This window comes from Lygodium microphyllum, chromosome 9 (assembly GCF_053477565.2).
Source record: "Lygodium microphyllum isolate KBCC chromosome 9, Lygodium_microphyllum_v1.1.10, whole genome shotgun sequence".
In the NCBI taxonomy this organism is placed as follows: Eukaryota; Viridiplantae; Streptophyta; class Polypodiopsida; order Schizaeales; family Lygodiaceae; genus Lygodium; species Lygodium microphyllum.
Window position 1 is genome coordinate 105990264 of NC_141143.1, and position 144179 is coordinate 106134442.

General features: G+C 40.9%; 2 protein-coding genes across 4 annotated transcripts; one reads left to right on the forward strand and one right to left on the reverse strand.

The window, feature by feature from the left end:
• Positions 1-43648: 43648 nt before the first annotated feature.
• On the forward strand, positions 43649-60279 carry SKD1 (AAA-type ATPase family protein). Its single transcript, XM_087684915.1, has 8 exons — positions 43649-44401; positions 45016-45121; positions 58644-58842; positions 58931-58999; positions 59079-59153; positions 59263-59361; positions 59444-59611; positions 59892-60279. Exons 1-8 carry the CDS (start codon positions 43921-43923, stop codon positions 60015-60017), a joined length of 1323 nt encoding a protein of 440 aa, XP_087541041.1. The 5' UTR covers positions 43649-43920; the 3' UTR covers positions 60018-60279.
• An 18735-nt stretch (positions 60280-79014) lies between these two features.
• On the reverse strand, positions 79015-100946 carry LOC148031391 (delta-1-pyrroline-5-carboxylate synthase-like). Of its 3 annotated transcripts, none has more exons than XM_087684917.1 (21): positions 100786-100946; positions 100420-100598; positions 99919-99990; positions 99731-99834; positions 99497-99599; positions 87632-87793; positions 87234-87511; positions 86019-86169; positions 85771-85935; positions 85519-85596; positions 83095-83184; positions 82655-82741; positions 82492-82578; positions 82315-82411; positions 82122-82225; positions 81905-81980; positions 81673-81823; positions 81512-81580; positions 80083-80149; positions 79874-79944; positions 79015-79666 (listed from the first exon to the last, which is right to left on the reverse strand). In XM_087684917.1, exons 2-21 carry the CDS (start codon positions 100468-100470, stop codon positions 79486-79488), a joined length of 2244 nt encoding a protein of 747 aa, XP_087541043.1. In that variant the 5' UTR covers positions 100471-100598; positions 100786-100946; the 3' UTR covers positions 79015-79485. The 3 variants fall into 3 exon arrangements, with proteins under 3 accessions (XP_087541043.1, XP_087541042.1, XP_087541044.1); XM_087684916.1 differs by having other exon boundaries at positions 100420-100601; XM_087684918.1 differs by lacking the exon at positions 100786-100946 and having other exon boundaries at positions 100420-100682.
• Positions 100947-144179: the final 43233 nt, after the last annotated feature.

The window sequence follows — 144179 nt, forward strand, 5'->3', positions numbered from 1 at the left end:
GGGGTTAGGCAAACTAGATATGTACCACCTCATGAGAGAGGGGAATCAAGCAATCCGCCTCAGTTGAAACGGTCGTAGAGGATGACATACCCTATTGACATGCTTATACATAGTGGATTTTTAGCAAAGCATTATGCATATATGACAAAGGTCATGGAACATAGAGAGTCTACTACATTTAGTGAAGATGTCATGGAAAAAAATTAGTGCAAAGCAATGGATGAGGAGATTAATGCACTGGCTAAAAATCAAACTTGGAAATTGGTCGCATTACCCGATGGTAATAAGAAGTTAAATGGTTGTATGGGTTTATGAAGTTAACTGCAAGTCTGATGGCAAAATTGAATGGTATGTGAAGAATGCTTTTTTGAATGGTGACTTGGTAGAAGAGGTGCTTATAGATTAACTAGAAGGATACGCACACCCGTAGTATCCGAATCATGTTTGCAAGCCAAATAAAGCACTTAAACAAGCTCCAAGATCTTGGCATGCATGGATCAGTACTTACTTTGCAAAATCTTGGATTTGCAATTGGAAAGGCTTATCATAGCCTCTTTATGAAGGAGACATATGTAGGTCCTGTGGTATTAGTAATCTATGTTGATGATTTGATCATTATAGGAGATGATGACACTAGGATACAAAATGTTATGGTTATGTTGAAAACTAAATTTGGTATGAAGGATTTGGGAGAATCGAAGTTTTTACTAGGCATTGACATTGTAAATTTAGTGAATGGACTTTGGTTGATACAAAGACAATATGCACTTGAGATGCTGAAGAAATATGATATATTATATTGCAAACCTTTGGATACTCCACTAGATCAGAATACTAAGCTAAATGTGAATTCTATTAGCGACTTAGTTAGACTTATCAATCAATTCATGCAAAAGCCTAGAAAATCCTATTTGGATGCAATGAGACAAATTATGTATTATGTCAAGACTACAATAGACTGTGGACTCTTCTATGAGAAAGATAAGCACTTGAAACTCATGGGATACACTCATGCACATTGGGTAGGTTGTCCATATGATAGACAATCTACTCGTGGATATGCATTTAGCCTTGGAAATGGAATGATTAGTTGGAGTGGCAAGAAGTAACCAAAAATTTCACTCTCTAGTACCTAAGACAGAGTATAGAGGTGCCGCATTAGCAAGTTGTGAGATTGCTTGGTTGTTGAAGTTGTTGATAGATTTGGGTATGTAGGTAGATGCTCCAACTACATTGTATTGTGACAACGTGAGCAATGTACTTTTAGCTACGAATCTTGTGTATCATGACATAACAATACATATAGAGATACATTATCACTTCATACGAGAGATGGTACTTGCAAGGAAGATAGATGTCCTGCATGTCAAAACCAAAGAACAAGTAGCTGACATCTCTAGCAAGTCACTAGCTAAGATAAGTTCAATCACTTTAGAAAGATACTTGGGGTACAATGTCTTTCTTGAGCTTGAGGGGGAGTGTTGAGGATCAAGCTCACTGCATTCTACCAACTCTGTAGTTGTAGCTTAGCTATGTATCATGTATGGTCAATAAGTTGAGTTAGTAACTCAACCACTGCTAGACCTATGGTCCAATAGTGAGACCTAGATTATCTTCACTATTGTAGTGTTAGACTATAGTGTGTGAGACTAATAAAGAAGAAGATGGCAGTGAGCACACTGCTCAAATTCTCATGACTCATCAATATTGATGCCTCGCAAACATCACAATCTCTCTAGTATTGGCCATCACAACTTCTTTTCTCTTCAAGCCAAGCTAGCCTGCATTATCTTGCACCCATCCACATGTCTTCTACCACAACACACAATCCTTCTATGCCAAATCCCTCATTAAACATCCTAGAGCCTATCCCAAATAGCAATAATCATACCTTTGGAGTAAGTGCCATGAGCTTGGCACTCATTGAGGAGGGGGAATAATGTTAACTACAAGGATAAAACAAAGAAAACGTGCTTGGAAATTTTAACATCTTATGCTATTATTTTGGTGAGAGCTACCAAGTAAATTGTAATAACCCACTTATACTTTGAAGTTGTTAAGTGTGCATTAGCCCTAAATTTTATGTATTTAAAGGATGAAAAGCTATTCATGTGTGTGCAAACTTTGTACTCTTGCTTTCTTGCTCTTGCTCTTGCTTCTTGAGAGAGTGTGTGAGTAGTGATGAGTGAGAGAGAGTGTGTGAGACTATGGCAAGTGAATCTCTTTCCATTTCTCTCAAAGCTCTCTAATTTTTCTTTTATGCTTTCTCTCATGCATGTGGAGCAAGAAGAGATGAGAAGCAAAGGGGTGTGCACTTGAGTCACGGAGTTTGTAGCCATTGTGTAATAGTAAACTCGCCACAAGTGAATCATCAAGTTCGTCAATCATGTGAGTGGCTAGGTGAGAGCTAATCTAAGTACTTTATAGATTGAAGCTCCTAAAATAATAGGATTGTATCCATCAATCCAAACATTGAGCTCATGAAGCAATTTTCTAGGTTCCTAACATGTTGCATCGTATTTCTTTCTTCTATAGTTTTCATAGATTTGATTCCATGCAAAAAACTCATAGTTGAAATTGCATTTGTCAATAGATGAGGATGTTTCACATGGAGGTCATAGCTTGGATTCAATTCCAATCTCATATAATATTTCTAGATCAACTTAGTTGATTCATGCATGTTTATAGTCAACTACCTCTAGGAACTAAAGGGAAGTCCACTTGCAGTCCAGTTTGACTACTTCTCTATCAATGAGCACTATACTAAGCTCATGAATCTATGATGATTTATTCTATCATGTACCCATCCATGTCATGGTCTTTTGTTTCATCCTCTATAATTGAGGATTTTTTCTTAGATTTGTTATTGTTATGCCCATCTTATGATGTTCCTTCATCATGTAACTCATTGTAAGGTTGCTCATCATCAACTAAATCTTCATGTCTCTCTAGGAGGGCATAATTGAAGAGAAGATTTAGGTCATGCACCCTTGTCCGCATACGTGATAACCTCCAAGTTTTCTTTTAGAGGTGTCAAATTTGCTGTTAGTACTGGAAATTTCATTCTAGATACCCTTTCTTTTATAGCATTGCATGTCACAATAACAAGGGTGTGACAAGATGCGGATCTAGAGCATGACACAAGCTATGGTGGATGAAAGATGAAGGCCAAACTTATAATGACATGGACAAGTAGAGACAAATTGTTACATAAGAGAATTAGGTTCCAAGATGGAAGCTTGGACTCATGAACACAATCTTATGTAGGATTGATAATGACAAGACACTTAACTAAAAGTACAAAGCATCATGACATTGTATTCATTTCATATAAAAGTGATAGTCAAGTACAATGCTTTATAGAGTTTGGGTTGTTCCACTTTCCTCACTGTGCATATGGGATTCAGGATAGCTCTTCCTGGAGCATACATCATTTGTCTATTTCTCAACAACCCCCTCAAATGATGAGTCTCTACCCTTGCTAGATTTTGCCCCCCCTGCATGTGTACATGGACCAGGAGACTAGCTCTTTGGCAACCTAGTCAAGTTAAGGCTTGAAACTTTACATCTTGGTAGGGTTTTTACATCCACTATGGGAACCAAATTCCTTAGAACAATCTGTCAGAGTTGTTGATGGTAGCAAAAGTATATTTTTCTTCTTCTTCATTCATGAATTGACCTTGATGGTGTTCATTCTGCATATGTTGTGCTCTTTTTTTGTGAAAACACTCACTGGCAATATGGCCAGTCTTACCACAATAATGACATTGCATCCGACTTCTATTGTCAATGTTGAATCCTCGACCTCTTCCTTTGGGTGCAATAGCTCCTTTGGTCTATAAAAGATTTTCCCTTGAGCTGGACTCTTTTACATCTTTGCTTTTAAATTTGCTTTCTCCATCAAGCAGTGAGTTCTCTATATCTTTGAGTGAGATATTGGGAACATTACTTAAAGTGGACACAAGGCTCTCATATGGATCCTTGTTTACACTTGCAAGCAGTACGTCTATTGCTTCATCTTCATCAATATTCTTCTTAAGAGTTGCAAGCAGGGTTTTTAGGCTCTTGAACTTGTTAATGTGTGTGGTCATAGAAGCAATGTCTTTGATATCTAGTTTATAAAACTGCATGAGTAATTTTACTCTTGAGTTCTTTGCTTGGGTACCAAACATTCTGTCAAGTTCCTCCTAAGTGGTTCTATCATTTCTAATGCCAGATATATGATGTAGTACATCATCACTAGTCCCCAGGCAATGATGCCTAGTGGCTTGTTATTCATTTTCTTTCATTCTTTGGTTTTGAGCTGGTCTTCTTCAACGAACCCATCTTCATCATATTCCCCCTTGCTATTTGCATCATCTTCAAACATGTTTCCACAAGTCCTTTTGCATCAAGTGATACATGGTCTTCTCCTTTCACGCATGAAATCCTTCACCATTAAATTTATCTATTTGCTCAAGCTTTGCCATGTTGCTAAAATTTAGTTAACCAGCAAAAGATTGTATTTTAATGTATCAAGAGACACAAGAGAATCAGTGTCAAATTGACACTAGTTGAGTATTAATGGATACTAGTCGGTACTTGATTTGCTTTCTCTTATGAACTTTGTGGATGAATTGTGAGCTTCCTCGGGCACTTCTAGAATAGTAATGAACTTCAAAGAGTATTGCTCAATAATTAAAATCACTATTGATGACTTCAGTGAGAAGAAACTGTGAAGAATGTCAAATTTTGAAGCTTTGGCTATGGCTTCCTGGATTAGGGTTTAGACCTAGGTCTGGTTTTTTACTGATTTCATGAGCTACAGTGGATCATTTCCAAAAGTTTTTAAATGCAAATGTAGCTCTCTTAAGCTCTACAAAACCCTATAATCTCAGCATAAATCGCACTGCGTGGAAAGAGAGTCGACTGTTCGAACAAAACCAAGCGCAGATCAACCCCAGTGTCGTCCAATTTTCGCAATGCTGAGTAGCTGGGGGGGCAATGTCTATTGTAATGTACCAAGTAGAAGCACATGGAGTTCACAAAGGTTTTTCTAGAAGAGATATTGGAGAGATATGGCCTCTATGTGGAGATACAACTCCTCCAAGTCAAGTGGGTGCTACTATCCACAGACACAGATATGGCAGCAACTTCGAAAATAGGCAATGCTAAGGCAATAGTTGCCCAATGTCAATGAGGTGCAAGGAGGAGCCTCGAAGCACGAAAACACTTCTCTAGAAGGAAGTCCATAGAAATTTGGCCTGTGGAGAGAGATATAAAAGCTTCAAGTTGATAACGTACTATTGGCTATGGCTGCCATGGAAGCTTTACTGAAGGTAGAATTGCAAATGAAGTTGGAGATGAGATCCAGCACTCAACCTAAGCTGGGAAGAGATGGAGATGAGCTAAGCCATGCCCGACTGGGTTCTGATACCATGTGACAAGTTACGGATCTAGAGCATGACACAAGCTATGGTGAATGAAAGATGAAGACCAAAATCATAATGATATGGACAACTAGAGACAAATTGTTATACAAGTGAATTAGGTTCCAAGATGGAAGCTTGGACTCATAAACACAACCTTGCATAGGATTGACAATGACAAGAAACTTAACTGAAAGTACAAAGCATCATGACATTGTATTCATTTCATATAAAAGTGATAGTCAAGTACAATGCTTTATAGAGTTTGGGTTGTTCCACTTTCCTCACTGTGCATATGGGATTCACGACAGCTCTTCCTGGAGCATACATCATTTGTCTATTTCTCAACAAAGGGGGTACTAAGGGTAAGGATTTGTCTAAGACTACATCCATAATTGCTATCTTTCCATGCTTACTAGATTTTTTAAATCTCCCTTTTATAATCATCCAAGGAAGGCAAGTCAATGGTTGCAAGGATGTGCATCTAATCATGCTCATCCTCCAAACATAGAATGTATTTTGTGAGAGGCCCATAAATAGGCATGCTTGGCAAGTCTCCTTGAGTATTGCAGAGATAGTTTCTAGATCAATCCAAGAGGTCTTCCAAGTGTCCATGTTAATGTGGACTACTTGCATTTGATTTCCAAAGAACATTAATACGTTATTTCAATCCTTAAAGACTTAAGCATACCTCATCCAAGGTCTTGCCTAGAAAGTTATCATAATCCACTCCCTTCATGATGATGAACTTCATGGAGAATTAGACACTTGCAAATTCATTGGCCATTGTGGAGGGAGCTCACACTCAACCGCCCAGACCCACGGACCTCTTATTGTTTCAAGCATTTCAAGCGAGCTCTAATGGCTATCTCTCACCTAGCTGATGTGTCGTCGATCCTACGAGTGTAGTGAGCTTACCTTGATGCCGAAATGAATTGCCTCCTCTCTCGCACATGCCGGTAGCTCCACGATCTTAGATGCTAGCTCAAGCATCCTCAAGCCTCCTCCATCTCCAAGCTCCATCCACCATAGCCATGCGCGCGAGAAAAGAGAAGAGAAGAGAAGAAGAGAAGAGGAGATGGTGAAGAGCTTCACCCTCTTGATCCCTCACTCCCACAAACTCACTCCCTCACACTCTCACACTCCCTCTCTCAAGAGCACACACAAGCAAGGAGAGGAGAAGAAGAGAAGAAGAAGAGAACTCTTGTTAGCCACACACCAAAGAACGAGCTCTCATTCACTTTTTGAACTTTATATACAAAACCCTAAATTCCCATGGGCACCCATCCCTTTTTTACATGACTGGCCGTTGTGGCAAGGTCCTTTCTCTATTTCCCTCTTCTAGCCTTATGCCTCTAGCCTACATCCATCTAATATTTTACAATTGGCACAGGAGGGAGCCTGGCGCTCTTTTACAAGAGTTTTTAGAGCTTTTTGAGACGCCTTTCATTTAAAATTGTGTTTTTTGCCCCAGCTTAGCTTTAGAGGCCACCTGCATGTCTTTGCTCTTTTTCCATATTTTTTTCACTTTTTCCTTCATTTCTCCGCCATCTTGACTTGGGGTTAACATTACCCCCCTCCGAGACAAGTGCCAATCCCATGGCACTTCTGCTGTTCGGGAATGGTAGGCAGTTGGCAAATTGTTCGGGTGAGGGTAGGGCCACCTGTAGACTTGGGTGCTTGTGGAAGCTTGGTAATGATTTTTGTCAAAGAAGCCAATTGGATACCAAGTGGATGATGGGGGCCTCCGAAGTTGGTGGTTTATCGCCTTTTGTAAGGCCTGAAAGGAGAAGGTGCGGTGCGCTACCTAAGGGGAGTGTCTATCTTATTGTGTGGTGCATCGTGCTTGTGCTACTGGAATGGGGAGGTGGATCTAACCATAGGCAAGCCTGGGTGATGTCCCACACTTGAGGATCCCATTTGTGCAAAGAAGATGCGGTGCAAGTAGCTTAGGGTGACAGATCTAACCATAGCCGAGTGTTACCTCCCTAGGTATGTCTTGCCCTTAATGGGCCCTAAGTGTGAAGTGGGGGATCAAAAGGGCTAGGGGGTTAGGAGCGGAGCTAGCCGACCAAAGCCACCGAGCACGCCTAACTTGAGGACCCCTAGGTGTAGTGATTGTATTTTATGTGGTGCTAAGTGCTTCTTCAAGTGAGTCGTTTTTTCCATGTCTTGGTGTGATGTTCTTCTTGCTTTTCCTTTCATGCTTTTCTTTTTCTTCTTTTGCTTATTCTTCCTTTTCTTTTCTTTTCATTTTAATTTTTTAAAATAAGTATTACACTAGTAGGATGACAGCCAGTGCCTAATTCTCATCATCTGAATTAGGTGGAGAAGGGGGTTGGATGGATTTGCTAAAAAATTGCCAGCTCTGTATGTATCATTTAAGATTCATGTGAACGTGGAGTGAAGTGGTGGAGAGGGAAGGATGATTACATCTGGTGAACTAGCTATCGTTCATGTCTTCCAGGAGAGCTAAGCAAAAAGAAGGGAGGAGGCTAGCCCTCATCATCAAGCGCACCATGGCACAGTTGTTGATGGCATTAGGATCAAAGAAGAGGGGAGGCAGGCCATGTTCTTGCAGAGTCGGGTCTTGCTTAAGTAATAATTTAAGAAGCCTAAGATAATTACATGTAGTTATGAAAGCTGGATCAGAGCAAGAGGAGAAGTCGGCGAGGAAGCGAGTCATGGAGTCATCCAAGCTTTCGAGTTGAAGATGAGGGTGTGTTCAAAAGAGACAACGTTAGAGTTGTAGATAATGGGAAAATCATATTGCCTGTGGAGGGTGGCATCAAAATCCACTCCTACCCTACAAGTGTATGCCATAAACATGGGATTGTTCCTCTCATAGGGCAGGGTGTTGCAAAAAGCCATCCAGGTGAGCATGCTGATGTCGCACACCCGCCTCCTCCATAGGGGCTGGCAGTTATAACCTTGCACGGAATGTGGCACTTCAAACACTTTATTTTGCCAAAATTCGGCTTCTTCAATTCCCCAAAGAGTGGGGTTCTTCTCTCTTTCTTCCAGCCACTTCTGTCCTAGTCGACTACCAATCCCAATCACCTCCTCCATCACCTTGAGTGTTAAGACCCTCCGTAGGCTGTTGGGCATGAGAAAACTGAAAGTGAATGGCTCTTTTTCTCTTTCCTATCACTCCCAAACTACCAATTCTGTGTGGAATCCTGCGAAAATGTCATCAGGACATGGTGGGAGGAGCGCAGACGGTTGCACGACTGGCTTGGCCCTTAGCTGCTTTCTAGTTTCTTCTACTAATTTTTTTCTTCTTTCCCTGAGTGGGGCTTGTCTTTTCGCAGATGTGTTGACCGCTTGTTGCTCTTGGGAATGTGGCGAGGGGGGCTGTGAGATCACCTCTTCTTTAAACCTTCCCATATCGAATTGAAGTTCAGCTTCATCCCCCTGCCGGTCTCCTTGTTGTCTTCCTGCTTCAAACCCTATCGAATCAATTTCCTGGGGGGTTAGGCCGGCCAGTAAAAGGTACTTTCGTTGATCATCTAGGCTCAGCTTAACCTCCGCAAGTTGGGGTGGCATTTGCAGCCTTTACGTGCAGAGCTTTGCGTGCGATACTGAGTTCTTCTTAACCACCTCCAATGACTCTCCTTCTGGGCGGGTGGCGTCCATCAGTATATCTAGGAAGGCCTTTTGCTGGGTACTAAAGGCTACATGGGCAGCTTCTGCTTTGCTCTCTGCAAGGATCTTCTCTTTCTCTACCAGAGCCAGGCGTCGTGCTAATGTCTTCACCCTTCTTTCATTTTGCCCAGCCCATTCCTCGGCTCTCTTCTTCATCTCTTCCATGCTCTCACTTGCCTGTGGACTAAGGACATGAGTTTCTGCTCTTGGTCCTTTAACTCTTTGCTCATGGTTTCTTGTTCTTTCTTTCCTTGGTCTAGCTTGTCAGTCATGGTTTCGATCTCTTTTTGCTGCTGCTCTAACTCTTGCTTTCTTTCCTCATCCCTGGCGGTAAACTTAGCCATTGATTTGATCGGTTTTTGTAGTCAACTCTTCATGTTGCACGATTAGGAGCTTGTATCCTCTTTGCATCTTCACGAGTTCTTGTGTTTCATTCTCTAGTTGTGCTGCCTCCAATCCTCTTCCCTGTCATCCTTAGCCTTCAGCTTCTGTTTGAGATCAGAGATCTCTCTTTGCTGCATGGCTATTACTCGGGTCTTTTTGAGCTGAGATGCAGCCATTGACTCTTTTTCTACTGCCAACTCAGCCGCAGCTATCTTCCTTTCCTCCTTAGCCTTCTCCAATTAAGAGAGCAGCTTGGTGATGTACTCGTCGTAATTACCTGGTGGTGTCATTGTTGTGTGGATGGGAGTGGTCGAGGCCTCCACTTTCTGGCGCTTCGGATCCTGCCTTGACTCGGTGTCCATGGCCGACCTTTTCTGCCCTGTGTTGGCTGTGGTCTCAGTGCTCTTCCCTTGGGCTAGTTCTTTGTTAATAAAGTATTGCATCCATGCCACGAAGTTTGAGACATCTACGCTAGTGGGGATGCTCGAGGTGAGGGTTGTTGCTTCGATGGGAGGCACCAGGAGGGTCGGAATAGGGTGGATGGGAGCCTTGCCTTTGCCCTCGGTGATGACTGATAGTACGATTTCTGGCACCTGTGTGCTGGAACCGGGCTTCTCCTCTTTGGGCGGCGGGCTCATAGCCCCTAGGTCATCTGTCCTGCTTTGCTGTTCGATTGACCGGTGTGTAGCTTTGGCCAAGTCTTCCTCCTCCTTCCTTCTTAGCTCCTTCTCTTCTTCAGCAACTCTTCTCTCCCTCTCTTTCTCTGTTTTCCTAGACTCTTCTTCCAATCTATCTGCTTCCTGTTTTTCCTTCTTCTCCCTCTCTTTGGCATCCTTGAGGGATTCCCTCTTTGCCCTCTCTAAATCCTCTTTCTCTTTTTTTCCGCCTTTGTCATGCTTCTTCTTTTGTGTCATCTTTTTAACAGGTTTCTTTGCTGTCTTCTTGCTCATCTATTCCTTCTGTTCTTCCCCTTCTTGTTCACTCTCAGTTCTGCCCACTGGATACCTCTTTGTCCAGGTTAGGGGGTGATCTCTCGGGTGTTTCTCCTTCTCCTTCCTCTGCATCCTAAGCCTGTTTTATCGCCTCCTAAATGAGGGCAGTCAAAATGCTTCCATAGCCAATGAATGAGGCTTTGGATGAGGCCTTCTTTCTTTCTGTAGTCTTGGATGTTGGGGAATCCCCACATGCTGGTTTACTGCCCAAAGCTAGCACTTTTGCCACTTGGTCAATGGTCTTACGTACATAGCCATTCCAGTCGACTTCGTCCAAGGTGCGAGCTGCCACATTCTCCAGCACAGGCACACTGATTCGATGCATCAAGGAGTTGTAGCGCTGGCTAGAGAAGAGCCCATGCACTAGCTTTGCTTGTAGATGGGCTTCTGCATCGGGAATGTCCTAGATGTTGATGCCACATTGGTCATCACTTCTTCCCTCTTCATCTTAAGCATGGCATAAACATCTCTCTTATGATTTTTCTCTACCTTCTGCTCCAACCCCAATGCTTTCTCCACTAAGGTTGGGTTTAAGTGTACCTGTACCTACTTGGCCTTTTCTCCCCTTCCCACCATCACGGTGCCGCACTCCTAGTCTAGGTTGTACATCTTGAGGAACTCCACACACTTTGTGTGGTCAGGTTCTTATGCAAACTTCTCAAGGTACTTTGTGAGGTTGCACTGCTCGACAACTCTCTTGGTTGTTTCCTCCTTGGCCACCACACCCTTTATGTTATGGATGGTTCGAAATTTGACCTGGTTGTAGGCGTGTTTTTCTAGGGTGATGCGATATTGCATCCTTTCCTCCTCTGTGAACGGGAGTTGGTGGGCACGATCTTGCTGCAACATCTTTCGTTTCTGTCATGAACCCAAGTTTTCATTAGTCCTTTCAAAATAATAATTTGCTGGAAACGAAAGACTCTATGTGTTTATTGAATGAAAGCATTAAAATCAAATGTAAATTCTTCCCTTCAGATCTGACTTTGTTTCCCTTTATTTCAAAGTTCTCATGCCATTTTCCCTACCTTACTTGTTTTTTACGTGTTTATGCATTTGCTTGATTTTCCTTGATTTTGGTTTAATTCACCTTTTTTTAAAAAAAATGTGTTTATGTGTTTGCTTGATTTTCCTTGGTTTTGGTTTGATTTACCTTACCTCCCTCCCCTTCCAGCTTGAGAATAATCCTTCCTAGGATTGAAAGTTAGGAGATCAAGGGCATTCTGCAATGTGTTCTAGGATTTACCTGTGTAGGAGCCAAGTATAGAAATTGGGATTGTACTCTAACTGAGCTGTGTGATCTAGATCAAAGGGTCGAATGCCTACGTGTGTAATGTATGTGAGAACATCTGCTAGGAAGTCATCGGAATCGACACGACTAGCAATATGTAACTCTTCCTCAGTCAGTAGGCGATCGAGGTAGGGGTGTTCTTTGATGTGCTCTTCCATGGGTCGGCCACGAAGAGTGGTTAACACTCTATACGAGGTTGGCGCGATGTAAGTGGGGTCGTACTCCACTATTTTGATTGCACAATGCTGCTCAAGATTGGTCATTATTTGGCATCCTTCAACTTCCCATTTCAATCGAAGAGTGTACCAGTGCCTTAAGAACAGGGATTCAGTATCAGCAAGTTATGATAATTCTGCGATTTCTTGGTCAGTAATGGCAAAAGTGGTTCGTTTATCATAGGACGTGATGAGGCACTATTTGATGGCCTGCTCTTTGGATATCTCACTGGTGAGCAATTCAGCAGGGGAGTTAGAGGCTTTTGCAAATGCAAATTCAAACGTTTCCCAAGAACAAGGCATCGTTCGAACTTCATTTGCAAAGGGTTATTGCAGTAGGCCTAAATCCAAGTGATCATAGCTTAGAGCTAACGATATGAAAGTGGCATCGAGTCATCTAATGCAATCAACCACATCCTCCTCTGTGTCCTCAGCCAGATCGACGCCCAGTGTTAAGAATGAATTCCACTCATAAGGGGATCGAAGGCCTATTGGCGGTTGAGGTTTGATAGAACTAGAGCCTTTGACAACAAATAGTTACGGTTGCGGGTGTTCTTGAGATTGTGGTTGGACCTCTTGAATTAGGGCTGGGGTAGTAGCAGTGACGTCTGACGGACTGCTACCTTCGGTATGGATCAGGGAAGTTTGAGCGGCTCTATCAGGTGTTGATTCATGTGACAGTGTTTGTCGTTTGGGCCGATAGGCTTGTTCGACTTTCTTGGGCGTATGTGCGGATGAGCTTGATATGACTCTGTCCTAAGCACTGGTGTCGTACCGGATTGGGCTAGGCCTGCTTGATCGAAATCTATGGCTCCTACGTGTTCCAACTAGGTGCGATCACAATCGATGTGCATGACCCCTCGCTCTATCCTAAAGATACTCTTTTTCTGCGGCTTGGAGTTTGCACTTTTTTTTTCTATTTCCCATCCCTCAGTGTCGTATTCTACGGTATCCATCTCACCCTTGCTTTCGTCATTGAAAGATCGGTCGCCTTTGTATTCGACGTTGGAGTCCTCTTCGTCAGACTGCTCATCATCTCCTAGGTCTTGGTATATCTCTTGTCTTTGATCGAGGATTAGGGCCCAGTTGTACATGAGGTTCAAGTCATGCACCCTGGTCCATTGCCACTTGGATTCATCTAAGAGATCCTGGAGTGGTTTGAAGTTTGCTGCTAGATTGCCAACTAGCTTGCCTATTAAATATTCCAGAATCTCCTGGAGTTCCCTCTTGTTATTTGGCACTTGGAAGGTGACAGGTTTAGGTCTCCCCTGAAGGGTTCCTACCATCATGCAAACTGGTACGGAGGGTGCATCTTTAGACTTACTGTTTGTCTTGATGGCTTGCTCGTATGCCTCATGATCTGAGAATGGCAAGTCGATTGTAGCAAGGATATGCATCCAATCTCGCTCATCCTCTGGGCATGGAATATACTTGGTCAAGGGTCCATAGGACTTCTTGACTTGAGCGTTCCCTTTAAGCATCACGGAGATGGCATCCAAGTTGATTGGTGAGGTCTTCTAGGTGTCCATCTCTACCCTCACGGCGTCCATTCTATTGCCAAGGAAGATTGAGCTATTACCCCAATCTTTGATGACTCTAGCATTGTGCATCCACGGTCGGCCTAATAGGATATCGTAGTCCACACCCTTCATGACTATAAAGTCAATCGAGAACTGGACACTTGCGATTTTCACTGGCTAGTTTTTTAGCACCCTGAATGGTTTCACTCTCATACCATTTGCTAGTGTGACATTGAACTTAGCAGTCTCAATAGGTGGGTTTCCCCAAGTCTGAAGCACTGTGTGGCTAAGTACACTAACCCCAACTCATGTGTCTATGATCCCCTTCTCATTGTGTCGCCTAGGGCTAGGACCAGTAAGATTGCATGCATCTCGATGCCCTCCCGGAAGGCATTAACATGAAAGACTTTGGCACAGAGTGCAGCGTCAGAGTCGGTATTTGTGTCTCTTCATCATGGTTGTGCAGATCAGCATCTTGCTCTTGTGATCCTTCAACCCACTGTTTCAGGTCTTGCCATAAGGTGGGATGCTGCTTAAGTAGGTCTCCCAGACTTAGCGTCATAGGGGTGGTCACTAGCATGGTAAGGAGGTCATTGGCTGCTTGTCTCTCTCCTAATCCAAATTGTCATGGCCAATGGCCGTGACTGATTTGCGGGCCTACAACATCAAGACTTGGCCTAAGCGGTACTACTTGTGGTGCGGTCACATCCCCTGACTTTGATCGAGGGGGTGAGACTGGCGTGCTTATGTTGGAGAGATCATCAATCTCGTCCTCTAAGATGGGCTCAACGTCCTTTAGGTGCTCTTAGATATCTTTCACCCATTCCTTCACTTTCTCTATGGCCTCTAGTTGGCGCTTCGGATGCGGGTATTCCCCTACCTTAGCACTTCCCTTTTCGACCGTCTTAGGGGTTGAAGTTTCTGCAAGTAGAGTAGTAGCACTCTCAGTTTTTAGTGCAACCTTAGCTTCAGGCCTCTTCTTTCTCCACCTACGGCTCTTCTTCCCTATTGATGCTGCATCGAGGTTGCTAGGCCCTAGCATTGATATGCAGGCCTGCTTCATCTAGGCACAAGTCATGACCCGCAATGGGATAGGTGTGGCCTCCCCATCGAGGTTCTCGACACCAAATAGTTCCAATGGGACAGATGGTATGTTGGCTAAACTCAAAGATTGTTTTCACTTTGGGCAGTTGATGAAGAGATGAGTAATCCCACACTCAACACACCTTAAGTCAGCTTTGTCTCTGTTCTGCTGCTCCCTCTCAGGGTAGCGTGATGAGACATGCCCTGGGTGACCACAAGTCCAACAGATGATTGGATCCTATGTCTGCTCTCCTAGGCCTCTACCTCATCCTCTTCCTAATGCCATCACCGGTACTAGTCGATAGTCCATAAGGACTACGTTGCCCTCGTCGTAATGTGAGACATAAGGGTATACGTAAGTCTCTTCCTCATTCAGCTCTTCCACATCGTGGACTGGAGCGTCACTCGGTGGATGGGTCACGTAGGGACCACGCGGTCTAGGTATGCCTGTAGGGTTTATGTCCATCCTAGGAACAATCGGCTTAATGTCGTTAGGCGCAGGAAGAGCCAATGGGGCTCCCCTTCTGAAGAATAGCTGCAGCCTGTTCGCTAGGTAGGAGTGGCCGTATGGTTGTGAGTACGGAAGTCTTCTTGGTAATCTACAATGCGCGATGTCGTGACCGAACCTACCGCAAGGTCTTAACCTAGGGTCTTGACACTCGGATGGCAAGTGGTTTTTGCCCCAGTACATGCATTGGACGTGTGGGCGCATTGGTCGTCTCAACATGTCTTGCAACTTGGCTATCTCCATCTTTATATCAGCCAAGTCCTGGTTTGTCTCGGTGGCTTTCCCCTTATCTTGGGTGGTTGGGCCTGATTGTTCACTAGAGGTTGAAGCTCTCTCTGAGCTCCGCAAGTTGGTTTCTTTTGAGTTTAAGCTCTTGGAGCTTTTCTCTTTCAGCTGGTCGTCAACTCTGATGGCTTCCTCAAAAACCCTAGCTAGTGCATCTCGCTGCAAGCTTGAGTTGCGTGCCAAAGCCTTATACAGTTCCTCATTTTGAATTCCGCTGATGAATACAGTTGACACTGCTCTTTCAGATGGTCGTTCGCCCATAGGGATTCTCTTGAAGAGACTCCTCACGTGGGTCATGTAATTGCGAATGTCATCCTTCTCCTTCTACTCGATATTCATTAGTCACACTAGCAGATTATTGGAGTATCCAGGCTCGGCAAATCTCTTGATAAAGATATTCTTGAGGCCATTGAAGTTGGTTCGCTCGCGGCATCTAAACTCGTATACCAAGTCCTACTCTTGTCACCTAAGCAGAGCCCGAACGCTTGAGAGCGCTAAGTCAGTTCGGTGACGCTTGGTCCTACTCTGTGTGTTGATAGTCTGTCTATGTCTCTGAGTCTTCTCCTATTGGTGGGTTCCTTGAGTTGTTTATCTGAGTGAGTTCCTTGACTTATTAAATACAATCCTCAATTTATCTCCTCTCAGTGTGTGTGTTCCTTCCCGTGCACTTGTGCTCAATCAGGCATTTAGTTTTCCTTAAGTGTACTTCAAGTGCGGAAATTCAAGGTGAGTGCAGCAAACAATATCTAAGCATCTTATGTACTCTCGCTTTGTTTTGGGCCTGATAGGCTTGTCGATCAATTCTCTGGCCATCTTGACAAGGTTTCGAGTTTTCCTGCTACGTTGCCTTGCTTGTTCTTGGTCTGGTCAGGGTTTATGGCTCAGTGGGTTGTCTCTAGGACTCTAGGTCTCGTAACAACCTACGTAAGCTGCTAAGCCGCTGCGCCTTACGATTTTATATGTTCCTTGTGCCAGAATCGAGTTCTGAGCATCAGGAGGACTCACGATAGGTCGTGCGGCTGAGCTCTACCTGGGTCTGGTCAAATTTTTGGAAATTTTGAAAAAGTCCACACTTGGCCCAACTTGTCCGAATTGCAGGGACCGAGTGAGTGACTCAGACATGCCGAGACGCATGGGCCGAGGGCCAAATGGACGACTCGAACAGGGTGGACTCGGATGGGCCGAGGTGCTGACTCGGACGGGCTGAAAAGGTCCACTCGGATGGGGTCACTCGAACAGACGAAGGGAGTCTACTCGGACGGGCCGAGGCACATGGGCCAAGGGCTGAATTGGGTCACTCGGACCGAGGGCCAAGTGGGATGGTTGGCTAAGTGCTGAGTTTGTAATTGTGGCTGAGTGATATCACTCAAACGGGCCGAGTAGGGTTTTGGGCTGAGTCGGCCGAAAGACAGAGGTCTAAGGGCCGATTTTGGGACTCGGCCCAAAAATCAGCCACTCGGATGGGCCAAGTTGCGCACGACGAGGCAACGACGAGCGATTTTTATTGAAACTGAAAATTTAGCTAATCATTTTACACACAACCTTCCAGATCACAACTAGGGTGTAAGGGGAAGTGATTGATATACCTGACATGATCGGTAGGCTCTCCAACGACAAGATCGAATTGATTCTCCACGGGCTCTCTCTCTCTCTCTCTCTCTCTCTCTCTCTCTCTCTCTCTCTCTCTCTCTCTCTCTCTCACTGCAAGGGTGGCAAATGAGCTCTCCCTTGGCCTCTTGGCTCTTAAACCCCTTATCGGGTAAGGTTTGGATGCTCCCAATCACTCACTTGCCAACATTAAGCATCCCAAGCAATCTTTTTGCCATTTTTTGCATGATTTGTGCCCTATTTTGCAACGGTAAACCCTACCCTTTTTCGATTCGATTTCCTAATCCTAACCTACGCTAAATGCAACAAGAATCGAAAGCAAAAAATTGAAATGATTTCTCCATGTTTTCCAATCATCAAACAAATAAAATAACCCAAAATACTTACTTGCTTTGAAGATCAAAAAACCCAAGTTCCTACCTATCTCAAGCTCCGGTTCGGGGATAAATCCCTTACTTCAATGCTCGATATGAGGCGCACAAGTGTTCAAGCTTGAATTTGTTGGTCCCGACAACGGAACCAAAATGTAGAGGGAGCTCACGCTCAACCGCCAAGACCCACTGATTGCTTATTGTTTCAAGCGTTTCAAGCAAGCTCTAATGGCTATCTCTCACCTAGCCAACACATCGTCGATCCTACGAGTGTAGTGAGCTTACCTTGATGCCGAAATGAGTTGCCTTCTCTCTCGCATATGCTGATAGCTCCACGATCCTAGATGCTAGCTCAAGTATCCTTAAGCCTCCTTCATCTCCAAGCTCCATCCACCATAGCCGCACGCGCGAGAAAAGAGAAGAGAATAGAAGATGGTGAAGAGCTTCATCCTCTTGATCCCTCACTCCCACACACTCACTCCCTCACACTCTCACACTCCCTCTCTCAAGAGCACACACAAGGAAGGAGAGGAGAAGAAGAGAATAAGAAGAGAACTCTTGTTAGCCACACACCAAAGAATGATCTCTGATTCACTTTTTGATCTTTATATACAAAATCCTAAATTTCCATGGGCACCCATCCCTTTTTTACATGACCGGCCGTTGTGGCAAGGTCCTTTCTCTATTTCCCTCTTCTAGCCTTATGCGTCTAGCCTACACCCGTCTAATATTTTACAATTGGCACAGGAGGGAGCCTGGCGCTCTTTTACAAGAGTTTTTAGAGCTTTTTGAAGCGCCTTTCATTTAAAATTGCGCTTTTTGCCTCAGCTTAGCTTTAGAGGCCGTCTGCATGTCTTTGCTCTTTTTTCATCTTTTTTCCACTTTTTCATTCATTTCTCTGCCATCTTTCTCTGCCATCTCGACTTGGGGTTAATAGCCATTCTTTCAAAACTCCAAAAAGCTTAACCTTTGTTCCATTGGCCAATGTTGCATTGAGATAGACTATTTCCCTAGGAGGATTGCCCCATGCTTATGCAAGATAGTGATCGTGCTGAAGAAGAACAAAAAGATCAGAGTTGCGTCAACTACAAGAAGGTAAGCGCTGCTACAAAGAGAGACAATTATCCATTGCCATACACTGAGCACATGCTCGAGAGAGTGGCTGGTAAAGAAGCCTACAGTTTCTTGGACGGCTTCTTGGGATACAATCAGATGCAAGTGCATCTTGATGATAGGCATAAGACTGCATTCACCACTAAGCGAGGTGTCTTTGCCTACATAGTCATGCCCTTTGGGTTGACTAATGCACCAACTACCTTCCAGAGGCTCATGTGTGTCATCTTCAAAGACATGCTTAGGAAGGAGTTAGAGGTTTTTGTAGATGGTTTTGTGTGTTTGCTCTACATTGAAGGAACACTTAGATAAGCTTTGAGCGATCTTTGAAGGATGTTGGTCATATCACCTCTCATTTAACCCCTTGAAATGCCAATTCTAGGTAAAGCAGAGATGCATCCTAGGGCACGTGGTGTTAAAGAACGGCATTGCCACAAACTTCTCAAAAGTCAGGGTTATTGTCAACCTTCCACCATCATTCGATTACAAGGGAGTTCAATGCCTCCTAGGCCACATGGGATACTATCGGCACTTTGTGTTGAGCTATGCATTGATTGCTAGACCTCTATACAAGTTGTTTATTATATTTGAGTGAACTGAGAAATGTCAATGTGCATATGAGGAATTGAAAAAGGATCTAACCACTGCACTAATTCTAAGAGCCCCAGACTAAACAATCACCTTCCACGTCCACATCAACGCTTCGAAATTCGCTGTGGGAGCTGTGTTGTGCCAACCTGGTGAACACAACCTAGATTATCCAGTGAGGTTTGCTAGCAGACAACTCACGAATACATAAATGAATTACTCAACAATAGAGAGAGAGGGCTTAGCCATGGTATTTGTTGTAAAAAAATTTCAGCATTATCTTTTGGCCACGCCTTTTACCTTCTTTGTTGACCATCAGGCGTTGCTTTATCTTGTTAATAAACCTTATGCTACGGGACACATTGCTCAATGGTTACTTCTACTTCTAGAATTTGACTTCTTTGTGGTAGTACGTAAGGGGAAGCAGCATTACATAGCTGACCATATTTCTCACATACCCACAGGAAAAGCTGCTAGACGCGGTATCTCGGACGAATTGCCAGATGCGCATCTGTTTCACCTATCTAGCGTAAGAGATCTATTTAGAGCTGATTTGACACCATATTGGGCAGATGACATAGTCCAAGTGCTTGAGCACGGACTCCCTGAACGACCTATCAAGAAGGCCTGACTTAGGCGACTCATCCTTAAAATCCAACCCTATCAATTGATAGCATGCCAACTTTATAAACTGGGGCAAGATGGGTTGCTGCATAGATGTGTGTGCAAGCATAAGATGCATGACATACTAGTAGAGGCACACAAAAAGATTGCGAGAGGACACTTCAACAGAGATACGACAACCCACAAGGTGCCGCAATCTCAACTATGGTGGCCTACTCTATTCCGAGACACAACACAATTCGTGAAACACCGGGACGAGTACCAATGGACCAAGGTCCCAATTCACAAGGATTAAATGGAGCTAACCCGTATCATTGCAAGACAACCTTTTGAGAAGTGGGGAATCGATTTCATCAGGTTGATTAGTTCTATGGCATACTATTCGCAAAAGCCAAATACATCATCGTTGCCATGGATTATCTCACGAAGTGGGTTGAAACACAAGAAACTTGGAAGAATGACACTAGGACCACTGCCAAGTTCTTATGGGAGCAGGTGGTCTCACGATTCGATTGCCCCATCAAACTGGTTAGTGATCAAGGCATGCACTTCATTAATGAAGTGATCGCTCACCTCATGTCTACCTTGTTGAGATTCAGCAATCACACTCATTGACAGCCTCTTTGTAGAGCTTTAGGGCCAAGGACATGCAAGGTTACCTATCCCATATGCACAGTGGTGCCTATTGCAGTTTCCTACTTTCCTATAAAGCATTGTACTTGCTTCCTTTTCTTAAAGCAATTATAGTACTCTTTTCTTTTCAGTGAAGTGTCAATGTCATTGTCCACATACACAAGATTGTGTTTATAAGTCCAAGTCTCAATCTTGGAACCTAATTCACTTGTGTAACAAAGAGTGTCTTTGTCTTCTCCATCATGAGTCCACACTTCTCCTTCCATCCACCATAACTCATTGCCATGCTCTAGATCCCGCATGTTTCTCAACATGGTATCAGAGCCCAATCGGGCATGGCTCAACTCGGCTTAGCTCTCCTCTGCCCTCTCTCAGCTCATGTTAATCTCTGGTTAGCTTAGTTTTATCCCATGACTTCATCTCCCAACTCTACCCTCACTTAAGCTTCCATGGCAGCCATAGCCAGCAGCACCCTATCAGATTGAGCTGCTTATATCTCATTCCACAGGCCAAATCTCTTGGAGCTTTCTTCTGGAAAAGTATTCTCCAACTCACAAAGCTTCCCTATATCACATCAATCCATGACATTTGGCTATCTGAAGCTCAGCATTGTGAAAATTCCCAGTCACTGCCATAGTCTTTAACTGTGACCTACAGGACATACCCTCCATGGAGCCTTCATATCTCTCTCTGTAGAGCATATCTTCATGAACTTTCTTCTAGACATATCTTCCTCTACTTAGGGCGCTCCCTCCTGGCACAAAAATCGACCACATTGGTGATCTACAGCCCTGGCATTGCAGACATTCGACATCATTGCCCAAATCTGTGTCGTGCCTGTTCGTCCACTCTGCGCGCACCATACAGGCCGCGATCTTGACAAGGAGGATAGGGCTTTTGAAGAGCTTGAAGTAAGCTTCATTTCCATAAAAAAAGTTTTGGAAATGATCAACCATAGCTCCTACAATCTGCAAAAAACCAGGCCCCTATCTGAAACCCTAAACTGTCAACCATAGCCAAAATCTCTCAAGCTTTCTTTTTCCTCATTTTTCTCACTCCTGACACTAAACCAAGCTAAAGCCCACTCTAATCCATTGACCCAGCATCAAATCAAGGAGGGGAAGGACCTGAAAAGATTGAAGAACGACCGAACGATCCCGAATAAGAAGAATCAAGCTCAACATCAACACTAACATAGTGTGTTTTCACACTATGATTAACTGTGTCTCTTGACACATTGCAATCTGCTCTTCTACTGATAGAATCTCAGAATTATGGTGTTAATTTTCTACTGATCTTGCAACCTCAACATGGGAAAAGACTCTCCAAATGCTCGATTCAAAGGAGTCGGGTTCCACATGTGGCAAACCCGCATCAAGCTCATCCTGATGAAGAAGGGTCTTTGGGCCATCACAAATGGCTCAGAGAAGAAACCTCGAGATGCAGACCTTGCAGTTACTTGGCAGAAGAATGATGACAAGGCACAAGCCATCATCAAACTGGAATTGGATGATAGCTACATCCATCATGTGGATGCCTGTGACACGTCCCATGACACTTGGGATAAATTGGATACCCTATTTGGTGCACAGTCAAAGTTGTCTAAGTATGGTCTATTAATTGAATTTTTCCGACTTGATATGAAGCCTCATACATCCCTGGCATCCCATCTGAACTACATGGAAATCCTGCTTACTCAACTTGCACGAATAAAGCTAAAAATGGATGAAGATGTTTGTATTGGTGTCTTGCTAAAAAGTCTGCCTCCTGCCTATGATAATGTATCAACCACTCTAACCAATATGCCTGATCCTCAACTTGTTGATATTAAACCCTCTCTGTTAGAAGAAGAAAAGAAACTTAAAAGCAAAGAAGAGCCCAGCACTTCAAAGGATGAACAAATGTTATATGTAAACAACAGATACAAAGGTAAAAAGGAACCGCTCTTCTGTGACTTCTGCAAAAGGACCGGACACACTGAGAAGTTCTATCATGCTAGAAAGAGGTCCCAAAAGGCCTATCTTGCAGCTATGAAAGAAGAAGAAGACCATGGACCAAAAGATGAAGAAGAAGATGAAGATGAAGACCACCAGGATCGGAAGGACAAGACTCATCAGTCCTTCTACTCTCATTACTCTGATAGACTGTTTTAAAAGCCTTGTACTTCCTTGCCCTAATTGCTTCCTGCCATAAGCTTTGTAAACTCCTCATGTAACTTAGCATTACAGTCCCTGTACACTTTGTGAGGCCCCTATTACAGCCTCTGGATGTCCATCATGTTTTGGTGCCCACACTTAGCCTTTTCTGCGATAGCCTCTGGTGTCTACCATGTTTGTGGTGTGCCCACACTTTGTAGGTGGTTCTCATTACAGCCTCTACACACTTTGTGCCTTTCTAGTTGTGATTGAGGAGGGGTGTTGAGATTCAGCAATCACACTCATTGACAGCCTCTTTGTATGGAGCTTCAGGGCCAAGGACATGCAAGGTTACCTATCCCATATGCACAGTGGTGCCTACTGCAGTTTCCTACTTTCCTATAAAGCATTGTACTTGCTTCCTTTTCTTAATGCAATGATAGTACTCTTTTCTTTTCAGTGAAGTGTCAATGTCATTGTCCACATACACAAGATTGTGTTTATGAGTCCAAGTCTCAATCTTGGAACCTAATTCACTTGTGTAACAAAGAGTGGCTTTGTCTTCTCCATCATGAGTCCACACTTCTCCTTCCATCCACCATAACTCACTGCCATGATCTAGATCCCACATGTTTCTCAACATACCTTTCTAATCATCCATTGAAAGTCTTCGCCTTACTATCCTCAAGGGAATAGCCAGGCTGAGTCTACTAATAAAATCTTAGTGAAGGGTTGTAGGACAGACTCCCTTTAGGTTGACCTATGGAACTGAAGCAATTCTACCCATAGAGTTCTTCGTTCCTAGCCTGAGAATCGCTCTTCAAAAGAGATGGAATGGAATGGAGGCATGGACAGAGCACCTAATTGAGCTTGAATGCCTATAAAAAACTCAACTTCTAGCTATCCACGCACTAATATGTGAGAAGGCAAGATGCAAAAGCTGCTTTGACAAGCATGTAAAGTAGCAAGATTTTGAACAGGGAGACTTAGTACTCTTGTACTCAGTCAAGGGTCATAAACAAAAGATGAAATTTAGAGGGCTGAGGCCTTTCAAAGTCTTTGCCATCAGTAGAACCGGTAATGTGAAACTTGAAACCCTAAAGGGAGAGGGCATAGATTTCTTCAATGGCAGTCGCATCAAGAAGTACTACCCTCCCATGCACCCATCACATGAATCTCCAATGCTAGAGTCCCTTGTTAACGTACGAGTGGCCACAATTACAAAGATTGAAAATGAGGATGAGAAAACAATAGAACCAGCTTACCTAAGCATAATGGTCACTCGCTGCCAAGCACACAACCACCCTCAATGCACTAATCGATGAGGAAGCTGAATTTAATGTCCTAACTCGTGAGCATTGGACCCAAATTGGCAAACCACAGTTACAACTCACTAATGCCAAACTTAGCCCATTTGGGGGCCAATCATGTGCACTCTTGGGAAAGTGCAAAGTAGCAATCTCTATCGAGTTTGAGAGCATCCCAATGATATTTTATGTGTTTCCAAACACTAAAGATGCAGGTACGGAATCGCTGTTAGGAGCATGTTTAAAAAGCAAGCTCATTGCAATATCAACTACAAGTCCTAGCATATTCACCTCGCCATAGGCAATGTGCATATAGTCACTGCTTTCAGCAAGGGCTGTGCGACTCCTTCAAAGTCCACAAAGCCATTGGTAGAGAAACCCACCTTCAAGTCTAAGTAGGGGGATCGTGACCCGTCACAATCCACCAAACCTCAAGACAGGCAAATCACTAGAGCCAAAGCTGAGGCCTACGAACCAAAGCTTCAATGGATATCTAAACATCAAGGCCCACCACCTAGGAGTAGGCTCCCACAACCCTGCAAAGCTAAGAACCCGCACTCGAAACCTAGAAGGCCAAGACGAAACTATCGACATCGACAAACGGTCAAGCTGCGATGGGTCTCCAAGACCCTATTGCAAGCTCAAGGCTATTATGAGGGTAATACATGGATCTGGGTACCTAAAGCCAAGATGGCCAAGGGTACGACTCAAACATCACCCTCAAGCTTGACCACCGGAAGGAAGCATCAAGGCAAATTAGGCACACATGCCACAAGAGACTCAGGCTGCGAAACCCATAGAACCTCAAAAGCCTAGGCTAGTAGAGCCTAATTCGAGCTATCGACAAAAACTGCAACCCGCTACTCACACGCTATCTCAACCTAATCCCACTTGTGTCCTTAAGGCCTCAGAAGCATTTAGTAGTGCGACATCGGTAGTTCCAACCAAGCCCATTGAACAAGAGGCCAAGCCACAACCTCAAGAGCAACCCAAGCTACAACAATCACATGTTGAATTATCTAGTTCAGTTAAACCCCAACCACCAATCGGCCTTAGATGCTCTTATGAGCGGAGATCAATTCTAACATTGGCCGTGGACATAGCAGAGAATACGGGGGATGACTTGGTTGCTTGCCTTAGACTCTTGGATGCTACCTTTATGAGACTTGCTAAAAACTACGACAAGTTGGATGTAGGTCTTTTGGATGAGCCTATAGCGATGGACTGCGTACACTCCCTTGTTCTTGGGAAGAATTGCAATAGCAACTGAGGAGCTAATTGCCACTAAGATCTCCAAAGAACATGTACAAAATCGATGCCTCATTATGTCCTATCACAAGAGCATTGTCCTTGCCACAAACCAAGAAATCAAGGAGTTAAAACAGCTCGCTACTAACATGACTCCTCTTTCTTGAGAAAATGGTATGCTCTCCAACTTCAATGATGGCTACCAAATAATGACTAACATTGAGCAATGACGTGCCATCAAACCTCAGAGTATGACCCCACTTATGTAGCTCCAATCTCCTATAGGGTGTTGACCACCATTCGTAATCAACCCCTAGAAGAGTACCTCTTGACCTACCCGCATTTAGATCAAATTTTGACTAAGGAGGAGTTATACATTGCCAATCGAGTAAACTCTAGTGACTTCCTCATGGATGTCCTCACCTACATCACTCAAGTAGGCATCCGTCCTTTCGACATGGACCACTATGCTAATCTAGAATACAATCTGAATTTCTATGCTTGGCTCATGCAGAAGTAAAGCACCAAGAACACGCGATGAATGCCCTTGACCTCTCAACCTCTAATCCTAGGAAGGATTCGTCTCATTCCCAAGGGGGGAAGGGGTAAGTGAAATCAAACATGTAAGGAGAATGAAACACGCAAGGAAACATTTAAAGTCTCAACCAACGTCCAAAATAGATGAAAAATAACTTGTGATTGAGAAAAAGTGTCATACAATTTTGGAAATGAATAGAACTGCTTGAAGGAAATTTCTCTTTTTATGCTTAAGCATGTTCTTCTTTCCATAAAAGCATGATCAACTCATGTTTATCTTCCAACAAGAAAGTGTACTAAGAACGCCAATGGTGAACCATGGTTTCATGACAGGAGCTGAAGATGGCAACACAACAAGATCGTGCCCACTGTCTTCCATTCACGAATGCTGAGGAAAAACCAAAGTATGGCCTTTTCCTCGAAAATCACACCTATAACTAGCTCAAGTTCTGAAGCATCCACAATATTGCAGAGGTGGTGGCTAATGAGGAGGCTGCCAAAAGGGTTGTGGAGTAATGCAACCTGGCCAAGTATCTCGAGAAATTTGGATAGGAGCCTGACCACACCAAATATGTGGAATTTTTGAGGACCTACAACCCCGACATGGAATGTGGGATGGTGAGTGTGGGGAGGGGAGAAGGAGCTAAGTAAGTACAGATTCAGCTCAGTAAGGCCTTGGTGGAGAAGGAATTGGGTCTAGAATCCAAGGTGGAAAGGAGACAGAAGCGGGATGTCTATGCCATGATGAACATGAAAAAGGAACAAGTCTTAACAAATGATGGCATGAACATTCAAGACATCCCCAACCTAGAAATTAGAATGCAGGCAAAAGTCGTCCATTCCCTCTTCTCCAACTAAAGATACAACTCCCTTACGCACAAAATTAGTGTGCCCATGATGCTGAAGAGCTTGGCAACTCACTCATTGGATGAAATAGACTGGAATGGCTACATGCAAAAAACCGTCGATCAATTTGCTAAGGCACTAGCCCTAGGAAGCAAGCCAGCTAGTGGGGAATCCCCGGCATCAAAGGGAGCTGAGAGAAAGAAACTGTCATCCAAAGCCTCATTCATTGAGTATGGAAGAATTTTGACTACTCTCATCCAAGAAGTTGTGAAGAAGGTGCAGGATGGAGAGGAAGGAGCTGATGAAACACCTGGAAGGTCACCTTCCCATCACAAATGAGAGAAGTCAAGCGAGAGAACAATTAGTGAGGAGGGAGATCCAGAAGCCCAGTCCAACAAAAGAAAACCAAAAGAGCCTAAGAAAAAGACGACACAAAAGAAGTAGCAAGAGAGAATGACAAAGAAGGAGAAGGAAGAGCTACTAAAAGCGCAAAGAAAGTCCAAGAAAGCTAAAGAAGAAAGAAGAAAGAAGAAACAAAGAGAAGACCAAACTACAAAGAATAGCAGAGGAATAAAAAAGGGTAGAGGAGGAAAGGAGAAGGAAGGTAGAAGAAGAAGACAAAGAGTTGAGGAGGAAAGAAGAAGAGGACTTGGCACAAGTTGTGCATATGTGCATTGAGCAGCAATGCAGATACAAGGAATTGGCAACAATGAGCCCCCAAGGAAATACAAGATGGGGACCCAGTAGTCAAGTGCCAAAGGACTTGCCTCCACCCATTCTAGAAGGAAAAGGCAAGGCTGCACTCCATCCGATCCCACCCATCATGCTGCCAACCACCCCAACCATTATAGCAACACAAGGCACCCCAACCGCTATTGATGCTAGCAACCTCATGGCATGGGTGCAGTTCTTAGACAAAGCACATAGCTCAACACTTGAACTCTAATGCAAGAATCCCAATGAAAAGAATGAAAATACCAACATCTACGAATGCCAAATCCCAGCAGGGGCACAAGCAACAAAGAGTCGAGGGTACCACCACTGTAGGGCCGCAGTCGACTAACCATGACGAGCATGTTAAGGAGCTTTACGCTCAATTGAAAAGAGCAGAGGAGGAGAAGAAAGCCACAGTGGCAAAGCTAGAAACTGAAAGAGAAATGTCGGCTACCTTCCAACTAGAAAATACATGCCAAGTGGCCATGCAACAAAAAGAGATCAAGGAGCTAAAAGCAGAGCTCAAGACCAAGGAAGATAAGGAGGAACACTAGCAAAAAAAACTAGAAGAAGAGAACCATGAGCTGGTTGGAATGCAGAGGGAGTACAAGCTCCTGGTCCTACAATAGGCGGAGCTTGAAATGCAAATGAGAAGGCTCCAAGAGGACATGGAAGAGCTCACCACACTAGAGGCAAAGAGAGCACAAGAATAAGAGGAGCGTCAAAGAGAGAGGGAAGAAGTGGAGTATATAGTGCAAAGAGAGATAGAATAACAAAGGAGATTGGAAAGAGAGATTGAGTGCCTAACAAGGAGAAATAAGAAATGGCACAGAAATGGAAGGGGCAAGAGTCGACGATAGTGGCCCTGTCATAAAGGCAAAATGAAGGTTTGGAAGAAATAAGAAAGAAGGCAAAGGAATGGGAGGCCAAGAGTGAGAAGAAAGTGAAAGACCCGACGAGCCATTTGGCCCTCGTGGAAGGAAGCAAAATACTGGCAGAAAGTAGGGTAGATGCCACTCAGGCAAGTCTGGAGGCCCAGCAACATGCCTTCCTCAACACAATCTTGTACATCACACTCTCTAAAGAGGAGGAGGCAGTTGACGCGCTTAAAAGAAAGTTGAAAATAGCTCGCAAGGCAACAAAACAAGGGCTTTGCTCCCAAATCCCTATATAAGACTCAATCTAACTTAGCAAGATCAATGAGAAAATATGCTAAGAGCGGCCTTGACACCACATGAGGTTAACGCATTAGGACTCCAAGAGGAACAGCCATAGGAAGCAGAAGCAAGATCAAGCCATGACGAGGTGCAACGAGATGAGGAGTGGGTTCCACCACCTCCCTCGCCATAGCCAAAACCCCCTCAAGAGCAAGATGCCACAATGGAAAGGAAAACACATGCTAAAAAGAAAAGAGCTAGAATGCTTGAATAAGCACGCAAAAGAGCAAAGGCGCAACCGCCTGCAATCCCCAAGCCTCCTATCCCAGTGAAGAAAGACTGCTCACCCATGAGCTTGAACATGGAGCTGTCAGTATGGGAGCAATGGGAAAACCGCCGCTAGCCCTCTGATTTCACTTTTCGATATCCAGCGGCCTTGAGCAAAGTGCTATACACCGAAGTGGTAAAGGAAGTGATCACCATGGGAAGAAGGCTTGGTTATCGTTGGCTCACTGAAAGAGAGAAGAATCCAACCACATGAGGGATGGAATCTCCAGACTATTGGTAAAATAAGATTGAGGAGGTGCCCCACACAGTGAAAGGCTATGAATCCCAACCTAAATGGAGAAAAAGAGTCTGGAACGATAATGTGGATACCTAGATGTCGTTTTGCGGCTCCCTACCCTTCGAACGGAATGATCTGACCTACCTATTGTATCCTAGGAGGGTAGGAGTAGATTTTGATCCTGACATCCATGGCTAATACGACTTCCCTAAGATCTACAACATCAATGCCTCAAAGCCTGAGGAAGCACTCACTTTATCATAACAAGCTTTATGGGACTCCACAGTCCACTTCATAGGCGAATTCTCTTCATGCCCAAACCCTGTCTTTATAACAATATGTAACTATATTAGATTACTTAGAATGCTCCTCAAGCAACCCCCCGCACTGGCTGAGTACTATCTTTCGCTGCTCTTTTTTGACATTAATGGGGGAATAGATAGTTGTGCCATGACTTGGCTGATGCTGCATGCTACTCTACTCCTATCATTTTGCATGGCCCCCCTTGAGGACATGAACGACAGCCATTTCACCAGCTGTAGCCATCCATTTTTGTCCTCCACTCCTATCCATGTTAGGATAGGCCAAAAAGGCTATGCTAAGTAGGAACTTCCTTAGTAAATCATTGAAACCCCCTACCTCCCCATCTCTACCCCACTTAGATGACGAAGACTAGCTCTCGTCATGACCATGTAATTCAACACAAAAAAAGAGAAGAATATCATGAGCAAAGCAGTTAAACCACCTCACTTCACATAGGCCACAAGCATTGCATCTACGGGTTCTCAAGTTAGGTGCGTTCGGTGGCTTCAATTGGCCGGCTTCGTCCCTAAAACCCTAGCCCTTTTAATTCCCCACTACACACGCTTAGGACACATCAAGGGCATGACACACCTAGGGAGGTCACACTCTCCTACACTTAGACTTGTCTCCCTAAGCCGCACCCACCATACCTCCCTTATGCACAAGAACTAGGTCTTTAAGTGTGGGACACCACCCAAGATTGCCTGCAGTAAGACCCAGCTCCCAATTCCACTCTCACAAGCACAATGCACCACACAGTAAGCTAGACATACCCCCTAGTAGCGCACTTCTTCTTTCAAGTAACGAACGGATACTGCAAACCACCAACATCGGAGGCCTCGCCATCCATGCAACATATCCTCGGCCTCTAACAACACAATCATTTGCCAAGCTTCTTGCCCATTACCCACCCACACAAGGCCCATCATCACCTCGGCAAACTCCCTTCCAAGCACCAAGCCCTCATCAGCAAAGCCTTGCAAGTGCCATGGGGGATGCAACATATCCTCGGCCTCTAACAACACAATCATTTGCCAAGCTTCTCACCCATTACCCACCCACACAAGGCCCATCATCACCTCGGCAAACTCCCTTCCAAGCACCAAGCCCTCATCAGCAAAGCCCCGCAAGTGCCATGGGAATGACACTAGGCTAGGAGGGGGGTAATGTTAACCTCAGCACAAGAAAAAAGTAGAAAAAGTGGAAAAGCACAAGTTGGGACCTAAAAGAGGTGACCCAGAAGGAAATCGAACACAACCAAAAAAGCAAGAAGGGAAATGGCCGAAAGTGCAAGGGCGGCCTCAAAGATCAAGTCAAGGGAAAAAGCGCATTTTTAAAATGCAAGGCACCCCTAAAACTGTTGTAAAAAAGTGCCAGCCTCCTATGCAAATTGTAAAAGGTGGGCAGGCATGGTAAAGAGATAAGGCAAATAGAAGGAAACGGAAAAGAGGATCTTGCCATAATGGCTGGTTATGTAAAAAAGGGATAACTGCCCGAAAGGGATTTAGGGTTATGTATAAAAACCAAAAAGTGAATAGAGAAGCTCATTCTTTGGTGTGTGGTTAAAGTGGACTCTTCTTCCTCTCTTCTCTTTGCTTGCTTGTGTGTGCTTCAAAGAGGGAGTAAGGGAGTGAGTGTGTGAGGGTGAGGGATCTTGGAGGTGAAGTTCTCCGTATTCTCCTCTCTTCTTCTTCTCTTCTCTTCTCTTCTCTTCTCTCACACGCGGCTATGGAGGATGAGTTTGGAGGTGGAGGTTTGAGGATGCTTGAACTTGCATCACGAATCGTGGAGCTACCGGTGTGCTTGAGGGAGGAGGCAACTCGTTCGGGCATCAAGGTAAGCTCATTACACCCCAGTAGGATCGAAGGCGCATCGATTAGGCGAGAAGATAGCCATAGGTGCTCGCTTAAAATGCTTGAAGGGCGGTCTGTAGGTCTTGGTGGTTGAACGGTGAGCTCCCTCTAGACTCCTTCTCGACTCCTGGACACTCATTTGAAGGCTCACAATCATTGTTGGCAACCCTTGCAATAATGTTTAGTATTTGGCATTGGATTTGAGCTCCTCTTTACTCCTATTTGTTGTTATTAATAGTAAACTTGCTATTACATGCTTCTAACATGGCCTTTTTTGCTTTTTCATTTTTTCTAGAATATTTCAAGATGCATTTGGCAGTCAAAGCTTATGCCTCTATTGCTACTTGATGCTATTGGGGTTATCTATTGGATCTACTCATATCTATGATAGATGCTACATGCTTGGTTGTGCTCATTATATGTTATTGAGCTGATTTTGAAGCTAGAATACATTGACATTGGTCATCATCCACCGTTATGGATGCTACTTGGATGCTTCATTGAGTATTACTGCTCAAAGCTTTGCAAACTACTTGGATTAGATACTTTCGGATGTATGCTATATGGATCTTGGATGTATGGATGCCATCCCTATGATGTTTTGAGCTTTGCTTGCTCATTTGGCATTTGAGTTATATTTCAATAGGAGCTATTTGGCTTTATGTATTGAGCCACATTTTACACTTGGATATACTACAGAGCATTTGGTTTACACAATTGAGCTTGAGCTTGTTATAGTGAGATAGTGGGACTTAGTATGACATGTGCATGCTCTCTTCATGTAATATATATGCAGTTGATACCGGGCTGATTGACTTTTATTTTGGGCACCTATCACAGTCGCATTGTTGTCAATGATGTATTTATCTTACATGGCTATGTATTGAGCTTCTTAGTGCTAGTTGCATATTCACTCACTACTAGTTGAAATTCTTCCCTAGAAGTTGCAGTTTGCATTTTATCAGTGATAGCTCATACTTGGCTTTGATTTCTTACTACTATATTCTATTTTTAGCATGCTACAATTGAAATTTATTGTAATGCATGGCAATTATAGGAGAAAACTAAGAATCTCTGTGATAAGCAGAGCCCTACCTCTCCTATGTATTAGCTAAAGCAACTCATGGACCTTTGCATGAAGGAGGGGACCTCTATGTCTCCCCACTTGAATGAGTTCCACTCTATTCTCAACCACTTGACCTTGCACGGGATAGACTTTATAGAGAATCTTCCACCACTATTCTTATTGGTCACCTTACTTGAGTCATGGGACACATTCCACACTGCCATGTGTGCAAATATGCCCAAAGATAGGCTGAAGTTACAAGATGTAGAGGGTGCACTATTAAATGAGTAAATCAATAGAAAGAAAATTAATGCTTCCTGCAATTCGCATGCTTTGGTAATTAGTGGCAAAAATGATGCATGAACATTGGAGCAAAAGAGAGAGCAAGACTGTATGTGGGGACTCCAACAATCACGATGTGTGACCTACCATTCCTTATTCTATTGTCATAGTAATAATAAAGAATAAATTAATAGTGATGAGTAGTTGCCACATGTAGTCTATAGGTGTGTGGATAGAAAGTACAAGATAAATAGAGGCAGCTAGGCACATGCGGCCTTTAACTCCCAATAGACTCTCTTCATCCAAAGTGAAAGCTTTCTATTTCAAGCAATCAATATATAGGTGCATAATACCACATTTAGGGCATTGCTCTTTTAGTCTTATCTCTACTGGTTTGCTCTTTTTCTAGGCATCAAGACAAAATATGGCCAAGGGGGCCACAATTCCAGCGAGTTACTAGGAGGTTGCATACCTTCAAACCCACATCCCCTTCGTCTACCCAATGTCATTGCTTGAATGTGTCTATCCATAAGAATTGCATTACCCTCTTCATCATATGAGTTGTAAGGATTCATGTATGGCTCTTTGTTCAATGGCTCCTCCACATAGCAAACAAAAGTATCACATTTGGTAGGGTTACAATTCGTGTAAGAGGTCTTAGTATTCTTGTACTCTAGTTGCTAACTATATCTTATTGCTATGTACAAATAGAGCTAAGGGAGCTACTCCACCATAAGGGGATTGTCAAGTCATGTAGGCATTTTGGCAATAATGTTAGTATGAAAATCTTCTCAAAAACTTGCATTGCCTACATCATGTGCATATCTCATAGGTTGTCCTCTCAAGACCTCTTGGAGCTTCAAAAGCATCTTAAGATACAACACCTCTTGAGAGAGATCTATCTCCTTCCCCTTCTCATGTTCATCAAGAATCGTTGCTCACTATAGAGAGCCGCTATTTCATTGTGAATCATAATGATGCTTGTTGGTTGGATGACTTTACTATTATTTTTCTTCAACATGTCATCAAGTCATATGGCCTCCTCATAGATATTTGCTAGTCCAAACTAGAGTTCCTCACCCAAAGCTTTGTATAGTTCGTGGTTCTTGATCCCACTTATGAAGACCATAGCCATAGCCTTCTAATTGGGTCTTTTGGCCATGACTACCCATGTAGATGATGTAGTTTCAAATTTCCTATTTGTCTTTTTTGGCTCACATTCATGAGTTTGATAATAAGTTTATCCACATATCCCACTTTAGAGAATAGGTCTTTGAGCACAATAAAATTTTGCTTTTTGGTATTGTTAATACTCCTAAACCAACTCCTATCCTTCTCTCCCAAAGATAGCTTGAAGGCTTGTGTTATCATATCAATATCTTGGAGGATATTAGCCTCACAAACTTGCTCAAACTATTCAATGAAACCATACGGTTCATCCATTGTTGTGTACTTATCAACTTGCTTTGTGGCAATCAAAAATTTGGACTAGACATTTGAGCTTGGTGTCACTCCTAGTCCAGCTAATATTGAATCAACAAGAGAAACTCTACTTATTTGTATAGTCATTATGTCAAGTAGCCACTTAATTAGGAGTTCTAAGGGTGTAAGATTTTGTGTGATGGTTCAGCACCCTCTACCTACTCTTCAAGCTTAGGTCCTCTTGTTAGAGCTAGGATCTTTAGATTTGTTCTATCTCTATCTCCTTTCTAAGTGCATCAAAACTCTATGTTTGCATAAATCTAGCCAATTATTGTAAGAGGTCCCTACCTATCCTTCTTTTTTTGTTGCCATGTCTACCATATTTCTTCCACATGTCCTCCATGTTCTCTATTCTACTTTTTTGGCAATACTATGTGATGCAGCTTTAGACATCTAGTGGAAAATCTATAGGGTCAAACCCTAGATTTCCAATGTTTAAGCTTGACTCAAGCATTGTGCTTGGCTCCCCTTTAGCTACCAAGACCTCGATTAGATTTATTAGGTCAAGCAAGGAGATGAAAGCCTTGATTCGCTCTCAAAAGGAAGACACTTCTTACCTTGAGTTTAGTTAGGGTGGTGGGTTCTTCTACACTTGGTGTGCTAGGATGCATTGGCCTTTCACCTAGTTAGGCACGGCTAGCTCTAGATTTTCTTGTGTGTCAACTTGGGATGTTTCTTTCCTTCTCACATTGTGTGATGGGCCTTGCTTGTGGTTCTAGAACTTTAGTGTTTATTTTATATTTGTTCCCTCTTGGCTTAATGTATTTACATATTACTACATTGTGGAGGCTAATCTAGTTGACCCTTGGACTCTTGACGTAATTAGCCTTGCAGGCTCAAATATGTTTTAAGCTCGTGTCACTCAACTACCCTATGTGGGAAAGTTGGTAAATGCTATCACAAGGTTAACAATGTTGGTTTGAGGCAAGTCACTCACCTAGTCTAAGTTAAATGAAGTGACAAACTTGCTAAGATGATTGACTAGGTCTTGGGCAAGTAAACCTTAAAGGTTATTGTAAAGTTAATTTGAAGCTCAAGTTCATGGTTATTCTTCACATTTGTTTGAAATTCTCAGCAACTTGGTTGTTTGAATGTGATTGACTAGTGCTCAACTGACTAGGGTGTGTTGTGATATGAGATCTTAATGGCCCAGGTCTAGGTGAATGTGCCTAGATGTGGTGTAAATCTACTAAATTGGATCTAGGAAACAATCCTAAAATCTAAATGATCCTAAGTTAATTTCACCTAAATGGTACTTATCCTAGGTGTATTTAAATGTGTCTAAGGAGATGGGAATGGATGAGTGTATGTCCTAGGGTGATAAAACTTGTAACTATGTCGAGCGATCCTAACCCACCATATGAGTGATCCAAGAAGCTCTAGGTGTGTAAGCTAGGGATGATAGAGTATTTAGGTGTTAGTTAACCCCCAACTAAGGTTGATGTGGATGGCCTAAAAACAAGATTTCTAAAGTGAAAGTGCTCATGCACACTAGTGTGTGAGATACTTAAACAAAAAGAGGTGCTAATTAGCTATGGTTAATGCATGTTTGCCTAAGGTTGAGACCTTAGGAGGTGAAAATAAGGGGTCTAAGGAGGATTAGATATGCACCTAAAGAGTGGTGTAGTGTGTGTAGAACTAGGCCTAAGGCTAGGGGTATATGTGTGTTGACTTGAAAAAGGTAAACTTCTAAAGCTAAAATGCCTACGGGGATTTCTAACAAAAAGTATGGTGTGTAACTATGTGGAAGTTCAAGGCTCCCGCTAATGTGATTACCTGGGGTGTCCGAGACTATGGTGTGAAGCTTATAGGTCTACGAGTGTAGGGAATTTAAGGGTCTATGAGCCTTATGACTACCCTAATATTAGGGCCACCTAAGGATCAAGGATTAACATCTTAGATGAAAGGGGTGTGCCTAGTCGTGGGTCCAAATGAGATAGTGGCACCTAACACTAAATTTAGGGTTATGAATTTGGTGACCTAGGGTAGCACATTTGTAGCTAATTGAGTGCCTAAGAGGATGTATGAATGTGCCTAGAATCTAATGTGTTTAGGTGATATGGTACCTCCATGTGAACATGCCTTATGATAGGGTATCAAAGTGATAATGCAAGTTATGTGCTTAGTGCAAGATACCTAGGTGGAATGGCAAAGCTAGGAACCTCTATGAGTGTTGCACCTACTGCAAGTACCTATGTATGAATTGCTTATTGTAAGGTGCTTATGGGGATGTAGACACCCTAATGGAGATTGTATCTATGAGTGAATGTGTGTAAGTGGGGTGATTCATGTGCTTGAGGTAAGTGGTGCAAGCGAGCTCATGGTAAGCAAGTTAAAGCAATTTGAACTACTAGAGAATGCCCCACTTGGCATAGGCATAGCTTGAAAGCAATAGTATAAAGGTTAACCCTAATTTTACCATGCATGACTAACAAAGGAACGTAACCAGTGTTGCAAGGATGCCTCGTACCTTGACTTCTCAAGATGATGATTGGTGATATTTTGTACTCAAGTTGGGGTCATGGAATTAGTATAGTTCATTGAGAGCTCCAAGTAGGGTGATCTATTGACTCAAAATGATTATTGTGAGTGGACTCCAAGTAGATATGGCCTCAATACTTAGAGTAACAGTCCTCAATTTGATGTAGATTAGGGTGGATAGACATGCATGGTCACAAATAACTCTATATGATCATGCCTTGTTGATCATTTGAGGTGGTGGTGTTAAATACTTAAGATAATGGTAGGTAGTCTAACTTGGGTAGATGTAGTGCTTTTTATGTAGCATGTGCTTTTGTGAGTGTTTGTTAAGAAGGAAAAAGTGATGTGTGGGCTAAAAGGCTTGGAAAGTAGATGTGGGCAAAATAAAATAAAGCTTAGAAAGTAGATGTGGCTCCAGGTAGTTACTCGCCTATGGACTCACTTGGTCTGCACTTACTTGAGGTGGCACTCCTTCTCGAGGTGGACAATTACTCGAGGTGGGCAAAATTGAGTGGTAATAAGGAACCTAACATGGACAAACTTAAGTTACTCAAGGTGGAGGAATCATGACACTCAGGATGGAAGAGTTGTGTGGTACTTTGGGTGGATGAGCCAATGTGAGTGGTGATCAAACCCAAGTTGAAGGATATCTCGTTGTGGGTGCAGTTGTGTCAAGCTTGGGATGTGCACATGTGAATGATTCGGTGGGCCTTGCCTTGGAGCTCAAGGTGAGAACATGTGGACACGACTTGCAATAGGACATACTCCACTAGGGTGGCCCTTGCTCATGTAGTGACTTAGGTCTAGTAATTTGGGTCCAAGATAGGAGTGCATGCCAGTCACAAGTGTAATGAGCAACTCTAGGAGTGTCAATCAAGATAATCATATGGCCAACTCAAGGCATGTGATACGACTTCACTCAAGACAATTGGTATAAGCCATTCTAGGTAGGTTGAAGCCGATTTCAATTCAAGGCAACATGGCAAGTGAACGAGCAAAGGTAGAGGAGGTCTCATTGGCACTGGTAATGTCATCGATCTTGCCCAAGTTAGACATACAAAATGCAGAGTCAACAAAACTCATGGAAGCATAAAAAATTCCAACATAAGGGCTTCATATTTATAAGTTCCATCCATTTATAAACCCCTAAATATAAACTGATCCAATATGTATCCCAAACCAAATCCGATAAGGCACTGTTGAATCGCTAACAGTGTCCAATTGATGGTCTGCAAGGGCTGAGGTCAAATATGGTCATGCTACTAAATCTTAGCTTGAAAACTGGGAATTTTTCTCTCAAAGCTTTCCATGTATGATCGAGGTCCAAAAAATAACCAAAGTATGTGTCGACAAGTCCAAACTAGCTCCCGTCAACCTCATAGAGTTCCTAAGAGGGTTCCGATTGCTATTGATCAAACTTCACTCAAATCAGCCCTAAAAACCAAAGAAATTTTAGTCTTAAAATTGGTGTGTCATGGTTACACAATTTCCCAATAGATATGACTCTTAAGCCCCAAACAAGTTAAGAAGTGATTGCAAGATATGAGCTAGTCAAGCTTCAATGACATACTGCAATTGCCTGATCAAATACCATGTAATCCTCATGTATAAACCTCTCTTGCCACCTAGATGTTGTTAGTGTGCCCTTGGTTGCCTCTGTGTTGCATTCAACCTTTGCTTTTTCCATTGCTATTTTTAGCAATGGCTACTTTTTAATCCTCAAAGTTGCTTTTTCCACTGTCGTTTTTAGCAATAGCTACTTTTCAGTCCTTAGAGTTGCTTTTTGTTATTTGGAGTGTCCTTAATCACATTTGGACTTTATATGCACCTTTGCTTTTGTTTCAACTATTTTTAGTGTAGCTTGCTTCTTTTAATTTTTGAGGTATCATTGAAGTTCCCATGACATGGCCATGTAGTTCTTGTCATCTTAGTCCCAACTATGTTTTCAATTTGTTATCTCAATGAGATTTTGCTTTTTGATTGTTGACCTTGGAAAGGGCTAACAATGGTAGATGCAAATAAATAAGATGGATTCAAGCTTACTCGAAGGCCTAATATAGTATGTTGAGATCATTTTATTGTAGATACAATTCTTGATCTCTTATCCTCTCACTTCCTACTTCATAGCTATGGAGTTGTTATTCTTTGTAGCTCCTTCTTTCACATTGTTCCTTCTCTAAATCGTATCTCCTAACCTCTTTCTCTCTTACTGTGTATCTTTCTCTGTGTTCACAATGATTAGCATAAGTATGTGTATATTCATTTGTGTGCTCCTTCAATAGTTGTGGATAGGAAAAAGTATCAATGATGGTATATTTGAATGCAACAATGTTATGGATCTCAAGCCTAACATTCATTGTCAGGGTTAGACAACATTCATGGTGATTTTTATGTAGCACAATTGGAGTTAAATCACAGTGGTAGTGTAACAAATATGTGCATAGTTGTGGTCAATCTAGAGAAGCAAAAATGACGAAAGGAAGCTAGTGTTGATTAGTCTTAGTGATGTCTCTATATTCATTATTGTTGGGTGTTGCCTACATGGCTAATTAGTTATTCGTTGTGTTTTGCCAAATTAGTCTTTGTTGGCTATTGCCTCTAGAGTTAATTAATCACTCATTTGTGCAAAATTAGGGTTTGCATACAATCTAGTCAAAAGACTAGCAATCATGGCTAGGATGCTTACAATCATGGTCAATTTCTTATGCCTAAAAAGTAAAAGAGACCAATCCAACAATCCTAGATGAGTTATGTGCAATCATGGTGTAGGCTAGGAGTGTCAACATGTGAAAATCAAGGCTTCTTTTTTATGCACAAATTAAAAGCAAGAGTTTCCTATAGCAGTCGTGTTCAACTTGGTGAAGTTAAAATCAAAAGGCAAGCACTGGGACCAAAAAAGCAAGCATGGATATGCAATCTAGTATAGCTTGGAAGTGCAAACGGTGAGAAAGTAGGGTGCTTTTGGATTATAGTGTGAGGAAGCAACAATCACAGTGTGCAATCTTATTGACAATAGGCAGTCTTGGTGGTCATGTGAAGTTCCAAGTCTTGGTGAACCTCAACCACATAGCAACCAACTACAATTCAATGAATGCTTTCAAGAAAATCCAGCAATGCAAATCACTTAAACTTGTGCAAGCTACCTACTAACTAGAATACTAGACTTCCACATATAGAAGATTGAGAATGAGGTTTTTTAGGGTTTTTTCCCTAATCTTTTTTCCAACAATTGAATCTAAGCTAATCTATTTTCTACTTTGAGATATCTTCTTTTGCCAAACGAGTTGTGTTCTCCTTTGGCCTTCTTCCAAGTTATATGTCTTTTGGAGTAAGAGAAGCGTCCCATCAAGAGAGTGGTTCCCTGCCTCTGAAGCCTCTCAATACCTGCTATTTTGTCACACAATTTGAGCACCTTAGATTGGGTTGATTCTATCCATCTCTTGACAATGGAGCCAAAATGTCACAACTTATGGTCAATAATAGGACAATGACGAAGCTCTTATTCTTTCAAGAGTTCAATCTTCTTATGGTTCAAAATACCTATTGCATAATCAACTCTTACTTTGGCTATGACATGTCGAAAATCTTTGCTCTGAATCACATGAAAGTAAGAAAGTAAAAGAAAGTTCATGAGGTTGTAGTAGGCTCACTATTGTAGTCCAAATGGAAAAGAAGATGTTGGTCGCCTCACAAATCAAGTGATAATGTTATGATATATTCCCAAAGCCCTATTGCATGGTCAAGGTTATTACACCAAAATTAGATGGATCCAGTTACCTAGACCATCCAACATAGCTTCGTCAACATCTAAGCCCATTAGATGTTCATGGTTTGAAAAGGTTATGCCCAAGCTAAAAAGAAAAATCTAATACCAAATATATAGCCCCCAAGAAAGCCTAATGTGGGATGTAGAATGGAGCCTAAAAAGGCCAATCCTATGAAATTAGTAGCTATAAAGGCTATTGCTAAATACAAGAAGAAGACACTTGAGCTATCTAGTAAAGATACATAACCACACTTGATCATTGTTTAATCAAATAAAACATGTGTCGATCAACAAATCATCAAGCCAAATACAAAAAGCCAAATAGCAGTAACCTCGTGTCACTAGTAATCTCGTGAAATGGATCCCAAAAGGATACCACCTATGCTACCAAAGGAGAGCCAAACGTAACCTCAAGTAGCTTGTACCCCTCCTAAGGAAGTCCTACTATAAGCTACTATTCCAATGTAGTTAAGAATCCCCCATGGTAGCCACCTTTTATTGTTGTTAAAACTTACACCCACTGAACAAGCCACTACTACTTCCAACCAAAGAGTGGAACCAAGAGGGTCATAGCCCCCAACTACAACCATTTCACTATTCTTTGCTAAGGAGACATCCTCTAATACTTCCACAAAATGGATTCACACACTCAATCCATGAGATCAAATGACTATTCCAACCTAAAAATTCATGACATGTTAGACGAGTCGCCAAAGCCTCCACCAATCTAATGCCTAAGCTAATTAAACAATCACTTGTGGAAATGGTGAAAGTGATAACCAAAAAATAGGATAAAGCTTCATTGCATGCCTTGAGGAGCTTGAAGACACCTTGCTCGCTCTTGTGTGTGCCTGTGACCAATATGACATTAGAGTGCAAATTGAGAAGTAAAAATTTTCATAATAGTGATAATAACATGGGAAGAACAAGAACATATATTTGACAATCACTACCTAATTGTTGAGAAGCTACTACATCTCATTTCCAAAAACATTATTAAGTCCATGAGGTTAATCCCCTCTAGCTCTATGAAGCTTTACTTAAGAAGCTCAAAAGAGTGGCTAGAACTCAAGCAAAAAGTAGAGGGACACAACTCATTTGAGCAAAAACAATATGCCATCCCCATTGTGATTGTCAAAGTTTGAAGTCCATTGATGACTAATGTAAGCAAAGAAGAGCCATGAAGACTTTCGAGTGTGAGGCAATGTACATAGCATCCCCTTCTCTTTGAGTGTACAAGCAGTAGAGCTTGTAAATATCTTGATTGACGAGAATCCTGCAAATTTGCTCACTCAAAGTCTCCCAATGGAATGTTATGCCTTCCATAGGAAGATGATGGGTGTAAGATGAGATGAAGTCTATACCTCATCCTATTGTACTTCTATGTACACTTTGTACTTTGTCACCTTTTTTTCTTGTTTTCTCCACACTCAGGCACATTCACCTTTAAGTGGAAGGTTGTTGGGGTTAAAGGCCACATGTGCATAGGCACCTACATTTTCTTGTACTTACTACTAGCACACTTGTACATTGTCAATGGCAACCGCATGTCACTATCACTTCCCTCCCCCCCCCCCCGCTTTTTTATGTGACAATAGAATAAGGGAAGGCAGGTCCCACATTGTGATGGTTGGAGTTCCTAGATATACGGACTTGCTTTCTCTCTTGCTTAAACCTCCGTAGCTCTTGCTTCCTCTTGCTTTTGCTTGTGCTCTCACATCTTGCTCCACCTTTCACTTCTTGGCCTTTTATTGTATTTTTTAGATGAATCTCTTGAGCCAAGCCAATAATAGCAATTGAGATTACACTTTGTGATGTTAATTGTAAGTAGCTCTTCCATGAAGTGCATTGGAAACCTTATTATGTGCAAGTGGAATTGAGTGGCATGAAAGATTATGTATATATGTTGGGCTTATGTACATAGTATAGGATAACTTATATATTTTTTGAATAATAACCATCCTAATTTTCACGAGGAGGTGTTTTGTAATTGTCATAGTAACCTTTTAACAAACATAAAATTCTAACCCCATAGGTAGTAATAAAACATAGCAAATTAGCTTCTCATCCCTATAGATCTTGACTTAGTTGGGTATATCTTTTTTTTTCAAAGGTAGTTCCTCATGATTAGGATAGCTAGATCTGGACAAATTGTAAATGTCTTGACAAAGGCAAAGAATAATGGCACCAAGTCCCTTGTCTAGAATAAGTACGTGGAGTTAGGATCCTTAGCATTCATATTTGGAATCTTTGGGAAGTTGAACCTCCTAAGCTTGTCAAGGTCAAATGAAGCTTCGTGCTACCTTGGACGAGAACAACACGTTATACCAACTCTCTCTTATGCAATTGGTATTCAAAAGCCAAACCATGCATGGGCATTGGTATCCATTATATGGTGTCTCCATGCTAGTTGGACTCCATAGGATTCCTTTGACATAAAGGCATATTTAGATCTCCAAGTCTTTTTGTCTTGTCTTCTTTGGCAAACACCTCTTTTTCTATATAATCAAACCATCTCACAATTGCAAAAATACATGTATTGATCAGCTTGTTGATGGTAGAGATTTTGTGGAATCACAAAATTGAAGGCAATGGGAATGTCCACCCTAGCTTGTGCAGATTTAAATTCCTCATAGACACTTCAAAATCTTATGGCTCTTGAAACTTTGGCATCTCATTAGACACATGATAGGTTGAAGATTTGAATATTTTGATCACACATCTAACAAGCTCTACGTTAGATTGTAGCAACTTTGTTATGGGCTTCTTGCCAATATGTCCTTCACTATGCTCTTAGGGTTCTTGCTTTACATCCCATAAATCATTAAACAATAGGGGTGTTGAGGCCGTTCTCAGTGCTTTCTAATGTCTACGTTGGTTCTTTCTCTACTTCTTATATGGTTTACCATTAGAACTAGAAAGAATGGCTACATCAGTGGCTCAATTCTTATAGGCCATAGTTGATGCTTGATTTTGGACCTTGAGTGAGGGTGTCACATCAGCTAAATTTTTTTCCTGCCACGCACTTTTTTGATCCTCCTTAGCTTGACACATAAGCTTCATGCCCCTTACTCCGTTCTTGTCTGTTTCCCTTTTGACACTTTTTGGATCCTCCTAAGCTCGACACACCAACTTCACACCCTCCATTCTGTGTCTTCTCAACACATGAACTTAGACCCTTAAAAAGGAACTATGTAATTTGGCTCCATTCCTTGTCTGTTTCCCTTTCGACACTTTTTGGATCCTCCTAAGCTCGACACACCAACTTCACACCCTCCATTCAGTGTCTTCTCAACACATGACCTTAGACCCTTTAAAAGGAACTATGTAATTTGGCTCTTAGGTGAGGGGGTTAGTTTGCCAATATTATTTCCTGTCCGACACTTTTTGGGTCCTCCTTCGCTCGATGCATCAACTTTGCACCCATGGCTCCATTCAACATCCACCTGAGTGTCTGGCCAAGCCTTAGCTCGACGCATCAACTTTGCGCCCATGGCTCCATTCAACATCCGCCCGAGTGTCAGACCAAGGCTTAGACCCATTCAAAGGAAAGGCAAAGATGCTTTGAACCTGGAAAATGTGCCCTCCTATAACACGGACGACAAGTTGAAACTTGTTACAAAGAATCACAGACCGACAAATTGAAACTTATTACAAGGCATTACAGATTTTAATCTAGAGCTCTTAGCCTTTTCCTATCGATCATCATCGTCGTCCCCTTTCCCGGTCTCCTTTCCTGCGCGTTACCACATCTGGCTTGCATTTCGCCCTACTCGCGTTCCCGTTTGCTTGTATTTTGAACCTTCTGTCTGGTCTACTGCTGCCATTATTGCTAATCTTCATCGATCCTTGAATCCTCCTGTGGATTGTCCTTCTTCCTCCCTCCCACGCCCATGCCCCTTGTGCCCTAACCATGTACAGCAATTTCAAGGAACAGGCCATCGAGTATGTCAAGCAGGCTATCCAAGAAGATAATGCAGGCAACTATGCCAAAGCCTTCCCCCTCTACATGAACGCCCTGGAGTACTTCAAAACCCACCTCAAGTATGAGAAGAACCCTAAGATCAAGGAGGCCATTACTCAGAAATTTACTGATTACCTCCGCCGCGCCGAGGAGATCAGGGCCATGCTCGATGGCAGTGACAGGACCCGGCCCTCTGCCAATGGAGATGCAGCCGTTGCAACGAGACCGAAGACTAAGCCTGGTGGCAAGGATGGCGATGGCGGAGATGGGGATGATCCCGAGCAATCAAAGCTGAGATCTGGCCTGAACTCGGCCATCATCAGGGAGAAGCCTAACATCAAGTGGGCTGATGTTGCTGGATTGGAGAGTGCCAAACAAGCATTGCAGGAAGCTGTCATTCTTCCTGTCAAGTTTCCACAGTTCTTCACAGGTAATGCCATTCGATCATTAAGATTGAACTCTAGTACTAAGGATTATTGTTCTGTGCTACGTTGGAATTGATGCTGACTTTTATGATAAAATTGGAAGTCTGCTTCATATACAAGTTCACACGTTAGATCAAAGCATAGTAGTTCTCTAAGCAGAGTAAGTGGAGGACGTTTCCTACTACTATGATGATCATGTTGAAGGATTGCAAATATCCAGTATTGTCTTTTAATCTAAACAATGGCAGAATGAAGCATCTTCTGTCACTGGACTTCGGATCATTCATGTCTGTGTATGCAGACACATTTATTATTCATGAGTTTGAATATGATCTAACGTCATTTGACATCTATAGTGCTTCGTTTTTCTCTCTATGAACACATTTTATTAAGACACAGTGCGCTCCCTCTAGGTGGACTTTGCACAAAGTTTTGAAAACATCGCAATATTTACCCCTTGCCTTATTTGTGCTCACAATTATCTTGCAAGCATTTCTTATGTCAAGTCAGCCTGATAACCTAAATCTGTATAGTTTCAAAACATGAATGCTTTTTGGAGCATCACTGTTAGATGGTACATTGTGAAATGTATTGGGTTCTAACCAGTATAGCCTTTCAGGAAAACGGAGACCATGGCGTGCTTTTCTTTTGTATGGGCCTCCTGGGACTGGAAAATCTTATCTAGCAAAGGCAGTTGCAACTGAAGCGGATTCAACCTTTTTCAGGTATTTTGAATTAGTCCAGAAATCTTTTATGTATTGTTTCCACTGTCTATCTCTGCAATGCTCATGTCCAAGTCTCTGTAAAGTCTATATATTTTGCTTATTTGGTCACTATTATGGTCTTTTTGGAAAGGCATGGCAAAAGGCCATGTGTACATCCCTTGTTTTAGCAGTCTCTTGATATCTAAAGTACAGATTAGTGGTAAAGTGATCATATCTATAGTGGATAGAATGAACCTCTTTTGGAAAATGGTCACTTGGGGGAGATGGTAAGAGCAGACTACTTGGTAAGTCACTAGGGATCTAGATCATATACTGAGAATAATTGTAGGATGAAAAGAACACAAGCCTGGGATTATTTTGCACCCGTTATAATTTTATAAAATTCGAGATGCAGTCATGTTAACAGCTTCAGTGTGGAATTGTCAAGATTGTACTTTCTGTACTACTTCAATGTCAATGGATTATTAAACAAGTTTGTGAAGTTCCATTGAAGCAAATGAGTAGACATGTTATGCTCAGCATAAAGGCTATCTAAAATTAAAGGGGAAATGAAAATATAATTTAGATGGGCTATGTTGCATCTCATTTGGACATTTATGTTGTATACCGGTCAAGCAATCAATTGGTCAACCATGTTAGTGGAGCATCAAATAAATCAGCAAATAAACAAAAGACTCATTGAAGAGGAGAGCTACAATACTCTCACATATGCTTTGGAGTAACTCACATTTGTTGACCAGTTAGACATGCCTTTTTGAGTTGAGAATGGTATCGACTATGTTGGCTAACTAGTCGCATTGTGATTTTGACATCTCTTTTGCCCCTAATTTTGTTGGTAGCCACCATTGTGCTTCCTGTTAAGGGTTATCTTGAGACCGAGGGCCGGGGGTTTGATTTTGTTTTTGTTTAGGTTGGGTGCCTTTAGCCTTTGAGCACCACTCATTATGAAAATGGTGGCCAGCCTTTTCATAGTGTTGGTAGTACTTGTTTTTCGGGCACATTGTGCTATCTTGGTTTGAGTTGAGATTGGTTGTTTCCTTGTGACTTATTGTTTTAATTTTGGTTTTGAACCTTCTTGCCTTTACTTGCTGCCCCTTTTGAGAAGTGGTTGCAAGAATCCCCTCTAAAGTTGTGAGAAAGATTCTTTTCTGGAATGTTAAATAGTCGATGTAACGAAATAGTTGATGCTTGAACTTATAAAAGGTAGATATAGTAGGTTGTGAGATTCCTTGTTGAACAAAATTGAAGTTTTTCTTGGGTAGCTTGTTTAGGAATGATGTGACCTAGTCATTGTGGGACTTAGGAGCCCCTGCAGTGCAAACTCTGTGAGTAAATATTGATAGTCCACTAACTTGACCTAAAGTTCATCTTGGTCTATGATTTTCACTCTTGGAGCTCATACTTGAGATCTATACAATGCCAGGAGATCTCAATTTGCTGTCATCTTGTTCTTGAGGGGCCTCGAACTACTGTTTCTTAGTTTTGGGGCTGATCTTGATGGTTGGGAACCTCCCTGATCAGTTGTTGCCTACTCCAACAGCCTTCTCCTCCGCTGGCTAGACTCAAAATGCTCTCTCTCTCTCTCTCTCTCTCTCAACCAGCCTTCCCTCACCTACATGGAAGTTTTGCCAAGTGGCAACCTTCCTAATCCATTTTTCAGCAAGTTTCAGCAATTTAATTAATTTTCAGAAATAATGAATTCTGAAAATTAATTCAACCCTTTGACCCTACCCTTAAATTTGGTCATGCTCTGTTAGAAGTGGATGCAGTGATCGAAGTGAAAAAAACTGCTATAATAGACTGCTGAACACAAGAGAGAAAGAAAAGAAAAGAGAAACACTGCAAAAGGAACTCAGAAGCAAAGGGATACTCGGGAAATGGAATCCATATACCAAGATATGAGGCGGTACAGAATCAATGTGAGTCACTGGCTGTGAAGGCATTGGCACCTGCTCCTCTCTCTCTACCAAAAGTAGTCAGGTGATGAAAGATCATGATTGATGAATGTGGAGGAGAAGCCTGAATAAATAGGCAAAAATAATGCCATAAATCATGTCAGGTTGACCAACATTTAATGCCGGTCGGCTAACATTTAGTGTTGGTTGACCAATAATAAATGCTAAAATGACCATCATAAAATGCCACGAAAAATACCTAAATAATCAGGATAATATCTTGGTGCCCTAGCCCATTGAATCACATGCATAAACTTGGCCATGAACTGACATATTTGCTAACATCCTCTCTCAGATCATGGGTGATTTGATACAATACAATATACAATGATAAGGTCCCATCATAGTACACACAACAAGGACCACCAGAGTAGAACCATGGATACCCAAGTAGTGGGTGTCCAAGCCACCACCAAGGTGCCTCGGAGAGAACTTGATGTCGGTGTCGATCGACCAACTCTTGAAAATAGAGAAGAATCATAGTAACTCTCAATATCTTTCAACAATGTCTTGTTGTAGCATATAAGACCATCCTATCAAAAATGCCTTTGAACATATGTGACAATGGATTTCTCGCATTTGGCCAGACCACCAAAGTATCCCCATCCCCTCATGTGAGCTCAAACTAGGAGCCAATCCCACTCTTTGTCAAGCAACTAGCTCATCATAAACTTGGATGTCAACTAGCTCATCATAAACTTGGATGTCAAATCCAACTCTAGGATTTGAACCTGCCAGACTTTGATCGATGCGTCAAGGGAAACCCCTCTTTGGAACCCATGCACCTGTATACTTGTATGGATGAGGTTTACCTACCCCATCTCACCACCCTCTCACACTCCCCCTTTGGTACTAGAGAGTTGTGAGAAATGATCCCATCACTTGTACTAGCAGCGTCGAAGGGAGGCCCCTATAGCCATTGTCGGGGCCACATAGATGGAATCTAAACTTGGACTTGGAGAAGAGGAAGACTAGTCAAGAGAGTTGTCACCCGTTGTCACCGTCTACACTTGCTACTATTGTAAGGTTGGTAACATCCTATTGTCCTTCTAGAGGTGTCCCTTCTTGCCACAATAATAGCATTGAGACGTCTTCTTCTTCCACAGTATGGCACCCCTCTCCGAAATTGGAACGTCTGAAGCACCAAGAGATAGCATCCTCATAGAAACCTAAAGCAAAACACAAGAAGTCTCCAACATAACACTTGTAGATGAGATAATAATGTTGGCATGTTGACCATCAGGAAGAGATGCTAGAGGAGCCATGAGGAGGGAGATACAGAGAAGATGAAGAAAGGTAAGGGATCTTCAGGGAGAAAAGTAATGCCAAAAATATAGACTCACTAGGATTGCAGGAGTTCCAAGTAGTAAAGAAAGCACATAGAGAAAAGATCAACAGTAACCAGAGTGTAGTGGTGAGAACATGCCAATTGGATGCACATGAATCATCTCTAAAGTGAGAAGATGGACCACAAAGTGAGAAGATGGACCAAAAATAACGAGAACCGGTTTGAAAATATTGTCACCCAGCCTTGCACAGGAGCAAACAGCCAAAACACAAGTACTGATTAGTAAAATGCAGGCAGCATACATCAAAACACAGATTGGAAGGGTTAGTAACAGGTCCTCAGCCCTGAAACAAGCCCAAAAAGCTGAAAATGAAAATGGCAATCTACTAAATGTTGAGAAAACAAGCTGAAAATGATTAGAAGACGGGCGCTTAAGCTGTAAATCAGTCGCAACAGTTAGAAGAGGTCCAATCAGCAGACGAAAAGTAAAAACTCAACTTGAAACAGTGTAAAACAGTGGCAGGAACAATGATCTTGCAATCTAATACCATGTCAGAAGCGGATGTAGTGATGGAAGCGTGGAAAACTGCTATGATAGACTACTGAACACAAGAGACAAAGAAAAGAAAAGAGGAACACTGCAAAAAGAAAGAACACTGCACAAGGAACTTAGAAGCAAAGAGATACTTAGGAAATGGAATCCATATACCAAGATATGAGACAATATAGAACCAATGTGAGTCACTGACTGTGAAGGCACTGACACCTACTCTTCTCCCTCCACCAAAAGTAGTCAGGTGATGAATGATCATGATTGATGAATGTGGAGGAGAAGCCTGAATAAATAGAAAAAAATAATGCCATAAATTATGTCATGTCGATCAACATTTAATGTCGGTCGGTCAACAATAAATGGTAAATTTGACCATCATAAAATGCCAAGAAAAATGCCTAAATAATCAAGATAATATCCTAGTGCCCTAGCCCATTGAATCACTTACGCAGACCTAGCCATGAATTGACATATCTGCTAACATGTGTCAGAGTGCAGCGAGGCGGAAGCATAGGACAAAGACTGAGAGAGAGTGAACACAGAGAGAGGAGAGATTTAAGGAGACAGTGTAATGCGGAAAATATACAGTGTAATATGCTATATAAGAGTACAGAAATATACATGGGGAGGGGGAGAAAATATTTGCGTGTGTATCCTCCTTGAAGACCTCGATCTCCGTCAGCCCGAGTGCAATCAATCTCAGCAGACCAACTCTGATAGATCTCAAGATTAGAATGATGAGAAAGAGTGCCACCAATTGGCTATATATAGTCAATAAATAAAAAAAATACTGAGCACCAGGTCGGCTGCATTAAATACAGCCTACTGTAGGAAAAAAACTGTTCGATTGCAAACTGAAGACTGTCCGACTGTTGATGTGTCCTCTGCGTTGACGTGGGACTGCCTGCTAACGTGTCCTCTTGCCGCACTCTGCTGACGTGGCATTGTGGCCGTACGACTGTCCAGGAAATGACTGTTCTACAACCCCTCAGATCCTGGACATGCCAAAAGACTGAGGGATCTAGAATGCTGCCAAAGAAGAGCCTGGGGAAGCGCCTTTGTGAACAAATCTACAAGATTATCCTGCGTCTTGTAGTACTCCACATGAATGGTTCCATCCAGAAGCTTCTCTCGAATGAAGTGATATTGAATCTCAATGTGCTTTGTCCGGGTATGGAATGCAGGATTCTGTATCAAGGCAATGCAACTCTCATTGTCACACCGCAGAAGAGTAGGACGAAGTTGGAGGCAACGAAGCTCCTCCAACAATCTCCGAAGCCACACAACCTCACATGTGGTGGAAGACGCAGCCCGATACTCCGCCTCAGTAGAAGAAAGGGCTACTGTGGGCTGCTTCTTGCTACTCCAATAGATAACACCTATACCCAAGGTAAAACAGTAGCCTGTAGTAGACTGCGGTTGGTCCACATCACCAGCCCAATCTGAGTCACTCCAACTTGCAAGAACAAGACTTGAAGTATCTGTACCTGCTGGATAAGAAATCCCTGAGTTAGAGTTTCCCCTCAAATACCGAAGAATCCTCAAGGCAGCTTGCCAATGCACCTGTTTGGGTTCACTCATGAACCCCGCCAATAGACCCATAGCAAAACAAAGATCAACTCGAGTGTTGAGTAACCAAATCAAGGATCCAATCAATTGACGGTAGCGGGAAGCATCCGTCAAGGGAGAATGTGAGTGTGAAGTGGTCTTCGAGTTTGGATCCATAGAAGTAGAAAGGGTCCGACAAGTCTCCATCTCAAGTCACCAAGAGCTCTTGAATGTATCTCTGCTGAGAGATGAAAATCCCCCTTTGAGACTGACTGCACTTGGGCTGACAGAGATTGAGGTCTTCAAGGCAAATGCACACGCAGATAGCGATGTGGAAGTGTAGGACAAAGATTGAGAGAGAGTGAATGCAGAGAGAAGAGAGAGAAAAGGAGTGTAACAAAATCTGCAGTGTGATATGCCGTATAAGAGTACAAAAACATACATGGAGGCAGAGGAAATATCTGCGTGTGTATCCGCCTTGAAGACCTTGATCCCCGTCAGCCCGAGTGCAGTCAGTCTTAGCAGACCAACTCAGACATATCTCAAGATCAAAATGATGAGAGAGTGTGCCACCAATTGGCTATATATAGCCAATAAATAAAAAACACGCATCATCAGGTCGGCTGCATGAAATGTAGCCGACTGCAAGGAAAAAATTGTTCGACTGCAAACTGAAGACTATTCGACTACTGATGTGTCCCTTGTGTTGACAGGGCACTGCTTGCTGACGTGTCCTCTTGCTGCACTTTGCTGACATGGCACTGTGAAAAGGAGACACTAATGCAGAAAATCTACAGTGTAATATGTTGTGTAAGAGTACAGAAATATACATGGGGGCAGAGGAAATATCTGCGTGTATATCTGTCCTGAAGACCTCAATCTCCGTCAACCCGAGTGCAGTTAGTCTCAGCAGACCAACTCTGACAAATCTCAAGATCAGAATGATGAGAGAGTGTGCTACCAATTGGCTATATATAGCCAATAAATAAAAAATACCCAGCACTAGGCCGGCTGCATTAAATATAGCCGATTGCAGGGAAAAACTGTCCGACTGTAGATTGAAGATTGTCCGACTGCTGACATGTCCTTTGCGTTGATGTGGCACTGCCGGCTGACGTTTCCTCTTGCCGTACTCTGTTGACGTGGCACTATGATCATAGGACTGTCCAAGAAATGACTGTGAAAACCCACTTGACGCCAATCACCTTCTTGTGAGAGAGATGAGGCACAAGGGACCAATTGCCATTCCTCTCAATAGCCTCCAACTCGGCTTCCATAGCCTTCCGCCAAGGATCGGATTGCAAAGCCTCCTTCACAGAGGTGGGCTCTCGATCTTGCATAACATGGGTCATCAAACAATAGCTAAAGCAAACAAGCTCCGTAGAATGTACCTAATTTCTCCGTGACCTCTACGGTCCATCATGTGGTCCCCACTCCTCACGGACCCCCTCGATCCTTGAATCTTGGAGGGTGTCACGGGCTCGACGAGGAGGCGACCGGACCTCTCCTCATCTCTCTCCATCTGCTGAAGACTTGGGTACATCCACCGGTGGAAGCTTCATTGGAGTGGCTGGTGGAAGGAAAGGCTTTGAATCAGAAGAAGAATCTCCATCAAAAGACTCTGGCTCTAAAGGAACTGTCTCGGGAGCCCAACTCTCCCTTGGATCTCCAAGGACGGGGTGCTCCTCTCCCCCTCTGTGACTAGAACTTGCACGAACCGTACATCTCAACTCGTGTAGACATCCTGCTTGACGGGATCAGACAGACGATAACCTTGGGATTGGGAGCTGTAGCCAACAAAAACCTGCGTTGGAAAGCCACCTCGAACTTGTCACATTGCGTCTTCAGGATGTGCACATAAGCGTCACACCCAAAGATCCTGAAGTAAGAGACATGTGGCTTAGTCCCAAAGTAAGCCTCAAAAGGTGTCATCCTGTCAATGGCCTAAGTGGGAGATCGATTGAGGATGTGAACTGTAGTAGCCACTGCGTCGGCCCACAAAAACTGAGGTGTTTGTCGGTGCTCCATCATGGTGCACGCCATCTTGATCATATTACGGTTATTCTGCTCCAAAATGCCATTCTCTTCAGGAGTGTTGGTGTTAGCAAACTCCTGGTGAATGCCCTTATCTGCAAAAAACGAGCAAACTCATTAGACATAAATTCACCGCCCTTGTCTGAACGCAAGGTCTTCAGTCGCTGGCCTGATCAGTTCTCCTCGAAGAGAAGCGAATCCTTGAAGTGAGAGAAAGCCTCCGACTTCAATGTCAAGTAGACCCACGTCATCTTGCTGTAGTCATCTACGAACAACATGAAGTACAAGCTCCCCTCCAGGGACATAGTCCTCATCGGGCCACAAAGATCCATAAATACAAGCCCCATAGGTGAAGTAGACCGCCTCGAAGCTTTGTTGGGAATCACATCCCGATGCAGTTTCCCACGAATGTAGGAGACACATGGCTGATGGCTCACCACTATGTCCCGGAAAACCTCGGACAAATGATCCTCGCGATGCCCTTTGAAGGTACTCATAGTTCAGATGGCCAAATCGAGCATGCCATCACTCGGAGTGTGTCTGAGAGGTAAGAAAAAGAGAGGTAAGAGCTGTAGAAGACTTCAATTTGTAGATGCCATTCTCCTCATACCCTGCAGAGAGAACCTTCCTCGATCCATGATCAAAGACTCGAACAATATCATTGTCAATCTCCACCAAGAGGCCAAGAGCACAAAGCTTATGGACCGAAAGTAAATGATACCCCAAGCTTGGTATATGCAACACCTTGGAAGTGTGGATATTACCACGTCCATCTGGAATAAGCTGCATCTCACCCTGTGTAGCAATAGATATAGAAGAGCTGTCTCCAATGAGAATTTGCCCACGCGAAGTTCGCAAATGGGCTACACCATGAGGAGGAGTCATGTGCCATGAGGCACCACTGTCCACGATCCACTCTCGAGCCTGGGGAGTTGTCATCGTAGCATCAAAAGTCTTCGGTGTAGAATCCTCAATGACCGGTAAGTGTAAAAAAGCAGCTGATGAGGGTGCAGCCACTGCTCCAGAATCCGTCGTGTCCTTCTTCTTGTTGTTCTTCTTGTCTTTGTCGGGGCAATCCTTCTTCCAATGTCCAGTCTTACTACAAATATGGCAAGTCGATTCCTTCTCCTTGTCCTTCTTGGATTGGTTGTCCTCCTCCTTCTTCTTTTGGTCCTTCCCCTTCTTCTAAGAGGCTTGACCGACCAAAGCCTCCGATTTGAAAGCATTCTGTCCCTTCAATTGTTCCTCTTGGTCCAAGACCATAGGAACCAACTCTTCCCACCAAAGAGTCGACTTCCGCCCTGATGCAATAAGAGCGGAATAAAAAGTACCGAATTGTGGCGGTAATTGGGACAACAAAGAGATCACCATGTCTTCGGAGGAAATAGGCTTCCTCGTATTTTGAACCTGCATCTGAAGCTGCCGAAGCTTGTTGATGTGTTCCCGAAGCGAAGAAGACTTATTCACGGACAAGGTCCACGTTTGCACCTCCAACGAAACCCTCTTCATCAGGGTCATCCGGTTATACATGTGGTCAAGCTCTAGCCATATCTCTGAAGCCACTGTCAAGTGCTCGATGTGAGCTATCATGGCTGTAGTACAAGACAGAAAAAGAAAAGAACGAATCCTGGCTTTCAGTTTGTCCCAATGAGATTGGGCCTTGGTCAACTCCGCAGGAGCATTGGAAGAGAGTTTGGACTCATCTCTTACCAAGGGCTTGTTGATCTCCTCCATCACAAGCTCCGTCAAATCATAAAACTCTAGAATGGCCAACATCATCACCCGCCACATGCGGTAATTGTCACCATCAAGCTTTTGATCTAATGGAAGAGCTGGTAGGACAAGCACCTTCTTGTCCATGATCGCCTGGAACTCCAAATCAGTCTCTGTAGACATGTTTACCTGCAATGCCTGCACAAACGCAAAATCAGCCCCCTCTGACTGTGTAAATGCAGCCTGTTAGGGCTATTTCCTCCGTTGCCTGAACCTTTTTCACCCGCTAGAGGTGATGAAAAAGTAAAATCTGCAATAGAAGGCCTAAAACACAGCCTTCCTCCCTTTCGAACAGCAATAACCTGCAGCAAATTCACCAGTTGGACTCCTTTCCCACATGCCCACGCTCGCTTCAGCCTTGATCCGATGCGCGGCCCTCCCGCTCGCCCTCAAATCCTGGAAACACAGCCTTGTGTCGCTCTGAATTCTGCTCTTTAGGTAGGTTCAGCACTCAATCAGTCCATCTTCACCGCTCTGATACCATGTCAGAGTGCAGCGATGCGGAAGGGTAGGACAAAGACTGAGAGAGAGTGAATGCAGAGAGGAGAGAGAGAGAGAGAAAAGCAGACTGTGTAACATAGAAAATCTGCAGTGTAATATGCTGTTTAAGAGTACATAAATATACACTGGGGCAGAGGAAATATGTGCGTGTGTATCCGCCTTGAAGACCTTGATCTCCATCAGCCCGAGTGCAGTCAGTCTCAGCAGACCAACTCTGACGGATCTCAAGATCAGAATGATGAGAGTGTGCCACCAACTGGCTATATGTAGCCAATAAATAAAAAATATCCAGCACCAGGTCGGCTGCATTAAATGCAGCCGACTGCAGGAAAAAAGCTGTCTGACTGCAGATTGAAGATTGTCCGATTGTTGATGTGTCCTTTGCGTTGACATTGCACTGCTTGTTGACTTGTCCTCTTGCCGTACTCTGCTGACGTGGCACTTTGGCCCTATGACTGTCCAGGAAATGACTGTCTAACAACATGCTCATCCACAATTTAATTGGCTAAGCCATTTTGATCCCCAAATGGTCATATGCATTATTTGACCCTTGAATACGCATCAATTAATTAATTAATGCCTAGTTTCTAGTGCCACCACAAGCTCTTATTGGTCAAATAATTGCTCCAGGCCCAAACTAACATACCACCTAGCACATATTAAATATAGCTTAATGCAACTTTTGCCTTTGGCACCAACTAATATCTTGGGATCCTTGGCTTGATATTGATTAGTGGTCATATATGGAAATAATATTTTCTTGGAATGCAATTTTCTCCATGATAAAATGGTGTGAAAGTGAATGCTACTTTTTCTCTACATGGAAACTATCACGAGTTATGTCATAAACCAAAAATTGTCTTCTCTTAATGATGCTATTATATTCTAATTGTTAACCTCATGAAATATGCCTTCAAATATCTTAATGTGTGCTTTTTACTTTGACTTGAACTTTAGTTTTGCAAGGTGCTACAAGCATTGCTAATTCTTTGTTCACTTTTATGGCATTAGTTAGTGCTCATTCACAAGAGCAATAGCATTTCAAAATGTTGTTCTAAAAAGATCCAAGGGTGTAAAGACACGACGTACTTTTCCTCTACAACTATGTGATGCAGAAAAAACTTTTTTCTTTTGCTCAAGAAGCTATATTCTAGTTTTGTCTTGATGAAATCCATCTTCAAGAGGGGAAATTGTTCTTAGCCAAAGAGGCGGTCAATTCTTAGATTTCTTCAACATATCTCAACAATTCTCAACCATTGGTAGTAGAATTCAGCCAAATTTACTGGATAACAGAGTGATTACTGTTGTAAACCCTAACTTACAGGGTAATCATGGTTTTGGACTTGTGCCAGAGGTTGAAGGCTTAATACATTGAAATCAGCAATTAGAATCGAAGTACTTGCCAGTAGATGCAGATAGAAGTAAAGATGAGATACCAATATCGGATTGACCATGAGAAGCAAAACTGAAAGAAGGCAAGCTAGAAGTACCTAATATTTTGTTTTATCGACCTCTACATGTATTAATGTATTGAAACTAGTCCTCTTTAGGACTTATCCTATAGTCAACAGACTGAAACTTATCTTCTTCACAACTTGTTTTAGAATCTTGAACAGATATAGGAGTAAAATAAGAAGGGATAAAAGTAGAAACATGTGTACCTTGCATCTGAGTAGATGGATCAAGTTGAAAGAATGGTATGTATTCCATTTTTCTTTATCAAATGGGGGTCCATCCTTGATGGATGCTCTAATGATCTTGCAACATCTGTAGATTTATGCACAATATCTATGCTTTAAGCTTGGTTAAAGGCAGTAGGCGACACATGTGCTACATAAAGAGTCGCAACGGTGTCCTTGGCTTCTGAACCGTACGTGAAAAAGTAGAAATGTGTGTACCTCGCATTTGAGTAGATGAGTCAAGTTGGAAGAATAGTATGTACTTTGTGTTTCTCTCTTGAATGGAGATCCATCCTTCATGGAGGCTTTGATGATCCTACAGCATCTTTAGATTTATGCGCAACATCTAAGCTTTAAGCTTGCATAAATAAAGGCAGTAGGTGATGCATGTGCTACAATATTGCTAGAGATAAAGAGTTGCAAGGGGGTCCTTGGCTTTCAAACTATACGTGAAATTGATGGCCTTCTGGACTATTGAAGTGTTGGTTTTCTTGGCTAGAACTAAATGATTATTACAAATAGCTATAAATGTTGTGATTGTCTTTGCTGTCTTGCTTTTGATAGATGACTAGAGAACAATATTTGAAACCGATTCCACCTCTCGTATATAAAGAAAGATTTTGTTTTTGTGCCTCATGTGTAGGGTCATTACACAAAGTCTTTGTTACATTGATAAGGAATGATCAAATTCCCGAGGGATCGAGTTCAATTTTTCAGTGAAGTCATATGTACCTTCAATGGTATGTTGGGTTCAATACACAAGAATCAAGTTGTACTCGGCCTGTGAAATCTTGAATGGCTGGTAGGAGCCGTGATAGTAGAGATTTGTTCGGAAGTGCTAGTATCTTGCGGAGCAAGGTGTGAAGCCCACTCTTGCTTGGTCTTGGCATAGATTGCTTTGAAGATAGAAGTGGCAAGGAAGTGTTTGAAGTCATCTTCCCTTTGAGAGTTGTTGTAATTGATGTTGAGCTTTTAGATCAAGGCCTAGGTCTCTTTAGAGAGTACCTTGCTTTGATACCATGTATAGAAATTCTCAAACACAGAAGATAAACACAAATGTATGACAAAGCATAGAGTGATAATAATAGAACTCGGAGGTGAAGAGTAACTAAGAGACAATGAAGATGGAAGAAGAATAAATAATGAATAATACAATACTCAATGTAGTAAACACACAATGCAGAGTGAATACAAAACCTCCAACTCTTGTGTCTTTGAAGGACCAGGGCAGATAGATTAGCTGGAGAGTGTCATAGTCTGTCTGGATCCTGAAATGTAGCAGATGGTCTGTGATCAGCAGCTGCAAGTGCACATCAGGGTGATGAACCTATCTGGATCAGGTCGATCAAAGGCAGCAACAACAGGGCGGCCTAAACAGAGTGTAGAAGGGCAGGGCAGCAGCCAAGAACACAGGTCTGGATGAAAACTCAGATCAGCCTGTAGTGGCAACAGCTCTTGGAGAGAGAGAAGATGTTGGGCAGCATCAAGCAGCTACAAAAACAGCCAGAAATCATGAGAGGAAGTGCTAGGCTGATCAGGGTGGCAGCATGCAGCAGTAAACACAGATCTGGGACAGCTCTGGTGTGCAGCAGAAGTGATGGTGACAATTGCTAGGGCGCGCCTTGGGCTGGGGAAGAGCTGGGAGCACCACGAACTGAAGTATTTGCTGAAGGTGGGGGTGTAGACCTCGGTGGAATCTGGGTACCAGCAATCTGCAAAGACAGGATGGGGTTGAGTGGTGGGCAGCCTTCAATAGATGAGTGGATTCTCCCAAATTAGGGTTTGGCTCATGGGAGATAGGCACTCTCTAGGAAAGTTTGGTAATAAACATGTTTTGGGCCTGCTTTAAAGAGCTAATGGGTTTGTAATGCATTTTTTAAAGCTCAACAAGTCCCACATAATTATCTAGTGTGAGACCTCCTATGTTCAACATTTATTGCAGGCATTGTTCCCTATGTGACCCATATTTTTCAAGAACTGAATGCATAAGGCATAAGGCAAACTGTAGTATCTGGATGGGCTTGACTTTAAGTGTTCAACAACTTCTTTCATGAATAGTTTTATTTCAAGTTTGTTACTGAAGTGACTTCTTCAAGTAAAATAGGATTTTAAATATGTAAGTGTTACTACTCTGTTGGTGATTTTCAGTTCTTAAGCTTAATTACCTGTTGTGGCTTATATTTTGCCACAGTGTTTCATCATCAGATCTTGTTTCCAAATGGATGGGCGAGAGTGAGAAACTCGTTTCAAACCTGTTTCAAATGGCTAGAGAGAATGGTCCTTCCATCATATTTATTGATGAGATTGATTCACTTTGTGGACAGCGAGGTGAGGGTAATGAGAGTGAGGCCTCTCGACGGATTAAGACTGAGCTACTTGTACAAATGCAGGTGCTGTTGTTTTCCAAAATTTTGGTGCATTTTTCACCCCTCTTTATAGAACAAGTGTCTGATTCTTTGATATGTTGTCTTATGCCAGGGGGTAGGTCATACTGATGAGAAGGTGTTAGTTTTGGCTGCTACAAACACACCCTATGCGCTCGACCAGGTATGCTTCATGCAGGCATGTTGGCGAAATCTGAAGCTTCATTTATAAAAGTTCTCTTTATAACAATGTCACTTGCCAGGCAATAAGGCGCAGGTTTGACAAGAGAATATACATTCCTTTGCCAGATTTGAAAGCAAGGCAGCATATGTTCAAGGTGAGGCAATACTAGTATAACATGCTGTTTCGATGTTTTTTGTGCTATAATTGATTAAATTTGAGCTTGTAAGAAAGAGTATAACAGAGAACAGAGAACTTTTGTCTAGGTGCATTTGGGTGACACGCCCAATGACCTTAGTGAAGCAGACTTCGAGGAATTAGCTAGAAAAACTGAAGGGTTTTCAGGTTCTGATATCTCAGTCTGTGTAAGTTGTTGAAGCAATCTGATTTTTTGGGCTTTACGAGCTTTTTTGTTGCACTGTGTTTGATTAGTCATTGTGTTGACAGGTGAAAGACGTATTGTTCGAACCAGTGCGTAAAACACAAGATGCTATGCATTTTCGACCTTTTGTAACAACGGAAGGGGAACAAATGTGGATGCCATGTGGCCCTAGGCAACAAGGAGCTGTACAGACTACCATGCAAGATCTCGCAACAAAAGGTTTGGCAGCTAAGGTACCATCTCTAGAACTATTTCCACATACGATTGCAGTAGGAAACAGGGAAACAATACCATGTGCAGCTGTTTCTTTTGCTATACTCGCATATCTCTAGACTTGGTCTTTCATAATATCTGAGCTTTCAGAAAGACATTTTGGGATGATCAACAGCTAGTTTTATGTTTAGTTTTCTTTGTATGTGATACATCTTCCCCTCTCTCTTTTGTTTTACTAGTATAAATCTCTGATGTTTTTAATCTAGACATAAGTATTCAATGGTTTTTGTCTGGACATAGATAATGCCGCCTCCAATATCCAAAACTGATTTCGACAAGGTGCTCTCGAGGCAAAAGCCTACGGTTAGCAAAAGTGACCTTGAAGTACATGAAAGATTCACCAAGGAGTTTGGAGAGGAGGGCTGAAGATCTTCATATGATGCATGATTTTCAATGCAACATGAAGTGGATAGGTATGTAAATGTAATGTCAGAGGTAACATTTGATATTCTTGTGTCGAGGATTTCGGCAAAGCCAAAGCTGATGAACCTAGGGATAGTTCCCAAAAAGAAGTGGGTCTCTGGTCTGTGGATAATTTGTGGCACCTTTTTCTTGGCCGTGCAAGCATTAATACTGATCGGAAAATGGTTTGTATCAATATCTTCAATATATAATTTATTGCATGGTATGAACAAGCTGTCTAAGCTGATTTTGATTTTTCGCAGGAGGCTTGCAATGTGGACTTAGTTATGCTATGTGCATTGCTGCCTGCCTAATTAGGAGTTAGTTCTGTGAACTCAGTACATAGGCAGATGAAAGTTTGCTTCATAATGTACTGTTTATAGGAACCTAATGAGATGCTTGTTGTTTACCTTTATTGACTCACTAATGACTGTTAGCATCTTTGCATGAGCTATAATCCTGTCAAAAGTGTGGACATGCTTTGTCAGGACATTTTTATGCTCTGTGCCCTGGGTGTCAGCAATTTCATAATTTTGTATGTTTAACGAATTTTGGACATGGAGATGGTAATAGTCTTATGAATTAAATGTTCCAATGTTAAGGTGTGGGTCAGATTCAAACAGTCTTATTAAATAGTATTATTGTATTGTATATTGTCTAACACAAACTTCTCACAAATGTCATGACAAGATCGATTCTTTATTTGTGCTCATCTTGTCCGGATGAGTGTGTGATACCCCCTTATTGGTGTTGTGACATGCTTTGGCATGAAGACCAGATTTATTGAGTTCTGGGGGACCAATAATTTTATGTGCTTAACTCTGGACTACCTCCCTTGAGCTGTACAGCCTGGTTATACCCTGTATAAGAATTGGTCAGTGAGTATTGAATATTCATGGTTCTTGAACAATGAAGATGGGCTTTTGGGGAGATCTTCCACGCAAATTCGATCTCTCTTAAGAGATAGTTGCAGCATTTATGGGGATTCGAGAGGCTGAACTGTTATGGCTAGGTGCTATTAACAGGTGGATTGACTTCTGATGAGTTTGTGTACTTGTGGTGGGAAAACATAATTTTCTGGACTTTGGTGTAGGATATAATTATCGTATAATTAGTTACTCTAATAGGAAAATGAAGTCTTTTGTCTAGGTTGACTTGGCATGATGACTAAAGGGTGCACACACAATCATAGGAGCTTGTGTGACAGATCTAGATATAATATTGAAGTACGATGTTTGAATGGTGCAAATCACTCGATATTCGACTAAAGAAGCATGTTGAGTATATGAAGGGGATAGGCATGGAGCTTTTTATTGTGACCCCTCCTGTAGTTAGAAGTCCCTACTTGGGAGGTTTGAGTAAGTGTAGAAAACATCATAATTGCTACCATAAGGAGTCTATTGGTTTAAGCAGGCTTTCACCTTGGACTTGGAATGAACGAGTAAAAATGTCAAAGTAGATCGTCTTTATTGGAAATATTTTACTGCATCTAATAAACTTTGCATGCTTTTTGCCCCAATGTATGAATCCATTGTTCTATGTGAGATAACTTTTTATACTACTATGGTCATGTGTTATATTACATCCTTTGGTGTGTGTGGCTTAAGTTTAGTGGGCACAATTGTAAGAATGGTATACAAATTACGCCTTGGTAATTATTTTAATTGCTTACATGGTTTATGAATATGAAGGTTAGGCTAGTGCATATGCAACATTCATGGTGCAATTTGCTTGTGAAAATTGATTCTCGGATTGTTAGCAATTGAAATGGTTGATGCATATTGACCATTATGTGTAATATGATTGAGATGGATCATTCAATTTTCATATTCTAAGATGGATGTCAATTTGTTTACTTCTCATTGCAAATTTCGTGTAATTTGAAAACCTTACGTGGAAATCGCTTGAAAGTGGCATATGTTCAAATATACATTGTTTTGTGATTATGACAATTTGAATTTGGATGGTATGTCAACCATTCAAATCGCATTATTTTTTAGGTGAATCAAGCTTTGACAAACATTTGGTACTTAACCATAGCCATTTTGGCTGCATAACATTCAACCCAATTTGTAGGTTAACCTATTTGTTGTAAACACGGTTTTTTTTTTTGGTTACTAGTTTGCTTCATTCTATCCAACTTAATTTTGTAGCGTTTAGGAATACTTTAACCTTGTTTTATTACAAGTTGTTATTTGAGGTAAATTTGTTAGCCTCTAGTCGCAAGTTGTCGTCGCAAAAGCCTAATGTGGGAAGTACTTTTGAGTGTCTTATCTAATCGTTGTAAGAACAAATGTGAATTTGAGTGAAGTGATTTGAAGCAAATAAGTTTGATCACTTTGAAGTGATTCAAGCTTTGACAAGCATTTCATATGCTTATGTAAGAAATTGGTCAAAGAGGAGGCTTCAGAGGTGTTTGGTCTTTATATTTTGGCATTATCACATTCAGCGTGAGCTATGGGGTAACCTAATGGTTTTGAAAGTATTTTTTTTGTTCTAATTAGCTTCATCATGTCTGACAAAATGTTAAAGTATTATAAAGATGCTTTAATGTTGTTGATATTGTGCAAGATTGTCATGGGATCATATTTAGTAATCAAGGAAATGATATATGTAAAATGGAGAACTTAAGCAATGCCATAACCCTTGAATGTGATTAGGGTTACTTGAATTCCATTGGTGGTTTGATTCTTGTGTATAATGGGAGAACTTAAGCAATAACATGCATCTTGAATGTGGTTAGGGTTTGTTGAATTCCATTGGTGGTCTAAACATGGATTTATCTCCTATTGTTTAAAATTGACAACCTAATTGCCCATAAGTTCAATGCTTAAGCATGTGGTTGTGCTGGGATATTGATACAAAACAAAGTGATTTTGTGGATAGTCTTAATTTTCATTAATTAGCTTTATGAGTTAATATTTTAAGGGAATCCATGATTTGATGAGGTCCCTTGTATGTGCACACACATTCATGTGTGCACACCCCTTGAAGGAAACTCCATTTTCATGTGTACAATCTAATACCTTCTCTTTTTGGAATAAGCAATTGAGGTGATGTTTTTTAGGCTCTCACTTTGAGTTTGTGTGCGCGTGCATATGTACGTGTAGTTTTGACTTACCTATTTAGATAAACTAAAGCCATTCACAGTTTAAAATAGTCTCAAGGGCATGGAGATAGCCTTGGTAATTATTCTCTTTTGGTTGTAAATCATAAACCTATAGAGGTGATGCTACATTAAAAGGAAGTTATGCAACTTGGTGGGACTAATTGTTGTATACTAGCACAATTTTCCTTGAAATTGGAATATGAAGTGTTATCTTTTCTAAAAACTTCTAAATACTATGTAAATATGTATTTATGTGACTAAGGTGAATTAGAAATGTGTATAAGTAGATAATAGTAACTTATTTTCATGTTAGGCTCAACAAGAGCTCACCAATAGTATATTGGATGGAGACTTCGTTCCTTTAAGAGCTCAACATGCTATCGGATTAACTATATGTCACTTAGTTGGCTAAGATTCTAGCTTCAAACCATCCTGTTTTCTCTCCGACTCCTCGTGTAAGCAATAAACGAGACTCAAGAGGTGTAGTAGACTCACCTACTTATCTTTGTCTAGTTGTAGTTTGAATGTATTGAAGGTTCATTGTTGCTGGTCTCACAATCCATGTGTTATATTTCAAGCCACCTCTTCTCTTTAACATCTACTCTGTGCGGCTTTAATGTCAATAGAAGAACTTGAAGAAAGAGTGGAAAAGAGTTTCTCATAATGGTCCTCACTAGCTTTGTCACTCTCTCCCCCACACAATCTCTTACTCCCTATGCTTTGAACGATGGGAGGAAGAGATGGGAAGCAAAAGGTGAAGATGGGCTTGAATCTCATGAGTACCTCACTCAAGCTCACACTCCCTCATTGTCAAGAATCATGTGGTGAGGGGACTTGCTTGAGCTGCTGTGCCAAACACATACCATACACAAAAGAGGAAGCATGCTCAATGACACAAGAAGAGAGATGGAGGCCAAAATGTTTTCTTGCTAGTTTTTTTCTTCTTCTCCCACACACAATACAATGTACACTAAGTATAGATAAGATATAACATAAAGGAAAATGGCATACTAAGTCAAACAATGCATAACTAACTATACTAATCAATTGGCACTATAACTATGCTAGCTATAGGTAGGTACAATAAACTAAATATAGTAAGTGATAAGTCAGTGGCCATGTGAGGATCATAATAATGACTATCGACGTGCTAAGTATAGACGTGCGGACCTATCTAGCCAGGTGGTCCATCATTAATGTCCGCACATGTTGAGCTTGCCATCTCAACACTTCCCCTCAAGCTCAACTTTATCTCTACAACTCCAAGTAAGCTTCGAATCTCAACTTTATCTCTACTAATCAATTGGCACTATAACTATGCTAGCTATAGGTAGGTACAATAAACTAAATATAGTAAGTGATAAGTTAGTGGCCATGTGAGGATCATAATAATGACTATCGACGTGCTAAGTATAGACGTGCGGACCTATCTAGCCAGGTGGTCCATCATTAATGTCCGCACATGTTGAGCTTGCCATCTCAACACTTCCCCTCAAGCTCAACTTTATCTCTACAACTCCAAGTAAGCTTCGAAAATTTTGAAGCTTCTTTGCACCCAATGCCTTTGTGAAAATGTCAGCTATCTGATCCTATGTAGTGACATATACCAAGTTAATCTCTCCTACAAGTACCTTTAAACTCATAAAATGGTAGCACACCTCAATGTGTTTTGTTCTAGTATGGAACATTGGGGTCCTAGCTAGCTATATGTTGCTCATGTTGTCATAGTGAATGACAACTGGACCATCTCCTTGCACATCCAAGTCACCCAATAATTTTTGCAGCCATACAACCTCACATGTTGCCATAGTAGCACCTTTATACTCAACATGTACTCCATAAAGCAACCATAGGTTGCTTTTTGTTGCTCCATGTAATTGCTGCACTACCAAGGGGAAGACATGAATCCACTGGTAGATATTCTATTATCCGAATTTGCATATGTGTATCTAAACACATGTACACCCTTACTTGTCTCATAAAAAAGTCCATAATGCAAAGTGGACTTCACATACCTCAATATGTGTCTAACTACATCAAATGAGGCTTTCTAGGCATCTCCATAAACTGACTAATAAGGCCAACAACATAGCTCAAGTCTGGTCGTGTGTGAGTCATGTAAATTAGACACCCTACTATTCTTTGAACATAGTAGGATCTTCTTCTCATCCCCAACATCAACACTCAACTTCACATTTTTTCCAATGGTACTGAAAGAGGTTTACATGCTCTCATATCATACTTGGATAATATATCCAATCCATATTGACTTTGGGATAGCCATATACCATCATCATATTAGATTACCTCAATACTAAGAAGGTATCTTAGCTCACCCAAATCCTTCATCTCAAAATTCTTCAAGAAATCCTTAACTTCAGTAATCCCATTGTCACTCATATAATAACAAATCATCGACATAGATGACTATGATGACCAAACTTACATCTCCCTTTCTCACATAAAGTGAGTGATCAATATCGGAAATATAAAGGCCAATATTAACAAGATACTCTCTGATCTTGTCAAACCATGCTCTAGGTGCTTGCTTCTACCCATAGAGTGCATTCTTTAATTTGCACACATATGTGGGATGTTCTAAATCGTCGTAACCTATTGGTTGCTTCATATACACTTCTTTTTGCAATTCATCATGCAAGAAGGCATTCTTAACATCCATTTGTTGCAAACTCCAACCCTTGGTTGTGCTACCAAAGCAATCACACATTGAACAATTGCCATTCTAGATTGAATGTCTCTTCATAATCTATGCCATATGTTTGAGCATAGCCTTTTGCACCCAACCTAGTCTTATACCTGCTAATCAAACCATCTGCATTATGCTTGATTTTGTAAACCCACTTATAGCCAATAGCTTTCTTGCCCTTAGGCAAGGATACCAAATCACAAGTCTTATTGGCTTCTAATGTAGCCATCTCCTCATCCATTGCTGTATCCCAATGAGCATGACTAAGAGCATCCTCATAAAAAGTGGACTCAACATCCTCAACTACCTTCATCAGATAAGCAGAATGGTGAGTTGCATAACCTTCAAAACCAAATCTTGTAACATGGTATTTAACCATGCTAGATATGTGTACCATTGGATCACTCAATGGAGCCTTTACATTACTATGTGCTCTCTATACACCTGGTGTCCTGACTGAAGGAATACCAAGCTCATCATCCAAACTCTCTAAACTACTAGAATCTCCATCAAATCCCAAATCACTAGTAAATGCATCATTACCATCCAACACTTTCTTTTTTCCTTTATCTTTACCTGCAACACTTGTAGATCCTTCTGAAGATATGGGGCTACTCAGTCTCCCAGACCAAGGGCTAATTGTAGGTGTAGTACTAGATGATGTTTCTAGTCCACTAAGACTCTGAAATTCTTGCTTTTCTTTCCGCACATAGCTATCATAATCATGATCATTATCTGGTACATCACCAATAGATGTATACCAACTGCTCATCTCATAAAAAATAACGTCCTTGCTCACTTTGAACTCACTTGTGAACAAGGTTATACAACGATACCCTTTTTGTATTCAATAAAAATACATTTTTTAGCCTTTGGATCAAGCTTCTTTCGTAGCTCATCTAGCACATGAACATATGTAATATAGGCAAATACTTTAAGTGTGACACATCGGGCTTCTTGCCTGTGTAAAGCATTCTTCAAGGGTCCTCCCATGAACTGCAGCTCTATGGGAGTTCTATTCATAATATAGACAATAATATGAAAAACTTCAGACAAAAAATATTTTGGCATCTTCTTTTCAACCACCATCAATGCCTCTGCAACTTCTTCAATATGCCTAACTTTTCTTTTTGCAACCCCATTTTGGTGTGGGGTGTACCTACACGTAAATTGTCTCTTTATCCCATGAGACCTTAAGAAGCCACTAAACTCATTAGAGAGGTACTCTCTCGCTCCATGTAATCTCAAGCACTTAACTTTCAAGCATGTTTCTATTTCAATAGCCGCCTTGAAAGATTTGAAGTGCTAAAATGCATCACTCTTTTTCTTCATGAAATATACCAGTAGCTTTTTTGAACAATCATCAATAAACATGACAAACTATTTTCTACCACCAAGAGATAGATTGTGTGTAGGCCCCCAAATGTTTGTATACACAACAAGTATATTTCTACCCACATCTTTGTCATGCGAAAAGGGTTGTCTTGCCTGCTTACCAAATTGTCATGCTTCACACAATTTATGAAATTCTAGAATTCTAAAAGCAGGCAACCTTGTAACCAATCCTTGGGACTACATTAATTTCAGCCTTTACACATTTGCATGTCCAATATGTTTATGCCATATTTCAATGTCTGCAACCACTCCTTTTTCTTTAGCATACATAACAACATTCATTGCATAAATTTCAACATCTAAAGTGAATATGTAGCCAACTTTACTTCCTTTTGTGACCAACTTGCACTTATCATTAACGTCTTCTAAAAAACAACCTTTTGCATTAAATCAAACTTGCAACCCTTGCTCTACCATTTGGCCAACCAACACTAAATTCTTTGTGTTGATTAATGGCACATGTAATACATCTGATAGACTCTTTGTCTGGCCATCATGCAAGGACAAGGGAACATTTCCAAATGTGTGAAATTAGATGGCATGAATCATCACCTGTTTGCACATAACCTGGATTTTGTAAGTTTTACATCTCTTCAAATAAATCAACATGACTAGTCATATGATTAGATGCACCTTAATCGACATACCATATATTATCATGTGTCCCCTTTCCTATTACAACATTCATCATATGCTACATAATAAATTGACGCTCATTTTTGTCTTCATTCTATCGTGAAGATGATGCATAGTTTCGTTGCTCCAATTTACTACTGTGGATATCATCCTTATTAGCATAACAATGGGCTGTGATATGACTTGTTTTGCCACAATAATGGCAAACAATAGCAGAATTTTTGAAACCTCTATTCTGCTATCCACCTCTTCCTCTCTAGAGCTCCCCCTACCTATAAAGTTTACACGGCCTCCTAAAACCTGCATTTTACCAAATTGGTAATTTAACTTGTTTTATTGGTTATCACTAGCACGTCCCATACCATAGCCTCTCAAAGAGGATCTGCCACATTCCCTTCTTGAAATTGAGTAAAATGCTTGAACTTGTTCATTATTTCTTTTAGATGAGTCACCCTGCATATCATGAGGGTGATCGAATCATCTAGAAATGATTTTCATAAATATATAGAAGTGACAAATGATTTTCAAGCCTTCTCATTATTAAGGCCGCCCAAAGTAGATGAAACCAAATCATCATCATTAGGCATTGCATCAATCGCTGCTAAATCATCTACAATGCTCCTCATATTCAAAACATACTAATTGACATACATTTTTCCTTTCTTCAAGGTATTCAACTCTCGCTTGAGTTGAATCTTGTGTGCCATTGTATTTATTGAAAACATGTTCTAAAAAATTGTCCAAGAAGTTGCATGTGAAGTTTCTACATTCCTTCAATTATATTACTATATTGTATGAGTATCACATAAATTTTTAGTTACTTCTTTTTAATTCTATCTTGTATGTGCTATGTCCTAGCATTGTATTATCAATGAATGCAGCAGACAGCCAATACATCACCTTTTTGTCTTTTGTATTTCACTCTTTCCACGTCTTTAATTCATCTACAGTCGTAAGGATACTTAGCTCCGGCTCCTACTCTTTACTTGAAACAAACTCATAAAGGCCCTTTCCAATGAGGAAGCTTGTCACACGGAACTTCCATGAAGGGTAGTTTTTCTTGTCCATCTTCTCAATGATGGGATTTCCACTGTTCTTTGCCATTATCACAAAAATGATACAAAACAACAAGCAAGTCTTCTGCAACCTTTCATAACAAGTGTATAGTAATATACAAGCAACCTTTTTCACCGATTGCTCAATATTACATGTAATCTACAACCTATTTGCATATAAAACTTATGTTCGCTTCTTGGCAAACACCTCAAAAACTACAGATTCAAAATCTACAACGTGTGCACCCACTTTCGATCAATACAATCAAAATCGTAGCATACCCTGAAATTGCTGCAATCTTGTGGCTCTAAAATGGGCCTTGAAATAGTCTCAAATGCTCTCCTCGCACATCAAATCTCACAACAATTTGAGATTTTTACTTTGCCCTGCTTTCGGTGCCTCCACAGGCACTATCCAAGAGAAAGAGTGGAAGAATGGGAGAGCTTCTTACCCTTTGCTTGCTTGCTCAAATCCTTGCTTATTCTCCTTCACTTCAGCCTTCAAAACTAGTCTCTCTCAGTGGCGTCGCTCTGATACCATGTCAAGAATCGTGTGATGGGGGGACTTGCTTGAGTTGCTACACCAAACACATATCATACATAAAAGAGGAAGCTCACTCAATGACACAAGAAGAGAGATGGAGGCCAAAACATTTTCTTGCTGGTTTTTTTCTTCTTCTCCCACACACAATACGTATACACAAAGTATAGATAAGATACAATATAAAGAAAAATCGCATACTAAGTTAAACAATGCATAATTGACTATACTAATTGATTGGTGCTATAACTTTGCTAGCTGTAGGTAGGTGTAACAAACTAAATACAATAACTGACAAGTCAGTGGCCATGTGAGAATCATAATGACTACTGATGTGCTGAGTGTATATGTGTGGACCCATCTAGCCAAGCCGTCCATCATCAATGTCCGCATGTGTTGAGCTTTCCATCTCAACACTCACTCTAAAAAATGATGCACAAGAAGATAGAAAAGAAGGTAGAAGAGCAGATACTCAAAGTTGGCACACAAGAATGAGCTCTCTATTTACTTTTACACATTAGATACATTAGGGTTAGGGGTGGGGTTTCTCATGTAAGTTGGGTAATATCTACTCTTTTCCACAAGGTTTATGATTGTCCTTTTTTCTTTTGCATGCAATTTGGGTTTTTATAGATACAACTTAGGTAAAAATGGATAGAGATTTCCTGCAACATTCTCATTAATTGTGGGTTTGGAATTGAGACTAAGCTACCATTTTATGTGGGAGTGAGCTTATTGTAAGAATGTATTTCAACCATAAGTAATAAATTAGAAATATTACAAAAGTAGCTTATGGATGAGAAATGGCTATTTTTAATGCATTAAGATTTCTTGGAATCAATCACGATTTGAAGAAAATTATATTTCAGTACTCTTCTATCTTTTAACTTGTCATTATCAACCCTTTCCTTTGTGAGGTTTACATTTATCCATCTCTTGCAAACAAGTACTAGTTACATGGTATGATCCTTTGGTTTGGTGTGGGTAATGTATGGAGTGATTAATAACGACAAGGATTTGATGACTATCAAAATTGATGATTACCATGATTCATGTTTAGTTTACTTGCATATATTGTGCTCGCCCTTGGGGTGTTCCTACCTGATAGTGAGGTGGTGTGGTGTATGTGCAAATGCAATTGGGAGATGGGTCTAACACCAAGTTGTAGAAGCTCATTGGTGGGTGTCCTAAACTTGAGAACCTAGTTGGTGGAATGCTAAATGGTGTGGTGGAATTTAGGGTGACAATATTGTTGAGCAAGCCTAGGGTCATGGAGTTGGCCACTCAAGCCATAGGGGGTGCATCTAATCTTGAGAACCCCTAAGTGCAATGAGTATGACTGGTGGATCTAACCTAGTTGGAGTCTCTTTTTAAACCTTCTTTTTATTTTTACATCTTTTAATGTATATCATAAATTTACATTTTAAGGAGAGGTTACAACATTTTTAATAGTCAATCTTTGCTTAATAGGTAGCCTTTTACTAACTCTTGTAGAGGATTGGGTGATTTGGAAAATGGGTGAATACAATGAGTAAGCTTACTATTGATCATATCTTCTAGCAAAAAAATACAATAGGATGGGAGTAATAGTGCTCGAAGATGAAGTTGTGCCATTGCGAGTTGATTCTAGTAGTAACATGAAAGAAACAAGGGATTTTTGAGAATCAATAAATAATTGAAGGTGGTGATGCAAGCTGGGTCAAGATAGTTGGTGAAGTGCATGATAAAGCTAGAAAACGATTCTTAAGTTAGATTTGAGGATGCAATAAGTACATCTTTGTGGATTTGTGGCACACATGGGGACCTTTGGGAAGCTATATTGGCACTTTCCTTTTAGAGAGACTAGTAGAATCTAAACCAAGCTTCATTAGTCTTTAGGATAGTGTAAAGCCACATGGATTATAGCTTCTACCCTTCTCACAATTTCCTACTAAGGCAATATCAATCTTGTTGAAATTGGCATGCCTTGGTGGATGTACCATACCATCCATTTACTATGTTGGCAGTTGTCTTGATAAGAGTCTAGAGAAATTGAATGGGTAAAACCTATCCAAGCATTGATTCCTAGGAGACATTAAAGCCATATATCATAGCAATGTTAGACTTGTGAGGATCTTGGAATTTCTAAAAGGGCCTTTTCAGGATCCTCTTCCCATTCCTCACTGCTCAAATGTCTATGGGGATCATACGTTCTAGTAATTTTTTATGTTGTGCTTGGAGGACTTTGTTCATTTGATCATAATGCTCTTAAGTCCATGCTTATATCTCTCTCTCCTCATGTGGGACTTGGGACTCTTCCATGGGTGAATCTAATTTCCATATGTCTTTGTAGTCAATTGGTGGTGTCATTTTTTTGGTGGCTCCAAGGCTATCATAGCGCCTTCTTTTTCCAGATAAAGTTGGGTGCTTGATATTGAGGGTGCCTATGAAGAAGTAATCATGTAAAATCCCATCTCCTTAATTTCTTTTTTGCACTTTGCCAACCCTTGGCCTACTAATATGATGATACTTTATTTTCTTAGCCAAAGTCATGGTTTAGAGAAGAGGTAGCTAGTGAAAGCTTTACCTTAGGCTCTTTTTCATCAATAGATGACAAGATGACCAAGAGGATTGCATTTTAGTAGAGCACTTGTTGTATGGAGATGATGTGCTTACAAAACATAGACATCTTCTTATAACAATTATCTTTTGTATTGCACTAGTTGAATTTGTGGCCATTTTTCTAACAAACTCATCTCTTGCCTTGTGCTGTAGAGAAGAGGTATAACTAGTGAAATCTTTATCTTAGGCTCTTTTGAATCATCAATGGATGACAAGGTGACTAAGAGGATTGTGTTTTGGTATTGCATGGAGATGATGTGCTTACAAAATGCAGACATATTCTTATAATGGTTTTGCCTTTGTATTACACTAACCGTAAATCTATGGCCATTTTCCTAACAAACTCCTCTCTTGCCTCATACATCTGCATTGTTTTCTTTTCTACACTTTTAGCAGCTTTTGCATCAAGGTATTGGGATTTTGTAGCCATGTGAAGGTTGTCTTCAATTGTCTGTGTATCTAACGATTCTCTTGTAGCTCACTAGTCAAAGTGGTTGTTTTTCATTTCTCTTGCTCTAGGTGGATGGTGAGTTATACCCTTGAGGTTCTAACTTCTTGATACTTCTTTTGTATCTCCTCCATTTCCATCACATTTTCTCTCGTCTCTTCTATTTTCTTGGTCATATCCTTTATTTGTGTCTGTGCTTCTAGGAGTTTTTGGGTTGACACTTATACATACTCTTCACGAGCTACTTTTTCATATCCAACTGTATTCCTACCATTCCTTAACAACTCTAGCCTTGTCTTTCTTGAGCACTTCATATAGGTTCTCAATTGTCACACTCCTTGGGATGATATAGGTTATCTTATTAGGTTGGTATTGAGAATCATTGGGTGATTTTCCAGGTTGTGTTGCTTTAAGAATGGACCATAAATCTTCCATTGGTTTTCTCTTCTTCATCTTGGTCATCTCTTGTGGGAGCTTCTTGCTCGACCGCCAAGGCCCATGGATCGCTTATCATTTTAAGAGTTTCAAGCCAAGTGCAATGGCTACCTCTCACATAGCCATGCATGCTCTCACACCTACGAGTGTAGTGAGCTTACCTTCATGCCCGATCGAGTTGCCTCCTCCCTCAAGCTCTCTCGTAGCTCCATGATCCAAGGTGCAAGCTCAAGCAAGCTCAATCCTCAAGCTCCAAGCTCCAAGCTCCATTACCGCATGCAAGAAAAGAGAAGAGGAAAGAAGACAAGAAGAAGAGAGGAGAATATAGAGAGCTTCTCTACCACAGTTCCTCACCCTCACACCCTCATTCCCTCTCTCAAGCACAAGCACAAGCAAGAAGAAGAGAGCTAGTTTTGGCCACACACAAGAATGATCTTCTTCATTCACTTTTTACCTTTTTATACATACTCTACTCCTCTTGGGCACCCACCCCTTTTTTACATGACCGAGCATTTTAGCTTAGGTTCTCTTTCCCTATTCCCTTCCTATTTACATTATCCCTTTACCCATGCTCACCTACATTTACAAATTGCACAAGAGGGAACATGGTGCTCTTTTACAAGGATATATGATGCACTTTTATATTTAAAATGCACCTTTTCTCTTTTGCACTTGCCTTGGACTTTTGAGTTTGCTTCTTGCACTTTTGGCTCTTTTCCTCTTGTTTTTCCATTGGGCCATCTTTTTCTGCTTTGTCCTACATCTTTTTAATTTTCTTTGCTTTCTTTGCATTGAGGTAAACCCGCTAAGGAAAGAAGAGGTGGCAAAATGAATGTGCCATAACCAAGGATAGACTACGTGGGTGTAGTCCAGCTATAGAATCATTGGTGTATCCTCATGTTGGTCACCTAACATGCCATTGAATACTATCCTGCCACATCACCAAGACATGTAGTGGATGTCAGCTCATCTAGAGCTCAACATCTCAACACTCCTCCTCAAGCTCAGCATGAGCTCATGAACTCCAAGCATACTCATGAAGCATTGAAGCTTCTTAGCTCCCAAGGCCTTGGTAAAAATATCAACATTTTGATCCTCTATGCTAACATAAACCAAGTCAATATCACATGTCAAAATCCACTTCCAAATGAAATGGTAATGGATCTCTATGTTTTTGGTATGTGCATGATATATTGGATTCCTAGCCAACGAATGATACTAAGGCTATCACAATAGATGATAACCTTTTTGTTCACCTACATCCCCTAAATCACTAAGTAGCTTACGTAACCAAGCTACCTCATATGCTACAATTGCAACACCTTTGTAGTTTGTCTCTATAGTAATAGACAAGGCAATTATCGGCTATTTCTTGTTGCTCCAAGTAACAACAACACTACCAAAGGAAAATATAAAACCATTGGTAGATCTTCTGTCTAAAATACTACTAGCACAATCTGCATCTGTGTAACCATGCAAGTCCAATGGTGCACTTGCATCCTAGAATACAGCATAGTCCAATGTGGACTTGATATAGCGCAATGTGTATTGCACTACATCCAAATGTGGCTTCCATGGAAGCTGCATAAACCGACTCTCCAAAAACTAATTGTGTAGTTTAAGTCTATTGGCCTAGTGATAATCAAATAGATAAGGCTGCGCACAATCTTTCAATATATAGTGACATCCTCAATTAAGCCACCCTCATGTGCACTAAGCTTAGCATTAACATCTAAAGGTATAGAAAGAGGCTTGCAATTAGCCATACCATACTTCTTCAACATATCCAATGCATATTGTCTCTGTGAAAACCATATACCCTCTAGACCTCCTGATTATCTTTATGCCAAGAAAATAGCATAGCTCTCCCAAATCCTTCATCTCAAATTCAGTCTTGAGGAGAGCCTTCGCATTGTCAATCTTTATCTCACTATTATCCACATATATAGTAATGACCACAATACTTGCATTGCTCTCATAGAAATAGAGTGAATGTTCAGCCTATGCTTTGCAAAATCCAATTCTGGCAAGGTATTTTGGAATCCTATCATGCCATGCCCTAGGTGCTTGCTTCAACCCATACAAGGCCTTACAAAGCCTACATACATTATGTGGATGATTCTCATGCACACAACCACGTGGTTGCTCCACATAAACTTCATCTTGCAATTCCACATGCAAGAAGGCATTCTTAACATCCATTCGATGCATGATCCAACCTTTTGATGCAGCCACTGCTATGACGTCTATGTTTTATCAATCTATGTACACTATGCGATCTTAACAAGCCTAGGCAAGAGACCTCATAGCCATAACCATTGTGAGTAGGGCTACAAGGATCCTAGTGTTCTACCCCGTACCTTAGGTGAGATCATAGATTAGTTATTTCTCATTGACATAAGTTGTGATATCCATAAATTTCTATCTACAAATGCAAAGATCTCAATCAAGGTTGGAGGTATAGTCATTGATGGGGGCAAAGAGTTAGATTTTCAAAACCATTGTAATGTTGGCACTAAGGGTTGATGCAGAAGGATAACCAACAATGATGGTAATGGTTGGCTTCCAATTAACATGCATAGGTGGTAGCCTAAGTTGCAAGGACTTTTTCATTGTAGGGAGGAAGTGGAAGCTTATTTTAGCTACAACATAGGAGACACTTGTAGCATACCTAGTGACTCTTTCATCCAGAATAGTGAGTTGAGCATGCCATTGATTTGCATGTGTAGAATACATAGAACTTGGAGAGGCCTATGCTTCATCAATCCATACACACTGTATCTTAACGAAGTTGAGGCGAGAGATCTCATGGCCATACACAATTATCTAGGACTAGGTTAGGGAACCATAGGGGTACTATCATATATCTTAGGTGAGATCATAGCATAGCAAGCTTGTATTAACCTAAATTGTGATGTTCGTAAAGTTCTACTCAAGTGTAGAATTGGTTCCGATTGTGAAATATTACCGTAGCTATATTTACTAGAATGATAGCAGCATTGTGTCATAACTATTTTTGACTCACTTTTCTTCTATTCTTTGGCCTTTTATTTCCTTTATCCTCTTATGAGTTATTTCCTTTCTTATTGTTGATTTGTTGTAACTTTTCCAAGGTGCATGGTCCTTATTACTAGCTCTTAAGCTTCCTTCCATTGATATAATCATAAATCTTTATAGTATTAGCACCTTTCTCTTAATAATATCTGGTGGGGTAATCTCTAAGGCTTGGCACAATCACACATATATTATACATGATCCCTAGGCTCATTAAAAGATTTATGATAATAGCACATGGTTTTGTGATGTACATGAGGCTCTATCTCCAATTCCAAGGGTGCAATTGTTTAATAGAGTCCATTCATAGCTTTGGTGTTTATTAAATTGGTCCTAGAGGATAGAGTTATGACCCAACTAGTTCCAAGAAAATTTCAACATCTTGTGATAATTAAGCTGATATGATTTTCATCACTTTGTATTCTTTATGCTAATGAAATTATGGTAATATTGGATTTGAATCCATGGTTTTCAACACTACGCAGAGTATTATATTCTCTAAATTTCTTCCATTATGTATCATATTTACTTGAAAATGATGTTTTAATGTTGCTTTTCTTGTACTCATACATACTAAGAAATCCATAGATAGGACCACTTGCTTCCTCCCTAAAAATTTTCTTTTGACCTATGCTTGAGTTATGACAACACTTTGAGGATGACATTGGATAAATGCATCTAAAGGATGGATACATGGCAAGAAGTTTAGGTCACTTTTCTAGAGTTATAGTTTCAAGGGAAAAGTTACTTAGGATGGTGTCATCATTATGGTGCCCCTTTTTAGAGTGTCCATCCTATTCGCCTTTAATATATAGTTTATCATGCCATTTTTTGCATCTCTCTTTTTGAAACAACATCCCGTGTATAAGTGTAAGCCTACCTCAATAACTAATTAGAAAAGATAGAATTCTTTATACCCTATAAAGGGACACTCGAAGATTAAGTGCTACAGTGGTGTTACATCCAGGTTAGCCATAAATACTATGGTCTATTTCCACCTTGTGAAGTATGATAGCCCAAAAGTTGCACTAACCTTACCCACTCTCCTTTGTTTTCTTCTACTATTTTCGCAACAATAAACACACGATATTTTTCCTGCTATCTAATTTGTCTTGTTATCTATTTGGAAATCAAGCCAAATATAAGAGAATTTATCATAAAGAATGACATATTATTTCCTTTGTATGGTGTTCCACAATTCAACTCTTGGTCTATTCAATCAAAGCTTTGGCTTCACATCTTTGGGGATTTAATGTCCTTTGGAAACCCCATTGAACCTAGTTCTATCCTCACCCTAACGAGTGTCTTAATCTACTTGCCAAGCCATACTCTCTTGGTGAAATGTTTAGTTTGGAGTTAGAATATCTACCGATTAGAGTAATATACAAAAACATCAATTCAAGGAAGGCCTCTTTTCTTTCCATTTTCTAGCTTCTCAAGGCACTCTTGAAGAGTTCCATAATCTAATCACTACTAAGACGGTTGTAGATTATGAAGGAATATTTTCCCATTTGGACTAGAAGACAAGTATACTTTTGTCAAGAGTCCTAAGATCCACTCACAAATTGGGGTTTATCCAATTGAAAAGGCGAGGTGTAGAGATGAAACTTGATGGGTCACCTATTATGATTACATAACACCCGTATTTACAAGAGTAATTGATCATACCAAAACAAACTATGATATGATTAGTTGCAACTTAGACAAGTATTTGACCTTAAAATAATGTTCTTTTTCTTGATTAAAAACTTAGATTAGAAGTAATAACTAAAACATATTTATTTGCACCTTAGACAAGTACTTGAATCTTAAGTAATGCAATGTTCTTGTGTTAGATTTAAAATTTTGATAAAAAGGGCCTAGAAGGGTTCGTTAGCATCCGCCAACTGTTAGGACAAAAGGTGACTTTATGATAAATACTTTGTAAAAGTACAAGATCTAGGTATTGCATCTTGTTAGCAATAGTTGTGATGGAGATTCCTACATGCTATATGTGAGATGTACTTTACAAAAGATTTTATACGAGACCTATGTTTATACTATTATGGTCAAGTCCCATATCTAGAGTTGTGATTGCTCAAATTAATATCACCTTATTTCCTAAAAACAAATTTGAGCCATGACTTAGAAGTAATCTAAGGGATTTTGATTTGAATAGTCATGCATAGGATTTCCACCTAAAATCATGCACAATGGGTTTTTAAAGGAGAAATGGGAATTAAAATTGTTAACAACGTTGTAATAGAGTTCTTCCATGCTAGATGTAAAGGAAGATCGATCTACTTGTTGATAAGAGATCTTATATTTCAAGGTTATATCACATTTTTATGATTAAGTTTACTCTCTCGGGCTACAATTACTTAGATTAATCTCACCTTAAATAAGCAATCCATAAACCATGAGTAAGAACTAATGATAGGGTTACTATTTTTAAGTATTCATGGATAGGAACCAATGATAATGAAAATGCATGCAAGTTAAATCAATCAAAAGGTAGTTTCACTCTCGTGGGTCTCTGTTGAAAACCATTATGCAAAATCTTAATGCAAGCTTAATGACATTCTGCACAAACAATTGCATTCAACCTATTAAACTTTTGTGCATTAAGATGTCTTATTCCCTTGGGCAATTATGACAAAAGCCATTAAGCCACAAAGATAGCTCATGAAGAGGTTTCTGTAATTTATGGTCATTAGGTATGACGACGCAACAAGGATTGCTCAATGCACCCCTTTAAGAGCTCATAAAGAGGTTTCTCTAATTTATGGCATTAGGTATGTCATTGCAACAAGGATTGCCCAATGCACCCCTTTGTTATTGCTAATCATCTCGTGCTAACACATACAAATAACTGCTCACAACCTCTCCACAACAAGATCAGAAAGCACATGCAAACTGTCCAACTCCTTGGACCGTTTGACTGCTGAAATGATAACATCAAATGCATAGAAATGTAATCGTTCCAATCTCAAATTTCTCCACAGGAAGAAATCTCAACTTTCCACACACAAATGCATACAAATGTAATCATTCAAAGTCACTCATAACATCAAAATAAGTGTGCCATTGTGATATATGCTTTTTTGGTACCATGGCCTTAATTGTGTACAGCAATACTGATTGATTTGTGAGATTTTTTAACTGATGCATATATATTTATATATTTATATATATATGATAGCTCGACTTTCTTTTCACGATCTACCAGAACCGCACATCAAGTAATCCAGAAAGAATGTAGTTTTGCTGGACTGGAAAAAGAATAGTACAACGTGGGATTTTCCTGGCAATCTCTCGTATCCTCACAAAACGAGTACCATCTTTTTCCCTTTTTGGCTGCATGGATGCAACCTTTGCATCCATGATACCTCTTGCATCCATCGGAGCTCCTTATTCATCAGGAACTTACAAAACTGAATGCACACCAAATTTACTCTATCCAACATCGTCTTCATTTGACAATATTTGCAGCATCGATAGTTCCATTGCAGGCTATTTTTTTGGCAATGCCATTTTCCCGAAAGCCAAGATTGTCGGAAGCATTCTCCAGTTCATGTGTGTCCAAAAGCTCTTTGTGCACATAAATTACACCATTATCTCCATCAACAATTTGTCCTGTTCCTCTGAGGAGCCTACAATCATGACCAATAAAACACATTGGAACAATTTCTGACTAACAAAGCTTAGATGCACACAATTCGTCCATGCACATGTATATGCAAACTTCATGATTGATTTGCATTAAAACAACTGTAACGTACGAATCCCAAGACAGTACAAGTCCAACAAAGGACACACAGTTTTAGAAAGTAGAGACTTGCAGCAGACAAATATCTTACCACTTAGTTGTCAGAAGCCCTTCAACTCCAACAGGTCCACGTGCATGTATTCTGCTGGTACTTATCCCGACCTACGGCCCAACTAGTGAGTAAGTTGTATCTAGACATAAGCTGATGCTTAGCATTCTTTTCTGTAAGGCTGAAGGTGAAATGCAGGCAGAGGATTACAGTCATGCCAAATTTGACTCTATAATGTCTTGACCACTTACCTCAGCTCCAAGGCCAAAGCGAGCTCCATCACAAAAGCGGGTACTTGCATTATGAAAGACGGCAGCACTGTCAACCAGAAAAATATGAGAGCTAAAACATGGTCTTACTAACAAAAGGAATAATCACAACTTTTGAAGCATTTAGTGCTCACAGAAATAGATGGAGCAAGATTGAATCAGAAAACAGTAGGACATAAATACAAAAACCCATCATGCATAAGAATCCTGGGATATTTGAACGGAGGACCCGTTTCTCAATCATAAGTACTCAGCTGTCTGCTTAAGGATCAATGGGATTCAGGAACATGGAAGTCAGGGAACTGCGGAAGGGTAAACGTAGAGGACTAAAGGACAGATAGCTTCAAACAGAAATGAGAAATTGATGCAAGGATCCATTTCATGCCTCTTTCCAGCTATTGGAGGGGCAAACATTGAGGAGTAAAGGACAGATTAGCTTCAAACAAAATAGAGAAAATGATGCAAGGATCCATTTCATGCTTCTTCCCAGTTTGGTCAATTGTAGCAGGAAAGTCAGAGTGAAGCAAGAATCCTCCTAGTGGTAAATGATGTGGCATAGAGCATGCTGTTTCTCTCACTGCACTTCGTATCTACTCAAACAGTCCATGCTTGAATAAGAGAGTGAAAGATTGTATATGAGAACATGTGGAGTCTTTTATGTCACAACACTCTCGACCTTTTTTGGTGGAGAAACCTATTATTTTATCATTTGAAAGGGAGGTCGACATGCAATTACATTCGAGTGTTCCATCATTCATGACATGCAGTTTAAAAAGCAGATCCAATGTGTGATTAGCTAGCTCTCAAATTACTTCTTAAATTTCCTCTTTCTATGTCCACATTTCCCTCTCAAAAATTCACAGCAGTCAGCAGAAGCAGCCTCATGAATTGGGACACCCTAACTCATCAGAACAAAAGAAATACCAAAAAAAGCATAATCATGACAGCTGAAAACTTGCCTTGATATTGTTGTCAATGAGCAATGTTCTTATTATTGTTGAATGTTATTCATTTATCACAAGTCCATATGCACAAACTGCAATGCTTGTGTAACATTTCAAATGGAAGCGACCATCTTGAATGTCAATAGAAACCCAGACCAATGTACAGATGTGCATGCATCCAAAACATCTAAGACCTGAGATGTAACAAGTCTACGGATACAGATGTATGCACAACATCTGAGAAGCCAATCATGTGCTGGCTAAAGATGTGCATGCATCCAAAATGTTTAAAGACTTGAAATGTAAACCTATATATCACAGCCTAAAATAAAATACTTCTTTCAGACATGGAAAGCCATGTGTTTCAACAATAAAAATACACTGGATGCACCCTGACATCCCAGAGGTAAATGCAAGGATGCATTCAAAATCCAATAAAGTCCAGCCCACAGAGATCAAGATCATACCTATCTACTTGAGAAAGAAACAATTCTGCAGTATCCAAGTCTTCTGCAACTATGCCATCTGTATGCGCACTGCAAATGATTGCCAATGTTAAAACCTACATGTAGTTTCACATTTTGCATTAAGTTAAATGTGAATAAATATCTCGATTTAATGTCAGTACCTCCCATACTGATGGATATGATCTATTGCTGCTTGCACATCCCTTACAATTTCAACAGAGCATGCCAACCCACTATATTCGTGATGAAAATTGTCAACTTGTGGGATTGATAATAATTCGGAAGCCTTTGCCCCTCCATACAAAGTCACACCTGCAGAATAAACATCTCAACCATGCCCCCAAGTGCATTTTCTTTAAGTTTACAGAAGCACATAAACTTTGGATTTCTGACCATTAGACTGTAATGCTGAGACAAGCTCTTGAAGTCCTCCAGATTGAGCTAGAGCTTCATGTACAAGTAAAGTCTCCTGCATGATTTTATAAATATACAGGAACAAACAAGCAAACAACCTGCATGAATATTCTTATTGCACAAACAAAGAAACAAACATAGAAACAAAAACTATAAACAAATCAGGCTATGCAGAGAGAGCACGAAATGATTGTACCATGGCATTGCATGCAGCTGGATAGTCCAGCTTCGCATCTAGAACAATTCTCTTGGCTTTCTCTAAGTTTGCAGATTTGTCTACAAAAACATGGCAGACACCATCTGCACCCACAAAGTACATTTCCAGAAATGAGATGGTATTTCAATCAACCTAACAGACACACTCCGTCCTTTCTTTAGAAACAATATACCAGCATGGCCCAGAACAGGAATCTTTGTTGACTCTTTGATCAGAGACACGAGGCTGTTGCTTCCCCTAGGGATCACCAGATCTATTACATCATCCAACTGCATAGACATTAAGTGGTACATCAGAAACTGTGTCACCAAGGCAGATTGTAATCAATTAAAAGTGAAAATTTGTTCACCTTAAGAAGATCAGCGATCTCATCACGTGAAGTTATTAGCCCAATGAGCTTTTTGCCCACGGAACTGGGGATTGCTTCTGTGATAATCTGCACATTGTTCAATCGAGCAATGAGTCTGTGTGTATTAGAAAACAGGAAAAGAATCAGTGTATATTAACCAAACCTTGTGGAGAGTTGCATTCGAGTGAGCTGCCTCCTTTCCACCTTTCAAAAGAAGGCCATTACCACTACGAATTGCTAACGCTGCAATCTGATAGTGTAAAACCAAGCACTTCAGAGTGGAAACTAACAGAGAAACACCTGCTCTTTCATCTTGAACAGACTGCCATCTACAGAAAACATGCTTCAATAGGAGTAAGAATACAAAAAAACTTGAATAAAAAGATAGAAGCACAAGCTATGTATTGTGTTATACACCGTGGACAACAGCAACCAGCAGGCTAGAAGTGTCTGTTCATAGACTTCTAATCTGACAGAACAAAGTTGCAGACTAGGTGACAGCAAGCTGAACAAGTCTCTGTTCATAGACTATTTGACATTAAAAGCAGCTGTAGGAAACAAGATTAAAAAGCATGTTATCCACTCCAGAATTTTGAAGCTTACCTGGACTAAAGCATCAGGCCGAGACTCAAAGACAATCAGGAGAACACCCAGTGGGCAACTTGTCTTCTCCAAAATAAGACCATCAGCTACCTGTGGGGAAAAAAAAAGCAATCTCTCTTTGATTACCTTCCAAAAATGTTTTTTTGGCAGTGCGATTAGCCTTTAGTATCTCTCTCTCATCACCCAAATAATAAATTTCTCAACTTTCTAAAGCTCTTGCACACTCAAGTAGGAATTTTAAAGCACTATAGGAAGCACTTGCAGTTGTACCTGCAATACCAGCTGTACCAACTGCAATAGGTCCTGGTTCAATTCGAGCTGGACCTATAAGAGGTGCCTTCCAAATGTAGTTTGTTCTTCACTGTTTTGCCTGCTCTTCTATGCCTTGCGACTGTGAGCTGCTGAACATAATATCTGTACTCTACAGGACCCTTTTCATGTTTCAGGCTGAAGAGTTTGGCATCAATCTTGTGCGCTAAGAATCTTTCAATGGATTCTTAATATCGGAATACATGTTCTCATCTGCTACCGTGTTATGTCTAACAAGAAAAAAATTGCTGCTTCCTTTTGAGTTCTACCATGATGAGCTCTGATTCCCCACTACTATCAAGATCATAGCAGGTGACACGGTTTGGCAGCTTGGCCAGTTGACCTCATCTTGGATGCCATGAGTTTGAACACCATGTGGCCAACTGCCCTAGGTTTGGGCAGAACACCACACAACAGGAAACTACAACCATGCAGAGCCTACCCCTGCAATTGATTTCAAGGGCTTCACCATATTCTAGCTTCATTGTACATGTGGTAGGGAAAACATAATAGAACAGACACCTCAAGCTCATTTGAAAACCAAACAGGTGAACAACACTCTCTTTGGCATGTCAATAGCCAAGCTCCCCTTGTGGCTGATCATGGCTGATCAAAGATCTATCCAACCGTATAACAAGCATATGGTTAAGCTACCTTAGAATTAGAGTAAAAACCTTAATCTCATATTATAGGCTCCATTCTTTTCAAACAGCCCCAAAAGTTGCACTAATCTAAATTTATGTAAGTATGAAATTCAAATGTTTTCAGTAATACAAATGGCTCAAAAGTTTCTATACAAGGGTACCAGTGCCTTAAACACTTTTCTTGCTCTCGAATCAATCTCTACTCATGCCTTACATCCTTGCATTTGCATTAGCATCCATCACCCTCATCGTTGCCATTGGCCGGCTGCCCTGCTGCCATCTTTCATCAGTGCTTGCCCTGCATCCTCATCGTCACCTCCTATTGACTAGCAACTTGTTTGCTAGTGCTGGCAACATGATATAAGCTAGGGACATATGAGCCTACTGTCATGACCATCATATTGCTGCGTCTCAGCTAGTGACCTGCTGCTCCAGTATCCACACTGCCCTGTATGGCCTCTAGACAGCTGCATTTTGCTGTCCTGCACCTCCAGCTGCTGAATGACTGTATCTGAACTGCTGCTACTGCCGTTTCAGTCATTGTTTATGTTGAGTTACCAAAACGTGCCTCCTAAATTTTCATACTTTCCCGGCATTTTCAGGCTCATTAAACAGTCAACAATGCGATTTTGCTGTTTTGTGACACTCTAGACTTTTCACTCCAACATGCTCTATAAAAGGGACTTAATGTGCACACCATCTTTCATCCCTCTATCCCACAGTTGCTACCATCATCACTCTATGGTCATTACATGATCCAGCCATCACCAAAGGCTGCGCCCACATGCTGGAGGTGCTGCACCTTCTGCTCAGCTAAGACAGTTGCCATCAGCCTGCCTCGTGCCCATGATTCCATTGCTCAACACCCCCTCTCAGCCCCAAAAAGGTGCAGTAAGAGGAGACAGATAGATGCTGCACCTGCATACAGCTTTTGGCAGGCATCATAATAGTAAGTAGCTATTTTGCTTAGGCATCGAAATGGTTAGGTACTGTACATAAGTCAATCGGCCCATTCGACCATTTGCAAATATCCTAACAGACTCAACAAGGTCTACATTAATAAGTCCTATAGGATTCTGAACCATCGACTATTTTCTACAGTACATGTGTGCTCTTTATTTCAGTATAGAGCTGTATATATCATGCAAGAATATTTTTTTCCCCTATGCTTGGTCCACTGTTTTCCAAGGACAGTAGTACATCAATTTCTCTTCCTTCAAACAAGACTAGTAAAGCCCAACCACAACCTGTGCATCAACTTGATTCTTATTTACAATAAAATGCAGGATACTTATGAGTCTATCAGTCTATCGCATCGATTTATGAGTTATCATATGATACCTTATTGCCCACATCATGAAGCTACGAATCTAGTGATCATGGTTATCAAAACAAAACAGCAACCTGTATTCCAAATTTATTCTCATTTTCAGACCCACATATAATAGATATTCAGTGTACGAAAAGCAACCTGCAATCGCTTTAACGCCCTCCCAATTGGCTCTTCCATGTCTGCCAGACTTCTTATGGATTTCGCTAAGCTTGAGACCTGTAACATCACATCAACATATGTAACAACACTGCAGAATAATTTTGCCATGCACGTTGACATAGATGATGATGAACCACCTATTCAAGAAAAGAAGCCCAAATGGAATCAAATGGAGAAAGCTCAAATAACCCACTCTAACATCTTATGCAGAGGCCTAGAGTAGCAGCTAACCTTTCCAGGCTTCATTGTAAGCCTGGATATCAGAGGAATGGCTATTCCTGCTTCCTGTGCAGCTTGCACATCCAATGCATTTTCATGCCGTATTGCTTCTTCATTAGCCTCCATGGCATCAGCAATGTCCAGCAAGATCTTCTTTCTCTCAATAGATGACAGCTTCTGCAACATCATGAAGGTACAAAATCAATAACAAAAAGTCATAAGATGCCAAACTTACAGGTAGCATTGTTGTAAAAGGTGACCTGTAGCTTCCGACTGGCGTCTCTTGCAGCAATAGCCATCTGACGAGCACTTTCTTCACTTTTAGATCCCCATAGCTGTGCATCCTTATGAAACAAAGTGCCTATACGCTCACCATTTACTACCTTCAAAATACCATCTGCAGTGAACCCACTTCCATAATCGAGCACTTTGAATCAGTCATTCCCCACTACAACCAAAACTATTATGCAGTGTATGTTTACATCTATCTTGTGCATGTATAATTCAATGTTCATATAGAGTCCTATCTAAATGTATCATCTTTGAGTGCCATAATTGCTTCGCTATCAGAAACAAGCAGACTCACTTGCAAAATAAAGCGATATTGAGCATTAATAGATAATAGTGAGGTCACAGTTAAATGCCTAGAAACTTCAGAGACCACACATTTCTTTGTCTAGCCTTTGAAACTCATGATACCATTGGAGCACCTTTGAGTTCAAGAATGCGCAACACCACATCTATGAATACCCACCTTACTACCAGATTTAAGGCCCTACAATTCTCTATTCCAAGAGAAATTTTGCCCCCTTCAATGTACTTTTAATTTACACGTTACAGTTCACTGGGGCTATTCCTTGACGACACTAAGAGAACAGAATAACCAGAAGCTGCTGGGCTACCACACCCCCTCATCGTTGGCTTTTCTGGAACCAGAATAGAGAGGATGACCTGGAGCTCAAAGGGCACAGCCACACTACATCTATGAATGCCTGCCTTACTACGAGATTAAAGGCCCTACCATTCTCTATTCCAAGAGAAATTCCGTGATGACACTAGGAGAACAGAATAACCAGAAGCTGCTGGGCTACTACACACCCTCATCGTTGGCTTTTCTGAGACCAGAATAGAGAGGATGACCTGGAGCTAAAAGGGCGCAGCCACACCCCTCGTTACAAGAAGGCTGAGGGATGACGCCACATTCGAGGAAAACTCTGACAAAATTTCCACACAGCTTTAGCCAGTGTGAGCCATCTACTCACCAATCACAAGTTTGTGGATATTGAGTAGATTCTCACCAATTGCATAAGCACACTTCAAATTACATATACTGGCTATGCAGTTCCCTTGTTACAAGAATGTCTAACTACTTTGGTCATGTACATTTGTCTTTACCATATTGCACATGGAATCTTAAAAACAATACATTTTCCTCGACGATTGATAGTTTTATGTAACAATTTTTAACACTTTACCTGGTTATGACAACAGGAACTCCTGCGCTTGCAGCTGTCCGAGCAGCTAACACTTTTGCAGTCATGCCACCTCGCCCTACACGTGACTTCTCTCCAAATGTTATTGTGCTAACATGTTTATCCATCAAGTATGTGTGGATAAGTTTTGATCCAGCTTCACTTGGTGGACCACTGTAAAGACCTTCAACATCACTTAACAAGATAAGCAGGTCTGCTTTCAATTCCACGGCCAGAAGGCCAGCCAAGCTATCATTGTCCCAGAATATGCCAGTTGAGTCCTAACAGATGATTTACAAAAAATTAGGACATGTGAAGGAAATTGTTACAATACACAAACAAAAAGTCAATCATAGGATTTCCCACTACGCAAGACAATGAAAGAGCATTTTATCCAACACCTCATAAGGAGCTCTTCTTGTGCTGATTGCATCGTTCTCATTGAAAACAGGGACAACTCGCAATGCCAGTAAAGTATCTACAGTCTTCGACAGTTGACGTCTAAAATCCGCATCCGTGAAGTCACGATCAGTGACAAGTATTTGTGATGACTGTACATCTAGCTGTGATAGGAGAAAAAGTGTAATACATGAGATAAGCCACCCAATTCTCATCAATATCGTTGAGACCAAAAAAACATCCCACTGCAAAATTTAGCACATTTTCAAACTTCAAAGAACAAAAGAGAGATTTATAATTTTGTGCAGTGTGAAAAAGAGATTATGACTCCACTTGGCTGGTCACCAAGATGGACATTGTAATGGGACCACACATTGAGTTGGTAGTTAAGGGTCTGGGCAACCCTTGACTACAAGTCTTGACGTAAGCCCAGATATTCAATTAACACAAATTCCTCTCACCTCTAAACGGGAGATGTAAAACTTTATTGCAGTTAGTAGTTGTTAAATCGAAGTCAGTCAAAGCTCCATTGAGGTTTCTATTAACATCCAGTTTTCCAGCAAACCCTGGGAATATGTATTATGTAATCGCGTACCTTGGAAGGACATCATGAAGAGAATAGCTCCTCATAACAAAATGGATGTTAAGCCAAAAGACTCAAATTATGGAGCTTGCTACTAAATCACCTGTATGCCTCTCATACTCTGGACATGCATGCTAAAATAGCACTGATATATCCAACTGTTGGCTCTCTCCTGCAACCTACTCTTGAATTTAGAAATCTTGATTCTGGTTCCAATTTAACACAAACCATTATATAGGTTTGAGACAAGTTCAAAAGTCTCAACAGAACACCAAAACTATGTGACATTGATTTAGAAATGTGCTTGGAACATTTGTAAGGCCAAGCAGCATAAACAAAACCTCACACAGTGTGACCTATGTCAAAATGACTAAGTGACCAAAGAGACAGTAGGGTTTGCGAGGGAAAATACAGAGTGTGTACAGCAAACACTGAGAGAGAAAAGTAACACAGAAGATAATGAAAGATGAATCATGCTGATGAAGTGAATCTGATACAAGGGTGCCGTAGCACAAAGGAAGCCATGGAGTGCAGGAAGACTACCGAAGAAGCCTCTGCCTCTGAGTCTGCAAACGCAGGATGAGGAAGTGTCGCTTGGAGTAGGGAGACTGCCGTCGAAGGGTGAGGAGCCTCTGAATATGCAAACGCAGGGATGAAGAGTGGTACCTACGATCAGGGGGAGAGCTGATGAAGCCTCCGTCTGCAAACGCAAGCCTGATGAGGTGACACTAGCTGCTGGGAGTGACGTCAGGTGGTGAGGATGAGCCAGATGCTGAAAATGCAAATGAAGACAACCTCCGGGAGTGAAATGCCAACTGTGGAGTGACGTCAGAAGGGTGGGAAGCAGCCAGGAACCAAACGCAAGGTACAACTACCTTTGATGAAGGTGATGCCTGCTGGAGAGAGACGCCAGATGGTGAGGAACCTCCCTAGCAGCCAAACGCAAGAAGGTGGAGCCGCCAGAAGGGGTGGAGGATGACACCAAATAGGGTGGATGCTAACGCCAAGAGAGTGTGGACTCCAAACGCAAGGTATAGGAGCACAAAAGATGCTGTCATCAACAATGGAGGATGGACGCCAATTGAAGAGGAGCACACTACCACCATAAACGCAGCCAACTAAAGATGAAGGATGGCGCCAAGAGAGTGTGGAGATGGTGGTAGGGGGAAAGAGAGAGATGATGGAAGAGAGAGTGTCAGAAGACTGACAAAGAGAGAGTGGGAGTGACAGACTGAAGGATTAGCCGTAAGGAATGAATGAGAGTGGCCTATAAATAGGCACAGTCAAAGTCTAGGGTGGTCCCCCTTTTGGGGGTGCAAACCCTAAATGCAAAACGCAGAAATGCAAAAACACAAACTTCGGGTGAAGGGTTCCTCAACACCCCCTCTCAAGCCCCAAAAGGGGAACAAGAGAAGAGTGAGGTGGAGATACAATGCTACATGCTGAAGAATGCTCATGCAGTAGGTGCCACTTGGACAGTGTCCCTCATGGGGAAATTGTTCACTTGCCCAATCGCCCTGGTACAAAGATGATAAAATCATGCAATGCATAGGAGGAATGTTAGACTTGTGTGGTGCCAAGAACCATAGGGATATGCCCGTACTCGATCTCGAGAGGTGGCTCCATGCTGACCAAGAGACAAAGAAGATCCACCCTGTAATCTGAGAAAACCACCTGAAAGGAGACCTTTGAAGATAGTCAGGAGACTGGATGAGTTGTAGAACCCGAGGGCCGAAACGCAACCTCGAGAGAGAAGCCACTAGCTCCGTGACTCCATGCTAGAAGAAATACGAAGGCCTAGTCACCAAGTCGCTGTTGAAGACCCAAGGGCCCCGATCTAGGTAGATATCCTCTAGATCTTGGGTATGAGTATAGGAAATGACTGCTCAAAGGAGAGCCACTCCTTGAAAGTGAAAGGTGGTGGTGTGTGAAGAACTTCATGGCACATAGGGTCCCTCTCTGAATTGGAAGGAGTAGAAGTAGGAGCCCCTTCTGAAGCCGAAGAAGAACTAGAAGCCCCCTTTGAGGATAAAATAAGAAAATCCCCCTCTGAATCCCAGTTTAAGAGAGAGGGAATCCAACCACTCACGGCTCACAGACTGTGAAGCATCTGATGACAAAGGAAGTACCACCGGTCATGCTGAAGAAGGTATCTGGGGCTTGGAAGAAGAAGCCGGAAAGCACCCAAAAGTGGCCTCAAACCTGAGTGGAAGAGGGTACGGGACAATCGCGGGCTCTCAGGAGAGTGGATTGTGGAGGAGATGTGGGCCGTGGAAGCCACTGTACCTGAAAGTGGGTGGGGGAAACCTCCACGCAGTGGGGTGGTCTCCACGAGGGCTTATTGTATTGCCTCGTAAGATCTTAGAGCCTCCATGTGCTCGAAAGGACTTAGTGCGCGTCGGTTGCAGCTTATTGCCTTAAGCATAATACTTTGATAGCCAATGCAGAACGATCTCTGTGGCCCAAAAAGGAGAGGTGGCACAAGGAGTGCCTCTAGTGGAAGACGCATATACTCCGAGGGGGTGGGGTGCAAAGGTCGAAGTCAACAATCTTCCGTGGGATGACCGTTCGTGCCGCAATAGTGGCACCCAGTAGAAGGGTAATCAATCGGTGGAGACGCCATGATACCGGGGTGGCTAACTAGAGAAGAGAGGATGGGAGGGAGAAAAAGGATATCTCCCAATGCGTAGCAGAAATGATAGAGAAATCAAATGTCGATGCCGAACCCACCACCGGTCTTTGTCTTCTCCGACGAGGAGGATCTTTATGGCTCTCTAAGCACCTCTAGCTCTAATACCATGTCAAAATGACTAAGTGACCAAAGAGACAGTAGGGTTTGCAAGGGAAAACACAGAGTGTACGGCATACATTGAAAGAGAAAAGTAACACAGAAGATGATGAAAGATGAATCATGCTGATGAAGTGAATCTGATACAAGGGTGTCGTAACACAAAGGAAGCCCTGGAGTGCATGAAGACTACCGAAGAAGCCTCTGAGTCTGCAAACGCACGATGAGGAGGTGTTGCTTGGAGTAGGGAAACTGCCATCGAAGGGTGAGGAGTCTCTAAATCTACAAACGCAAGGATAAAGAGTGGTATCTACGAGCAGGGAGACAGCCGATGAAGCCTCTATCTGCAAACGCAAGCTTGATGAGGTGACGCCAGCTGCTGGGAGTGACGTTAGGTGGTGAGGATGAGCCAGATACTGAAAACGCAAATGAAGACAACCTCGAGGAGTGAAACGCCAGCTGTGGAGTAACATCAGAAGGGTGGGAAGCAGCAAGGAACCAAACGCAAGGTGCAACTGCATTTGATGAAGGTGACGCCTGTTGGAGAGAGACGCTAGATGGTGAGGAATCTCCCTGGCAACCAAACGCAAGAAGGTGGAGCCACCAGAAGGGTGGAGGATGACACCAAATAGGGTGGATGCTAATGCCAAGAGAGTGTGGACTCCAAACACAAGGTGTAGGAGCACAAAAAATGTTGTCGCCAACAATGGAGGATGGACAACGATTGAAGTCCTAGGAGCACACTGCCACCATAAACGCAGCCAACTGAAGATGAAGGATGGCGCCACGAGTGTGGAGATGGTGGTAGGAGAGGAGAGAGAGAGAGTGGCAGAAGATTGACGAAGAGAGAGTGGGAGTGACGGACTGAAGGATCAGCCATAAGGAATGAATGAGAGAGTGGCCTATAAATAGGCACAGTCAGTCTAGGGTGACGCCCCTTTTTGGGGTTGCAAACCCCAACGCAAAACGCAAAACGCAAAAACGCAAACTACAAATGAAGGGTGAAGGGTTTCTCAACAACCTAGTGCTAGCCTAACTTGAGAATAAGCAATGCCCCCAATGACTCCTAGTCATAGCTAATTAAGAAAACCAACAACACAAGGAAGTGGAAATACTCATAAGCAACAAGTAATTGAGAAACAAGTAGTCAAGACAATCCTCCCTTTGACCAACAAGAAGAAACCTTAAAGGACAGAAGACTTGAAATTTCCCCTTTAAACCTATATGTGTAATTCTCTCAAATTTGGCCTCCTCATTTTGTACAAAACCCTCAAAAAGAAGCTTTCCACTTCATACAAACTTGACTCTTAGATAAGAGACAAGCAAGTTGCAACTACAAAGAAATATCATGAAGTCGAGTAAAATTTGGCATCTTCAATACAAAGACTCCATCTGAAATATGCAGGATTCTATTGATTTACTCAATCAAATATAAGCCAATTCTCAAGTGCCAATGTCATTGCTTTGAGGTCCTCTGATTACACTACCAAGATGGACAACTGTCTATGTCCAACTGTAACGAAAACTAAATGATGAAGTATGTATCCAAGAATCTACAGTTAAAGCTAAACTTAAACTTAGCATAAAGCTGCTGAAAGGGCCTCCTTAATCATGCTATAAGACTAGGATTATGGTGCTTTTAAGAATCACAAGAGTACACAGCAATACAACAAATCTACAACCCAAAATGACCCTCTAAAAGTGACTTAGTGCCACCACTTATCCATTGGGCCAAGTATACCAAGAGTTAATCAAAGGATTTACATATAATTGAGGGTAACTCCATCATGTAGATGAAAGGATCTGCAGACAAATTAGCCACCTTCACACAATTGTTGGGATATAAAGGCCCGGTAACCTCCGTGTGTAGTACACGCACATTGTACATATGCGCACCCTTTACGTGACCCAAGTATAAATACATTTTATTCTTTGTGTACCAACACATTGTTGGTGCACTCTTATCGTCTCGTACTTTCACTCTGCTCACACTCTCTCAGGCTGTCACACTCACTCGTCCACTCCTACTCGAGCTGTGTCCTTATCGCTTCCAACAATAGTGGTGTCATCTCTAGGTCATTACCAAACATGACTCTATCAATAAACCCTAACTTCATGGGGAATAGCTTTAGCAAACACTTCAGTCTTCTCCTAGTGTTATAATTTAACCAAACTATGTCCATGACATGTTTTTCCATTAGGATTGCTTGAACATTCCTCTTGCACAAAATAAAGTGCACGAGAGAAGTATAATGGGGGGGGGTGGGGGGGTGGTGCGGGGGGGAGAGGAGGGGACTAATTGAGCATCAGTATTGGGAAGATTGCCTCATACTGGTAAATCATAGCTACAACAATCTCATTTGTTTCACATTATTACATCAGATTGGGCTTTGGCACATTTATCTTTGACTCAATCTCTAAAAATCATGCTTATATTGGTCCCATTAGAGGCTTAATATTGCGGTAGGTGGTCTATGATATCAACCAAGGTTGTTATCCATGATGTGGCTCTGCACAACTTGATCACTTTGTGTGCATGTTGAAGCCCCTAAATACTCTATAATATGTATGGGCTTCACCAAGTTTCATCCTTTTGCCAGTAAACAAGTATATCTTTTGGTTCTCTTTTGAGCACTTATGGCTTTTGCATGCTCATTAGACGGCCTCTTGTACATGTGATTGTTCTTTCATTCAACAACATTTCCAAAAAAGAAATAGATAAGTAAATATTGTCATTTGCAAGAGGCCAAGTTAACCCATGATGAATACAAACAATCCATGGTATGTTTGATCATGGAGAGAAACCAATTAAGTAAAATAAAGCTAAATGGCTAATTGGACAATATTGCCATTACACTAATACTTATTCTTATATCGAAAGTATACCTTTTCTTAAAACAAGGTTTGAAAGTGTACCTTACATGTTTTGTTTGAGTATTCCCGAGTGTATCCAATCTCTTTTGTAAGAAACATATAACATTTAATGTTATCCAAATTGGCAATGAATCGCTTAATCTTATCGAGCTACCAACCCTCCACATAAACACGCAAGGGTCTTTGTATTGAGCTAAAAAATGTATTACAAACTGATAAGCTCTTTAAAACAAGCCCAAAACATATCAATTGCCCAAAGTTTCACTAAACAGTGCATGGTCCTAGAGAGGACCTGTGTCCCATAAGCCAAACCTTAATTTGGGAGGATCCACTCATCTATAAATAGACGGGCTACCAACCACTCAGTCTTTCACAATGTTCTCACAGATTTCAGATTGCAGACCGTGGAGACTGCCCTCAAGGCTGACAGAGACTGAGATCTTCGAGGTGGAGACATACACAAACACATTCTCTCTGCACCAGTGTATATTTCTGCATCCTTATGTCAGAGTGAAGCAATGCGGAAGCGAATAACCGTGACAAAGAGTGAACAGAGAGAGAAGAGAGAGAGAGAGAGAGAGAAAGAGACAGTGACAGACAAAATCTGCAGTGAAGAATGTTGTATAAGAATGCAGAATTATACACGGGTGCAGAGAGAATATTGTGTATGTCTTCGCGTTGAGGACCTCAATCTCCGTCAGCCGGAGTGCTGTCTTTGTCACCAACAGACTGTAATCTATAGGATACAAGTGATAAAAATTATTGGAACTCAACTTTTAAAAAGGCTGAAAATAATGCCTCGAAAAATGCCCAAAATAGACAGGTCGGCTGCATTTAATGCAGCCGGATAGTCCAACTACTGCCACGTGGCACTGCTAACGTGGTAAGGGAGTTGATGATTCCTAACACCCCCTCTCAGATCCTAGACAAGGCAACAGATGTAGGGATCTGGAATGTCGATGAAGTAAAGCCTGGGGAAGTGCCTTCGTAAACAAATCTGCAAATTGTCTTCAGTCTTACAATACTCCACATCAATGGTTGCATCCAAAAGCTTCTCCCTGATGAAGTGATACTAGATCTCTATGTGCTTCATCCGGGCATGGAATACAGGATTCCGTGCCAAGGCAATGCAACTCTCATTGTCGCACCGCAAGATATTAGGACAAGTCTGGAGGCAGAGTCTAGGGGTAGCCAAGCTTCTCCAACAACTGCCGAAGCTACACAGCCTCACATGTGGTAGAAGACGAAGCCCAATACTCTGCCTCATGCGAAGATAGGGCTACCGTGGGATGCTTCTTGCTACTCCAAGAGATAGCACCGGCACCCAAGGTAAAACAATAACCTGTAGTAGATCACCTGTGATCCACATCGCCAACCCAATCTGAATCACTCCAACTTGCAAAACCAAGATCAAAAGCACTTGTACCTGCTGGATAATGAATCCCTAAGTCGGAGGTCCCCCTCAGATACCATGGTATCCTCTGAGCACCCTGCCAATGCACCTGCTAAGGCGCACTCATGAACCCAGCCAAGAGACCTACAACAAAACATAGATCAACCCATGTGTTGAGGAGCCAAATCAATGATCCAATCAGCTGACGGTAGCAAGTAGCATCCGCCAAAGGAGAATCTGCGTGTGAAGTGGCCTTCCAGTTCGGATCCATAGGAGTCGAAATGGACTGCACAAAAATGAGCAAACTTTTGATCTAATGGAAGAGCCAGTAGGACATGCACCTTTTGCTCCATGATCGCTTGGAACTCCATGTCAATCTCTATAGACATCTTCACCTACAATGCCTGCACAAACGCAAAAGAAGCCCCCTCTAACTGTGAAAACGCAGCATGCTAGGGCTCTTATCTCCGATTTCCGAACCTTCTTCAGCTGCCAGAGGCAATGAAAAGGTAAAATCTACACTTTCCGGCTAAAAACACAGCCTGCTTCCTTCTCTGACAGCAGAAAAACAGCAACAGTTTCAGCAAATCTTCTCTTTTCTCACACACCCACGCTCGCCTCAGCCTTCTTCTGATGCGCAGCCCACCTACTCACACTTGAACGCTGAAAACACAGCCTTGTGTCGCGCTGAAAACTCTTCTTCAAATAGGTCCACCCTAGGCTAGTCCTTCAATGCTCTGATACCATGTCAGAGTGAAGCAATGCGGAAGCGAATGACCGTGACAAAGAGTGAATAGAGAGAGAAGAGAGAGAGAGAAAGAGACAATGAAACACAGAAAATCTACAGTGAAGAATGCTGTATAAGAATGCAGAATTATACACGGGTGCAGAGTGAATATTTGCGTATGTCTCCGCCTTGAGGACCTCGATCTGCATCAGCCGAAGTGCTATCTCTGTCACTGGCAGACTGCAATCTGTTAGATACAAGTGATAAAAACTGCTGGAACTCAGCCTTTAAAAAGGCTGAAAATAATGCCTCAAAAAATGCCCAAAATAGGCAGGTCTGCTGCATTTAATACAGCCAACTGCAGTCAGACAGTCTGACTAATGCCACGTGGCACTACTAACATGGCAAGGGAGCTGGCGACTACTACCACCTTATACAGCATTCTACACTGCAGATTTTCTGTGTTTCTATCTCTGTCTCTCTCTCTCTCTCTCTCTCTCTCTCTCTCTCTCTCTCTCTCTCCACTCTTTGTCTTGGTCATTTGCTTCCACAATGCTTCACTCTAACAAGTTCATGCAAGGCAATTGGATTGGTCTCGTCAAAAAGAAAAATGCATATGGGCAACTTGGCTAGCAATATGATCACAACATTGAAACATTTTGATGACATGGCTATGTTGGAAGTCGAGCTAATTCTTCCCAATTAACAATAGCATGACAACGTTAAAACCAAAGGGTCAACAACTTTGAGAATAATATTTGCTTTATTTATGAAGTGTCAAATTGCATGATTGAGAAAGCCTATTACAAGTGATTATTGGCAAACAAAAGGGCACCATGGTGGCTCATGGCTGAACAAAATGTGCATCATTGCATCTTTTTCTTTTGTCATGCTAGTTGCAAGGAGCAGCCAAGATTGAGTCTTGCCCATGTGCTCGAATGTACTTGAGATTGAGGTGAGCCGGAGTATTTGCACCTTGATCATGGTTAATATTGTCCAAGGCCAATCAAGGTGAAGTGAAGAGTTGTCCTAGACTAAAGGCAACTTCGTGGATTTGGAGTGTTGATTTATGCTTAAGCTCTCAGAGCCATACTTGTACAAATCTCTATCAACCGCTGTAATAAAGATTTAAGGATCTCTCGCATTTTATATCGTTTCAAACCTAACGTCGTACAAAAGGCACAAGGTGGGTTAAGAGATGAGGAACCCATCATGGTTATATTGGAGACGCCTAGCTCCACTTGACACTTGCAACTTGGGACTGATCTTCCTTTGATACCAAATGTATCATGTTTTCACCTGATAACTATCTTTTACTAGTAGTCATGGCACATACTCCTTAGGCTTGTTTCACACATACTGCAGGCTCTGCCTCTGGCTTACTTTATTAAGCTCTTTGTTTTCTTGTACTTATTCTGTTGAGATACTTAATGCATGGCATAAGATTTTTGAATTTGCTTGTACAATATGGTTATTTACTGATGCTTTTAAAGAGTATATGTACTTGACATATCTTAACTTCAAAATATTTTAACACCCTGTTCTCCCAATATTCCCATCCTTATTTCCCCCATTCCTAGTCTTTGTTTCTTTGGATTTTTTTTTTGTTCCATCCTGCTGAAATAACTATTAGAAATATATAAGCCACAATATAAAGTTCTTCTGTGGTTCCTCTAGTGAGGCACTCAAAGTGAGTCCTCTCACTCTCATCCATGTGATTCTCTGGAGTCTCGTCCCACTTGTAGACTCTATAAAGCAACTCTATTTGGCACCCCACACGTTATGCTATACACACCGTTCACTCTCTTGGTTGGTGCTTCACTCATGGATCCAGCTCATCACAAGTGTACTTGGTGCCTTGCTTTGGGGTACCTCTAGTGTGATCTTCACCATTATCCATAGCCTGCTACCAGATCACCCTGCCATGTTATCCGCACAGCCCAAATCAGTTGCCACTTTGCTGCTCCTGCCTCAATGTAGCTAATCAGCACCATTCCCAGCAATCCTGCAGTCTGACATCCTTTTACTGGCTGATTCTCATTTAGGATCCATTCCAGAGCAACACGCTCTTGCTGATCATTGTGTCATCGACAACTGCTCCAGCACTCCTCAGCCTACACCATAGAGTGATAGGGGTTGGAATGGGCCCTTTTCTTCTCCATCTCTGCTTCAAGCCTTTGCATGGCACCTTCCATTCCATTGTATTGGTGCTTCACTTTCATCACTTGATGAATCATTTCAAAACATTTGCTCAACATACATCTGTTACTCATGTTGTTCATACATCCGTGTGCACCCTGTTAGCTCAGATGTTCTCACTCTCCGTGCCAGAGCTCTAAATCCCCATACCATCAGCACCTTAATTCTCCCATGAGGTTATCTTTTCAGCCATTGTTAACATCTTCTTCCTGCGATATTAAAGCAAACACCATAGCACTTGGGCTGTTTGACCTTCAAAGATGGACAATGTACTTTATTTCAGCTGTTGTGCTGATCTGTTCAAGTTAACTCACTGGTATAAGCCCTTCAAAAACATGTGTTTTCTTAGTTTCAGAAAGTCACTAAAATTTCTTGAACTTCTACAGGGCAACTGGCCCTCTGAGAAGTAGTGGAATTGATCGATTCCTACTAACTCCCAAAAGGTCAGACTTGGCTCAAGTCCCTAGTCCTTGACACCTAACAAGCTGTGTACCAATAATCAAGCAAGGGGGACCATGTTTGTTAATAGGCAAATTAGAGTGCAAGGCAACAATGCCACTTTAATGGGGAGCTAAATGATACTGAATGAGTAAATCTTTCATCATATTTTGAATCATCTATCTGATTATTAAGCTTGCCCACTCATGTACAGACAAACACAACTATGGATGCTGCACACTTGATTGTGCTTGTGAACAGGACACATATCTAGCTTTTTCTCATCTCTGTAAAACCAATTATGTATTATGGAAGTTTGCTTATAAAACATAATATGGCACATTTTGTTTTACCTGTATCACATTTATGAGTCGGCCCAAATACCTAAATCATTGAAAACACTAAGCCTCAAAAGCATGATTTGGTGGCCCCGAACTTAGTTCCTGAATGTAGTCCAAATCTTTCAAATATGTGTAGCCTTAACAGTTCACTGTTTTCGTAAAAGGAACCTAATAAAAAGTAGACTTAGTTTAAGCAATTATGAAATGTCTTTCTTCTTGCCAATTCTGTGATATACCTACTCTAAACAGTATCTAGTAGTGTTTCATAATGCCGGAATCCAACTATAACTTTCAGACAGAAGGTGTGGCAATCATCTAGCTCTAAAACATTACAGACTAAATTGGAAAAAGGTCAATTGAGCCTTAACCACTAGTGAGAAAAAAGTCAAATAATTGACTGTGAACACAAGGTCAATCAAGTCAATTGTGTGTCTACAGAAAATAGATACTCCGATGCAATGAGACATCACACGGATAAATGAGGTCCCATGTCATCAATATGAGATAAAAGATGGTCATAGAACCTGAGTCAAGAGGCTGTCATAAAGAGCCATAAGTCCACTCTGTCCAACTGCTGCACAAGGTTTTCCATCCAGTTCTGATTGAGGCTTTTGAAGATCTGCAAAACTGCCAGTGGAAGTTTCAAAGGAGAATGAGCAGCAAAACCATAGGACCAAAGAATTAGAATGCAATCAACAGCTACATTGCAGTCTAGCTGAAGAGAATTCAGCTTTCTGGCAAAAAATTGAAAATCATACCTGCTATTCATAAGGCGCTGATAACGTAGCTTCTGTCTGCCGACTCCAACAGCTCCAGAGGACACAAGTATTACCTCGACACCTTTGTTAATCAGTTCTTTCACCTGCATAATGATTTGTCAAATATTTCACTTATGCAGAGTCATGAAGAACATAACCATGCTATGGCAATTAACCAATTTTGATACCTGCTCACAAAGAGAGCCAATTCGCCCCACAGCAAGCCGCCCGTCAGAACGTGTGACAACAGCTGTTCCAACCTGCAAGGTTATTAATATGCATCATCTTAGTTTCCAAGTGCGTCACAAAGTATATGCGTGTCGAACATAGCTGAAGTGCTCTTTGTAGACATGGGCAAATGGATTTTAGGGAACAGAGAAAATCTCTCTCAGAAAGGCCGGAACTTTGTTTCCAACACCAACCGATTTCTTACACAGTTTGAAGTTGTTTAAAATTTCGCAAATTGATAGATTGCGTTCCAAAACTTTACACAAGGTTTTGACTAGAAAAATACTATCATGTACAACCTATGAATTGTCACCAAAACCATATCTTTCAGCAAAGAAGTGCTTATTGCATGGATTCTAAATGAATTGTCAAAAAACCATATCTTTCAAAAAGGAGTGCTTATTACATGGATTCTAGATAAAAATTTTCCTGGCGTGTGACAGAAAAAGGAACGGTCTCACCTTCACTACAACTCGTCTGGCGTTCTGCGCGAAAATCCGTGATTGATCCATGGCGTCGTCCTCTGCAAGGACCTCAGCTGATTTTTCTTGTTGCTCCTACGATTGTGAAAGGCTTCGCCTGTGGAAACGCATCAAACGGCGTTCCAATTCGTGGCAATAAATAGCTCTCGAATCAGCTACTGCTGCATCGATGGAAACAGGAAAGATGAAGAATTGTAAACGAGTGCACAAAATCAACTATCATCAAACAATGGCAGAAATTTTCAGCTACTAATGCGCGATGGAAACGGGAAAGACGACGAGTTGTGAACGAGTGCAGAAAAATCCGCTTTTCATCAAACGATGGCAGCATCAGAAGCGGAAGACCTGCATTGCGAGGCTACCCCTGAGAGAAGGAAAGGTGCAGCAGAAAAACGCAGCTCTGGTCCTCCTATCGATGGTATTGGGGGAGAGAGAGAGAAAGAGAGAGAGAGAGAGCAAGTGCGCATGCGAGAGGGTAGGGAATATCGCACAACACTCGCTTTTGTGGTTCGTTTACACAGACAAAAGGCAAATTATGTGACGATCGTTTCTGGCAGCTTTGTTGCGTATTTTCAGAATTTTCCAAATTGCGCGCACGCCTCGATTTCCAAAAAGTGTGCGCTGCACTGCAGATGGGTTCACTTGCAATACAAGAAACCCATAAGAAAAACTAGGCGCAGAGACTCGCCCCGCCGGCGCTTCGCACCGAGGCGGGCGCGATTTTGGGGGGGGGGGGGTGCTGGACGCATGGCACCCGCCCCCGCGTTCTCTTTCTTTTTTGTGGGGGAGGTGGGGGCCTGCCACGTGGCACCCGTCCCCCACCTCTCCTTAACTAATAGTATAGATAAGCTGGAGTGTGGTTGTTAGCATTCTCTTATAAGGGCCAGGCTTGCTAGCATTCTTTCATAAGGGCCAGGCATAGCAGCACTGCGAAGCCACATTGCTAAACTTAACCACTACCACAAGTTGGAGAAAAGAAAAAAGATTTCGTAAATTTAAAATTCAAGCTTGATAAAAACTTTTCTAGTGAGAGGCTTCAAGTTAATAAAAACTTATTCAGCGAAATGAGAGGCTAGTTGATAAACAAGCCTGAAAACTTACGCGAGATTTCAATCCATATAAACATGGGCCCTATTTCATTTCACGATGGATAAAGTCCTAAGGACAGAGTTACAATTAGAGAGACTAGAGCAGAATAGATAACTGTAAGAGTGAAAGGTTGAAAACCTTGCATCTCCCCTTGTATCAACAATCGGTTTATAATTGCTTTCACTTTCATTCTTGATTCAAACGTATGGTACATCACACATACACATATACTATGTTAGTTTGCACATAAGGGCTCTATGGCACCTTTGCACGATTGCAACAATGGGTTGCTCGCTTTGCAAGCAATAGTTTGTTGCAAGTGAAGTGAAGTCATCACACAAACTTTGTCTCGTGTTGACCTCAGAAACCATAAGGGCATGCAATTACATCACAAGTCTTGAGAGCTACTCTCTCTCTCTCTCTCTCTCTCTCTCTCTCTCTCTCTCTCTCTCTGTGTGTGTGTGTGTGTGTGAAGTGGTTACCCTAGTGGTAAGTCACTTGTCTTATATGCATTCAACTTAACCAATTGAGCTACTCTCATTTCGTGTGTGTGTGTGTGTGTGTGTGTGTGTGTGTGTGTGTGTGTGTGTGTGTGAAGTGGTTACCCTAGTGGTAAGTCACCTGTTTTATACGCATTCGACTTAACCAATTGAGCTTCTCTCTCTCTCTCTCTCTCTCTCTCTCTCTCTCTCTCTCTCTCTCTCTCTCTCTCTCTCTCTCTCTCTCTCTCTCTCTCTCTCTCTCTCTCTCTCTCTCTCTAAAGGCTATCAATTCACATTAACAATTCAAAGAGCCCTAGTGCATCTCATAGAAGTGTGCAAGCAACACTTGCATTTTCCTTGTAAAGTAAAACACTTCACACATGAATTGTTGTTGGGAATCTAACCACCCTACATCACATGTAAAATAGTAATACTTTAAGTGCATTAGTTCATTGCTATAAATTCCTTTTATTAAAGATTGTGGATGTAAAATTAACTTATTGCTATAAATTCCTTTTACTAAAGCTTGTGGATGTAAAATAGCTTGTTTTAAAACTAGATGTGTGTTTGACCCCCACCCGTGAACCTTATATAGCAAACTGTTGGTTTTTGACACCCTTTAGTAAGGATCCATGTTAAAGTTTCTCAATTGTAAGTTTTTAATTTTAAGATACTTATATAAGACATTGAATTGAATTTTTTGCTAAAGAAAAGGCTCATGTGCAACGACATGCCTTTGTTGTATCTATGTGGGTTGGGTCTAGTAGGTGAGGGCTCAAATATGTGGAATTTGTGCATGTGCGTGAATGTGTAGCTATGCAAACTAGGGATGTTGTGGGTATGTGAGCAAGAAGTTTGAGTGTACATGCATTTTATGTGTGTGTGTGTGTGAGAGAGAGAGAGAGAGAGAGGGTGTGGGTGTGTGTGTGTGTGTGTGTGTGTGTGTGTGTGTGTGTGTGATTGTAAAAGTCCAATATGAAGCATGAGATTGATAAATACATGCACTCATTACTTTGTTTAGGTTTATGTAATTTTAAAATGGATGTGTCTTAGATGTATGTGTGTGACAATGCCAATTTTGTATAGGCAAAAAGTTGGCATTGATCAACGATGGATTAAATTATAGTGTCAAATTTAAGCATGGATGAATATATATATATATATATATATATATATATATATATATATAGCTTTTTTTAAAAATACACATGAGAGAGATAGAGAGAACAAAAGAGGATTATTCAATGCATAAGAGTTTGATTATTTTATCATCATTACTCAAAATGCATGGTGCTCTTAAGTATTAGACTTCATTTGATGCTCCTCTTAGCTTTTTGCAACATTAAATTATGGCTCCTTAATTTTGCAATAGCCTTAGTTTAGCACTAAGGATAGCTTCTTTGACTACCAAAAAGCATCAAAAAGTTGCATGAAACAACCATGTATGAATAATATTGGTGATCTCTTTGATGTGTGAGATTAGCATTTTAGTAAAGAAAGGTGTTTTTATGAAGAATCTCATCATTGTTCCATGCTAGATATGGATGCAATAAGCTATATACCTTTGGGTGGTTATGTCAATGGTTAATGTGGAAAGCACACAATGACCATCTAGTTTTGAGATGGATATAGGAAGCCATGGAGCTTCTATAGATGGATATAGGAAGTGAGATTGTGAGGTTGTCTGGCTATTATGTGGCCACTTTGCTTCCTTCATGTGAATCTATATAGAATCACTATTGCTCAATTCACATTCCAACATGTAATGCATCACAACATATATATCACATAAATACTACATTGATTCACATGTAAGTACCACCATACCAAGTTGTAGTAGCTCCATTATTACCAAGTTGACATGCTATGGAGTTTACCCTTCTCTAAGTAGATTATTCACACTACAAATGCAATATTATGACAATTAATGTGGTTTAACTTATATTGAAAATAAGTGGATGCAATCATTGGATATATATTATGGATTTTTACTTTAATCATTTGTAGCATAATAGTGACTTATTGCATGTATACATATAGCATCATTTGCATTGTGTTAAGTATATGATTAAGAACTTAATATGTTATGTATATTTGGTGAGAGCTACTCATTAGTGGTCAAAAAGATGCAAATATCATTATTTCTAAATTTAGCAAGGGGGCTTTGATGTGCAAAAATACTATTTGGATACTATTGATGTGTGGTATGTTAATCATTACTCTACATATAAACAAGACATAAGCATTTATTTTGTCAAGCTAAAACATGATTTAAGCCTTAGGATTTATGAGAAAAAGTAAGAGCATTCATGCAATGGAGTTAAAAAACCTAAATTGGATGCATATCCTATTTTAAGCACAAAAGTATTTGTAATACACTAAATGTATGCACGAGGGAGGTGATGACTCATGCATGGGGGGGGGAGACGGGGATTTACCCAAACTTGTGTAGTAGTGCACACTCGTCTCTTGTTATTTCAATTTTTTTTGTGTCCATCTCAATTTTGTCGAGTCATTATTAAGCTATGATGAGAGGATTTAACATTGATATCAAAGCTTAGGTCTGATTAGTGAGGCAATCATTGTCAACTATGGCCTCCTCACATGCATAAGAGGCCTCATTGTCACCATCATCAGGAGCACCCTTTCAATTGTTGGTTAATGATATTGCTCACCAACTTGTAGATCGAGCTTCTCTTCTCCTTTTCAATTTTGGTGTGAACCCCTCTTTCCAAGACAAGACAAACAAATATTTTCCTCTCCATCAATATTGAGGTCTTGTCTTTGTCTATGCAAGGGGGTTGGGGAAGGGGGGGAGGGGGAGTGTAAGGGCTTTGTAGCTATACCATAGTATTGTTGCTAGAAACACCTATATAGGGTGTAGTACTGACTCTAAGCCCTCCTTGGTTTCCACTCTACATGTGATTCCCTATACCCAATGGTGAACCCTCATATGTGTAGCATCACAAGGGTGTAGTCCTGGGATGTGCCTATGTTGTACCGTTTCTTTCATTGAATAATACAAGAGTATACCTTGCTCTCACATATCATGTTACCTTTTTGTGCTATGCTGAGTGAGTGAACAAGTGTAAGTGCATCACACTCGGTATCAAAGCAACTCTTGCTCGGAGTGAAGGAGTGTTCACAATGACCCCGACACAAATCAACTTATGAAGATGTGACACAGCTTCTCTGTGGCACAACCACCATCTAAAGGTGAAACATGGCTTTCCCGCATCGGCAACACCAAAATCCAAGGCAGAGCTTCCCACGACAACATGGAGGACGACAAAGAGAATGCACCTATCCCAACAGTTGAAGAGAGAAAGAAGAGCCAAGATCAAGAATGAAGAGTAGCTCATTAGGAGAAAGTAGACGGCCTAGAGAGCCAATTGGAGGGCATGTCAAGGTTGTTGGACTCAATCTAGAGGAATATGCAAATGAAGGAGGAAGAAGAGGAAAGGAGAAGAAAAGTAGAAGTGGAGCAAGGTTAGAGAGAGTGGGTGATACATCAATAAAAAGATGAGAAAATACACAAACTGCAAGTGGAGATGGATAGGTTGGTGAATAGGTTAGGTAGATAGGAGACTTCTAGGAGAGCTCAAGATACAATGAAAGACAAAGAGAAGGTAGTTGAAGAGGGTAGTAAGAAGAAGGACAATAAGAAAGACAAAAGACAAAACCATAAGGAAGAGGAGGAGAGTGACAGTTCAAAAGATGACTATGGCAAGTTCAAAATGCCCCAACCTACCAAGTACAAAGGAGAGAGAGATGGGCTGATTTTGAAGAAGTGGATTGCGGAAGTAGACAGATACTTGAAGTATGGTAGGATCAGTGAAGACAAGAAGGGAGAAGTGGTAGCCATCTACTTAGAGTAGGATGCTGCTAGTTGATACCTACTGAAACAGGAGCAAGGACACACTATCTTTTCATGGGAAGAACTCCAAGAAGAAATCGAAGACTACTTCATCCCAAAGATGGAGAAATTCAAAGTTAGAGATGAATGGAGAAATCTCAAGCAAACATAAGGAAAGATGAAGGAGTATGTTAGCAAATATAGGCAATTGATGGAAATGGAAGGCCAATCTCAACTTCTTAGTCATTCTTATGGAAAAATTTGAAGTCATTTTAGGCATGGAGTTCTATGACAAGTATGTCATTGCAATGTTTGGGAAGGAAGTTAATGAGATGATGTTGGATATGCAAGGAGAGGGCATTAGAGTACCCTATGAAAGAATGCAACTTTTAGGCATGACATCAATCAAAGTGCAAATGAAGGAGAACAAGCCTTGAGTCTCTTGCCAAACAGTGAAACCAGTATCTAATAAACCAGGAGCACCAACCCAAGCACCGCCTCAACAAGCTACCCATATTAGGCCTCGCATCATGACACGCAGCACCAAACAAGAGGAGAAAATAGCAAAGCAAGGAAAGATGGTGCATTTATGCATGATACAACCCATGGAGCAGGAGGACACCAAGAAGGCCAAACCCCAAGTTGGCAATATAGAAGCGGAGGCAATACTTGAGGAATATGAGGATGTGATGGCAGTTGAACTACCCAAAGGCCTACCACCCAAAAAAGAAGTAGACCATAAGATCAAGCTCATCCGAGGGTAGTCAGAGCCCCTATCGTATGAATCACACTGAACTCATGGAGTTGAAGAAACAATCACATAAATTGGAAGAGCAAGGGTTCATCCTATCCAGCAAATCCCCATTCAGTGCCCTAGTGTTGTTTGTCAAGAAGAAGGATGGGGGACTCCGACTATGTGTAGACTATAAGGCTATTAATAAGATCACCATCAAGAACAAGTATCCCATGCCCTTAGTTGAATAACTATTAGATAGACTACATGGAGCCAAATACTTTAGTCATATTGAGCTTAGGTCAGGGTACCATCAAATTCATATAGGAGAAGAAGACATTCCCAAAACAACCTTTCGTACTCGATATGGAAGCTTTGAGTAGCTTGTCCTAGGGTTTGGATAATGGGCTAGGCACCTTTTGTGCCTATGGATGGAGTCTTTAGGCTCAAAATAGATGTCTTTATCATTATCTGCATAGATGATCTCCTAGTGTATAGTAAAACTCTAGAGGAACACAAAAGACACTAATGCCTAGTTTTTGAGAAGCTGGGATAACACAAACTGTATGCCAAGCCTGAAAAACGCAAGTTTGCAGTGAAGGAGTTAGAATTTCTAAGTTTCATCATAGGCGAGGCTGGCATCAAAGTAGACCCCAAGAAAGTAGAAGTAGTAAAGAATTGACCTGTGTTAAAGACCGTGAGGGAAGTTCAAAAATTCCTAGGATTCACAGTGTTTTGTAGAAGATTCATCAAGGATTATTGTCTAGTAAACGCACCACTATCCCACCTCACCAAAGGAGATGGAAATTTCACATCAGGAAGTGAGCGACATGACGCTTTTGAGTTGATGAAAAAATGTATGAGTCAAACCCCCATACTCAAAGTGCTTAACTTTAAAAAGCCCTTCAAAATATCCACAGATGCATCAAATTATGGCATTAAGGGAGTGTTGGTGCAAGATGGCCACCCCGTAGCTAATGAATCCAAGAAGTTCATAGATGTAGAAACTAGATGGAGCACACACAAGAAGGAGATGCTAGCAATGATTCATTGCCTTAGAAAATGGAAGCATTATGTTCAAGACAAATAAACAGTGGTCTTCACAGACAACATATCACTCAAATTCTTCTAGTCCCAACCAAAGTTGTCTACCAAGCAAGCACGATGACTCAACTTCCTAGCAGAGTTCGACTTGGAGGTCAAACAGAAGCCATGCTCCACCAACAAGGTAGCAGATGCTCTAAGTCGCAAGACCGATTTGAAAGCCATTAGTGTGGTTAGTAGCAACTTCCTCAAGTTAGTAAAGAAGGCTTTGGAACATGACCAAGAAATGCACAAGACTATAGGAAGAGGTGAAAACTGACAAGACACCACATGGCATGTATACCTTAAAGGAGGGAATTCTGTTTTTAGACAAGATTGTACATTCCCAATAGTGTGGATCTAAAGAAGGTCATATTACATGAAATGCATGATGGAAAGCTAGGTGGGCATAAGGGACAAAGCAAGACACTTGAAGCACTCAAGAAGTAGTTCTTTTGGCCAAACATGAAGGAAGAAGTCATAGACTATATCAAGACTTGTCCTACTTGCCAACTCATGAAGGCACCACGCTCCAAGACAACATGACTACTTCAACCAATTCCAATGCTTAGCCAACCATGGGATGTCATTAGCATGGATTTTATTATGGAGCTCCCAGAATCCCATGGTGACACCATCATCTTTGTAGCGGTGGACTATTTCTCTAAAAACTTTCACTTCATACCTGTTAAGCCACCATTGAATGCTGTAGAGGCGATCAACTGCCAAGACCCATGGACCGCTTATTGTTTCAAGTGTTCCAAGCTGAGCACTAATGGCTACCTCTCACATAGCCGATGCGCCATCCATCTCTACGAGTGTAATGAGCTTACCTCCATGCCCAATCGAGTTGCCTCCTCTCCCGAGCACTCCGGTAGCTCCATGATCCAAGTGCAAGCTTCAAGCAAGCTCCATCCTCAAGCTTCATGCTCCAAGCTCCATCACCGTGAGCAAGACAAGAGAAGAGAATAGAAGAGAAGAAGAGAGGAGAAGATGGAGAGCTTCTCCACCACGGTCCCTCACCCTCACACACTCACTCCCTCACACTCTCACACTCCCTCTCTCAAGCACAAGATCAAGCAAGCAAGAAGAAGAAGAGGAGGAGCAGGAGGAGAACTACTTTTGGCCACACACAAGAATGAGCTTCCCATTCACTTTTCAACTTTATAAACGAAACCCTAAATCCCTTTTGGGCGGTCATCCCCTTATCCCCTTTTTTATATGGCCATAGGTCCTTTTTCCCATTGTCCTCCTATCTTCCTAGCTTCCTTCCTACCACCCATCTACTTTTACAATTTGCACACCGGCGCTCTTAAAATAAATCATGGTGCACCTTGCGCTCTTTTACAAAAGCGTTGACATGCACTTTTTCATATGTACCTTTCTCCTTGATTTAGGACTTTTTTACACTTCTTGTGTTTCTAGATTCTTCTTGGTGTACCTTCATCTTTCATTTCATTTTTGCATTGGCCTTGTCTTTTGCTTTAGATTTTTTGGATTTTCCACCTTGTTCATTTGAGGGTTAACATTAGCCCCCTCTTAGATGAGTGCTAGTCCCATGGCACTTATCGTCGTAGGTAGTAGGCTTTGGTATGCACCGAAGATGTGGGTGGAAGGGACAACTGCGGTTTGCCTTGGTGTGGATGAAGGTCGGTGGGGGCACATTGTTGGTGTGGGTGGCTGGTGGTAGGGTTATTGGAGCTGGGGATAGGGTTGTTCGATGTTGGAAATTGCACTGGTGGTGGTGTGTGGGGATTTTGCACAGGACGATTCTTTGGTGGGCTTGCATGATGAAAATGGACAAGAGTTCAGATTTGAGTGTTGATGAAGAGCTGACGACACTTTCGTTGGAGTCTTCAATACCTGCAATCAAAAATCTCACAGATGTGGTCTCTCCCTGGGGGTAGTGCTAGTCTTCTTATCGTGCACAAGCCGTAGTTTGATTAGTTTGGGAGACATGTCAAACTTTAAGCGAGCTGAGAGTAATGTCTTGCACTTGAGGACCCAAACCGTGTATAGAGTGTGGTTGAGATAGTATGTAAGTGCCTGTGCATACTTAAATATTACATAGTTAGAAGACAATTGATCTAGTGCCTCGTAGCAAGATGTGGATGAAGCAAAGGTTTGGTGGGGTGGAAAAAGTTATCAATATTGAGGAGAAGTACTCATGAAGGTGGATGAGACATCATTTGTGCTGTGACAATATAATGTAGCATAATTGAACTCATCAACACCTTAACTTTTGGTAGTTGGTAGCTACTTGGATTGCTTGACGAGTACGGTGTACTTTCCATGGTCGTTCTTGCATTGCTTACCACAATTGATTGCAATGGTACTGCAGTGGAGTGCAAAAAAGGAATCGTGCAAATGGGTCCGGGTGACAGGTCTAATGAGACAAGCTCCCTAGGTATGTCCTGCCCTTGATGTGCCCTAAACAATTGTGGGGGATGTGAAAAGGGCTAGGGGACTAGGGATGCAGTTAGCTGACCAAGGTCACTGGATGCACCTAAGTTGAGGACCCCTAGGTGTTGTGTTGTGATTGTGACTACTTTTTCGTTTTTTTTTTTTGTTGTTTCTTTCTTTCTTTTCTTTTATTGTCTTTTCTTTTTGTTTTCTCTTTTTCTTTCTTCTTTTCTTTTTTGTTGAATACAACCATTGCAATACATCGAGGTCATCAGCCTTTCATTTGGACTGGGAAATGTCGAGATTCAAGGGCTGTGAAAATTAATATTACAACGATGATTGTGTTATTGGCCTCGTTGCTAGGGGAACCGTTGTTGAGAATGGGAGATACACTTGAGATTTTGCAAAACCTCTTTGTAACATGAGATGTTGGTTCAATTGAGGTAATAGACTCAAAAAGAGAGACGTCAAAGACTATGCTTTGGGCCATGCAATGCAGGCGGACTGCAAGGGTTTTTTTCACTTTCAGTAGTGAGGCTTCCGTCATGGCTCTTTGTGGTGTTGGTGGTCTTGTGGTACCTTGGACATTGAACGCTTTCGCATAGAGACCTATGTCGTCGTGTATCCACTTGACAACTTGTGAGGGTACATGCAAGTCATATGTTTCAATCATAATGAATAGGTGCAACGCAAAGAGACATCACTTACATGAATCCCATGGTGTTGACTTAGATGCATATCACTTGTGCTTGATTTTTGTTAAAGGCGTGAAATATATTAAAAGTAGATACGAAAAGTTTGCACAATTGGAGAATTTTCCCCTTTTAACCATCTAATGACAAAAAGTCATGGCCAAATAGCACTAGGTAAGCATTTTGTACAAAATAGTGTATATTCTACTTCTATGAGGTAGGGTGAGTTCAGGTGACCAGGCGATTGGGGCGTTGCCGATGGGGGGGCTACTATCAGGCCGGGTAGGGGGAGATATCAATTGGGACCCAAATGGTGTAGTCCTTGGCCGCTGCCGTATCAAGAATGCTTTGAAATAGTTTAGCAAATTCCTTCTTGTTTTTAGCTTCCTTTTCTTCTTTTGAGCACATGGTGCGCGAGCGTCTGGGGAGGGCCTGCACGGCAAGGATCACTACCCCCTGAGTATTCCCTTGTGCCTTCCTCTTCCTGACCTAGGGAGTTTTCAGCCTACATCCTGGGTGGTGTCACTTTGGGCCTCATCTCGGCGCATACCTCTTAAGGGTAGATATGTAGCGTTATGGTGGAGGAGCTTGTTCCATATCCTCCCTTCTACGGAGGAGAGCTTCTTTGCATGCTAGCTGCATTGTGTGCTCCATGCCGGGCTACTATGGAGGAACCTGCAAAATGTGAACCAAGGGTTAGGCCCTAAGGTAGGATAGAGTTATTCTCACGAGAAGGATTAAACAATGGATTATCAAGCGCATATGATGAGGAGGGGTGAGGTGAGACATGCAGTGTTTGCTATAGAGGGACGGCCCCCGTGATGATGTTCTTCTTGCCTCGAATGTGGGGCGTATTCCAGCCAATAGCAGATCTTTGCTCAAGCCAAGTTGCATGGCCTGATTGTGATGGAATAGGGCAGGGCTTGTCCCTAGAATAATAGATCGAAACGGGGGAAAGCCTGTAGAAGGGGACAGCACACCGTCTACACCCTCAGAGGTGTTGGCCAGGGCTTCCCATGGTGGCAATGAGGACTGCATGCCCTCCACCTGGAGGTAGAAACAGTCACGACTTCTAAACACGTGGTGAGGGGAGGACCTAAGGAGCTTAGCCTGTCAAACCCAAACTTTTCTTCCTGCACTTGATTATCATTGCTCGTGTGTGTTGGTATTATTTATACACAGTCACAAAACTCATTGTTTATTTATGTACAATTTATGCATCCATGTCACTTCATGAGGATAAAAACCATTTGTAGAACTCAGGATTGTATTAGAGTGTGGCACACACATCCAGTACTCGTGGCAGCTTACTCAATAACAACAAATATTTTGCAACATCGAGTAGCATGGTACCTTGTCTGAGTCTACTCGCAACATGTAGCTCCTCCTCAGTGAGAATCTTATTAACCAGAGAGTTTTCTTAGCTAGTTCCGACTAAGTCCCTACCCCGAATGGCATACAGTACTCGAAAGGAAGTTGGTGCCACATAGGTTGGGTCTCTTTGAGACTACCATTTGGCCAATTGCTCCTTTGAGACTGCTATCATAATCTGGCTCCAAGTTCGGCCATTGTAGCGTGGTTTTAAAACCAACACTTTTCAAACTGACTTTGACCTTTTGATTGTCACTTTAGGTGCTCTATCTCTAAGAGATTTGGTGGCAAAGCACATCGTTAAATGTCACAGTTAAGCATAAGTCGTCGGCTTCCTTGTCAGAGATGAGTTGCATGCACTTATGTAGGGGCTTGTCATAGTGCTCGTCAAGATATTCTTGCTCTTCCCAGGATGGAGGACATGGCAAGTATCCCTCAAGCTGCTCCCTAGGGAATGTGCCCATGTTTGCAAGGACGTAGACATGTGCAAATATTTTGAGTTTAGCATCCAACTCAGCCAAGCACTCTATGACACTACTATGTTCAATGAAGGCTTGCTCAGTTGCTATCTCATGCAAGGTTCTAGGAGTTTCCCTAGGCTTTAGCATAGCTGGGGGCTCAAGCCTAGATGAGTAGGATTGGTCAATGCTAGGACTTTTGTCCTTGGGATTTTCGTGTTTCTCCTGAGGCTTTACTTCTATTGTGTCATGGTTCTCCTCGGATGTGACTAGTATAGCTTTGTCACCCTATTGTGACAATGTTGTATCCACTCTTGATTGGTCAATGCAAGTTCTGTTGTTGTCGGTGGATTGAGTGTTGCAAGCAATCGTTGCTGGTAATGGTTGCTTTGACTTATCAAAACACACGGATGTGTCTGAGGTTTCATTGCTGTTAGGAGAGATGGCAATGGGTTCATTTGTGGGTGGACTTGATGCTTCATTCCTCATTTCTTCAGCACCCTTAGTCTCAATCTTCTTGGCATCTACCACCACTTGCGACAACCATTGTTGTTTTCGTTGTTTTCTCCTCTTTTTCTTGGGCAAATGAGGTGTATCTCTTGAAGACTTGGGACCGTGAACTAGGTCAACCGTTGATGTGCTTAGTTAGGCCTCATTATTACCTTTCTCTAGCGTGTCATCATGGGACATAGCTACAGCCTGTTGGACAGCCTCGCTAGGTTGTGAGGATACAACTGCCTCTCTTTTTGGAGAGTCTAGCTCTTCAACTAATTCTCCCGCGTTTAGCTCCTCATCCAATTACATTGGTAGCTGCTCTGGGTCAGGGGGCATTTGCTCTAGGCTCTTGTCCTCACCCATTGTTGGAACATGCCTCCATTGCTTCTTATTAGTGCAAGTGTTACGTTTAGAGCTGTTTTTCTCTTGCTCAGCAGGTTTGGGTGACTCTAGTGTAGAGCCAAGAGACAGTTTAGGATTCCTGTCATGTAAGCTTGGATGAAACCAATTGAAGAAGTCAGGGTTGTGTTGATGGGAAGCATAGAGATCTAGGATTGCAGGGTCTTGAGTGAGGCAAAAGACATATGCACTAACATCAAGAACCATGCTCCCTACTCCTAGCGTGCTAGCCACATGTAGATCTTCTTTTAGAAGTAGTTTATCGTACAAGGGATGTTTTTGGACAGTGGCAAAAAGTTGGGCCTCATGGACCACTGCCAACACTCGTAATGAGATTGGGGCGACGTCTGTGGGATCATGTATTGATGTTCAAAGGGCTTTCCTTTGCTCGGCTAGTGTCATTAGTCGGTGGCCAATTTTGGCTACCAAACTTTGATTGGAGTACCATTTCTGCACAAACTCACCTTGTCCTTTCCCTTTTCGTTTGATTGCTTCGCTCTTTTCCTTGTTTATCTCACATTGAGCAGTATAGAGTGAGGGTATCAAGCCCAATTCTCTAGCTGTGGCATGTGGGGTATCCTTTATGACTTCCTCAGCAACAACTACATAGCGAGAGCAAACATATCGTTGCTCATCACAAATCAGGGGTTTGGCTATGAGCTTTGTGTGCTTTGGTGTTGGCCTTCAAATGTTCACATGGACGTATGCATGTGTGATGGTTGTCAGCTTGTGATAAGCTTCATCCTGCACTTCATCTTTGGTTCATTAATCAAATGCGCCATCTCCTTGGCCAAATCTTCAAGAGATTTCTCCTCAAGCCTAGGTTTTCGGTGCTAGAGGTGTCAAGGATGTTGGTTGTGACACCTCTTCTACATGTAAATTACTAAGGACACGTTCCGTAAGAGGCATCGTCACAATCACGGTCAAAGGAGGCTGTGACTGCTGTGATTCCTGATTGGAAGGAGTAGCGGCTAGTTCAGTGGACCAGCTACCAATGGTAGATTGCAATGTCAAGTCCTTAGGTAGATCGGAAGTGGTCCTGTCTTTTGTTGCCCTTTGGGCATTCACTTGTGCAGATCAAAGCCTAAGTTGAGTTAGTCACATTGGATTGCATAGGCGTATCCTTAGGCTGAGAGCTAAGGGCGGTGTCATGTCCCACCTCTTGGGACATTTGGAAGCTTAGATGGAGATAGAGATCGGGACTGAGCAGCTGCACTTGGCAACTACTATTGTGCTTCCTGTGTCTGTTTAGGGGAAGAGGATGTAGGAGGTTTGGGACTCCTAGGTGGACTTGGCACTGGTAGGAAGATTTGCTCATGGCTATTAAACGACTTTACCATTTGCTTTATTGAGAAATTAGCCTTATCATAAGCAACATTGTGCCTGTGGTGCTCCTTATCCTCTTAGGAAGTTAAAGGCTCCTTGGATACTAGTGGTCTTTGTGCACACTTAACGGTTATACATGACATTCGCTTATTAGGCACGCTAAGTCGAGGATCTACCTTACGAACAATCATGTTTGGTTTCTTGATTTCAATCGTGAGGGGCTCAGTCACTCCAACCTTGTTGAGTGATAACTTCGATTTTCATTTAGATTTCCCCCTATGCTTATTCACTCTTGATACGTTTTGGCCTTCAGCTCTGACAGAGGCGGTTTAGCAGGGGGTTTTGGCACCCAAATCCATCGGTTGCCTGCGTAACACCCTTGAGCACGTAGCGATGCTTTGGATATCCATTGCGGCATCGTGCTGGCTCTCCATCAATACCTTTGTTTGTAAGGCTTGGGCTTCTTTTGTGGTCTTCTACGATATTTGTAAGTCCAAAGCCTATCCTTGGCATTGTTTCCTTGGCATGGTCTCGCTCACCGGTTCTCTCTATTCAACATGCACTTGTATCGACTCTTTCAACAAGTCCTTGCTCTTGTTATTAGGCTTGCTTGGTATGTCAGCATGCTCCTTGTCTTTCCCTCGAGGTTTGATGAGGTCACCCTTACTAAAGGTTGTGATTATCTTCACATCCGATAGTCTCAAGTGTATCCTCTGTGCCACATAATCGGCCTCACACTTCGTCACCCTTTTGAAGGGTCGTCCTAGGAGGGTTTCCTTTTCACAATTAGCACTATTTGGAGGAACATGGAATAGGATAGGCAAGCTTTTAGTCTCAATAGCTATAAGGATTTTGCACTTCCCTATAAGTGCTTATGGGTGACCCCCGTAAGGATTAAGAGTTCCATCAGTTTTGGTGTGAGCTCTGGTTGGCCTAGTAGGGTCCATATTTCATAGGTCAAGATGTTGAAATCAGCTCCTTCATCGATAAGAGCATCGACACAGTACTTCCCTTTTGCAGTGAGTTTGACCCTAAGATGAGCATACGATACAATGTCTTCATCTTCCGAGTCTTGGCTCATAAATTTAAGCCTTCTGATAAATGCCCTTAAGTCCCCAACTGCACGACTAGATGTGGATTCTTCACTAATGTCTTGGGTCATCTGTGCAGTGCCATTCAAGGTGCATCTATCGTTAGGACTGTTATGTCCTCACAGTTGCAGCTTGATGTTGTGCAGTTCCGCTTTAACTAGATGTAGTCCAAATGCAACATATACATGCTTTTGTGGTATGGCCTTTTTGCCCTTGTTGGCTAGATTGTCCCATTGATGTTCTAGGGTCTTTGATGTCTTTGTTCAGGTATGGGATTTTGGTTGTTGTTTTGCAAGTGCAAAATTATGCTTGTGTAGAGCTGTTACTACACTAGGGTCTAATTTGAAGGACCTATTGCGGTGCGTGTTTTCACTCTAGTCTACTTGGGGGAGGTGCGGAGGGGGCAGACTTCTCTGCGGAGGTCCAGGGGGGCAGTCCCCCCCCCCCCCACCTATAGGATTGCTACGCTAAACACCATGCGTGATTTGAAGGACTGTTCGTAGCCAAGTTTTGAACCACTTGCTCTAGATTTCAGCCTAGTGATAGATCTATAATGTGCTTTCGCCTCCATATGGTCTCTAGGTCTGTATCTTCTTATTCTGGTTTGTTAGTCTGAATCCCCTGTCTGATTTTGGGCGGTCCGACTTAATTGGGTCCGAGTCCTATGATTGGTCTGACTCTAGAGTGATCCGATTATGTACGCATTCTATTGGACAAATGGAGTGTCCAATTGGATGGTTGGGTATTTGATCGGAGGGTTGGTCCGATTTTCGTGCATCCGATTTGACAAGTGTCCAACTTTGTCCAATTCTGAGCCTTCGATTTTGGGATGGTTCGATTTTGAAAATTGGAGCTGGTATGTTCGATCGGACAAGGCTGCTGGACCGATTCCTTGATCTGAGCGTCGCGATTGGATGGGTCAAGTGTCTGACCGGACGGGGTGTCCAATTGGACCAGGTAGGTTTGTCCAGATAGGTTGCTCAGTCAGACTCTCGGAGTCAGACAAGTTGCTTGGTCCTCCGACTCTGGGAATCGAATACCGTGGAGGGTGCCCAATTCCGTTGGCCGAAACGCACGTCGATCATTTATTTGCCCAAAAAATCTAGAATAGATGTTGCTAGTGGCTACCAAAACTTCCAGGAATCAAAGAGGGGTGTGGGCCAAGGGCATTCCATACCTGAGTCTCACTAGAAGTCCCAATGCGCTCCGATCGATCTGGTGTAGACCTGGACTTGCAAGCTCTCTCTTTCTCTCTCTCTCTCTCTCTCTCTCAAGCTCTCCTTAACCTTTCAAATGCAAAATAAGGTCTTCCTTGCCACTACTGGTCTCTTATTGTCATGCCCATGTCTGTACTCACCTTAGTCTTACTCTTCTTACCAGCATTTAACCCAGAATTCTATTTTTTGCCCTTCTTTTTCCTGTTTCAGCTTGTTATACAGCAGCAGAAACCCTACTGTGTACTCACACTGTTTTGCTCCTATCCTACCTAAATGTAAAAAGAAATCATAAAGAGAATACCTACACTACTCCAGCCTGCTCATCCAAATCTGAAAAACCAAAAACCTACTTGCTAAGGAGATCAAATGCCTCTTCAACTCCCTCACTTCCTACCTATCTACCTCAAGCACCGGTTTGGGGAAAACCCTACTTTAATGCTCGATTCGAGGTGTGCAAACGCTCAAGGCTTGAATCTGTTGGTCTCGGCAACAACGGAACTAAAATGTAAAGGCGATCAACCACCAAGACCCACGGACTGCTTATTGTTTCAAGCATTCCAAGCAGAGTACTAATGGCTACCTCTCACATAGTTGATGCGCCATCCATCTCTACGAGTGTAATGAGCTTATCTCCATGCCCGATCAAGTTGCCTCCTCTCCTGAGCACTCCAGTAGCTCCACAATCCAAGTGCAAGCTTCAAGAAAGCTCCATCTTCAAGCTTCATGCTCCAAGTTCCATCGCCACGAGTAACAGAAAAGAATAGAGGAGAAGAGAAGGATAGAGGAGAAGATGGAGAGCTTCTCCACCACGGTCCCTCACCCTCACACACTCACTCCCTCACACTCTCTCACTCCCTCTCTCAAGCACAAGCTCAAGCAAGCAAGCAAGAAGAAGAAGAAGAAGAGGAGAGCTACTTTTGGCCACACACAAGAATGAGCTTCCCATTCACTTTTCAACTTTATATACAAAACCCTAAATCCCTTTTGGGTGGTCATGCCCTTATCCCTTTTTTTACATGGCCCTAGGCCCTTTTTCCCATTGTCCTCCTATCTTCCTAGCTTCCTTCCTACCGCCCATCTACTTTTACAATTTGCACGGGTGAGAGCCCGGCACTCTTAAAATAAATCATGGTGCGCCTTGCGCTCTTTTACAAAAGTGTTGACATTTGCTTTTTCATGTGCACCTTTCTTCTTCTTGGCACGCCTTCGTCTTCCATTTCATTTTTGCCTTGGCCTTGTCTTCTGCTTTAGATTTTTTGGATTCCACCTTGTTCATTTGAGGGTTAACAAATGCCAAGGAGGTAGCCCGCCTTTTCTTCACGCATCTGTTCAAGTTGCATGGCTTACCCTTAGCCATTGTCTCAGATAGAGATGGTAGATTCATGAGTGACATGTGGAAGGAACTCTTTAAGACTCTCGAAACACAGTTGAGATTCTCATTCTCCTTCCACCCCAAAAAAAAAGGGAAAATAGAGAGAGTGAACCAAGGCATAGAAGACTATCTTAGGAGCTACGCATGAGTGGACTAAAAAGATTGGGCCTTATACCTTGATATACTCAAGTTTTCACTATAACAACTTAATCCACTCTGCCACAGGCTACACACCCTTTGAGTTAGCCATGGGAAAAGAAGTCATCACACCCCTTGTCTTAGCCTCAGGGGAGCTACCAAAGCTGAAGATGAGGATGCAAAAGAATTCCTGAAGAAATGGAGAGACCGCAATGAAGCGGCTAAACAGAGTTTGGAAAAGAGCAAAATCACCATGATAGAACAGGCCAACAAGAAGCATAAGTTGGTACTCTTTACCAAAGGAGACATGGTCCTCGTTAGCTCCAAGCATATGTCTCTCCCAAAGAATATGAGCCCCAAATTCAATCACTGCTACTATGGACCCGACCGGATCACTCAAGTCCTGAATGAAGTAACATACACGCCCAACCTGCTAGAAAGCATTTGCATCCATAATGCATTCCATGCCTGCTTCCTCCATAAGTTCTATCCCAACAACCAATGGGGGAAGCACGTTCCACTGCTTCACTCCAATGGCTCCTTTGAAGTAGAAGCCTACAAAGGGTACCTTGAGTACCTCACCAAGTGGAAAGGGCGCCCTCTTAAAGAAGCCACTTGGATTTTAGAAGCGGAGGCTCATGAATGTGGCAATGAAGCCTTTGCCACCTGGCTCAAGGAGAATCCCAACAATTCTTCCAATGCCCCTTAAGTCATCACTTGTCTTATCGTAAGCCTAAATAATGCCTCCACTTCTCAAATGTAATTGAGTCTTGGGTGGATCTGCATGGCAGTAAGAATAAAACAAGGAACAAAGCAATTAGATGGGTAGACACTGACCAGTTTGATAGGAAAAGATGTGCTAAGATCCCCAAGTTGTAGTGTGGTAGACACTGACCAATCTAATAGTAAAGGCCGTGTTAAGATCCCGCTAATGTGTAGACTGTCAGACATTGGCCAACTTATTAGAAGAAGTTGTGTTAAGACCCCGGATGAGTCAATAAACTCTACCCTTAGATTGCTAAGGACAACAATCTAGTAAGTAGGGGTGAGTGTAAGGGCTTTGTAGCTATACCATAGCGTTGCTATCAAAAATACCTATATAGGGAGTAGTAGTGACTTTGAGACCTACTTGGTTTCCACTCTATGTGTGATTCCCTATACCCAGTGGTGAACCCTCATATGTGGGGCATCATGAGGGTGTAGTATTGGGATGTATGTATGTTGTACTGTTTCTTTCATTGAATAATACAATATACCTTACTCTCACATATTGCGTTACCTTTCTGTGCCATGTTGAGTGAGTGAATGACTACAGGTGTATCATGGGGGGGGGGGGGGGGGGATTACTCATTAGAAGCTTTGGCAAGCTTTAGAAAGGCTTCACAATTAATTTTAAAAAAAGAAAAAGGTGACATGGCCATGCGGTTTATTAGAGAAGGGGAAGGGGCTTATCATTCCCAAAACCTCCTCCCATCCTGATTCTCCATCACACTACCATACTGATCACACCAAGGGAGGTAATGTTTGGAAAATTCCATTGTTCCTTATTTTCATTCGACCATATAGACTCATTGCTTATGTGTGTGTGCACATGCAAGCGTGTTCCTAATTGATATAGTGCAAATCTATCGCATGAGCTAGCACTAGCATGTAATTGATCATCCATGCTATTTTGTTTTTCCTCTAATAAACTAAAACAATTGTTTTCTTACCCATAACTAATGTTATAATAAAAATTGGTTTCATTTAATCTTTATTAATAATAGATTTATGTTGTTGATATTGATTTTAATTAAGTGTTGAATAATAGTGACTTTGTTGCACATGCATATGTGTAGCAACAGTTGCATTGTGCTATGCATATGTTGATTTTAATTAACTGTTGAATAATAGTGACTTTGTTGCACATGCATATGTGTAGCAACAGTTGCATTGTGCTATGCGTATGGCTAATAATTAAAAAAGTTTTGTGTATTTCATGAGCAGATCATCAATCGACAGATTATGTCTGCTTATGTGGAAGACTCTTCAATATTTTTATAGCCTTTACTTTATAGCCTTATGGCTAGGCATTTATTTTGTCAAACTAGAATATGGTTTGGGTCCCATGATTTGAGAGGAAAAATAAGGTTGTTCATACAATGTAACTAAAAAGCCTAAGTTAGATGCATATCCTATTTTGAGCACAAAAGTAGTTGTAATGCACTAAATACATGCATGAGGGAGGCGCTTACTCATTCACGGGGGGGTATTGTACCCAATCTTGTGTCTTGACTTGTTCTCTCAATTTCTTTGTGTTCATCTCAATTTTGTTGATTTATTATTAAGCTATGGTGAGAGAAATCGAGATGTAATTAATGTGAGAGATAGGGAATAATATTTAATTTGATAGGGATATATCAAGCATATTACTCTCTAAGTCATACAAAGAAGTGATATCAACATCCATTATATGAATCATTGTTTTCACGATCTCTCTCGTTAATTGCACTACAGTCTCACTGCAATGGTGCAAAACTCCATGTGGCATTTATGCAAGGCTAGGTTTGGGCCAAAAGAGTGTGGGATTAAAGTGGTTGTTGTGTGATGAATTGATTCAGGTTTTACATGCACAAGGTAGGTTTAGGGAAGAGGCAAAAGAGGGTGTGATATTAAGGTATTTGGCATGGTGGTCCAAGCAGGGCTTTACGTATAGGGTTTAGGCTTTGGAGGCGGGCATCATCTAATTAGGATTGGGTTTGTAAGGGTAGGGTTTTGGGTGGATGGATTACATTTAGGGGGAGGTTAAGGTATTAGGGTACATATAGTTAGGGTTTTTGGAGCATGATGTCACACACACATGCACACCTCTCTCTCTCTCTCTCTCTCTCTCTCTCTCTCTCTCTCTCTCTCTCCACACTCACACACACACACACACACACAACCCAAGTCATTCATTTGTATGTTCATGATGGTTCTGTAGCCAAGACTAAGATTGAGGTTAGTGGGCATTCCCATCATATAAGAGAGAGTGTGTGTGCATGTGTGTATGCAAGCGTGTAGACGCTACCATTTGATTATATATTATCTTTGTTGGGTGTGTAAGGGAAGTGGGTGTATTTTGGCTCTATTGTTTGGGTACATATGGGCTTAAATGTATGGGTTGAGAGAGAGAGAGAGAGAGAGAGAGAGAGAGAGAGAGAGAGAGAGAGAGAGAGAGAGAGAGAGAGAGAGAGAGAGAGAGAGAGAGAGAGAGAGAGAGAGAGAGAGAGAGAGAGAGAGAGAGAGAGAGAGAGAGAGAGAGAGAGAGAGAGAGAGAGAGAGAGAGAGAGAGAGAGAGAGAGAGAGAGAGAGAGAGAGAGAGAGAGAGTGTGTGTGTGTGTGTGTGTGTGTGTGTGAAAGAAAGACCTAGATGTGACAAGTACACATGCAAGTGCATGTGCACACATTATGCACATGCACACACACTCTCTCTTTCCCTCTTCCCTCCCTCCCTCTTAGGTCACTTATTTACATGTTCATGTGATGATGCCATAGCCAAGACTAAGAAGAGATCGGTGACTAGTCCCATCGTTATGCCTATACTCTGTGTGTGTATGCGTGTGTGTGATAGTGAAAAAATAGTAATAAAAGCAATTTTACTCAAAGTATGCTATGTACATTGTTACATATCACACATTGTGCACACACACACACACTCAATGCATGATTATAGAAGTACACACACCCACATACATGGATCACCTACATGGAAGCATCCCTCTACATCTCTACCCCATCTCCACACCATGCCATCCACAAAAGCATTAATTATTTATGCCTTCTCCAACTTGTTTTCTATAACGCCATATGTAGACAAACTCATGGAGTGCATGAATATACTCCTTGTTTAATAACAAAAGCATCATAATGACTATGTGATCATGCGGATACCAAAGACATGTACTTTAACTAAATTCTCTCCATTCTTTTAAATGAGATTTATTTTGAATGGGCAACAATCCAAAACACACATTCTTTCAGCTCCTACCCTTAAAACTATTATCTTTGCTACAATAGAACAAAACCATGAAAAATTTTCATTCCTTTTGCTCATCCTATACTTCACCAATACACTAAGGCATTCATCAATGTGTGGCTAACAAGGAATCTTAAGTATTAAACATACTTTTGATAAAATATCTCATAAGTAAAAATACGAAGTTTGAACATAGACATTTTCTTATAATGTCAAGAACTTATAAAGATTAGAAGATAAGAGGGTAATGACTTGAATGCAAAGTGGATAAATTGGGACAAGTGCTTGCATGACTTCAATACATCAATCATACCCATGGATTGAAAACAAAGAGAAAAAAGAGGCTAAAAAGAGTTATTGATGGATTTGTTTACACCCTACTTTCTCTTGTCACACACTCCTCTCGTCCAACTGGTATGGTTGATCTATGGGGTTTGGGAGAATTGACCCTTTTGTACATGTGCCTTATTAGGGGGGAATTGGGATGCAAGTTAACACAACAATGATATGTCAACAATTCATTGGATTCCAATTTTGAAGGTGCATTAGAGTTTCTTTTGCCATCGCTCCCCTCGCAACAAATTCTTTGTCTTTAACCAAAAAGCTAGGGTAAAAGGACTGATAAAATGATGCCCCCAAAAGAAAATGCACCCCACTCTAATTGAGTGACAATTTTGCAAAAAAGGTGTGGCATTTTAAGCTAGATAGTGCTATGATACAAATTCTTTTAAATTGCATATGAGCTTAATGTGAGCCAAATAGCAGAGCCATGCAAAGTTTTTTATTTTGGATTTTGTAAAACTGTAAAGCAATGCATCCTTGAGTGTCACTCTATTTGCTCCTCATTGTCACTCTTTTATGAACCCTTTGTTTATAACAAGGGCTACTTGATAAATATATCAAAATGCCACAATGTTTTTTATTTGGGCTCCATATGATATAAATAGTTCAACAATTAAAAAATAATTATGGAACTCACTTTGAAAAAAAAAAGATATAATGGAGGATTGTTAGATCACACTCTATTGGCCCCTTTACCCTAGTCATTCTTATGTGTTTTGACTCAACTATACTGCCACCCTTGTGAACGAGGTGATGGTGGAAGAAAGAAAGACTAGTTTTTTGTGCCACTAGTTGTGAACCCACCCTTAGAGGTAGGCAGTGTACTCTAAAGATCGAATGTTATGATTATCATTTATTGAACCACAAGGAATTCGACAAAGTTGCCAATCGGATTGGATCTCATCTTATCGTTTCATATTCGCCTTCTTCGTGTCACTGTACTACGAGAGAGAGAGAGAGAGAGAGAGAGAGAGAGAGAGAGAGAGAGAGAGAGAGAGAGAGAGAGAGAGAGAGAGAGAGAGAGAGAGAGAGAGAGAGAGAGAGAGAGAGAGAGAGAGAGAGAGAGAGAGAGAGAGAGAGAGAGAGAGAGAGTGTGTGTGTGTGTGTGTGTCAATGTGCTCTAGGCCCCAACCCTCTCTATCATCAATCTCTTCATCTTCTAACACATGAACATGCCCCAATGCATCTTTGGCGTGCCCTCATGTGATGTTGCCCATTTTAGATGCACCCATAGCATCATTGTCCCTCATGCACCTTCCTAACAAATACCTTGGACTAAACACACTACGAATGGTGCCATCATAAAATGCAATCAAAGAAAACAAGTTCTTCCAAAATTGCCATGGTCATGAAACTTGGCAGATGCAGATAGAGACATCAATAGGCACATGCACAAAGAGAGAGAGAGAGAGAGAGAGAGAGAGAGAGAGAGAGAGAGAGAGAGAGAGAGAGAGAGAGAGAGAGAGAGAGAGAGAGAGAGAGAGAGAGAGAGAGAGAGAGAGAGAGAGAGAGAGAGAGAGAGAGAGAGAGAGAGAGAGAGAGAGAGAGAGAGAGAGAGAGAGAGAGAGAGAGAGAGAGAGAGAGAGTGTGTGTGTGTGTAACAATCCAATAGATAGAAAGGCTAGGTGTTGTGAAGCCTGTCCATCGTATGCACGGGTGTACTTCTCTCTCTCTCTCTCACTCATAATCAAGTGGTTGCCCTAGTGGTAAGCCACTTATTTTCATACTAACCCCCCTAACCCTTGCTCAAATCCCCCTTTTGTATTCCTCTACTAGATGACCGTGAAGCTGTAGGAATTGAACTCAAGACAAGGTGGTCCAATTCATTCTTAGTAAGTAGGTAGGGTATCCTTATAAGTACAATAGGTGTTGTGAAGCCTATCCATCATATGCACAGGTGTACCTCTCTCTCTCTCTCTCTCTCTCTCTCTCTCATAATCAAGTGGCTACCCTAGTGGTAAGCCACTTATTTTCATACCAACCCCCCTAACCCATGTTCAAATCTCCATTTTGTATTCCTTTACTAGATGACTGTGAAGATGTAGGAATTGAACTCAAGACAAGGTGGTCCAATTCATTCTTAGTAAGTAGGTAGGGTATCCTTATAAGTACAATAAAAAACATGATTAAAATAATAGCATTTTTCATGGTTAAGCATGGTGATGTTGATGGAAGGTATGGTGAGGTGAGAGAGAGCAAGAGAGAGGGACAATCAACATGAAGATATGAGGCATGATCACAAGAGGAGGTTGAGGCACTACACATTCCAATTGAGATATCAACTAGATGGGTGCTACTACTTTCTAACACATATTGTACATGTCCATCTCTTGCATAGTACATATTCCCAATGCAATTGGAGCATGGAATAAATATTGCATTGCGAACAAACCTATTACTATTGGTAGCAAAACTTTGTTATGATGCTTGCATTGGAGTGTGACAATGGATTCTCCATGATGCAAGTGTGACAATGGATTCTCCAGGATGCAAATTATATTGTGCATGTGGGGGGGGGGGGGCGCTAGAAAGGTGCATTTAACAACCTAAGGCTACAAGTTGGGGGTGCTTATTGAACTGAGATTCTATAGTTTATAGCTAGAAAATGAGGGAGAAAGGGCAAGAAGGGAGGAGGGAGGTGAAGTGGACAAATGATAAAGGAGAGATGCCAAAAAATCAAGGAGAAAGGGTAAGAAGGGAGGTGAAGGGGAGAAATGGTGAAGAGATGAAGGGAAAAATGTTGTCTCAAAGATGGGTCTAGGGAACATGATCTTCCATATGTCACACATGGCTAGCATAATGGTAAAAGCTTCATCACTTGTGTTGATTGAGATGTTTTCCTTCATATCTCAACTTACCTTAGCCCTGTCACATGGCAACCAAACTTGTGCCTTTGTGTTTCTAATTGTTGGTGTTAGCTTTTGTGCTTGTGGCCTATGCCATAGTGTGGTGCCTTCTAAGTGTCGACATCAACTTGCTAGTTGGTGGTGACTTGGTGGCATTCTTGTTTAATAGACATGGCTCTTGGTTTTTTCTTCCATTAACACTTCTATGGTCATTGTTTGGCTCTCTTGGGCTATAGATTTAGTTTTTGCCATTTATATGAGATGATCCTTGTATATTGCAAAAAGTAGATTAAAGTGAGTGTTATGGTAGGAGATGTGAAAAGAATAGAATAGAATACGCAATGGAAGAAGCAATGGCATAAGATATAGAGGCTCAAGAGTTTTTTCTTCTTCATCATCTTCATTCTTCTCTCTCATTGTCAATTGATACATGACAAAGTATCCTCTAAAGTGATAGGTACCTTTTGACATTTAAGTCACTTCACACATAGTCTCTTCTTGCTTATGCCATAGGATATGACTTATCCTATATCTTATTTCTCAACACTCCCCCTCAAGCTCAGAATGAGCTGGCAAATACAATACCCCAAGTACACTTCTAAAGTACTCAAACTTATCCTTACCTAGTGCTTTGATAAAGATATTAATGGCTTGGTCATTGGTTTTGACATCCACCAAGTTTATCTCTCCATCCATGACCTTCTCTTTGATGAAGAGGTAGTGCACTTCAATACACTTCGTCCTTGCATGTAGATGGGTTATTTGCCAACATAATTCTATTAATTTTATCACAACACACGATAGCTCCACCATCTCTCTCTATCCCCATATCACATAGTAGTAATCTCAACCATGTCTACTCACATGCTGCCTATGCAGTACCTCTATACTCAACTTTTATACTAGATAAAGAAACCGTGGGTTGCTTCTTACCACTCCAACTTACCATGGTTGAACCAAATGAAAATGCATAACCACTTGTGGATCTCCTATCCATAATACTTCCTACACAATCTGCATTTGTGTAGCCAAACAATGTAGGCTTGATCCCTTTCTAATAGAATAAGACAAAACTAGCTATCTTCTTCACATATCTCAAGACTCTTCTCACTACATCCAAATGTGATTTACATGGTTTCTGCATGAGTTGGCTAATAACTCCCATTGAGTAACTCAAGTCAGGCCTTATAATGGTTAGGTAGATTAGGCTACCAACCATCCTTCTAAACATAGTGACATCCTCCACATATTGTCCATCATCCACCGTCTTAATGTTTTGATCTAATGGTGTATCCACTAGCTTACATCCTATCATTCCATACTTCTCTAGCATCTCCAATGAGTATTGTCTCTACACTAACCAAAATACATGTGGAGAGTCAATCACCTCAATGGCAAGAAAGTACCTCAATAAACCAAGATCCTTAATCTCAAACTCCTTGTGCAACCCATGCTTTACTTCAGCAATCTCTTTCTCTCTCTAGAGTACCTATAATGATGAGATCATTGACATAGATGACCATAGCAACCATTCCATCTTCTATATGTTTGACATAAAGTGAATAATAAACCATGATTTACTGAAATCCCATGCTACATAAGAACTTACTGATCCTCTCACACCAAGCTCTTGGTGCTTGCTTCAATCCATACAATGTCTTCCTTAACTTGCACATATAATGTGGATATTTTGAATGTACATACCCTTCTGGCTAATCCATGTATACATCTTCTTCCAATGTACCATTCAAGAAAGCATTCTTCACATCCGTTTCGTATAATTTTCAGCCATAGATAGAAGCTATCCGATCTTACTATAGTCATCTTAGCCATTGGACCGAATGTCTCTTCATAATCCAAACCATATGTTTAAGCATAACCTTTTGCAACTAACCTTTCCTTGTATCTCTCCAATGGGTTATTAGATTTGCATTTGATTTTGTATAGCCACTTGCAACCAATTGCCTTCTTGCCATAAGGCAACTCAACTAAATTCCATGTCTTATTCTTTGTCAATGGTACACTAGATGGTGTCTCAACCGTTCTTGCATGTGGTAGAACATACTTTCCTACACTCTTTATCCCTAGAGTTCTAACATGTGATATGCCAAAATTATCATCCATAGATTCATCCTTTAAATTTTCACCCATAGTCTTCTTTTTTGTGCAATTCCTACTCTCTTTTGTGCATTGCTCAACCTACCACTCCATGGACTATGACTACCACTGCTTTCTTCATGGACTTGAGATCTAGACATATCCTCAACTTGCTGATTTCTTTGACCATTATTTGCTGCAATTTCCTTTATATATCTATCATCATCATTGCTCTCATAGACATCCATGTTAATTGTAGCTTTTGGTCAATACCAAGACTTATACTCAATGAATCTCACATCTTTGCTTATGTGAACCTCTTTAATGATAGGATAATAACATTTGTAGCCTTTTTTCTCATTTGGATACCCAAGAAAAAGGGATTTAACAACTTTTGGTTCCATATTTTTCCTCAAATCATTAGGGACATGTATATAACATACAAAACTAAACACCCTAAGGTATGCAATTGTAGGTGTCTTGCCATACATCTTCTCATATGGACATATATGATGCGTTAAGGCTGCAGGTGTCCTGTTCATGATATGGACTACAATATGTACTACTTGACTAATTTAGTTGTATCTTTGTTTGCATGCTATCTTGTGAGTACTTCAAACCACCTATCATACCCATCAAACGTGCATCTCTAAATACTTAAAACTTTTTAGAGTTTGGGATATATAGCATATAGGCTTCGGTATATAGATCATGCCCAAAAAAGATGTATCTTTTTTTATTTTGTATCAAAATTTCTCCTCTTCTCATATGGAATATGCATACAAGCAATGCAACCAATTACTTTTGTGATATGTTTAGTTTATACATGAATATGCTTATGCTAGAGTGAGGTATATTTGAGAGTTTGATTTGGACTCCTATTCATAAGTGAGATGACTGTTTTAGTAGCTTTAGCCCAATAATGGTTTGGAAGATTGGCTTCATTTAGCACTGCTCTTGCATGCTCAATAACTACCCTCTTCTTTCTCTTTGCCATGCCATTTTGTTGAGTATATGATCATATATATTGCTTCCTATACCTTAATGAGAACAAAATATTTCAAACTCTTTGGACAAATACTCTGCACCTTTGTCTAATGTTAGAGTTTTGATGTATGTGCCATATTCTTTCACTACCAATACTTTGAATGGTTGAAAACAAGAGAGAGCATTAGATTTTTGTTTTAAGAAGTAAACCCATACCTTTCTTGTCATGTCATCTACAAAGGTCATGAAGTAGTGAGCTCCTCCAATGATGTTTCTTCACATGGTCCCCACAAAGTCAATGCATATGATTTCTAGCTTGTGCCTTGCTCTAGAAGTCTTGTTGTTGAACCTTGTTCTTTTTTGTTTTCTAAAACATATATGATGGGGGACATGTATTTGCTTGCTCATTAAACTAAATTGTAGGTAGCCATTCCACTAGATTTTATTTGTCTAATTGAAACAACATTTTTGTTTATGCATAGAAAACTAAACCATTTGCTAAATCTTTCACTTCATTTGAGGATGTTTGTAATAGAACACTACCTTGACCTTGTAGTGCATGCTAAGAATCATCTGTAGTGATGAATATTGAATCACTTTGGATGGGCTAAACTCATTTGAATCATTCTTCATGGCATGCCATGTGATTTTATGCTCTACCAATCATCTTCCACCTCAATTTGTATATGTCCCATGTGAGAGGTAACAAGAAACAACTACATGTGGTAGTAGCACATGAGTAATATGTTTCACATGCATTCACTCAAGCATCGTAGGCACACCACATATGAAAGGCTTTAAGCACATAGGACACATGTTTATCGTATGTGCAGTAGGAAGACCCTTAGGCAAGCTCTCATGCACACCAATTAGTAGGCACCCATGCATGTCGATAAGAAAGCACATGTGCATGGATGCTAGACTAGGCACCATTTGCACACCTTAGAACTTAGCCACATACGCCCTTAGTACACAATAGCACAATAATTCTAGTTCTTAGTACACATGGCACTCATGCATCATCACTCTAAGAGCACTTGTTGCACAACAAATAACTCATATAGTCCACCTTATTGGGTCATGTACATTGTGTAGTGCACTTAGGATCAATTAAACTTTAGTCAAGAAGTCTAGGCATAGGACTTGGGTAACTTAGGTCACAACTAAAACCCTTTGCTTGAGGTGAAAAAATCTCTTGCTTTAGGAACTCTAAATACCTCACCTTGAGAGCACAATACTTCATGACTTAGGATTCCACCACTTTTGAACACAAACCACCTTCATACCACTTTGTCCCGATATAGGCATTGTGCAACAAGGATGAAACCCTTAACATCACTTTACACTATCAAGCCTATTTTATTTTTGGGGCCCCAAAATACCAAATTCTTTCTCCTTGAATCCTTGAAAAATCACAATCCTTGCATTGGTGCTCAAGATTGTTACATTAAATATATTTGCTAACATAATCCCTTCTTGGAGGTGTCTATGAAGGCCATGCTCTTTCAAGCGTAGTAGATGGCCTTGCAATTCTGGAAACATCAAGCTTTAGATCTCTTAAACTTTTAATTACCTCATCCATACCATCATTCCATTCATTTGCAAATTGGTGGCCAAAATCCAAAGAGAGGACCTTCTAATGGGAAACTCTGTCAAATCAATCGCTCTAGTCACTTCCATCATCAAGCATCCATACAAGAAAAATGGCAATCAACATCTAAGGTCTACTACTACTCCATCTTCTTTTTCAAAACTCAATCCTCCCCAGCATCAATAAAAGAAGAACAAAGCTCCCCCATCCAATATCAACAATCCTTAATGCTATGCCATTTTCTCTTACTGCAAAATACAAGATCACCAAGAGAATGAGTGCTGCACTAACAAAAAGGAGCATTCCCTACAACAATAGCAACTGAGCAAAATTTCCAACCATTAGGAGACAATAGTATCCAATAAGCTTAAGGCAATGGACAAGCTCAAGGCTATGGAGATCTTCAAACCTAGCTATCTAATGGTCATTCTACTACCATGTCCAAGGTATACTACATCCAAAACCTCTACAAGAATCACTGCATTTAAAATGACTCACTACAATCATTGTGTTCTTGGGCTAGTCACAATCACTCCAAAATAGCTGCAATTTGGGAGTCTATTTAGCCCAAGATTAGCCTTAGGTTTCCCCAAAGTTAAGAAGAAACTCCTTAGGATCACTACCAATAGGATTGTAACTACAAGTGCATCACCTAGTGTAATACTTTGGGACTAGGACATCCACAATAGGGCACTAATCTCAATGAATCTAGGCCACACTTATGACATGCCTAGTCATAAGGAAAACACAAGAGAACCCAAGACCAAAGAAGCACAATGTCAAAAAACCTAGAAATATCAGCTTGCATTCCATCAAGGGCTTGTTGCATATCACTCTTTCTAATTTGAAAACAAAAAGTTCTAGTTGTTCATGAGGCTCATTGTTACATTGGTTGTGTTGTGAGGGATTTGATTGATCTTAGCAAGTAAGAAAAAAGATCACCTCTTGCTAAGAACTAATGACAAGGGGAACTATAAATTCATAAACGAAACCAATTGAAGAGGCAAACAACAAACTAACACTTGCAATAAAGTGTATGAGATCCCCAAAACCTCATATGATGTACTTCACTAGTCCAGAGCTAAGGCAAACTCACCCCACAGAGACACTATAAGGGACAACCACTAACTTGGTATCTGAAACATCCTTAGAAGAGAAAAATAGACAAACAACATAGAAGGAATACAAAAACCTAATAGACCAACTAGTCATCGAGGACAAAGAGGCAACATACCCAACTTTAGTGCATTGAAGACTACATTGACTTGACTAAGAAACACCTTTCTTGAGAAAAAGCAATTGCTACCTCCATTCCCTTGCTTGAGTTTGTTCATTTCATCAAAGCCTTAATCATCTAAAAAAAAGCTTGAAACGGTGTCAAGATCAAGTTCAAACATCAAAAGCCTAAGACTTGATCCCACATATTTCTTGCTAGAGATCCATTAGTAAATTACACAATATGACCAACACACAAGAATAGAGCATTTAGGGAGGCTAGTGGAGGATTTGTTGACAAATGTATAAGGATAGAAAAAATTGAGCAAAGAGCTCTTGATACAAGTGGCTAGGTTCACCCAAGCAAAAGGACTAGGTAGATGTGGGAAAGAGATGGAATTAGAACAAGTCAATAGACTTGGCTAGAGTACCCAAACCCAAAGAGCATGCATAGGAGACTCGACCATCAAATTTCACAAGTAGAGAATTGGCATTCTAACCCATGATCAAGTACACTATGAAGAAATAGGAGTGTCATTGCATTCTTATATATATATACATATATATACATATATATATACATATATGTATACACATATATATATGCACACACACACACACACACACACACACACACACACACACACACACACACACACACACACACACACACACACACACACACACACACACACACACACACACACACACACACACACACACACACACACACACACACACACACACACACACACACACACACACACACACACACACACACACACACACACACACACACACACATATATACCAAAGAAAATATTGACATGAGCAGTTGTCTTTCTAAGAGAGTTTTACTTTTATGATTCAATGTTCTTGCTATCTCTCACATCCATCTCTCTCTCTCTCTCTCTCTCTCTCTCTCTCTCTCTCTCATGTGCTACATAATAGATGAAGATTGAAAAATGAGGAGCATAGATGAGATATCGGTTTGTGAGTTCCATTACCTTGATGAGAATTCGTACTACTTATGCCACAAAGCATTGAGTGGTGCATGTCAAAAATATTGTGGCTTGTTTTAAAGAGCTAAATGCACATAATCACATCGCCTTCTACTACCTAGGATGTTGTCAATGCACATAATCACACTTGTAATTCCAATGAACTAGTTTAGTTTGATCCATCTTGCAAAAGAACAGAACTAATTATTATGTGAGCTACTTATAAAACCTATTTTCACATTGTGAGAGACTTGAATTGGTTATTTTGAAAATTGGTTCACATGGTAGGAGACTTGAACTGATTATTTTGCAAAACTAGTTCAGCTCTATTTTTTCCACATTGCAAGGATAAAACCCGTTGGATTGAAAGGCACAAAGGGCTATCTATATGCAATTGTTTGTGGGCTATTTTATGCTTGAAAAATAGCCAAAAAGTTCCAAAAAAAGTATAGAAAATTCACATTCATTGAGAAGTTTCTAGACATCATTTTGCCATCATATTTTTTGCCTTATTTTATATGACTCACACCAATATTACTAAATGTTATGGATAACTTTGTAGTGGCATTTGGATTGTAGTCATATTTGTCTTCTTGGTGTTGTAGTTGATATTATTTTAGTTTCTTGTTGTTTGGCACATATTGCAATGGTAATTGCTTCTTCTTAGAAGTTTTGCAACCTCTATGAGAAGCAAAGTGTTGTATAACATGTCTTTTAGCTAAACAAACTCATTGACCTTAGTATGGAGGAGGGGACTTCTATGTCCAATAATCTAAATGAGTTTAACACTATGTTTAGTCAATTGTCAAAATGGAAGATTGGATTTGAGGACTCAATGAAGGCTATCTTTTTGTTTCACGTTGCTTGAAAGTTGCGATACTTTCACAATTGCAATCAATAACCCAATACTGGTGGATTGACTAATACTAATGTGAAAAAAAAGTTGCTTGCATGAGAGATGAATAGGTAGAATGGTGCAAGTTACAAGGGCTCTATTGCACCTATAGTTAGAGGGAGATCAAATGCAAGGAGAAATCCCAAAGGAAACTCAATGAATAAGTCTTGCACAAGAAAAGATGTGGAACATTTTTACTACAATAAAAAGGGTCACATCAAGAAAGATTGTTTCAAGTGGCACACAGCAAGAAGGAAGGCAAGACAAAGAGTGATAAAGATGGCAAGAAATAGGGCAAATATTGAAGAGGTCAAAACCATAAGCAATTATGTTGGTGATATGCTATATGTTTCTACACTTGGGGATGCATTCTTGGTTGCTATCGATGATGGTATGTATCAAGATTGGATTCTTGATTTAGAGCATCATTTCATGTTACTTCTCATAGGGAGTGGTTTGCTACATATGATGCTAGTAGAAAGGGATGTGCCTGATTGGAAATGACTTTACTTGTAGCATCATTGAAGTTTGATATGCATTTGTCACTTGCCAATGGTCTTTGCTTAAGAATATCAAGTATGTATCCAACTTGAATTTTGATAAGTATTGTGTTAGATATGTTCAATACCCCACCCTTGTAAGGTGCCACCAATGATCCATGGTGCTCTAAGTTGTAACACCCTCATTATGAGGAGAAGCCATGTGTGAGCTGGGATATTTGTTGGATCCTAACTTGTATGTCAGATTAGGTCTATGTGATTAGATGGTAAAAAGATGACCTTTGTGAGTCTAGCCTTTGGGTTAGATAGAGATGTTAAGATGATGGCAAGTCGAGGTACAGTGCATCGAGTTGCAAGACACATTGCATACTTTAGTTGCAAGGTGTTTTGACAATGTTTTGACCTTGATTCGGTATATAATCAAGGTATTAGAGGCTTGGAACATATTGAGGAGTTAGTAAAAATGTGAGATTGAATAATGATTTAGAACCTAAAGAATCAATTAGCAGTGGAGAAGTTTATTGAAGGAGAGACATCTAAAGCATTCATCACTCAAATTAAGAATCTATGAGACTAGATGGCTAACATTGGGGCACAAAAGACTGGGAGCTTGATGTCTTTGGATTTGTCCACCAAAGCTCGATGAGCTAGTAAACTATCCTAAATACTCATGTGAGACCCCAAGTTTTGATGTTTGAGGAACTTTGTGCACTAATAATGGAGGAGAAGATGCTTCTTTAAAGCCTGATAAGGTAGTAGGCAATGGAGATGTTGCATTCTCTACTAATGCAAAAGGAAATTGTAATTCCTCTACCAATGGTGACAAAAAGAACAAGAGTGGTAGTAAATTTTTTTAAGAAGAGTGCTTCTAGTATAAGAAGAAAGGGCATACAATTGCACATTGTCGTGTCAAGAAGGTAGATGAAAAGAATGGCGCCCTAAAATGTAAAGGGAAGAAGATAGCCAATATGATTGAAGCAAAGTTGGAGTTATTCATGGTGACCATTGAGGAAGTGTGTTCCTTGTGGTGCAGGGAATATCTACTACTAACTTATGGGTATTAGATAGTGGTGCCTGATATCATATGACAAAAAAGAAAGATCCATACAATTCCATGCAACCTCTGCAAGAATCCATCACTATGATGGCTTAAAATGATGCGAAATGGCTCATTGAGAGCACATGTACTATTTTCTTTGTTACTACAAATGGTAAAGTAAAAAAGCTTTCAAATGTGTTTTATGTTTTAGAGATCAAGAGAAATATGTTATCAATTACTTCCATAATTGATCTTGGTCATGAAGTGAGATTCACCAAGACGCATAAAAATTCTCGACAGTACTTGCAAGGTTGTCGGCAAAGGAGAAAGAAAGAAGGACTTGTATGAGCTAAGAGCTCTTGCACCCCACTGCTAGTGTGGACAATAATAAAGTTTTGCATGAAAGATTTTGTGACATCCCACATAAATTAACTTTGGTATGCTAGTGTGGTCACTTTAGATTTACAGTGTTAAAAGAGATAAGCAAGGTATGGTTGCTCACCTACCTGCAACAAAAACTGAAATGAAGGAACCATGTGAGTTGATGTATACTACTTGTATAGGAAAATGTCTATACAAGCCTTGGGGGGATCTTCTTTTTGTGTTGATGATCAATGACTATAATAGGAAGATGTGGGTGTATTTCCTTCATGAAATAAGTCTCAAGATTTTGGTAATTCTAAAGAATGGCTAAAACTTGTTGAGAATGAAAGAAGGCATCCAGTAAAAAATTTTAGAAGAGATGGTGGTGATGAGTTCAACTCAAAGGAGTTTGAAGGCTTTTATAAGAGCAAAAGGATTAAGTGTTTATTGACATGCCTCATACACCTCGGTAGAATGGCATTATTGAACGTTAAAATTGTACTATCATGGAAATGGCAAGGTGCATGCTTAAGAACAAGGGATTTCTTAACTAGTTTTGGGTTGAAGCTATCATAGTAATATAGTCTACATTCTTGATTGAAGTTACACAAAGGTTCTAAGGAAAAAAACTCCTCCCAAGGCCTATACTGGTAAGAAACCATGTGTCTTGTACTTTAGAAGTTTTGGATATACACATGTTCTAAAGAATAAGAGGAAGAAGTTAAAACAAAAAAGCACCAAATGTATCTTCTTGGTTTATAGCCATGAACAAAAGCCTTATAAATTATATGACCGAGAGGCAAAGAAGATTGTAGCAAACCATTATGTGGTGTTCGAGCAACTACATACAATAGAGAAGAAGAATACAAATTCTTTCACTTTATCATCAAACAAAGAAGTAGTCCACTATGAAACTTTTTCAAGAGTTATCCATGTCCTCAAGGAGAAGGAAGCATCATCTTCAAATGATGAGGAGAAAGATCACAAACCTATAATCACTCCACCAGAAAAACGATTACCATAATGAGTGAAGCAGCTCTATGGTTGTAATAAACCTATGCCTACAACTTTTGAGCAAAAGGTAGATGGACCAAGAAGGTCTTAGAGAATAGAGGGGTAGCTCACATAGTCAATATGGCCTTGATGGTGGCTTAGATTATGAGAGACGTAAAGGAGCCAACAAACTTGGAAGAAGCACTTGTTGATACAACGTGGAAATCAGTTATGCAAGCTAACTATGACAACATGATGTGAAGGATAATACTTCGGACCTAGTAGATTGCCTAGAAAAGAGGAAGATTATTGGTATCAAGTGGGTTTGAAAGGTAATGTATAAGGCTAATGATAGCTTAGAAAAGTACAAAGCTAGATTAATTGCATAAATATTTTCATAGGTTGAAGGATTTGATTTTCAAGTATCATTCCCTCCAATTGATAGAATGACCACTATTCACACAATACTTTTGCAGTGGCCGCTCACAAGCAGTGGCCAATTTACCAAATGGATTGTAAATCAATATTTTTGAATAGTGACCTCAAGGAGGAGGTGTACATGGTTGAACCACCAAGATTTGTGGTCTCCCAGAACAAAGTTTGTAAGCTAAAAAAGGCATTGCATGGGTTGAAACAAGCCCCTAGAGCATGTACTAATGGATAGTAAAAATTTTAAGGATTAAGATGCTAATTTGTATGTTTATAAGAATGGTGAAAAGTTTGTAGTGATTGTTCAATATGTGGACAACCTTCTTATTATAAGTGATTATGAATATATGATCCATTAGGCTCAAAAGGCTTTGAGCTCTGAGTTTGAAATGACAAACTTGGGGTTGTTGCACTATTGTTTGGGGATTGGAGTTTGTGGAAAAATATTCATCTCTTAAAAGATGGAAGAGAATGTTATTTCTCTTCTCTTAAAAAGCTTCAATGTGATTAATCTCTTTAAGAATCCAAAAAATCTTTCCAAGCATCCAAAGCTAATATGCTTTACACAACAATTGAAGTTACTAATGGTTGTCCAAATGCATGAAAATTGGGCTATTGTAACTCCAAATCAAGCCTCAATGGTTCAAGTTCTTAGTGACTTCAATCTAAATCGTGACAGTGAGAATAGTGTCTCTATCAATGTGTAGGTAGGAAGCATCAATGTCAAAGAAAAAGCTCAAATCCTCGACATTTGCAATGAAGATTTACTCCTTGCACTCCTCACTCCAAGCATGATCTTCCACGAGTATTGAATGCCGCTCTAATACTAGTTGAGAGGGAAGCAATGGTTTGATGTGAGATAGAAGCTATGGAGTGCAAGAGGGTTAGAAAATAGCACAATAGAGTTATGTGGATAAAAAATGAATGGTATCCTTATTCTTTGGTATCTTTACTTATATATGATTGTATAGTGTATACATATATAAGGGGTCCCCACTCGGCTATAGACCATTGGCCTTTACCCTAATACTTAAATGTGTTGATAGTATTTGGGTGTAGCAAAGGCAATATGGCTTGGATATGTTCTTCAAGTATGTATGATAATGTGTAAGCCTCTTTTAGCACCATTTGAGTAGAATTTATAGTTGAGTACTGATATTGGGAATAAGATAAAATATCATGCTATGTTTATGTGGATAGTAGGGAGTTCGATTTGCATAACTATATCACAATGCGAGAGTTGAGTTATGTTATTGGGCTTGTGAGTTAATTTATACAGGTACCTAGGAAGCCTCCATTGAATGCAATTAGATGAATACTAAGGTATATGAAGTCCACACTGCATTACAATTTTTTTTATGAGATAGGCAAGGATGCACATGTGTTTGGATACACAGATGAAGATTAGGCTAGTAGTATGTCTGATAGAATATCTACTATCAGACTCTTGTTTTTCCTTATTAGTAGTGCAATAGCTACTTGGAGCAACAAAAAGCAACCGAAAATTGTTTTATCAAGTACACAAGAAGAGTACAGAGGTGTTACTATAATAGCATGTGAGGTATATAGCTACAAAAGTTATTACATGATTTGGATGTGCAATTAGATGGTCCAATTTTCAGTTGTTGCAACAACATAAATAGCATATAGTTGGCTAGGAACACTATGTTCCCTACATGATTTGGATGTGCAAGTAGATGGCCCATTTTGTGAGGGAGAAGATATTTGCATGTGAGATTGATTATGTTAGCACACATGATCAGAAAGTTGATATTTTCATGAAGGCACTGGGTGTGTAGAGAAGCTTTGAAGATTTCAAAGCTTATTTAGAGTTGCAAAGATGTAGTTGAGCTTGTGGGGGAGTGTTGAGATGGCAAGCTCAACGCATTTGGACATTGATGATGGACCGCTTGATTAGATGGGTCTGCACATTTATACTTAGTATGCTAGTGGTCATTATATGACCCTCACATGGCCACTAACTCATCATTTGTTGTATTTAGTTAGTTACATTTACTTACAATTGGCATAATTATAGTGATCATAAATTATTATAGTCATTTAAACATTGTTCAACTTAGTAGACCACTTGCTTTTATGTTACATCTTATCTACACTTGGTGTATAGCATAGGGTGTGGAAGAAGAAGAAAAAAAACTAGCAATTAAGCATTTTGGTCTCCATCTCCATTCTTGTGTCCTTGATTGAGCTTCTCCTCACATGTATCATGTGTGTTCAGTGAACAACTTGAGCAAGTCCTTCCATCACACGATTTGTAACAATGAAAATGTTACAAAATATATTGTCTAGTCATGGACTCGTCTTATGGCATGTTTGATATCCACATTCTTGAGAGCACATAATAGGGGTCTATAGTGAACAAAATATGTTGTTCTCCTTACAACCTTAGTCAATATTAGTCAACTAACTTGACCATTTTTCTTTCCATAAGGAAGAGCATTACTGGTGCTTAGTTCTTATAGTCTCTTGCATCTCAAGAGCTTGTAAGTAGCAATATTCATTCACTTGCATTTCATTAGCTCAATCACATAGTATTTGCTACTTTTGGATAGATGTTGGTACTATGATTTTTTCTAAATCGGCTTTTGGATAGATGTTGGTACTATGCTTTTCCACTCAATCCTTCAATGGATGGCCAACAAGATGATTTAGAAGAAAGTTACAATTTATTATTCTTTTTTTTTTTGCAAATAGAAGGTTTTCAAAATCTACTCAAGGATTTTTGGACATGTTAAATAGATTAGGTTCAAAAGAACTCTCAACATGGGGTAAAACTTTGAAGATATTTTATCTATTTCTTCCTTTCATTATCAAAAGAGGTGTTAAGACCTATCTTGAGGTGTTGGGATGAAGCTTTTGTGACTCAATTTCTATATCTATTCAAACCTTATGACAATTGTAGTAAATAAAATGATTTCATCCTATTTTCCATTTCCTTTGTAATGTTTTCCATATGCATGGTTATGTTTTAAGGGGGTTCACCTCATCTTGTTCATTATATTGCACATGTGTTGGGAAATTTTTCTTTGGGAGACCTTATGAGAGCATAGGGGAGGTTGATATGAGTATAGTATTGTGCATGATCTAAAAGGGGGTGACCATGATTCTGGTATAATCCCTCCTAAAGAACTCAAATCCAACTTAAGGTGCATCTGCACAAGTCCATTCTAGAACCATGACCATTGGGGTAAAGGGTTATATCTATTTTGCAAAGTTCTCCATCAAGGAAAATTATAGTGGATGGATGGCTATAAATTTATTGGGTAAGGAAATTTTAATGGAGAGTTTAAAAATGAGAAATAATATCGTAGAGTTGATAGTACATTTTGAGAGCATCACATTGAGACATGATCACTTTGAGTTGGAAATAAAATAATTTATAAGTACATGTCCTCCATAAATTTAGAAATTAGATTAATTATAGAGAAATAAGAAAATTTCGTTAAATTAGATTTGAAAAATAAGAAAATATGAGAGGACCTTCACAAGTGGCAACTTAAAGTTGCATAAGACTAGAGTAATGAAACCATCGTATAAGGAGTCAAAAAATGCATAAAGCATAAAAGTTCATGGTAATGGTGATAATGTGCAATACCATTAAAAAAACATATGAAATAGTTTAAAGAAGTATTCAAGAGAGATTTTGCAGAAGGTGATTATGTATTGTTGTGATTTTTATTGTTGTTGTTATGGTCATCCTACTAGGATCAACGTTGCAAAGAAGAGGTAAGGAAATAAATAAACACAACCTAGTTAAGAGACAATGAGAAAAAGGGTGAAGAGATATGATGCATATCCAAAAGATGATCATGTTAGTTTTTCCACTCTTGACACTTTGATAGCACAATTTGTTGTGGATTAAGTGGTAAGCAAAAGCTTGCACACACTCACATATTGGAGGAGTAACACTTATAATAATAGTTGGAAAGGTAGCTTGTATTAGGATGATGGTTAAATGGATGAAAAACAAGTAACATCTCTAAGGTCAAAAGTACAACCACCTAAGAGGGTGATTGAAACTATAATATTTGGTTTGAGGTTTAGGGTTTTCTCTACTATAGCCAGCTTAGGGAAGAAATAATGGGCTTGACAATTGGAATTGGTGCTCTAATACCATGAATTGAAAATGATAGGCTAGAAGATGAGAGTCGAATGAAACTATAATATCCGGTTTAGTCATTTTTGAAGAACTATAAGCTATGTTTTTGCTCTCCTCTTTGCCTCTATCCTAGAGAGTATTCATCATCAATCAAATCTCCACTAATAAACTCAAGCTTCAACCTCTCATCAATAAAATCAAGCAAGAAGAAGTCATGAGGGATACTCTTTCCACTTCCCCTGTCCAAGAAACCAAAGCTCTAGTTGTAATTGCATGTAATCCAAAATATCTTCACAAAAGGCCTCATATCTTTCATCAATAGCCCAAAATCTCTCCTCATTCTAACTTCAAAGAAATCCTTGGCAATCCTCATCATAAACCCAATTTTCATAAGTCATCTCAATCTTTCTCCATTTCTAGAAATCCTCACTACCACTTCATATGCAATATTTGTAAAAGACAAGGTCATATAGAGAAAAATTGTTGGCAAAGAAATATGTTCAACAAGAATCACTCAAAAGGGAAAGCTCACTTTATTAGTATTGGAAACTATGATATAGAAGATCAATGAGATACCGTCATTAGCCTAGCTATAAGTGTCTCTGTACCTCATTAGGACTACAAAGAAGAATCCACTTAGTTCCTAGACTTTGGAGTTACTCATCATATGACCTTACACAATGAATGGTTGGTGAATTTTAAGGAGATGTCTTCTCCATTCAATGTAGCCATGGGGGACAAAAACATCCAACAAGCTCAAGGATACGGCACCCATTCTAGTGGAGCTTCCAAATCTCAAGCACAATCTTCTAAGCACTAGTGAGCTCACTTCTCAAGCCTCTCTCACTACTCACTTCTTTAAGGACCAATATATCCTCAAGCTAACTTCACCTTCTATCAAACTCACTTGTCCTAAATTAGGGAGGCTTTACACACTTGGTTACTTGATCCTTAAACACTCTACTAATACTTCTACTTATTCCACATCACTCTCCTCCATAAGGTCATCTCAAGTCTCTCTTCTATGGCACTTTTGACTTGGTCATGCCTCCCAACATGTCCTCTAGCAACTTGTCCATAAAAGGCTTATCTTGGGCATTCAATTATCTCTCTCTCATCTCCCCTTCTATCAAGCTTGTGCTCTAAGCAAAGACACTCACTATCCTTACTCTAAATCTTATTTTGTTACATCTCAACCTCTTCAAATCATGCACTCCAACATTTGTGGTCCTATCAATCCTTGCTTCTCTCACATGAGAAAATTATTTTAGGGTGTTAATAGATGATTCTTCCAAATATATTGTGGTTTATTTTCTTATAGAGAAGTCACAAGTATTTTCAAAGTTTCAAGGGTACAAAGATGTGATGGAGAATAAGAATGAGTTACGAAGTAAGGCTCTACGAATGGATAATGGAGAAGCATACTCCTCAAATGAGTTTCAAGATTATTGCAAAGCCTTTGGAATTCATCATGAACTCACCATACAATATCATCCACAACAAAATGGAGTCGCAAAACAAAAGAATCACTGGGATATGGTGAGCCTTATGGACACAAAGCCTACACATTCTTTGATCCTCTCAATAAAGTCTTTGTATATGGTTGGAGTGCAATATTTCATGAGTTAAATATCTTTCTAGGATCCTTAGCCACCAATCATTAGTGTCCTACTCTATATCTAGTTGCACCACTAGAATCCACCATATCTCTCTTTCCATCCACACTAATCACCACAATCTCAGTGATGGATCCCATGTGGCACATTCCTATCCAAAAATTGAGATCTCATTCAATGAAAATTGCTAACATACCAAGCCACATGTGACAAGGCTCTACATTAGGATAAAAGAGTTTAATGTCTCTAAGGTTCACAAATAAAACAAAGGGTTATCTAAATCATAATATCCCTTCTTTCAACTCACATGCTATATCCCACATTGAATGTGGTAATTAACAACTATTTGCGGATGTTGCCTAATTTGTACTCTCTGCTCTTTCAATGGCCTCCCTCCACTCTTGTGAGCATAATCATACTCTAAAACATCTTGGTATCTCATCCATATCTTCCTATCCACGCATTGGTAGCCCACAAATGGCACCATATCCAATAGAACCAACATGATAGGCAGCAATGAACCCTCAACTTGCTATTAAAAGTGCCATTTCTATAGCTTAAATGAAGTAATATTCACCATCTTTAGCCCCTAGAGCCTCCATTCTAGGACCAAACAAAGGATCATCCTCATTAGTCAAAGTTCTTAGGAGATTAGCCTACATTAGTACAATGTCTTCCACTAATAGTATTAGACCCACTGCTATTCTCATTTGTAAGAAGCATCTATCCTCCTTCACCTATTACCTCATCTAAACCCATAAGTATATTCAGCTCATTAGATTTAGATGAAGAATAAGTGCTCTCAACACCTATCCCATGTTTCAAAAGCTTGGACGATCTTTCAATCCAAGCAAATATTGCACTTGGTCAAGCCAAAGATTCTCTCAATGGTAGCATATCTGAACCTCAAATATGCCCATTAGTAACTCAGGCGCTTCAAAGTACTGAAGCTTATCATTGGCAAGCTTCCATATCTAAAGAATGTTGGGTTCTAGTCCAATATCAAACTTGGACTTTGGTTCCTCTTTCTCTTGGACAATCAACAATCAATTGTAAGTGGGTTCTTCATAAGAAGCTAAAGCCTAATGATACAATCGACAAGTACAAAGCTTGATTAGTAGCTTGAGAATTTGAAGAAATGCAGGGCTTGCATTATGGGAGTACCTTCTCTCCAGTGCTATCCATGACTTCTTTATGGGTATTTGTTTCCATGGCTACTTGGTTCCATTTGTTTTTATATCATGTAGATATTAAGACTTCATTTTTGCTTGGCCATTTAGAAAGAGAAATCTACATGTCACAGCCTCCACATTTTGTAGATCAAAGGTATCCTAAATATGTTTGTCTCATTAACAAAGCTCTATATGGTTTAAAACAAGTACCCAAACAATGGTATACCTAAATACACATCCATTTAGTATACCATGGTTTTGAATACTCAAGATTGATCATAACATGTATGTTCTTATGTAAGGCAATACTATTATCATCTCAGGATTTTAT

Bases quoted from the DNA above. Each gene is read 5' to 3' on its own strand.
- SKD1 (XM_087684915.1), top strand. From the start codon at position 43,921: ATGTACAGCAATTTCAAGGAACAGGCCATCGAGTATGTCAAGCAGGCT. The intron at 59,000-59,078 runs GTATGCTTCATG...GTCACTTGCCAG, and splicing joins CACCCTATGCGCTCGACCAG to GCAATAAGGCGCAGGTTTGA. The intron at 59,362-59,443 runs GTAAGTTGTTGA...TTGTGTTGACAG, and splicing joins GTTCTGATATCTCAGTCTGT to GTGAAAGACGTATTGTTCGA.
- LOC148031391 (XM_087684917.1), bottom strand. From the start codon at position 100,470: ATGGATCAATCACGGATTTTCGCGCAGAACGCCAGACGAGTTGTAGTG. The intron at 99,600-99,730 runs GTATGATTTTCA...TTCCACTGGCAG, and splicing joins CAGCGCCTTATGAATAGCAG to TTTTGCAGATCTTCAAAAGC. The intron at 80,150-81,511 runs GTATGATCTTGA...TCTGGTTGACAG, and splicing joins TTTCTTTCTCAAGTAGATAG to TGCTGCCGTCTTTCATAATG.